The sequence below is a fragment of the Nerophis lumbriciformis genome, linkage group LG05, assembly GCF_033978685.3.
Source record: "Nerophis lumbriciformis linkage group LG05, RoL_Nlum_v2.1, whole genome shotgun sequence".
Taxonomy (NCBI): domain Eukaryota; kingdom Metazoa; phylum Chordata; class Actinopteri; order Syngnathiformes; family Syngnathidae; genus Nerophis; species Nerophis lumbriciformis.
Window position 1 is genome coordinate 7,355,239 of NC_084552.2, and position 144,179 is coordinate 7,499,417.

Genomic DNA, 144,179 nt, shown 5'->3' on the forward strand with positions numbered 1-144,179 from the left:
CAGGCAGAGAATATCGCACTGATGCGCTCTGCAGAGTTTTGCAATAAGTTCTTCCTTAGTTGCAGAAAGTCAATATTCAGAGATATAATAGTCAATGCTGGCCTTGGGGGCGGGCGTTGACCTCTCTTCATGCTCCGGACTGATGGGCTACTGGCATTCGTTGAGCTTCTGGACATCGCTTGTCTTTCGGCTAGGCTTCAAAGTGTTTGGTAGAATTCGCAAGCAATAGCAATTATCACTTGGCAGGGGTCGTGACGTGGACGCTTCTACCATGACCCCCTGCCCATATTATCGGCCGATAAATGCTTTAAAAATGTAATATCGGAAATTATCTGTATCGTTTTTTTATTATCGGTATCGTTTATTTTTTATTAAATCAACATAAAAAACACAAGATACACTTACAATTAGTGCACCAACCCAAAAAACCTCCCTCCCCAATTTACACTCTTTCACACAAAAGGGTTGTTTCTGTCTGTTATTAATATTGTGGTTCCTACATTATATATCGATATATATCAATACAGTCTGCAAGGGATACAGTCCGTAAGCACACATGATTGTGCGTGCTGCTGGTCCACTAATAGTACTAACCTTTAACACTTATTTTTACTCATTTTCATTAATTACTAGTTTCTATGTAACTGTTTTTATATTGTTTTATTTATTTTTTATTCAAGAAAATGTTTTTAATTTATTTCTTATTTTATTTTATTAATTTTTTTAAAAAGGACCTTATCGTCACCATACCTGGTTGTCCAAATTAGGCATAATAATGTGTTAATTCACGAATGTATATATCGGTATCGGTAATTAAAGAGTTGGACAATGTCGGAATATCGGCCAAAAGCCATTATCGGACATCCCTAGTTTCGACATAACTCGGAGAATTCCTTGGAAAAATATTTCCACATCCGGTCCGCTGAGTGGCGGTAAAGTCAAATACGTTTTGTACAAACCAATACTCTCTCTAAAAAAAAAAGTAATATCTCTTATAAGTAAAAAGACAAATATTACAAAAAATTGTCATTTCGTCGTATTTACTGTGCTCCGAAATAATTCCGAGACCTCGTCTGAAAAAACATTTCACATCCGGTCCACTTAATGGCGGTAAAGTAAAATACGTTTTGTTCTAAATAAGTAACATCTCTTATAAGTTAAAAAAAAAATGTAATTTTGTCGTATTTAGTGTGTTTCGAAATAATTCGGAGAACGCATTTAAAAAAGTACTCCATCCGGTCCGCATCGTAGCGATAAAGCGCCTTAACGCCAAGGCGAAACATGACGTCACTTCCTTCAATGTGAACGAGGAAGTGGAATCAGACGTCACTTCCTCCAAACAACTCTTGGACTATTTTCTTGAGAAATGGTTGATTTTGCGTATCTAATTGGGTTGTTCCAGTGTAACATGCTTCCACTTTGCCAGGCGCAGCGCTAAAAGAGTCGTCTTGCGGGTCACTTTGTGGCAGCAAACTTTGACTTCGTACTGGTTTTGAATCGCCAAGTGTAAATATTGTGACTAGTAAACAAAGATGATGGAAGTGGCCTTGAAAGGTAAGTTCACTTGTCATTCAGCTAAAGTTCCAGGGGTCAGCAACCCGCGGCTCTAGAGCCACATGCGGCTCTTTAGCAGCGCCATGGAGCTTTTTCAAAAACCTATGGAAATGGGGGGAAAAAATGGGGTGAAAAATGTGTTTTTCTGTTGTAATATGGTTTGTGTAGAAGGACAAACACGACACAAACCTTCCTAATTGTTAGAAATCCCAATGTTTAATGTTTGTGTTCATGCCTTACGTATTTGGGTATTTGGCGAGAACCGTTTTGTCCTACTAATTTCAGTGGCCCTTGAACTCACCATTGTGTGGACTGTGACAACAGTTTGTTTACATGTACAACTTTCTCCGACGCTGCCACAGAAAGACGTGTTTTATGCCACTCCTTATTTGTCTCAATTTGTCCACCAAACGTTTTATGCTGTGCGTGAATGCACAAAGGTGAGCTTTGTTGATTTTATTGACTTGTTGGAGTGCTAATTGGGCATATTTGGTCACTGCATGACTGCAAGCTAATCGATGCTAACATGCTGTTTAGGCTAGTTGTATGTACATATTGCATCATTATGCCTCATTTGCAGAGGTGGGTAGAGTAGCCAGAAATTGTACTCAAGTAAGAGTACTGTTACTTTAGAGATTTATTACTCAAGTAAAAGTAAGGAGTAGTCACCCAAATATTTACTTGAGTAAAAGTAAAAAGTATGTTGTGAAAAAACTACTCAAGTACTGAGTAACTGATGAGCAACATACACACACAACACATATATATATATATACTGATATATACAGTATATAATTTATATGTATTTATTTTGCTGTTTTTGTTTACATGTTAAAGATGTTTTAATGAATATACATGCATGTTTAACATATAGATTCCTTTCTTTCATGAAGACAAGAATATAAGTTGGTGTATTACCTGATTCTGATGACTTGCATTGATTGTAATCAGACAGTAGTGCTGACAACGTCCACGTTATCAAATGGAGGAGAAGAAAAGTTCCTCCTTTCTGTCTAATACCACATGAAAGTGGTGGGTTTTTGGCATCTTATATGTCCAGCTTCCATATTCGTTTTCATACACTTTACAAGAAATATATTGGCGTCAAACTCCTTAGCTTGCTAGCTTGTTTGGGCTGGCTTTCGGAGACTCTTGTTTTGAAAGCGCAGGCGCGATGGAGCGGCACTTTTATTGTGAAGACAGGAACTGTGCAGTCAGTCTTTAGGCTTTTGACGGGATGTACGGTTGAAATAAAAAAGTATATTTTTTCCTTCACACTTTTGATTGATTGATTGGAACTTTTATTAGTAGATTGCACAGTACAGTACATATTCCGTACAATTGACCACTAAATGGTAACACCCCAATGAGTTCTTCAACTTGTTTAAGTCAGGTCATGTGACCACCTGGCTCTGTTTGATTGGTCCAATGCCACCAGTGACTACATCTGATTGGTGGAACGAAGTGAAACGTCACCAGTAAGGCAGGCACTATGAAGGTCTGTCTGACGGACCAAAACAAACAAAGCGAGCATTAACAGATCGATAAAAATTAGTAGCGAGTAGCGAGCTGAATGTAGATAAAAGTAGCGGAGTAAAAGTAGCGTTCCTTCTCTATAAATATACTTAAGTAAAAGTAAAAGTATGTTGCATTAAAACTACTTTTAGAAGTACGATTTATCCCAAAAGTTACTCAAGTAGATGTAACGGAGTAAATGTAGCGCGTTACTACCCACCTCTGCTCATTTGTGGCTATATTTTTTTGATTGATTGATTGAGACTTGTATTAGTAGATTGCACAGTACAGTACATATTCCGTACAATTGACCACTAAATGGTAACACCCCGATAAGTTTTTACACTTGTTTAAGTCGGGGTCCACGTTCATCAATTCATGGTACAAATATATACTATCATCATAATACAGTCATCACACAAGTTCATCATCAGAGTATATACATTGAATTATTTACATTATTTACAATCCAGGATGTGGAGGGGGGTTAAGTTTGGTTGTTATCAACACTTCATTTATCAACAATTGCATCATCAGAGAAATGGACATTGAAACAGTGTAGGTCTGACACGAGTAGTGGACATAGAGAGACAGATCAGAAAGCATAAGAACAAGTATACCCCGCCTTCTGCCCGATTGTAGCTGAAGTATATACATTTGATTATTTACAATCCGGAAGGGGGAGGGTGTTAGTTTAGGGTTGTAGTTGCCTGGGGGTGTTCTTTTAGTGTGAGGATAAAGATGCACTTTCTTTTACACCTGTTGGGAGTGCATTCCATATTGATGTGGCATAGAAGGAGAATGAGTTAAGACCTTTGTTAGATGGGAATCTGGGTTTAACGTGGTTAGTGGAGCTTTATTATTTGTGCTCATTTAGTTTCCTTTACTTATGTCCTCTGTGTATTTAGTTTCTTTTTCCATGTCTCATGACACATTATCTGTATGTAATATTGGCTGCATTTCTGATAGTTGTTTGTGTGCCATGTTGTTCCAGACCACAGCAAACGTTACCCAGCTTGCAAAGATTGTAATAAATCCATTAGAAGAAGACAGCCTGCCGTTTCCTTTTAACTTGGACACACACATCTATACCTTTGGCCATGCTAAGACAGTCATTTCCAGGAGTTATCTCACCTTCTGAGAAGTTTCACTAATGTTTTCCAATGTTGTAAACATGTGTAGAATAAATATTACATTTCAAAATTTCTGTCAACAAATATTTGCGTCAGCCTGCGACACAAAGTCATTTTGTTAGTAGGCTAATGTAGCTAATTAGCCACTTACATCATGTGTTGCCATCATTATAACACTTATATAAGGCTTTTACTTTTTTGCGGCTCCAGACCGATGACTTTTTTTGTATTTGTGGTCCAATATGGCTCTTTCAACATTTTGGGTTGCCGACCCCTGAGCTAAACAAATCACACATTGTGACCTCCTCATCATATTTGTTTCACATCTATAATTAACGCAGAAAAGTGTGCATCATTGTGTTGAAATGTGCTGTTTCCGCTGGGCAGGCAGAGCCAAGAGGCGACATTTGAATGCAGAAGAGCTGGCAAGAAGTGCAGAAGGAGTCCAAGTCCTCATCCATCCTCGAAACACAACAACAACCTGCAACCTGCAGCCAGGGACAACTGCCAAGAGAAGGAAATATGGTAAACTTCCCCAGCAAATCAAGTGTTTGTGCACCAATGTACTGTGTCAAGTGTCAGGCTTGCTCCAAAAATAGGACTCAGATGCAGGGTAGGGAACCATCCGGCAGGCTTTTATTTTGAAAGCTACTTTTCCCCTCCTGAGTCAGGGCAATACAACATAGGCTAGAATCTGACTACTCGGCCAAAAAGGGAACAACCGAAAATCACTCGGAAAGGAGGAAACACAAAATCAATAGCGAACTATTCTTTGCTTAGGGCCTCCATGGGACCCTAAGCAAAATTTGATTTTGGGGCCCTCTATTTCTGCCAATAATATTGATTGTTGATCATTCACACACCTACTATAAACTCATTGCGGCTCTGGCAGTGTTGTTTACATTATCCTATTGTCAGCCTGGCATGTCTTTACAAATGACATGTCATTTATAAAGATATGGGGGTGGCCCAGTTAAGAACATAAATAATACCAATGAATGAACGAATGATGTCCAGAGTGCCACATATGGTTCCTAATCTTAAAATGTAGAAAACATTCAGCTACAAGAGTGGCCTGGGGTTGAACAGTCCAAGTGATAAAGCTTTGTATTTACAGTAAAAGTGTCATCTTGTCTCATCAGTCTTGTACTTATTAGTCTTTAATTGCTAGTTTACATTTTTAGTTAATTGTTCATATTTAATGTTTACTTTGTACAAAGAGAGCGCAGTCTACTGAAGTTAAATTCATCAATAGTTTTCCCCTTTGAAAGACGCAAGGCAAATTCCTTCCATTCCACCATGTTGCTACAATGATCTTCACTGTTTTCATGCTGTTTCAGCAGTGCACCTATGTTGACCCAATCCCGCTGTCCCTCGGCTGCCAGTTTTAAGGACTTTTTGGAAAATAATTTGCAGCAAAAGCAATAGACTGCATCTTTACTTCTTGAATAAGTCAGCCAGCTACGCTTGACTTTTTCCCCATTGACTAGCTGTCTGTAGGTATAATGATAATGAAAACTTCGGCCATCATGCCGTTTGGGGAATGAAAAGTTCTCCTTAATAGACAGTGGTCCTCTGATCACCTGTCTGAATCTGAGAGGAAAGATATGGCGTCACATTAGTGCCAAAAATCCGAGCGCATAAAAACTGTTATCGCGCGCTGATTCTCCACTTTGTGCGCGCGCGACACCCTTTTGCGCGCGCGTGGTGTCTTTTTGCGCGCGCGCGGTGCCTTTCTGCGCGCGCGCCGTCTCGGTCTGTGTACTCCTGGCATCTCTCCTCGCGCTGTCATGTTTCTTTTTGGCACTTTGGGGGCAGGTATGCTTAGACGGCCCCTCCTTTCTGATTGGCTCTTAGCATTTTTCATAAGACCAATCATTCTCCAGCGTAGCAACGTTGTAGCCATCTTACCTCGGACAGCTAGCCTCAATCATTACATTGAAGTCAAAGCAAGTTATGGTAATTTAATTAGTACATGTACCAATTAAATTACCATAACTTGCTCGATTTTCGACCAATTTACAAACGGTTTGCCTTGTTACTGTCATGACTTGGACTTTGGCTTGGTTTGTTCTCCCGTGGTGCAAATTAACTGGACTGGTCAAGGCTTGAAGGTGGGTACATGATTTATTTTAAACTATCAAAAAAGGAATAAACAAAAAGCGCGCACAGTGGCGGAGAATAAAACTAGACTTTAAACACAAAACTTGCACATTGGCAGAAACTATGAACAATTAAACAAAACACTAACTGTGGCTTAACAAACAAAAACTTACTTGGCATGGAACCGGCATGAAAAAAGAGTAGCAAGGGTCATCAGGGTGTGGAGAGTGTGCAGGAGCATAAATGTGGTGATGTCGTCAGAACGAACAACAGAAAATGAATGAACTTAAATACTATGGCCATGATTAGTGAAAGCAGGTGCGTGACTCAAAACGTGAAACAGGTGCGTGACGTGACAGGTGAAAACTAATGGTTGCTATGGTGACAAGAGTGCACAATGAGTCCAAACGTGGAACAGGTGCGTGACGTGACAGGTGAAACTAATGGTTGCTATGGTGACAAAACAAAACAAAAGTGCACAAAAAGTCCAAAATTTAAACCGAACATTACTAAAACAAAACATGATCACACAGACATGACAGTTACAAATCTTATTACATGTAGATATGACATAGGATGCTGCACCTGTTGAAATCACCTCTTTCGCTATAAAAAAATTTACTTAATTGTGAAACATAGTTGTGTAGGGTCAGTGTTAGTCAGTTCTCTGATTATTTTAAACTGTTTCAGAATACATTATTAAAAGGCTATTTTTAACATTTTAAAAACAAAATTCAAAGATTATTTCATTAATTTTATGGCTGAATCAAAAGAAATTCCATAAATTAGAAAACAAATGTTCAAGAAGAAGTGAAAACTTTGCGCCTATAACAATCTTGATACATATTGACGATGACCCGCCCTGCTATACTTCTGATTATCTCTGAGCATTTTTCGCCTGGCCAATCAGAAAGAAGGGGCCGGCTAAGCATACCCACCCCCAAAGTGCCAAAACGAAACATGCCAGCGCACAGACCGAGACGGCACGCGCGCAAAAAGGCACCGCGCGCGCGCAAAAGGGTGTCGCGCGCGCGCACGAAGTGGAGAATCAGCGCGCGATAACAGTTTTTATGCGCTCGGATTTTTGGCACTAATGTGACGCCATAGCAGGCGGCAAACGTCACAGGTGCAGCAGAGGCAGCTTTACATTTAAAGAGAGGCAGGAAGAATCACTAAGCCTAGATCAGCAGCAGCACTCTGTTGACCTAAAATTGTGTTTTTGTACAGTAATATATCTTTGATCATTTAGAAATCATCAGTCAGACTCGTACATGCAAAAAATAAAAAATAAGAATTTTTTGTTAATTCCTTTGGGGGCCCCCTGGTGGCCGCGGGGCCCTAAGCAAGCGCTTAGTACGCTTATGCCTTGGGCCGGCTCTGGGCGCAGGATATGATCTATGAAATTTGTCAATAACAAAAAAACACTCCAAAAGGAGGGAGAAACGATGGCTATATTCACTGTCTCTTATCTAGAAAAAGGAAAAAAATGTCACTCAAAAAATGGAGGAAAGGGAAGAACTGTAAGACAAAACTGAAACTTACCATGAATTGATGAACGTGGACCCCGACTTAAACAAGTGGAAACACTTAATTGGGGTGTTACCATTTGGTGGTCAATTGTACGGAATATGTACTGTACTGTGCAATCTACTAGTGATGGGTCCGGCAACACCGATGCATCGGCGCATGCGTCGAGCTCATAGAGCAAAACCCTGTGTCGGTGCGCGTACCGCTTTTAGAAAGTCACGTGACCGAACATGAGCTGTTTTGGTCACGTGACCGATACGCCAACTGTGTCGCACTGACGCCTCCTCTGTGCCCTGTGAGCGGCTCTTTTCTACAGCCGGAGAAATAATAACTAAGAGAAATCGTCTAAAATGTAATACGTCGGTAAAAAATAAAATTAAAACAATTCCCAGTCCACAATCATCCACAACACGTTCTCTTAGATTTCCATGTTATGATACATGTTCACATTATTTATTGACTGTATATAAAAAAGATAAAAATATATTTTTATTTAAATGAAGATATGAAATAATCCTAAATGAAATACAATGACTTGGTTTATATTATTGTATGTACTAGGGCAGGGGTCACCAATGCGGTGCCCGCGGTCACCAGGTAGCCCGTAAGAACCAGGTCAGTCGCCCGCTCGCCCGTTCTAAAAATAGCTCAAAGAGCAGCACTTACCAGTGAGCTGCCTCTATTTTTTAAATTGTATTTATTTACTAGCAAGCTGGTCTCGCTTTGCTCGACATTTTTAATTCTAAAAGAGACAAAACTCAAATAGAATTTGAAAATCCAAGAAAATATTTTAAAGACTTGGTCTTCACTTGGAATAAGCGGTAGAAAATGGATGGATGGATGGGTCTTCACTTGTTTGAATAAATTCATTTATTTTTTACTTTGCTTCTTATTACTTTTAGAAATACAATTTTAGAGAAAAAATACAACCTTAAAAATTATTTTAGGATTTTTAAACAAATATACCTTTTTACCTTTTAAATTTCTTCCTCTTCTTTCCTGACAATTTAAATCAATGTTCAAGTATTTTTTTTTTTTTTTTATTGTAAAGAATAATAAATATTTTAGCTTCTGGTTTTTCGACGAAGAATATTTGTGAAATATTTCTTCAAACTTACTATGATTAAAATTCAAAAAAAATATTCTGGCAAATCTAGAAAATCTGTGGAATCAAATTTAAATCTTATTTCAAAGTATTTAGAATTTCTTTTAAAATTGTTGTTCTGGAAAATCTAGAAGAAATACTGATTTTTCTTTGTTAGAGATATAGCTTGGTCCAATTTGTTAAATATTCTAACAAAGTGCAGATTGGATTTTAACCAATTTAAAACATGTCATCAAAATTCTAAAATGTATCTTAATCAGGAAAAATCACTAATGATGTTCCATAAATTATTTTTTTAATTTTTTCAAAAAGATTCAAATTAGCTAGTTTTTCTCTTCTTTTTGTCGGTTGAATTTTGAATTTTAAAGAGTCGAAATTGAAGATAAACTATGTTTCAAAATTGTATTTACATTTTTTTCGTGTTTTCTCCTCTTTTAAACCGTTCAATTAAGTGTTTTTTTCATCATTTATTCTCTACAAAAAACCTTCCGTAAAAGGAAAAAAAAATGCACGACGGAATGACAGACAGAAATACCCATTTTTTTTATATATATACATTTATTTATTTAGCTATTCTTGTTTAAATCACACTTACGTGTAACTTACAAATGACAATATATTTATTTATTTAAGTGTGTATCAAACTGGTAGCCGTCCGCATTAATCAGTACCCAAGAAGTAGTTTTTGGTTTCAAAAAGGTTGGTGACCCCTGTACTAGGGCATCAAATCAGTGTCAGTTGAGTCGGTCCATAGGTTGCCTGTAGGGATTTTTAATGTCCAGCAGATGTCAGTATTTAGTGACACAGTATCGACACAGTATCAATACAGTTTTGCAATGTGTCGAAACGCTTCATGACGCCTCATCAACCCATCACTACAATCTACTAATAAAAGTCTCAATCAATCAATCAATCAAACCACTTCGGCTGCAAAACTAAATAACCAAAAATCACTCTGATTAGGAAGAGAAAAGGAAACTCAAAATACCATCCATTCATCCATTCATCTTCTACCGGGGGTTGCTGGAGCCTATCTCCACTGCATTCGGGCGGAAGGCGGGTTTACACCCTGGACAAGTCACCAATACCAACAAGGGAATTGAGGATCAGGACACTGAAAGGAGAGATGAGGCTCGAGAGGCACGAAACAACGAGACATTGTGGCACAGAACAAAGGGAGGCGTGGGCTTATAAGACACATGGGGGGTAATGGGGAACAGGTGCAAACAATCAGGGATCAGGGATGACGTCAGACTGATGACACAAAAGGAAGGGCAAGTGACCTGAAACGAGAGGAGAGTTACTTTTCAAAGTAAAACATGAAATTGACAAGACACAAAATAACCCAAGACAAGACATCCCTCACCGCTGTGTGACATCAAGTGTCAACATCTCTTTAATATTTTGTGCTGAGAAAATGATTTGTCTATTCATTATAGTTTTTATCTCATTCTGTGTTGGCGCTAGGAATTTTCAAAATCAAGTCATAAAAATGGGGTCCCACAGTACATTTTTGGGGTCCCACTTTTTTGTAAGTGTTTTGAAAACAAATGATACATGTATGCATGATCCTGTTATATCTCACATTATATATTGTGTTTTGGAAATAAGGTTGTCATAAATGTTACTTCATTCATAAAAAAAATAGCACAAAAGAAAACAAATGCAGTATTTGTGATTGATAAAACTTTCGGCGAATCAAAATTTTAGAAACTGTACCAAAAAGTGCATTACTTTGAAGTCGACCAATAATAAATTATTAATTATTTGACCCGGCAAATATACCGTATTTTCCGCACTGCCGATGAATGGTCTATTTTTAATCTTTTTTCATCAATTAGACGCACTGGATTATAAGGCGCATTAAAGGAGTCATATTATTATGATTATTTTCTAAATGTAAAAGACTTCCTTGTGGTCTACATAACATGTGATGATGGTTCTTTGCTCAAAATGTTGCATAGATGATGTTTTACACATCATCTTCAAGTCACTTTCTGACAGTCTCTTCAGGATGCACCGTTTTATTTACGTGCCTCCACTTGGACAGCGTCATCTTTGTTGTAGCGGTGTAGCGTGCAAGGACGGGGGTGGAAGAAGTGTCAAAAGATGGAGCTAACTGTTTTAATGACATTCACACTTTACTTCAATCAAAAACGGAGCAGCATCTCCTCATCCGGAAACAACCACACAGGAAATGTGTCCCGTGAAAAACCGTCTGACTTGAACTCTCTAATAACTAAAGTTCCTTGGGTGAATAATGTAAAGTCACTTCACCGGTATGTTTTAGTGCTTTCATGGCGAGTTTACTGACAGATATAAGTAAGAACTTTACACTACTTTATATTAGAAATGGCACTAAAACATTTTGATGGATTTTTGAGCGCCGTGTGTAATGTTCTATATTTTCAATGGAACATTTAAAATGTTGGTGTTGTTTACTTGAGACTTATCTCTTATGTTTGACTGCCATCTACTGGTCACACTTATAATTACACCCTGTACCAAATAAAATAGTGTAGCGTCCAGGAAGAGTTGGTACTGCAGGGAATTCTGGGTATTTGTTCTGTTGTGTTGCGGTGCTAATATTCTCCCGAAATGTGTTTGTCATTGTTGTTTAGTGTGGTTTCACTATATGTTTAGGATGTGTGGGGCCGGGGACCAGTTATGAATAATAAAACATTAATAACCATCAGGGTTTCTCTGATCGTGGCGCTCCGGCTAAAACATTTTATCGTCTTGTTTCTCATAATGATTGTGAACCAGAGGCAAAATTCCCCCCAAAAAGTGCAGTTCTCCTTTAATGACTTAAGAACTATAATGGACAAAAACAGCCTGCAGCATAAAGGAATGGGACAAGCTACTTCCCACAGGTCACCAGTGTAGGGTTGTACAGTATACCGCTACTAGTATAGTGTTGTGGTATTAATGAATCAAAAAGGTCACCAGTGTAGGGTTGTACGGTGTACCGCTACTAGTATAGTGTTGTGGTATTAATGAATCAAAAAGGTCACCAGTGTAGGGTTGTACAGTATACCGCTACTAGTATAGTGTTGTGGTATTAATGAATCAAAAAGGTCACCAGTGTAGGGTTGTACGGTGTACCGCTACTAGTATAGTGTTGTTGTATTAATGAATCAAAAAGGTCACCAGTGTAGGGTTGTACAGTATACCGCTACTAGTATAGTGTTGTGGTATTAATGAATCAAAAAGGTCACCAGTGTAGGGTTGTACGGTGTACCGCTACTAGTATAGTGTTGTGGTATTGGTGGTTGACGGTCCCTGACACAAGGCTGAAGCTTAGAGGTGACAGAGCTTTCGCCGTTGCTGCTCCCAAGCTCTGGAACAACCTACCTCTGAGTGTTAGACAAGACTCCTCTCTTCCTGTTTTTAAATCTCTCTTAAAAACATACTTTTATTCCATGGCTTTTAACACTGAGTGATATCCATCCTGCAATGGCGCCCCATAATACACCTGCTGTGATCCTGTTTTTATGTTTTTATGTTTTTATTCATTCTATTTTAATTATTTATTTTTTATCGTGTTCTGTTTGTGTTGTGTTGTGTTTGCTCGGTACTCATTTTATCTTTTAACCATTGTACAGCACTTTGGCTACCCCTGTGGTAAATTTTAAATGTGCTCTATAAATAAAGTTGATTTGATTTGATTTGATATTAATGAATCAAAAAGGTCACCAGTGTAGGGTTGTACGGTGTACCGCTACTAGTATAGTGTTGTGGTATTAATGAATCAAAAAGGTCACCAGTGTAGGGTTGTACGGTGTACCGCTACTAGTATAGTGTTGTTGTATTAATGAATCAAAAAGGTCACCAGTGTAGGGTTGTACAGTATACCGCTACTAGTATAGTGTTGTGGTATTAATGAATCAAAAAGGTCACCAGTGTAGGGTTGTACGGTGTACCGCTACTAGTATAGTGTTGTGGTATTGGTGGTTGACGGTCCCTGACACAAGGCTGAAGCTTAGAGGTGAAAGAGCTTTCGCCGTTGCTGCTCCCAAGCTCTGGAACAACCTACCTCTGAGTGTTAGACAAGACTCCTCTCTTCCTGTTTTTAAATCTCTCTTAAAAACATACTTTTATTCCATGGCTTTTAACACTGAGTGATATCCATCCTGCAATGGCGCCCCATAATACACCTGCTGTGATCCTGTTTTTATGTTTTTATGTTTTTATTCATTCTATTTTAATTATTTATTTTTTATCGTGTTCTGTTTGTGTTGTGTTGTGTTTGCTCGGTACTCATTTTATCTTTTAACCATTGTACAGCACTTTGGCTACCCCTGTGGTAAATTTTAAATGTGCTCTATAAATAAAGTTGATTTGATTTGATTTGATATTAATGAATCAAAAAGGTCACCAGTGTAGGGTTGTACGGTGTACCGCTACTAGTATAGTGTTGCGCTATTAATGAATCAAAAAGGGTACTATACTCTGTTTGAAAAGTACCACTTCCCGGGCATGACGTCATGTTGTGACATTGCTGGTTTTACCACCAGAGGAGCATGTTGGGCAGCGCACACACACAGAGTACTTACAAGCAGACACAGTGTGTAGACAGAAAAGGGAGAATGGACGCATTTTGGTGTAAAAAGTCAAGATAAAGGTGAAGTTATAACACTGAAACACCCTCAGGAAGAGCTGCTTTAAGACATGGCTAACATCCATTCACAGTGTTTTAGCTACTTCTAAATCACTAATCCTGGCCTCCATGGCGACAAATAAAGTTTCTTACAAGTAACATTATCACTGGAGGACGAGGAATAGCTAAAAATGCTTCACTACACACCGTAGGAGGATACAATAGCTCACCACTGTCACAATGTAAACAAATGTACTTAATGAATACTTAGGTCTACTACACTACTGTATTTAATTATGTCATTATGGTGGTACGTAATGAATACTTAGGTCTACTACACTACTGTATTTAATGTTGTCATTATGGTGGTACTTAATGAATACTTAGGTCTACTACACTACTGTATTTAATGTTGTCATTAGGGTGGTACTTAATGAATACTTAGGTCTACTACACTACTGTATTTAATGTTGTCATTAGGGTGGTACTTAATAAATACTTAGGTCTACTACACTACTGTATTTAATGTTGTCATTATGGTGGTACTTAATGAATACTTAGGTCTACTACACTACTGTATTTAATGTTGTCATTATGGTGGTACTTGGGAGAGTCGAGTGTTTGGAACTTGGTGAAAACAGTTGGAGGACCACTGGACTATACTGTAATACAATATATATTTTTTAATTAGGCAAAGACACTCACCTGCTTGGGTGATGTTGGGGGCTTTGGGTGTGGTCTTAGGGCCGCCTTGAGGTGTGGCCTTAGGGTCGCCTTGGGGTGTGGCCTTAGGGTCGGCTGAAAATCACATAATTATTAGTATGCATTAGGGTTGTACGGTGCACCGGTACTAGAAAAGTACCGCGATACTAATGAATCATATTCAGTACTACCCTCCCCCCCTTTTCACATGGTGACATTACTGGTTTTACGAGCAGAGGAGCATGTTGGGCAGCGCACACACACAGAGTACTTACAAGCAGACACAGTGTATAGACAGAAAAGAGAGAATGGATGCATTTTGGTGTAAAAAGTAAAGATAAAGGTGAAGTTATAACACTGAAACACCCTCAGGAAGAGACATGGCTAGCTAGCTAGCAGCTAACATCCATCCACATTGCTTTAGCTACTTCTAAATCACTAATCCTGGCCTCCATGGCGACAAATAAAGTTTCTTACAAGTATCATTATCACTGGAGGATGAGGAATAGCTAAACATGCTTCACTACACACCGTAGCTCACCTGCGTCACAATGTAAACAAATGCCATGGGTGGATCTACACCTGACATCCACTGTAATGATACCAAGTACAAGAGCCTATCTAGTCGATACTACTATGATTACATCAATATTTTTTAGTATCACAAAATCTTTCTTCCTTTTTAAAAAAAAATCCTATTATGTGTGCCGTTAGGGGTGCATGTGTGATGCGAGGACTGTTGAACACTCTGGAGAGCGATGAGCGTTGTCAACAGGTTTATTGACATTCAAAAGGGTGAAACTAAATAGACAAACAATACAGTCAATATATACATATGTTATGCAAATGTCTTCATACATATGCTGTAATGCTACCTTACAAGGCATGAGAAGGAAAACAAAAGTGAATTTGTATTACGACGCCATCTTAGATGACATCGCTAATGAGCATGACAAAGATCTCATTATACATAAAAAATTGTAAATTTAGCTCGAAATATTTTAGACAAAAACCAAGTTTCAAAGTTCAACTTATGATAATGATTGATTGATTGAAACTTTTATTAGTAGATTGCACAGTACAGTACATATTCCGTACAATTGACCACTAAATGGTAACACCCCAATAAGTTTTTACACTTGTTTAAGTCGGGGTCCATGTTCAATTCATGGTACAAATATATACTATCATCATAATACAGTCATCACACAAGTTCATCATCAGAGTATATACATTCAATTATTTACATTATTTACGATCCGGGATGTGTAGGGGTGGGGGGGTGGGGGGGTTAGGTTTGGTTGTTATCAACACTTCAGTCATCAACAATTGCATCATCAGAGAAATGGACATTGAAACAGTGTAGGGCTGCAGCTAATTTTTCTATAGATTAATCTATAGATTATTTTTTTCGATTAATCGGTTAATCTATAGATTATTTTTTCGATTAATCTATAGATTATTTTTCCTTTTACCGATTTTTTTTTTTTTATTTAAAATGAAGAGGAAAAAATAAATGTAGGCCAGTTTTTTCAAAAGGCATGGCTTTTATTTACAAAAAAAAAAGTATGGCCACTCAGTCAACATTGACAACAACATGACAAAATATTCTGTAACAATGTAAACATTTAAAACTTTTAACATTTAACAAAATTAAAAGTAGCTTATTTGCTTTTTAATGTGCAAATATAAAAGTAAACATCCAGTGCAAATCTTAATATTCTGGAATAGTATAAGCATTTCAAAAGTAAAAGTATTGCTTATTTTGCTTTAAAATGTGCAAAAATAAAGATAAACATCCAATACAAAAAAGTGCAAAACGGAAATATTCTGTAACAAGTGTAAACATTTCAACAAAAGTAAAAGTATTGCTTATTTGCTAAAATGTGCAAAAATAAAGCTAAACATCCAATACAAAAAAGTGTACAGTGTAAACATTTCAACAAAAGTAAAAGTATTGCTTATTTTGCTTAATAACACAACAATGATAGTATGATTAAAGTGAAAGTTAATTGTTGGTTTGTACATAGTATATGTAACTGTTAATGTTGTAAAAGGTATTTGCACAACTAATTAACGTTAGCGTTTGTGACACGTCTTGTGCCGTGGGGTTCTTTCAGGACCGACAGACTGAACGCCAGACGGCTTTGCCAGGTTTACAATCTTTTAATTTTACACAAAGTCTTTTCTCTTCCAACTCTTTTCTCTTTCTTTCCTCGCTTTTCAGCTCCTCTTCCTCGCTCGCTCGTCGTCCCCTGTCTCTTGCGGCGTCGCTCCCGGCGCGCCCCGCCTCGCCGCTCGCTCGCCGCCGCCGCCTCTCCACAGCGTTAAAGAGGAGCGCGTCTTTGTAAACACTGAACAGGCACGCCAAACGCGCCTCTCAGAGCAAACGGTGCTTTAGTTTATGAATTTACAACGCAGATACAAATGACACATTCATGTTTTTGTGTAATAATGACAACGTATACGCACGCGGACGATTGACTTGTTGATGGTGATGGCAAGAACGCTGTCGGGGGTTTTCTTTTCAAATGTTCGTTCATAGCCGTTGTGCTGCTATGATAGGCCATTTCCGCTCGACACAGTGTGCATACAACAACATTATTAGGCCGTTTATTGAAATACTCTGACACTTTTGACGACTTTTGGCGTGCTTTTTTCCCCTCGCTCGCATCGTCTGCTTTGCACTCCGCCATGACAGTAGTGTGACGTAAATATGCGACGCGCCGACGCACAAAAACGGCGTCGACGTATTTACGTAACCGATGACGTCGACTACGTCGACGCGTAGTTTCAGCCTTAAAACAGTGTAGGTGTGACTTGGTAGGATATGTACAGCGAGCAGAGAACATAGTGAGCTCAGAAAGCATAAGAACAAGTATATACATTTGATTATTTACATTTGATTATTTACAATCCAGGGAGGTGGGATGTGGAGGGGGGAGGGTGTTAGTCAAGGGTTGTAGTTGTCTGGAGGTGTTCTTTTAGTGCGGTTTTGAAGGAGGATAGAGATGCACTTTCTTTTACACCTGTTGGGAGTGCATTCCATATTGATGTAGCATAGAAAGAGAATGAGTTAAGACCTTTATTAGATGGGAATCTGGGTTTAACGTGGTTAGTGGAGCTCCCCCTGGTGTTGTTGTCATTTACGTTAAGGAAGTAGTTTGACATGTACTTCGGTATCAGGGAGGTGTAGCGGATTTTATAGACTAGGCTCAGTGCAAGTTGTTTGACTCTGTCCTCCACCCTGAGCCAGCCCACTTTGGAGAAGTGGGTAGGAGTGAGGTGGGATCTGGGGTGGAGGTCTAGAAGTAATCTGACTAGCTTGTTCTGGGATGTTTGGAGTCTAGATTTGGAAATGGAAAAAGGATTGAACGAGAGTTCCCGCTAGAATCTTCATGGTGCTTTTGTTGACCAGAGAGGAGATTCTGTAGAGAAATCTCGTTTGTTGGTTGACCTTTTTGATGACCTTGGTTGCCATTTCATCACAGGAAAGATTAGCCTCTAGAATGGAACCTAGGTAGGTGACCTCATCTTTCCTGGTGATAACAATGCCACCCACTTTTATAGTGAAGTCATTGACTTTCTTAAGGTTGATGTGGGACCCAAACAGGATGGATTCCGTTTTACCCAAGTGTATGGATAGCTTGTTGTCAGCGAGCCAGGTGCAAGTTCTACAGAGTTCAGCACTGAGGATTTTCTCCACCTGTGACTTGTCCTTGTCTGATACCAGCAGGGCCGAATCATCCGCAAACAAGAACAATTCACAGTCGCATGCTGATGACATGTCGTTTATGTATACTAGGAACAGTAAAGGCCCTAATACACTGCCTTGGGGCACTCTACAGCTCACTGAGAGGGGGGGACACACGGTGCTGTTCACCTCTACCACCTGTTTCCTACCACCTGATACATACCGGCGATGCAACCTTAAACAAAAGATATATGCAGTATTTATTGGAAAAGAACCAGCATAAAGTACTTGCTGGCACCGTAGATTTCTCTGCTTGGCTTATGCAACTTTCGGTCAATAAAGTTTGATTCAAAATACACACTTCTCAAAGATGTAGTAACTGCCCTGACCACATGATGGCGACAAATACATATGTAATAATGTTCATTAAATAACAAGCAATAAGCACAACACACTTCAACAACAAGAGTTTACAACTTTTAGTTATAACAGAACATTATGTTTATAAAGTCAGTAAATATGTCCCTGGACACATGAGACTGAATATGACCAATGTATGATCCTGTAACTACTTGGTATCGACATGATCCATACCTAAATGTGTGGTATCATCCAAAACTAATGTCAAGTATCAAAGAAGAGAAGAATAAGTGATTATTACATTTTAGCAGAAGTGTAGATAGAACATGTTAAAAGGGAAAATAAGCAGATATTAACAGTAAATGAACAAGTAGATTAATAATCAATTTTTACAGTTTGTCCCTCATAATGTGTACAAAATAATAGGTGTATAAATGACACAATATGTTACTGCATACGTCAGCAGACTAATTAGGAGTCTTTCTTTGTTTACTTACTACTAAAAGACAAGTTGTCTAGTATTTTATTTAAGGACTAAATGACAATAATAAACATATGTTTCATGTACACTAACATTTGTTGTTACAATAAAGACAATAATGACATTTTTTGTGCTCCCCTTTATTTGGAAAAGTATGTAAATACATTTTGGTACAGGTCCTTAATTATTGGTATGGGGACAACCCTCCACCAGTGTAATGTCCATCATTGTAACATGCACCATCATTATGGCATCATTGTAACATGCACCAGCAGGAGGGGTGTGCACCATCATTATGACATCATTGTAACATGCACCAGCAGGAGGGGTGTGCACCATCATTATGACATCATTGTAACATGCACCATCATTATGACATCATTGTAACATGCACCAGCAGGAGGGGTGTGCACCATCATTATGACATCATTGTAACATGCACCATCATTATGACATCATTGTAACATGCACCAGCAGGAGGGGTGTGCACCATCATTATGACATCATTGTAACATGCACCATCATTATGACATCATTGTAACATGCACCAGCAGGAGGGGTGTGCACCATCATTATGACATCATTGTAACATGCACCATCATTATGACATCATTGTAACATGCACCAGCAGGAGGGGTGTGCACCATCATTATGACATCATTGTAACATGCACCATCATTATGACATCATTGTAACATGCACCAGCAGGAGGGGTGTGCACCATCATTAAGATATCATTGTAACATGCACCAGCAGGAGGGGTGTGCACCTACGAGCAGCAATCAGCAGAGGACAGCATGGAGGACGAGGACTGGAGCCCAGCTGCCGAGGAGAGGCAGTCTGACCCCGAGGAGATGGACTATTTGGAGGGAATCACGGCGGAGATGTTCGATGACGAGTTTGATGGTTCTGATGGCACGGTGCCGGAGGTGGAGCCTCTGCCCGACGCCACCTACGGGCTCCTGGGCAGCAGTAAGGAACTGCAGCAGCCGCAGGGTCACATCCACGACCTCCCTGAGGAGGTGCTGAGCCAGGTCCTCAGCCTCCTCCCTGCCCAGGACCTCTACAGGAGCGCCGTGCTGGTCTGCCAGCGCTGGCGCAACATGGTGGAGGACGGCAAGGTCCGGCCCAGCTTTCCAAGGCGCACCTGAGGGTGTATTAATCAGCTGTCCCTCCCTGCAGTTCATGCCCTACAAGAAGAGGTACTACCGCTACATGATGGAGGAGGAGGACACGGTCTCCCACGTCACCGTCTCTCTCAAGAACTGTGGCATACTTCTTCCAGAGGTGTCACCGCTCGGCATCCGAAACCTTGTCATGTAAGTTGGCCTTACCAATTAACCTTGTCATGTAAGTTGGCCTTACCAAATAACCTTGTCATGTAAGTTGGCCTTACCAAATAACCTTGTCATATAAGTTGGCCTTACCAATTAACCTTGTCATGTAAGTTGGCCTTACCAATTAACCTTGTCATGTAAGTTTGCCTTACCAAATAACCTTGTCATGTAAGTTGGCCTTACCAAATAACCAGCCACTAGTCGGCCGGGACTATATTTGGCATTTTGACAAATATCGATATCAGTATCGGCTTTTTTTCCCATTTAACTCCAACAGAAGTACATCAGCAGATACAATATATACAAATATGATAGCAGTATTTCAATGAATATTAGGTGTAGTAGATAGTTATAACCACTGATCGCTTGCCTTTTTTTCCACTGCTGTGCTCACAATTCTTGAGGGGTAACTGTCAGGTTCAAACACTGATGGCATCTATTAAACAAGACAAGAGGCAAAGAATCAAGCAGAGACAGAATTAAATTTGGACTCAATATATTGAGGAGAGTCGCCGTCGACCTGTAACCTCTTACAGTGTTTTAGCACGCTCTGCCCAAAGATTGCACTCCTCCTTCTTTATTTGACTTTCTCCCCTCACCTGACCACAGCTGCTTCCAGAGGGAAGTGGGTCGTAAACAGCGTTGCCTTTGGTTACCAAACAGTTCAAAAGAAGAGGTCGTAAAATAGTTCAAAAAGAGTTCCATAAAATAGTTCAAAAAGAGTTTGTTAAATACTTCAAAAAGAGTTCGTCTGGAAATTGGACAGACCCTTGGTTCTCTCCGCTTTGAAGTCCTTGGGCCAGAACAACATCCTTCTGTTGATTACCATACATGAGAGAACACAGGAACACCATCTTGCTCCCCCCCCCCCCCCCCCCCCTACAAAATGGAGTTTTACGAGCCTTACTCAAAAAACAGCATTTTGTCTTCTTGTCAAGAACACAATGTAATACAAAGTTTTTGTGATAATTTAGAAACAGTTATTCTAACAGTAACTATTCGATTCAGAATTGATTCTCGATTCATAATCAATACTTTTTTAATAACACTGGGTGCCAGTTCTATGATGAACTACATTCCTCCATTAAATAGATACACAGGTCTGATCAATTTCTATATTACTTCAAATAAATGGTAAATGGGTTATACTTGTATAGCGCTTTTCTACCTTCAAGGTACTCAAAGCGCTTTGACACTATTTCCACATTCACCCATTCACACACACATTCACACACTGATGGTGGGGGCTGCCATGCAAGGCCCTAACCACCACCCATCAGGAGCAAGGGTGAAGTGTCTTGCTCAAGGAGACAACGGACGTGATGAGGTTGGTAGAAGCTGGGGATTGAACCAGGAACCCTCAGGTTGCTGGCACGGCCACTCTCCCAACTGCACCACGCCGTCCCCAAAAAAACTAGTTTTGTTCAATAGAATTCTAGCCAAACATTTAATAAAGTCAGATACAAATAATCAACACTTCTCTTGTGTAAAGTCAATGTGTACAACAGATATAGATCATCTACATCTACATCATGTAAAGTAAATTGTACAACAGATATGGATCATCTACATCTACATCATGTAAAATAAATATGTCCAGCAGATATAGATCATCTACATCTACTATATGTAAAGTAATTATGTCCAGCAGATATAGATCATCTGCATGTACTATATGTAAAGTCCATATGTACATCAGATTAGGGCTGCAGCTAACGATTATTTTTCTATCGATTAATCTATAGATTATTTTTTTCGATTAATCGGTTAATCTATAGATTATTTTATCGATTAATCTATAGATTATTTTTCCTTTTACCGATTTTTTTTTTTTTATTATTTAAAATGAAGAGGAAAAAATAAATGTAGGCCAGTTTTTTCAAAAGGCATGGCTTTTATTTACAAAAAAAAAAGTATGGCCACTCAGTCAACATTGACAACAACATGACAAAATATTCTGTAACAATGTAAACATTTAAAACTTTTAACATTTAACAAAATTAAAAGTAGCTTATTTGCTTTTTAATGTGCAAATATAAAAGTAAACATCCAGTGCAAATCTTAATATTCTGGAATAGTATAAGCATTTCAAAAGTAAAAGTATTGCTTATTTTGCTTTAAAATGTGCAAAAATAAAGATAAATATCCAATACAAAAAAGTGCAAAACGGAAATATTCTGTAACAAGTGTAAACATTTCAACAAAAGTAAAAGTATTGCTTATTTGCTAAAATGTGCAAAAATAAAGCTAAACATCCAATACAAAAAAGTGTACAGTGTAAACATTTCAACAAAAGTAAAAGTATTGCTTATTTTGCTTAATAACACAACAATGATAGTATGATTAAAGTGAAAGTTAATTGTTCGTTTGTACATAGTATATGTAACTGTTAATGTTGTAAAAGGTATTTGCACAACTAATTAACGTTAGCGTTTGTGACACGTCTTGTGCCGTGGGGTTCTTTCAGGACCGACAGACTGAACGCCAGACGGCTTTGCCAGGTTTACAATCTTTTAATTTTACACAAAGTCTTTTCTCTTCCAACTGCGCGGATCGCGCACCTGGGCACGATTGCGGCGTCGCTCCCGGCGCGCCCCGCCTCGCCGCTCGCTCGCCGCCGCCGCCTCTCCACAGCGTTAAAGAGGAGCGCGTCTTTGTAAACACTGAACAGGCACGCCAAACGCGCCTCTCAGAGCGAAACGGTGCTTTAGTTTATGAATTTACAACGCAGATACAAATGACACATTCATGTTTTTGTGTAATAATGACAACGTATACGCACGCGGACGATTGACTTGTTGATGGTGATGGCAAGAACGCTGTCGGGGGTTTTCTTTTCAAATGTTCGTTCATAGCCGTTGTGCTGCTATGATAGGCCATTTCCGCTCGACACAGTGTGCATACAACAACATTATTAGGCCGTTTATTGAAATACTCCCACACTTTTGACGACTTTTGGCGTGCTTTTTTCCCCTCGCTCGCATCGTCTGCTTTGCGCTCCGCCATGACAGTAAAGTAGTGTGACGTAAATATGCGACGCGCCGACGCACAAAAACGGCGTCGACGTATTTACGTAACCGATGACGTCGACTACGTCGACGCGTCGTTTCAGCCTTACATCAGATATAGATCATCTACATCTACTATAAGATTTGTCTGAGTGTCAGGACAGGACAGGACAGATAAATAAAAAAAATTAAATTACAAATAATCGCCATTCCTTCGAAAATCTAATATATTTAGACACCCTGAATGAGAATAGCTGCCTGTTGTTCCAGGGAAATCCAGTTTTTGTCCTTCTTCCCCGGCTTCTTAACAGTTCCGTTTTGTTTGTTTTGCTCCTGCTACGAGTTGAATGTTCCGTGATTCCATCAGATAACAACGTGACAGACGTGGGTAATGGATGTACTTAGGCCTGCATCATTCATGCCATTATGGCTTCTCACGATCATAAAAATGTAATCATCTAAAAAAAAAAAAAAAGGGTTAAAAAGCAATTAATGGACAGGGCAAAGTGCAAGCAAATTCCGCAGCTTGTGACAGATGAGGAGTGAATGAGTGAAAAAAAGAGCAGGTCTACTAGAAGTTTGGGATGTCACCATGGTTACTACTTTTTATTTGACACAGCGCTAGTATACCTGATCAATAATCACTAATCTCAATTAAGAAAGTAATGCTTTTGCGCGTTGGCTTGTATGATTGCTTAATATACTCAGAATAGAAAGTACTTTATTGATCCCTGGGGGAAATTCAGCACCACAGTTCGCTCACAATAAACACTTAGGTATTTTTTACACGTGAATAATATAAATACAGTCTATTATACAGCATTATTCACATGTGAATAATATAAATACAGTCTATTATACAGCATTATTCACATGTGAATAATATAAATACAGTCTATTATACAGCATTATTCACATGTGAATAACATAAATACAGTCTATTATACAACATTATTCACATGTGAATAATATAAATACAGTCTATTATACAGCATTACTCATATGTGAATAATATAAATGCACCTGTCCAAATTGTCCAAAGATATACCAATAAATGTGAGGATTTTTGCATTTAATTAACATTTTATGAAATTTTATTTGACACAAAAAGCACACACTCTATGGTGGTAAAATATGTGTATAAGGTAATAAACAAAATCAAAACAAAACAGAAAAAATGATTTTCAATAGTTTTTTATATCGGTATCATTATTTAAATGTACTGTTAATACTATTATTATTGTTTTACTCATTGTGGTTTATTTGTTTGTAATTTATGTTCAGGTTTTTTTTTAAACTATATTTAAAAATAAGTTTTGGTGCTACAATAAACACTCATGTTTTCAAAATAATGAACACTTGTGTTATTAATGGTTAATATTATGCAGCACGGTGGCAGAAGGGTTAGTGCGTCTGCCTCACAATACGAAGGTCCTGAGTAGTCGTGAGTTCAATCCCGGCCTCGGGATCCTTCTGTGTGGAGTTTGCATGTTCTCCCAGTGACTGCGTGGGTTCCCTCCGGGTACTCCGGCTTCCTCCCACCTCCAAAGACATGCACCTGGGGATAGGCCCCTCCCACCTCCAAAGACATGCACCTGGGGATAGGCCCCTCCCACCTCCAAAGACATGCACCTGGGGATAGGTTGATTGTCAACACTAAATGGTCACTAGTGTGTGAATGTGAGTGTGAATGTTGTCTGTCTATCTGTGTTGGCCCTGTGATGAGGTGGCGACTTGTCCAGGGTGTACCCCGCCTTCCGCCCGAATGTAGCTGAGATAGGCTCCAGCGCCCCCGCGACCTGAAGGGAATAAGCAGTAGAAAATGGATGGATGGATGGATTATTTTTGCCTTAATTGTCCAGCCCTAGATGCACATGAAGATGACAAAAAAAGAGATCTCTGCCAAAAATCCCAATTTTGTGTAAATATTTTGACAAATATGAAATGATATAAGTAAAGAAGGTGAGGCAGCAGCTCACACATTCTCATACTTTCTGTAACATCCAGGAAGAAATTTCAGCCATCTTGAAAATGTCTCAACTATAATCTGCGTGAAGGAGCCCAGAAGTGTTTTTATTGAAATGTTGACAACATTTTAGAAACCTTATGATGTATTAAATCCATAAAGTGTTATAAAAGTGTACACAATGGAGTAGATGAGTTATTGTGATGTAGACAAATGTCATATTTTGACTAATTTTCCCAGGAGATGTTCCATATTTAGAAATAAAATGTTGATGTTCCTCTTAGACCAGGGGTCGGCAACCCGCATGCGGCTCTTTGATTACTCTGATGCGGCTCAGCTGCATACTTGCTGACCCTCCCGATTTTTCCGGGAGACTTCCGAATTTCAGTGCCTCTCCCGAAAATCTCCCGGGGCAACAATATTGAGGGCGTACCATGATGGCAGTGCATTTAGCGTCCGATTTAACACTATCTGCGTGCCGGCCCAGTCACATGTTGTATGCAGGCTCTGCCCTACACACGTAAGTGACTGCAAGGCATACTTAGTCAACGGCGTGGCGCATTGGTAGAGTGGCCGTGCGCAACCCGAGGGTCCCTGGTTCAATCCCCACCTAGTACCAACCTCGTCATGTCCGTTGTGTCCTGAGCAAGACACTTCACCCTTGCTCCTGATGGGTGCTGGTTAGCGCCTTGCATGGCAGCTCCCTCCATCAGTGTGTGAATGTGTGTGTGAATGGGTAAATGTGGAAGTAGTGTCAAAGCGCTTTGAGTACCTTGAAGGTAGAAAAGCGCTATACAAGTACAACCCATTTATTATTTATTATTTATAACAGCCATAAAGTTCACCCTGAGGGTGGCCGTATAAAACAAGTTTAACACTCTTACTAATATGCGCCCAACTGTGAACCCACACCAAACAAGAATGACAAACACATTTCGGGAGAACATCCGCACCGTAACACAACATAAACACAACAGAACAAATACCCAGAATCCCATGCATCCCTAACTCTTCCGGGCTACATTATACACCCCCGCCGCCCCCAACCCCGCCCACCTCAACCGACGCACGGAGGGGGGGGGGTTGATGTGTGGGGTGGCAGGGTTTGGTGGTTGCAAGGGTATATAATGTAGCCCGGAAGAGTTAGGGATGCATGGGATTCTGGGTATTAGAGATGCGCGGATAGGCAATTATTTCATCCGCAACCGCATCAGAAAGTCGTCAACCATCCGCCATCCACCCGATCTAACATTTAATCAAACCCGCACCCGCCCGCCATCCGCCACCCGCCCGTTGTTATATATCTAATATAGACGATGCAAGGCATTAGTGAGGTTATAAAGCTTTTGCCTGTTAAAGAAAGGAGACTGATCCAATGGAGCAGAGACATTCAATGCGTGCCACGCTGTCACGGCCCAGACGCACACCAGTGCGCAATCATATGGGAGCCGCGCTGAGCGCACCTCCAAGCGCGTGGAGGTGCGATGTCCCTCGCACCCGCGGCGGCTCCACCCGGGCTCGCGCCCGAGGCTTCAGCGCGCACCGCGGCGGCCATCCTACTCGTCGTGGCCTAGCCCTCGCGGCTCTCGCTGCCGGCGACGGCCGGGTATGGGCCCGACGCTCCAGCGCCATCCATTTTCAGGGCTAGTTGATTCGGCAGGTGGGTTGTTACACACTCCTTAGCGGGTTCCGACTTCCATGGCCACCGTCCTGCTGTCTATATCAACCAGGGTGAGCCCCACCCCTTTCGTGAGCGCACTGCGCGCGGAGTGACCCCTGTTACGCGCCCCCGGCAACAGGGGTGGCGGGCAGGTAAGCTGCGCGGGCGGAGCGCGCGGAGTGACCCCTGTTACGAGCCCCCGGCCACGGGGGTGGCAGACAGGTAAGCTGCTTACCTGCTGCGCGTGACGCCGGCCGCGGCGAAGGCGGACGAGGCGGGGTGTCGGTGCGGTGGGCGCGGTGGTGACCCTGGACGTGTGTCGCGCCCTTCTCGCGGATCACCTCAGCTACGGCTCCCGGTGGGGCCCTCTCGGGGGAAGGGGCCTCGGTCCCGGACCCCGGCGAGGCGTTCCTTCTCCGCTCCGTAAAAGTGTCCATCTCTTTTTTTTTCCTTCTTCTTCTGTTGTGGCATATGCTGCAGGTGCCTGCTCGTTTTTCGTATGTTGGTAACAACATTTAACTATGGATATATATTTCCGAATTGGTTTAACTGCCACCCGCCTGAATCTATTTAAAATCTAATTTTTTTTTATTTCAACCGCCCGACCCGACCCGTGGATAAAATCTTTTTTTTTTTTTTTTTTCAACCGCCCGATCCGCGGATAATCCGCGGACTCCGCGGTTGTGTCCGCAAACCGCGCATCTCTACTGGGTATTTGTTCTGTTGTGTTACGGTGCGGCTGTTCTCCCGAAATTTGTTTGTCATTCCTGTTTGGTGTGGGTTCACAGTGTGGCGCATATTTGTAACAGTGTTAAAGTTGTTTTATACGGCCACCCTCAGTGTAACCTGTATGGCTGTTGAACAAGTATACCTTGCAGTCACTTATGTGTGTCTGCAGAAACCTCATACAACATGTAACTGGACTGGCACACTGTTTATACAGGTTGTAGAGGGCGCTAAAGACAGTGCCATCACGGCACGCCCTTATTATTGTTGTTTGGGTGAAAATCATCAGACTTCCGATAGAATAGTTGCCCTGTATTTCGGGAGTCTCCCGGAAAAATCGCAAGGGGCTGCAGCTAACGATTATTTTTCTATCGATTAATCTATAGATTATTTTTTTCGATTAATCGGTTAATCTATAGATTATTTTTTTCGATTAATCTATAGATTATTTTTCCTTTTACCGATTATTTTTTTTATTTAAAATGAAGAGGAAAAAATAAATGTAGGCCAGTTTTTTCAAAAGGCATGGCTTTTATTTACAAAAAAAAAAGTATGGCCACTCAGTCAACATTGACAACAACATGACAAAATATTCTGTAACAATGTAAACATTTAAAACTTTTAACATTTAACAAAATTAAAAGTAGCTTATTTGCTTTTTAATGTGCAAATATAAAAGTAAACATCCAGTGCAAATCTTAATATTCTGCAATAGTATAAGCATTTCAAAAGTAAAAGTATTGCTTATTTTGCTTTAAAATGTGCAAAAATAAAGATAAACATCCAATACAAAAAAGTGCAAAACGGAAATATTCTGTAACAAGTGTAAACATTTCAACAAAAGTAAAAGTATTGCTTATTTGCTAAAATGTGCAAAAATAAAGCTAAACATCCAATACAAAAAAGTGTACAGTGTAAACATTTCAACAAAAGTAAAAGTATTGCTTATTTGCTAAAATGTGCAAAAATAAAGATAAACATTCAATACAAAAAAAGTGCAAAACTAAATATTCTGTAACAACAGTGTAAACATTTCAACAAAAGTAAAAGTATTGCTTATTTTGCTTAATAACAACAATGATAGTATGATTAAAGTGAAAGTTAATTGTTGGTTTGTACATAGTATATGTAACTGTTAATGTTGTAAAAGGTATTTGCACAACTAATTAACGTTAGTGTTTGTGACACGTCTTGTGCCGTGGGGTTCTTTCAGGACCGACAGACTGAACGCCAGACGGCTTTGCCAGGTTTACAATCTTTTAATTTTACACAGTCTTTTCTCTTCCAACTCTTTTCTCTCCTCGCTTTTCGGCTCCTCTTCCTCGCTCGCTCGGATCGCGCACCTGGGCACGATTGCGGCGTCGCTCCCGGCGCCGCCGCCTCTCCACAGCGTTAAAGAGGAGCGCGTCTTTGTAAACACTGAACAGGCACGCCAAACGCACCTCTCAGAGCGAAACGGTGCTTTAGTTTATGAATTTACAACGCAGATACAAATGACACATTCATGTTTTTGTGTAATAATGACAACGTATACGCACGCGGACGATTTACTTGGTGATGGCAAGAACGCTGTCGGTTTTCTTTTCAAATGTTAGTTCATAGCCGTTGGGCTGCTATGATAGGCCATTTCCGCTCGACACAGTGTGCATACAACATTATTAGGCCGTTTATTGAAATACTCCCACACTTTTGACGACTTTTGGCGTGCTTTTTTCCCCTCGCTCGCACCGTCTGCTTTGCGCTCCGCCATGACAGTAGTGTGACGTAAATATGCGACGCGCCGACGCACAAAAACGGCGTCGACGTATTTACGTAACCGATGACGTCGACTACGTCGACGCGTCGTTTCAGCCTTAGTTGGCAAGTATGACGCTGTCAAGCGGCATTCATATAAAACTCGCGGGGCGCACTAACATTAAATTTTCATATTAAGGTTACGTCTCGCGGGCCGCGTGTCTGGTTTATACATAGCACAAAGCAAAAAAAAAAACTTTGTATGCAGTGTTATTTCATTTTAAATTTCAAAAGAGTTTTGTGGCTCCCAATGTTTTCTTGAATTTGTGAAACGGGTCAAAATGGCTCTTTGAGTGGCAAAGGTTACCGACCCCTGTCTTAGACACACGCAATAAAAATGTATAAAATGTTGATGTTCCTCTTAGACACACGTAATAAAGGTGTTTGATGATAATTAAACACAACATCAAACATTATGTCAGTACTGGTCCCACCTTTCCTAAAAAAATAATGTTCAAAAACCAACTTAAAGCCTTGTCCAGCTGTTTAGTGACGTATAATATTCATCTTTAAATAAGTTTTGCTGCAAATGAATATCTGTTATCTGCCAGAAGAGTGGATCTCTAGCAGGAAGTGAAAGTGTGTTTGTTGGACAGTTCAATGGCACACCATAGGTTTGGTGAGAGAGTGCATCCAGAAGACGTCCTGGGGTGTGTGAAGAAACATCGCCTTTTCCCGCACGCCGAGGCCTCCATTAGGTTACGCATCCGTAATGTTCCCAAGTGCAAACACCTTGAGACTGAGGTGAGTCTCTAAGCCACACCTATGTCATCATGGCCTCATCCTGCTCTCCATAGTGACCTGTGTGTTCCACCCCAAAGGCTCCCAACCCCTTTGCAGCCATGGCGGTGATCCTGCTCCTGGCTGAGAGCGTGGCTGACGTGCAGACTTTGGTGTCTTTACTGAGTGGCGTGGTGTCACACCTGGCCATCACAGAGTACCTCAGCCACATGGCCATGTTGTTGCTGGCAGCCAGGAGGAACCGAGTGAAGATCAGTGACAGGTGAGGCCTCACACACGTGACATTTCATTTCTTTTCAGGTGAAGACTTTTTGTGTGGTGTGTCCTCAGATTGCATTACAACATCTACTATGTGCTTCATCTGATGGAGAATGGACCCTTTTCTATCAGCGCCTCACCTGGCAGGTAAGTTCATTAACTGTATGTATACTCAATGGAGGCGGGGCAAATAATGACAAATCAAATAAAACACATTTCCATTAATGTAATACAAACCCCGTTTCCATATGAGTTGGGAAATTGTGTTAGATGTAAATATAAACGGAATGCAATGATTTGCAAATCATTTTCAACCCATATTCAGTTGAATATGCTACAAAGACAACATATTTGATGTTCAAACTCATAAACTTTTTTTTGTGTGCAAATAATCATTAACTTTAGAATTTGATGCCAGCAACACGTGACAAAGAAGTTGGGAAAGGTGGCAATAAATACTGATAAAGTTGAGGAATGCTCATCAAACACTTATTTGGAACATCCCACAGGTGTGCAGGCTAATTGGGAACAGGTGGGTGCCATGATTGGGTATAAAAGTAGATTCCATGAAATGCTCAGTCATTCACAAACAAGGATGGGGCGAGGGGCACCACTTTTCAACAAATGCATAAGCAAATTGTTGAACAGTTTAAGAAAAACCTTTCTCAAGCAGCTATTGCAAGGAGTTTAGGGATTTCACCATCTACGGTCCGTAATATCATCAAAGGGTTCAGAGAATCTGGAGAAATCACTGCACGTAAGCAGCTAAGCCCGTGACCTTCCATCCCTCAGGCTGTACTGCATCAACAAGCGACATCAGTGTGTAAAGGATATCACCACATGGGCTCAGGGACACTTCAGAAACCCACTGTCAGTAACTACAGTTGGTCGATAGTTGTGGTCCATGTGGTCCAGTCCTACACTGGTGTTAGTTGTGGTCCATGTGGCTCAGTTCTACACTAGTGTTAGTTGTGGTCCAGTCCTACACTGGTTTTAGTTGTGGTCCATGTGGTCCAGTCCTACACTGGTGTTAGTTGTGGTCCATGTGGTCCAGTCCTACACTGGTGTTAGTTGTGGTCCATGTGGTCCAGTCCTACACTGGTTTTAGTTGTGGTCCATGTGGTCCAGTGCTACACTGGTGTTTCTAACTCAGTTCTCTGTGTTTAACTGAGCATTACAGTAGTAGTGTGTAGGGCTGGGTGATATATGGAATATACTGGATATATCGCGGGTTTGTCTCTGTGCGATATAGAAAATGACTATATGGTGATATTGGAGTATACGTTCTCATGCAGTTGCTTTTAGCTGCAGGCATTACACTACAGGCTCTTCTCACTCTTTCCTGTCTCTCCTTCTCACAGAGATATAAACAAGCGCACCTTCTTACATACGTCACATACTGTCGCGCGTGCAACGTCATACACCCTCACCCAGCAGAGAGGTAGCGGCATGGTAATGTTAGCTGTGGTGCTAGCGGAGTGGTGTGAGTGGTAATACGAGAGAAAGAAGGTGCCAATCTGGTAACAAATGAAGGAATAATTCATTCCCAAGAAAAACAGCAGGGGGTCCATCGTCTGGCGGTGGTTTGGCTTCAAGCGGGGAGATGTTGAACAGACAACCGTAATATGTCAAGTATGCGGCAAAAGCGTTTCTACAAAAAGTAGCATTACTGCTAATATGTAGCATCATTATAAAAGTCACCCGCTAGAGAATGAAGAGTGCTTGAAACTCCGCATGTCAACATCTCCGTTCGGTGCCACACCCACAAAATGCCGAGGCAACCATTTCCAGATCAACACCGTATGAAACAAATAGTCAACAACAGAAGGAGATAACGTCCGCAGGAACCTACCACATAGTGAAGGATATACACTATTTGATTTCCTATTATGCAGCTCATTTTTATTTGACACTTATTGAAATATCTTGTGTGACATCATGCACAAAAGTGCACTTTATTTGTTTTAAACTATTGTAGTGGCGTTCTGTACAAAAAGTGCACTTTAATTGAGTATTGTTTTGATATGCCATCTTAGTGACATCATGCACAAAAGTGCACTAATAGCTGGTTTTAAAATGTCTCTGACAATCTTGCACTTTCTCTTTGGAAATGACATGAATGTTTGTGCCACTGCTTAATAACTCTTTAATAAATACACTTTTACTTGTGATTTCCCTCTCTGCATGAAAGTTTAAAAGTAGCATATATTAATGCACTATGAAGAAGAATGTTTTAATGTAGACACATAGAATCATCATACTGCTCTCATTATTTGCATCAAGTGTTCATTCAAGGCTAAGGCTAAATATCCACATATATATGATGTATCATGACATGGACTAAACATATCCACATATATATGGTGTATGGTGACATGGACTAAACATATCCACATATATATGGTGTATGGTGACATGGACTAAACATATCCACATATATATGGTGTATGGTGACATGGACTAAACATATCCACATATATATGATGTATAGTGACATGGACTAAACATATCCACATATATATGATGTATGGTGACATGGACTAAACATATCCACATATATATGGTGTATGGTGACATGGACTAAACATATCCACATATATATGGTGTATGGTGACATGGACTAAATATATTCACATATACGGTATATGGTGTATGGTGACATGGACTAAACATATCCACATATATATGGTGTATGGTGACATGGACTAAACATATCCACATATATATGGTGTATGGTGACATGGACTAAACATATCCACATATATATGGTGTATCAAGACATGGACTAAACATATCCAAATATATATGGTGTATGGTGACATGGACTAAACATATCCACATATATATGGTGTATGGTGACATGGACTAAACATATCCACATATATATGGTGTATCATGACATGGACTAAACATATCCAAATATATATGGTGTATGGTGACATGGACTAAACATATCCACATATATATGGTGTATGGTGACATGGACTAAATATATTCACATATACGGTATATGGTGTATGGTGACATGGACTAAACATATCCACATATATATGGTGTATGGTGACATGGACTAAACATATCCACATATATATGGTGTATGGTGACATGGACTAAACATATCCACATATATATGGTGTATCATGACATGGACTAAACATATCCAAATATATATGGTGTATGGTGACATGGACTAAACATATCCACATATATATGGTGTATGGTGACATGGACTAAATATATTCACATATACGGTACATGGTGTATGGTGACATGGACTAAACATATCCACATATATATGGTGTATGGTGACATGGACTAAACATATCCACATATATATGGTGTATGGTGACATGGACTAAACATATCCACATATATATGGTGTATCATGACATGGACTAAACATATCCAAATATATATGGTGTATGGTGACATGGACTAAACATATCCACATATATATGGTGTATGGTGACATGGACTAAATATATTCACATATACGGTATATGGTGTATGGTGACATGGACTAAACATATCCACATATATATGGTGTATGGTGACATGGACTAAACATATCCACATATATATGGTGTATGGTGACATGGACTAAACATATCCACATATATATGGTGTATCATGACATGGACTAAACATATCCAAATATATATGGTGTATGGTGACATGGACTAAACATATCCACATATATATGGTGTATGGTGACATGGACTAAACATATCCACATATATATGGTGTATGGTGACATGGACTAAACATATCCACATATATATGGTGTATGGTGACATGGACTAAACATATCCACATATATATGGTGTATCATGACATGGACTAAACATATCCAAATATATATGGTGTATGGTGACATGGACTAAACATATCCACATATATATGGTGTATGGTGACATGGACTAAATATATTCACATATACGGTACATGGTGTATGGTGACATGGACTAAACATATCCACATATATATGGTGTATGGTGACATGGACTAAACATATCCACATATATATGGTGTATGGTGACATGGACTAAACATATCCACATATATATGGTGTATCATGACATGGACTAAACATATCCAAATATATATGGTGTATGGTGACATGGACTAAACATATCCACATATATATGGTGTATGGTGACATGGACTAAACATATCCAAATATATATGGTGTATGGTGACATGGACATATCCAAATATATATGGTGTATGGTGACATGGACTAAACATATCCACATATATATGGTGTATGGTGACATGGACTAAACATATCCACATATATATGGTGTATGGTGACATGGACTAAACATATCCAAATATATATGGTGTATGGTGACATGGACTAAACATATCCAAATATATATGGTGTATGGTGACATGGACTAAACATATCCAAATATATATGGTGTATGGTGACATGGACTATACATATCCACATATATATGGTGTATGGTGACATGGACTAAATATATTCACATATACGGTATATGGTGTATGGTGACATGGACTATACATATCCACATATATATGGTGTATGGTGACATGGACTAAACATATCCACATATATATGGTGTATGGTAACATGGACTAAACATATCCACATATATATGGTGTATCATGACATGGACTAAACATATCCAAATATATATGGTGTATGGTGACATGGACTAAACATATCCACATATATATGGTGTATGGTGACATGGACTAAACATATCCACATATATATGGTGTATGGTGACATGGACTAAACATATCCAAATATATATGGTGTATGGTGACATGGACTAAACATATCCACATATATATGGTGTATGGTGACATGGACTAAACATATCCAAATATATATGGTGTATGGTGACATGGACTAAACATATCCACATATATATGGTGTATGGTGACATGGACTAAATATATTCACATATACGGTATATGGTGTATGGTGACATGGACTAAACATATCCACATATATATGGTGTATGGTGACATGGACTAAACATATCCACATATATATGGTGTATGGTGACATGGACTAAACATATCCACATATATATGGTGTATGGTGACATGGACTAAACATATCCACATATATATGGTGTATGGTGACATGGACTAAACATATCCACATATATATGATGTATCATGACATGGACTAAACATATCCACATATATATGGTGTATGGTGACATGGACTAAACATATCCACATATATATGGTGTATGGTGACATGGACTAAACATATCCACATATATATGGTGTATGGTGACATGGACTAAACATATCCAAATATATATGGTGTATGGTGACATGGACTAAACATATCCAAATATATATGGTGTATGGTGACATGGACATATCCAAATATATATGGTGTATGGTGACATGGACTATACATATCCACATATATATGGTGTATGGTGACATGGACTAAATATATTCACATATACGGTATATGGTGTATGGTGACATGGACTATACATATCCACATATATATGGTGTATGGTGACATGGACTAAACATATCCACATATATATGGTGTATGGTGACATGGACTAAACATATCCAAATATATATGGTGTATGGTGACATGGACATATCCAAATATATATGGTGTATGGTGACATGGACTATACATATCCACATATATATGGTGTATCATGACATGGACTAAACATATCCAAATATATATGGTGTATGGTGACATGGACTAAACATATCCACATATATATGGTGTATGGTGACATGGACTAAACATATCCACATATATATGGTGTATGGTGACATGGACTAAACATATCCAAATATATATGGTGTATGGTGACATGGACTAAACATATCCACATATATATGGTGTATGGTGACATGGACTAAACATATCCAAATATATATGGTGTATGGTGACATGGACTAAACATATCCACATATATATGGTGTATGGTGACATGGACTAAATATATTCACATATACGGTATATGGTGTATGGTGACATGGACTAAACATATCCACATATATATGGTGTATGGTGACATGGACTAAACATATCCACATATATATGGTGTATGGTGACATGGACTAAACATATCCACATATATATGGTGTATGGTGACATGGACTAAACATATCCACATATATATGGTGTATGGTGACATGGACTAAACATATCCACATATATATGATGTATCATGACATGGACTAAACATATCCACATATATATGGTGTATGGTGACATGGACTAAACATATCCACATATATATGGTGTATGGTGACATGGACTAAACATATCCACATATATATGGTGTATGGTGACATGGACTAAATATATTCACATATATATGGTGTATGGTGACATGGACTAAATATATTCACATATATATGGTGTATGGTGACATGGACTAAACATATCCACATATATATGGTGTATGGTGACATGGACTAAACATATCCACTTATATATGGTGTATCATGACATGGACTAAACATATCCACATATATATGGTGTATGGTGACATGGACTAAACATATCCACATATATATGATGTATAGTGACATGGACTAAACATATCCACATATATATGGTGTATGGTGACATGGACTAAACATATCCAAATATATATGGTGTATGGTGACATGGACTAAACATATCCACATATATATGGTGTATGGTGACATGGACTAAATATATTCACATATACGGTATATGGTGTATGGTGACATGGACTAAACTTATCCACATATATATGGTGTATGGTGACATGGACTAAACATATCCACATATATTTGGTGTATGGTGACATGGACTAAACATATCCACATATATATGGTGTATGGTGACATGGACTAAACATATCCACATATATATGGTGTATGGTGACATGGACTAAACATATCCACATATATATGATGTATCATGACATGGACTAAACATATCCACATATATATGGTGTATGGTGACATGGACTAAACATATCCACATATATATGGTGTATGGTGACATGGACTAAACATATCCACATATATATGGTGTATGGTGACATGGACTAAATATATTCACATATATATGGTGTATGGTGACATGGACTAAATATATTCACATATATATGGTGTATGGTGACATGGACTAAACATATCCACATATATATGGTGTATGGTGACATGGACTAAACATATCCACTTATATATGGTGTATCATGACATGGACTAAACATATCCACATATATATGGTGTATGGTGACATGGACTAAACATATCCACATATATATGATGTATAGTGACATGGACTAAACATATCCACATATATATGGTGTATGGTGACATGGACTAAACATATCCACATATATATGGTGTATGGTGACATGGACTAAACATATCCACATATATATGGTGTATGGTGACATGGACTAAACATATCCACATATATATGGTGTATGGTGACATGGACTAAACATATCCACATATATATGGTGTATGGTGACATGGACTAAACATATCCACATATATATGGTGTATGGTGACATGGACTAAACATATCCACATATATATGGTGTATGGTGACATGGACTAAACATATCCACATATATATGGTGTATGGTGACATGGACTAAACATATCCACATATATATGGTGTATGGTAACATGGACTAAACATATCCACATATATATGGTGTATGGTGACATGGACTAAACATATCCACATATATATGATGTATCATGACATGGACTAAACATATCCACATATATATGGTGTATGGTGACATGGACTAAACATATTCACATATATATGGTGTATGGTGACATGGACTAAACATATCCACATATATATGGTGTATGGTGACATGGACTAAACATATCCACATATATATGGTGTATGGTGACATGGACTAAACATATCCACATATATATGGTGTATCATGACATGGACTAAACATATCCAAATATATATGGTGTATGGTGACATGGACTAAACATATCCACATATATATGGTGTATCATGACATGGACTAAACATATCCAAATATATATGGTGTATGGTGACATGGACTAAACATATCCACATATATATGGTGTATGGTGACATGGACTAAATATATTCACATATACGGTACATGGTGTATGGTGACATGGACTAAACATATCCACATATATATGGTGTATGGTGACATGGACTAAACATATCCACATATATATGGTGTATGGTGACATGGACTAAACATATCCACATATATATGGTGTATCATGACATGGACTAAACATATCCACATATATATGATGTATCATGACATGGACTAAACATATCCACATATATATGGTGTATGGTGACATGGACTAAACATATCCACATATATATGGTGTATGGTGACATGGACTAAACATATCCACATATATATGGTGTATGGTGACATGGACTAAACATATCCACATATATATGGTGTATGGTGACATGGACTAAACATATCCACATATATATGGTGTATGGTGACATGGACTAAACATATCCACATATATATGGTGTATGGTGACATGGACTAAACATATCCACATATATATGGTGTATGGTGACATGGACTAAACATATCCACATATATATGGTGTATGGTGACATGGACTAAACATATTCACATATATATGGTGTATGGTGACATGGACTTAACATATCCACATATATATGGTGTATGGTGACATGGACTAAACATATCCACATATATATGGTGTATGGTGACATGGACTAAACATATCCACATATACCGGTATATGGTGTATGGTGACATGGACTAAACATATCCACATATATATGGTGTATGGTGACATGGACTAAACATATCCACATATATATGGTGTATGGTGACATGGACTAAACATATCCACATATACAGTATATGGTGTATCATGACATGGACTAAACATATCCACATATATATGGTGTATGGTGACATGGACTAAATATATTCACATATATATGGTGTATGGTGACATGGACTAAACATATCCACATATATATGGTGTATGGTGACATGGACTAAACATATCCACATATATATGGTGTATGGTGACATGGACTAAACATATCCACATATATATGGTGTATGGTGACATGGACTAAACATATCCACATATACAGTATATGGTGTATCATGACATGGACTAAACATATCCACATATATATGGTGTATGGTGGCATGGACTAAATATATTCACATATATATGGTGTATGGTGACATGGACTAAACATATCCACATATATATGGTGTATGGTGACATGGACTAAACATATCCACATATATATGGTGTATGGTGACATGGACTAAACATATCCACATATATATGGTGTATGGTGACATGGACTAAACATATCCACATATATATGGTGTATGGTGACATGGACTAAACATATCCACATATATATGGTGTATGGTGACATGGACTAAACATATCCACATATATATGGTGTATGGTGACATGGACTAAACATATCCACATATATATGGTGTATCATGACATGGACTAAACATATCCACATATATATGGTGTATGGTGACATGGACTAAACATATCCACATATATATGATGTATAGTGACATGGACTAAACATATCCACATATATATGGTGTATGGTGACATGGACTAAACATATCCACATATATATGGTGTATGGTGACATGGACTAAACATATCCACATATATATGATGTATAGTGACATGGACTAAACATATCCACATATATATGGTGTATGGTGACATGGACTAAACATATCCACATATATATGGTGTATGGTGACATGGACTAAACATATCCACATATATATGGTGTATGGTGACATGGACTAAACATATCCACATATATATGGTGTATGGTGACATGGACTAAACATATCCACATATATATGGTGTATGGTGACATGGACTAAACATATCCACATATATATGGTGTATGGTAACATGGACTAAACATATCCACATATATATGGTGTATCATGACATGGACTAAACATATCCACATATATATGGTGTATGGTGACATGGACTAAACATATCCACATATATATGGTGTATCATGACATGGACTAGACATATCCACATATATATGGTGTATGGTGACATGGACTAAACATATCCACATATATATGGTGTATGGTGACATGGACTAAACATATCCACATATATATGGTGTATGGTGACATGGACTAAACATATCCACATATATATGGTGTATGGTGACATGGACTAAACATATCCACATATATATGGTGTATGGTGACATGGACTAAACATATCCACATATATATGATGTATAGTGACATGGACTAAACATATCCACATATATATGGTGTATGGTGACATGGACTAAACATATCCACATATATATGGTGTATGGTGACATGGACTAAACATATCCACATATATATGGTGTATGGTGACATGGACTAAACATATCCACATATATATGGTGTATGGTGACATGGACTAAACATATCCACATATATATGATGTATGGTGACATGGACTAAACATATCCACATATATATGGTGTATGGTGACATGGACTAAACATATCCACATATATATGGTGTATGGTGACATGGACTAAACATATCCACATATATATGGTGTATGGTGACATGGACTAAACATATCCACATATATATGATGTATCATGACATGGACTAAACATATCCACATATGTATGGTGACATGGACTAAACATATCCACATATATATGGTGTATCATGACATGGACTAAACATATCCACATATATATGGTGTATGGTGACATGGACTAAACATATCCACATATATATGGTGTATGGTGACATGGACTAAACATATCCACATATATATGGTGTATGGTGACATGGACTAAACTATCCACATATATATGGTGTATGGTGACATGGACTAAACATATCCACATATATATGATGTATGGTGACATGGACTAAACATATCCACATATATATGGTGTATCATGACATGGACTAAACATATCCAAATATATATGGTGTATGGTGACATGGACTAAACATATCCACATATATATGGTGTATGGTGACATGGACTAAACATATCCACATATATATGGTGTATGGTGATATGGACTAAACATATCCACATATATATGATGTATCATGACATGGACTAAACATATCCACATATATATGGTGTATGGTGACATGGACTAAACATATCCACATATATATGGTCTATGGTAACATGGACTAAACATATCCACATATATATGGTGTATGGTGACATGGACTAAACATATCCACATATATATGATGTATCATGACATGGACTAAACATATCCACATATATATGGTGTATGGTGACATGGACTAAACATATCCACATATATATGGTGTATGGTGACATGGACTAAACATATCCACATATATATGGTGTATGGTGACATGGACTAAACATATCCACATATATATGGTGTATGGTGACATGGACTAAACATATCCACATATATATGATGTATAGTGACATGGACTAAACATATCCACATATATATGGTGTATGGTGACATGGACTAAACATATCCACATATATATGGTGTATGGTGACATGGACTAAACATATCCACATATATATGGTGTATGGTGACATGGACTAAACATATCCACATATATATGGTGTATGGTAACATGGACTAAACATATCCACATATATATGGTGTATGGTGACATGGACTAAACATATCCACATATATATGGTGTATGGTGACATGGACTAAACATATCCACATATATATGGTGTATGGTGACATGGACTAAATATATTCACATATACGGTATATGGTGTATGGTGACATGGACTATACATATCCACATATATATGGTGTATGGTGACATGGACTAAACATATCCACATATATATGGTGTATGGTAACATGGACTAAACATATCCACATATATATGGTGTATCATGACATGGACTAAACATATCCAAATATATATGGTGTATGGTGACATGGACTAAACATATCCACATATATATGGTGTATGGTGACATGGACTAAACATATTCACATATATATGGTGTATGGTGACATGGACTAAACATATCCACATATATATGGTGTATGGTGACATGGACTAAACATATCCACATATATATGGTGTATGGTGACATGGACTAAACATATCCACATATATATGGTGTATGGTAACATGGACTAAACATATCCACATATATATGGTGTATCATGACATGGACTAAACATATCCAAATATATATGGTGTATGGTGACATGGACTAAACATATCCACATATATATGGTGTATCATGACATGGACTAAACATATCCACATATATATGGTGTATGGTGACATGGACTAAACATATCCACATATATATGGTGTATGGTGACATTGACTAAACATATCCACATATATATGGTGTATGGTGACATGGACTAAACATATTCACATATATATGGTGTATGGTGACATTGACTAAACATATCCACATATATATGGTGTATGGTGACATGGACTAAACATATCCACATATATATGGTGTATGGTGACATGGACTAAACATATATACACATATATATGGTGTATGGTGACATGGACTAAACATATCCACATATATATGATGTATGGTGACATGGACTAAACATATCCACATATATATGGTGTATGGTGACATGGACTAAACATATCCACATATATATGGTGTATGGTGACATGGACTAAACATATCCACATATTAATAAAAGGCCATATGGCCCAGCCCTAGTAGTGTGTATACGTAGGAGTTTGATTGATTGATTGAAACTTTTATTAGTAGATTGCACAGTACAGTACATATTCCGTACAATTGACCACTAAATGGTAACACCCCAATAAGTTTTTCAACTTGTTTAAGTCGGAGTCCACGTTCATCAATTCATGAGTGCACATGTCTACCTTGTTTGAGTGTTAATAATGACATTGTGATATTAACACATGTGCTACAAAAAATGTGTTTGTGCTGCTAATTATTTTCATTTAGTAGCACCAGTGTTACTAACTTAAAAGTTTTAGGAAATAACAAGTTCATAAGATAAAAGAGCTTCATTGAAGTCACATGCATGTTGGTACACTTTTCATGTCCGTTACTACAAACAGTGTTGGACTATGAAAAGTACATTTTATGTTCAAAGTGTTGGCAAAAGCTCATGCAGGTGTCCAAGCAGAAGCCTGTCCTGTCTAAAATGAAATCAGTTGCAAAGGTCATCTGGGGAAACCAGAAAAAGTCAGTGAATATATCATTTAATGTTATTTATTTTATAAAAGTGTATTAGTTTAATGTTGAGTACATTTTAATGTTAACAATGTTGGATACTTGCCATGCAAATACAATCCTTCTTAGCAGGTACAGCAGCTGTCCATAAATCAGTTACACAAAATGAGAGTAAAACAGAACGGTGAACACAGAAACTCCAGCTCATTATTTGTGTTCCTGCCAGGGCCGCTGACATGACCATGACGTCCGAGCAGCTGCACATCCTCAGCCACCACATCCAGAAGGAGCACACGGTGAAGATTGTGGCCTTTGCAGGTGCAGTCATAGTCACTATTTCACTCAAACAATCCTCATGCTGGAATTAAAGTCCTCATTCAGATAAGTGATGCCACCCATCATCCAGGATAGCCATCACATGAATGATGTTTCTCTTTGTGCTATTGACAACTACCGTACTTCCTTCTTGTCTTTTAGGACGTTTTGTTTACTCAATAACTCAACTATTGATAGCATGACAACTACTTCCTTCTTGTCTTTTAGGACATTTTGTTTACTCAATAACTCAACAACTAATATTTACTACTCGTTGAAATATTTTTTGCCCTCTTTTGTCCAGGGAATTATTCGCTGAATTGGCAAAGGTGAATATATTTGTATTAGAAGGAACATTTGTTTTATTTTCATAATATATCTTGAGACAGTCAAAATATGGATCTAATGACTGTAGCATTGATCATATACCCTTGGTGTCGACACCACCAATCAATCAAAGATTATTTATTTAGCCCTTAAACACAAATGTCTCAAAGGGCTGCGCAAATGTGAATTTCTAGATGGATCTGCCCTCCTATTAGGTGTGATGTACGGACTTGTTACCTTATCCTCTCTTTATTCATCTACAAACCCCGTTTCCATATGAGTTGGGAAATTGTGTTAGATGTAAATATAAACGGAATACAATGATTTGCAAATCATTTTCAACCCATATTCAGTTGAATATGCTACAAAGACAACATATTTGATGTTCAAACTGAACATTTTGCAAATAATCATTAACTTTAGAATTTGATGCCAGCAACACGTGACAAAGAAGTTGGGAAAGGTGGCAATAAATACTGATAAAGTTGAGGAATGCTCATCAAACACTTATTTGGAACATCCCACAGGTGTGCAGGCTAATTGGGAACAGGTGGGTGCCATGATTGGGTATAAAAGTAGATTCCATGAAATGCTCAGTCATTCACAAACAAGGATGGGGCGAGGGTCACCACTTTGTCAACAAATGCGTGAGCAAATTGTTGAACAGTTTAAGAAAAAACTTTTTCAACCAGCTATTGCAAGGAGTTTAGGGATTTCACCATCTACGGTCCGTAATATCATCAAAGAGAATCTGGAGAAATCACTGCACATAAGCAGCTAAGCCCGTGACCTTCGATCCCTCAGGCTGTACTGCATCAACAAGCGACATCAGTGTGTAAAGGATATCACCACATGGGCTCAGGAACACTTCAGAAACCCACTGTCAGTAACTACAGTTGGTCGCTACATCTGCAAGTGCAAGTTAAAACTCTCCTATGCAAGGCGAAAACCGTTTATCAACAACACCCAGAAACGCTGGGCCTGAGCTCATCTAAGATGGACTGATACAAAGTGGAAAAGTGTTCTGTGGTCTGACGAGTCCACATTTCAAATTGTTTTTGGAAACTGTGGACGTCGTGTCCTCCGGACCAAAGAGGAAAAGAACCATCCGGATTGTTATAGGCGCAAAGTGTAAAAGGCAGCATGTGTGATGGTATGGGGGTGTATTAGTGCCCAAGACATGGGTAACTTACACATCTGTGAAGGCACCATTAATGCTGAAAGGTACATACAGGTTTTGGAGCAACATATGTTGCCATCCAAGCAACGTTACCATGGACGCCCCTGCTTATTTCAGCAAGACAATGCCAAGCCACGTGTTACATCAACGTGGCTTCATAGTAAAAGAGTGCGGGTACTAGACTGGCCTGCCTGTAGTCCAGACCTGTCTCCCATTGAAAATGTGTGGCGCATTATGAAGCCTAAAATAGCACAACGGAGACCCCCGGACTGTTGAACAACTTAAGCTGTACATCAAGCAAGAATGGGAAAGAATTCCACCTGAGAAGCTTCAAAAATGTGTCTCCTCAGTTCCCAAACCTTTACTGAGTGTTGTTAAAAGGAAAGGCCATGTAACACAGTGGTGAACATGCCCTTTCCCAACTACTTTGGCACGTGTTGCAGCCTTGAAATTCTAAGTTAACTGTTATTTGCAAAAAAAAAAAAAAGTTTGAGTTTGAACATCAAATATGTTGTCTTTGTAGCATATTCAATTGAATATGGGTTGAAAATGATTTTGCAAATCATTGTATTCTGTTTATATTTACATCTAACACAATTTCCCAACTCATATGGAAACGGGGTTTGTACATGTTCATTTCCTGGTCATACCTGCTTTCTTTCTGGGTCTAATATACTAGATAGAAGTCAGCCGGTATTTGGCATGACCACATGTCGGTATCGGCTTTTTAAAAAAAAAAAAAAAAGAATGTTCTACACAACTATAACAAACAGGATTTTTACAGGGCATTAGAAAGCATTAAAAACACTACATTTGACGTCCAGAGGCATTAAAAAATGTAATACATTTATTATATCGTAGTAGTAGTCAATCAATGGAACGGAAAAGGAAAAGGAACTTAGTAACTTTGTTACGTCTGTCTGTGTCTTTTTTTTTCTTTCAAACTGGACCAAAGAGTTCTTGTGAGGTCCGGTTTGAAAGCGTGACAAGCGCTGGTCAGAAGAAAGGGCTGTGGGAGGCCAGACTTGACCATTCCCTGGTGACTGTAGTCCTTAACTGTGACACTACGTCATGTTTCCTGAGGAAGACCAGCTTGTTTCATACACCACTTCTTTACTTCACTTCTTTCAAATGTACACAGTGACATTTGTTATAATTGTCGACAATAGTCGTCACGTCATCACTCAAGTTTTTCCGAGCGGATGCAGGTTCGCACACACACTGGCAAAAACATTTCCTCCTGTTCTTGTTAAAAACATGAATGCTTTGCTCATGTTGCAAAGCGGACCTTGTTTTTATGTCAGTACATCTGTGATACGCCAGCATTTAAAGTGGTTTTTATGTCAGTACATCTCAGATCCGCCAGCATATAAAGTGGTTTTTATGTCAGTACATCTAAGATCCGCCAGCATTTAAAGTGGTTTTTATGTCAGTACATCTAAGATCCGCCAGCATTTAAAGTGTTTTTTATGTCAGTACATCTCAGATCCGCCAGCATTTAAAGTGTTTTTTATGTCAGTACATCTCAGATCCGCCAGCATTTAAAGTGGTTTTTATGTCAGTACATCTCAGATCCGCCAGCATTTAAAGCGCAGACATGATGTCGGACATCTAAAGGGAGGATGTGGTCTCAACCTCTGTAAGATCGTTAGTTTCTACCTTGCGAGCTCGCTAACAAGTGTGAGACCAGCTTGTGTGGAAAATAGATTGAACTATCATTTTAGCCAAACTTTGTCTACATCAATTCAAGTACCACACAGACAGGCGCCAATGCTGAGGTATTTTAAGATGTAAAAAAAACAACCCATTAATCAAGATCAAATTCTACAGATTGAGTCTATTAGAGTGCTAAAAGAGTTAATCAATAATCAATATAACAGTGTGCAGATTTTTAAACATCACAAAATGATTGTCTTTTAAAGGAAGTTTGATTTTGTGTTTTGTTTGTTTTCATTGCTGCTATTTTAACTGTTTTAAAAAAAAATACATAAACAAGGTTAATCGTTGTTTTTTTTAGCAATTTGCTTTTTCTTTCTTTTAAATGGACAACATTTTAATAATCATTTTATCAAATCAAATCAAATCAACTTTATTTATAGAGCACATTTAAAATTTACCACAGGGGTAGCCAAAGTGCTGTACAATGAGCAGGTTAAAAGATAAAACGAGTACCGAGCAAACACAACACAACACAAACAGAACACGATAAAAAATAAATAATTAAAATAGAATTAATAAAAACATAAAAACAGGATCACAGCAGGTGTATTATGGGGCGCCATTGCAGGATGGATATCACTCAGTGTTAAAAGCCATGGAATAAAAGTATGTTTTTAAGAGAGATTTAAAAACAGGAAGAGAGGAGGCTTGTCTAACACTCAGGGGTAGGTCGTTCCAGAGCTTGGGAGCAGCAACGGCGAAAGCTCTGTCACCTCTAAGCTTCAGCCTTGTGTCAGGGACCGTCAACAGCAGCTGATCGGCTGATCTTAAGGATCGGGTGGGGCAGTAAGGCTGAAGGAGGTCGGAGAGATAGGTTGGCGCGAGGTTGTTTAGACATTTAAAAACAAATAAAAGGAGTTTAAAATGTATTCGGTAACGCACAGGGAGCCAGTGAAGGGACGCTAAAATAGGGGTGATGTGCTCACGTCTGCGGGTCTGTGTTAGCAGACGAGCAGCAGAGTTCTGCACGAGCTGCAGGCGGGCGAGGGAGGCCTGGCTAATGCCTACATACAGGGCATTACAATAATCAAGACGAGTCGAGATAAAAGCGTGGATTAATTTCTCAAGATCATGTCTTGATAGAAGCGGTTTCACTTTCGCTATTTGGCGTAATTGATAAAAGCTTTTTTGAACGACGCTGCTGATTTGTTTTTCGAATTTAAAATCTGAGTCAAACTTTACCCCCAGGTTTGTGACACAGTCGCTGAGATACGGGGTCAGAGTGCCGAGGTCAACGTTGAGGGAGGGAGAGCGACTTGGACCGAACAACATAACTTCTGTTTTATCTTCATTTAGGCTCAGGAAGTTAGCTGAAAGCCAGACTTTGATGTCGTGCAGGCAGTCAATAAGACGTTGAACCGTGTTATTTTGTGCCATGGGAAAATAAATCTGGCAATCATCGGCATAAAAATGAAATGCAATACTGTACTTCCTAAAAATAGAACCAAGGGGGAGAAGGTAAAGCGCAAATAAAATTGGGGCAAGGATTGAGCCCTGGGGGACCCCATGTGGTAAAGGAGCTGTGGACGACATAAAACTGTCTACTTTTACACAAAAACTCCTGTCGTTTAGTTTAGTTTCTGTAACGGCTAAATGAGCAGCACAGTTACAGTATAAATAAATATTTATGAATGAATTAGTCATCTTTGTTGTTAGTAAGCACATGCCTAAAATAACTTGAGCTGCGTTAAGAAGTCAATGGAAAAATTAGAACCATTAAGTATGTGTACACTTTAATATCCGATTAGTCTTTTTTGATTGATTGATTGATTGATTGAAACTTTTATTAGTAGATTGCACAGTGAAGTACAATTGACCACTAAATGGTAACACCTCAATAAGTTTTTCACACTTGTTTAAGTCGGGGTCATGATACAGATATATACTATCATCATAATGCAGTCATCACACAAGTTAATCATGAGAGTATATACATTGAATTATTTACAATCCGGGATGTGGGGGGGTTTGGTTGATATCAGCCCTTCAGTCATCAACAATTGCATCATCAGAGAAATGGAAATTGAAACAGTGTAGGACTGACTTGGTAGGATATGTACAGCAAGTAGTGGACATAGAGAGAGAGATCAGAGAGTATAAGAACAAGTATATACATTTGATTATTTACATTTGATTATTTAAAATCCGGGGAGGTGGGATGTGGAAGGGTGAGGGTGGATACTTAAGATACTTGTTGTCTAATCCATCCATCCATCCATCCATCTTCTTCCGCTTATCCGAGGTCGGGTCGCGGGGGCAGCAGCTTAAGCAGGGAAGCCCAGACTTCCCTCTCCCCAGCCACTTCGTCCAGCTCCTCCCGGGGGATCCCGAGGCGTTCCCAGGCCAGCCGGGAGAGATAGTCTTCCCAGCGTGTCCTGGGTCTTCCCCGTGGCCTCCTACCGGTCGGACGTGCCCGAAACACCTTCCTAGGGAGGCGTTCGGGTGGCATCCTGACCAGATGCCCGAACCACCTCATCTGGCTCCTCTCCATGTGGAGGAGCAGCGGCTTTACTTTGAGCTCCCCCCGAATGACCGAGCTTCTCACCCTATCTCTAAGGGAGAGCCCCACCACTCGGCGGAGGAAACTTATTTCGGCCGCTTGTACCCGTGATCTTGTCCTTTCGGTCATGACCCAAAGCTCATGACCATAGGTGAGGATGGGAACGTAGATCGACCGGTAAATCGAGAGCTTTGCCTTCCGGCTCAGCTCCTTCTTCACCACAACGGATCGATACAGCGCCCGCATTACTGAAGACGCCGCACCGATCCGCCTGTCGATCTCACGATCCACTCTTCCCTTACTCGTGAACAAGACTCCGAGGTACTTGAACTCCTCCACTTGGGGCAAGATCTCCTCCCCAACCCGGAGATGGCACTCCACCCTTTTCCGGGAGAGAACCATGGACTCAGACTTGGAGGTGCTGATTCCCATCCCAGTCGCTTCACACTCGGCTGCGAACCGATCCAGTGAGAGCTGAAGAAGCCATCAGGACCACATCATCTGCAAATAGCAGAGACCTAATCCTGCAGCCACCAAACCAGATCCCCTCAACGCCCTGACTGCGCCTAGGAATCCTGTCCATAAAGGTTATGAACAGAATCGGTGACAAAGGGCAGCCTTGGCGGAGTCCAACCCTCACTGGAAACGTGTCCGACTTACTGCCGGCAATGCGGACCAAGCTCTGACACTGATCATACAGGGAGCGGACAGCCACAATAAGACAGTCCGATACCACATACTCTCTGAGCACTCCCCACAGGACTTCCCGGGGTACACGGTCGAATGCCTTCTCCAAGTCCACAAAGCACATGTAGACTGGTTGGGCAAACTCCCATGCACCCTCAAGGACCCTGCTGAGAGTATAGAGCTGGTCCACAGTTCCACGACCAGGACGAAAACCACACTGTTCCTCCTGAATCCGAGGTTCGACTATCCGGCGTAGACTCCTCTCCAGTACACCTGAATAGACGTCTAAGGTCTATTCAGGTGTTGTCTAATCCACTATGAAAATAATGGTTATGCAGCCCAAGTCTCCAGTTCTACACACGAGTTAACTTGGCTAACGTTAGCAACTCTTGTGACGCAGACGCCTCACCTGATCTACGGTGGCCTAGGATGGACAAACAAGACAATTCTCACAAAAGACCAAATGGTTCCTTTCTCTGCCTGAAACTTTATACATAACTTGAAATCCTTTTAAACAACTGTTGTGGTGTAAAATACAATCCATTCAAGATATTTAATTGACTCGGCTTATTTCTAATGCATCTAAAGAATGCAATTAGCATTCTATGATGTCTTTTTCTAAAATGTTTAAATCAGTCATTCATTTAAATGTTCTGTTAATTTGTAGACAAACAATGTTTGCCTATGTGCATAATGTAGTATTGGTTTGTTTGAATTCATTTTCCAGAATAAGTCAATTATTAGCACAAGCCACATGTTTGGAGCTTAAATGTGCTCTTTGCAAGTTACATTTTTCTAAGCAAACAATATAACAAGAACACCACCGGCTGGCTTATGTAACCATTAGTGCTTGAACAGAACACATTCCTCAATAGTTTTCACAATTTTTCCCCGCCCGAATAAAATGATTGGTGTTTACGGCAGTGACTTACTCTCTCGTACGCGCAGGTAGTGCGTGCACACATACAAAAGCTGTCCATGAGAAGCAACAAACAACTTGCTGTTATGCTAAAATATACATTCAATGACAACTAACGCTAGCTATCCAAATTGCTATTATTAGCTAACAACACCTAAAGCTAATGCGTGTGCATGTGTTACATACGTACATAGTTACGTCATTAAGTGGGAGAAGCCATGCGAGGGCGGGATGTACTGTGTAAAATACATTGGAAAGTTAGCGCTCTCTAGGCATCTGTGGAAATGTCACAAACAGCCCCTTTAACCGTAAAGTCAAGCAAAGGTAAAAAAGAAAAAAAAACTACCCGATTTTCCGAACTATAGAGCGCCACACCCACTAAGTTTTAGGGGGGGAAATATTTTCTGCACAGGACTATAAGCCACAGATATATACGTTTACACAGAAATATTCTGTAAATGTTTATTTACATACCTTAATTGTTTACAAACGGCTGATCAAACAAAACAGAAGTCACGGCCATGGAGCCGCTAGCTGCGCAAGCTAGCTCTCCAATCAGCTAAACAGACTCAATAACTCCACGCTGACGTTTTGGTGAACTTACTGAGGAATTTGTGAAAGTGAAACAATACAAAAAGACTTTAAGTTAATAATAATAACACAGACACTTGTAGACGTGTTAGCATATTAGCTAATGCCGAGGATGATAGCTTGATTACATTACGATAGCATGAAAACACTCCTACAGACATCACACATGGGACGCTTTAGTCAGTAAGAATAGTTTTAGTTATATTGTAAAACTTACAAACGTTGCTTGGAGTGATGAATAAAGAATCCACACGAGTAGAAACGCTATGGTAGGCTAGAAGACTGAATGGCACACCTACTTCCGGTTGAAAGCTCTAAATCAGGGGTGCTCACACTTTTTCTGCAGGCGAGCTACTTTTCAATTGATCAAGTCGTGGGGATCTACCTCATTCATATATATAATTTATATTTACTTATTTATGAAGTATATGTTTTTGTTAACAAGTTAAAGGTGTTTAATGATAATGCAAGCATGTTTAACACATAGTTAACATTGTTAAAAAATTAAAGGTGTTTAATGATAATACAAGAATGTTTAATACATATAGTTAATATTGTTAACAAATTAAAGGTGTTTAAAGATAATACAAGCATGTTTAACACATATAGTTAATATTGTTAACACGTTTAAGGTGTTTAAAGATAGTACAAGCATGTTTAACACATAGTTAATATTGTTACAAGTTAAAGGTGATTAAAGATAATACAAGCATGTTTAACACATATAGATTCCTTTCTTTCATGAAGACAAGAATATAAGTTGGTGTATTACCTGATTCTGATGACTTGCATTGATTGGAATCAGACAGTAGGGATGTCCGCATTTTCGAAGAAAAAAAGTCCTCCTTTCTGTCCAATACCGCATGAAAGTGGTTGGTTTTTGGCATCTTATTTGTCCAGCTTCCGTACTCCTTTGTATACACTTTACAAGAAATACATTGTCGGCAAACTCCGTAGCTTGCTAGCTTGTGCACGCCAGCTTTCTGAGACTCTTATTTTGGTAGCGCAGGCAGGATTAAGCAGAGCTTTTATTGTGCAACTGTGCAGTCGGTCTTTGGAGTTTTGACGACAGGTACGGCGCCAGAGTCTGTTGAAATAAAGTGTTTCTTGCCTTACAGTCGGTAATTTTAATGAGCTGGCAGCAGTCAGCGTCATCTCAGAAGACCCTCGGGTGCCGTGAATGTCAATCAAGTGACGAAAGTGACGTCATAGTGAAGATTTATGATCGCTCATTTTTAGGACTATTTTTTTAATGCCTGGCTGGTGATCGACCGACACACCCTCCGAGATCGACCGGTAGCTCGCGATCGACGTAATGAGCACCCCTGCTCTAAATAGAAGGAGACTGCAGCAGTTGCAGTGTGCAAACTGGTCCAAAAGATGGCGCCATCGCACAAACAATAAAACAACTTTTAAGTGTATTTCCTTGTTTGTAAAAACCCCAACTATTTGCATAATGGCTGTCAGCGAAGAAAAATGCATAAATTAGACACACTGTTTAAAAAAAAAAATGCGTGGGGTTATAGTCTGGAATGTACAGTAAGTATGAAGATGTCATTGTGTTGAAATGGATGCTTGGCCACAGGAACGGGGAAGACCACCACCCTGGTGAAATACGCCGAACAGCGGCCACACCTCCGCTTCCTGTACGTGGCCTTCAACAAGTCGGTGGCCAGGGAGGCTTTGCAGCGCTTCCCCCGGAACGTGGACTGCAAGACCGTCCACTCTCTGGCCTACAGAGAGACCGGCAGGATGTGAGGAAGCTGACTTTGCAGGCTGAAGTGTGAAAGGAGCAATAACGTCCTACCGCTGTGATGCAGGTACCAAAAGAAGCTGGCCTTTAACCTGGACGCCTTCTCCATCAACGGGGTCCTGCCCGAGGGCCGGGGGGGATTCACCAAGTCCAAAGTGATCGCCAACACTCTCAACAACTTCATGGCTTCAACGGACGAGACCATCACGGTGGCTCACGTGCCGCCCAAGCATGTCAGTCTTCGAGGCCTGGTCAAGTCTATACCCGAGGAGGAAAAACTGGTGAGGACACGCCAGCGACAATGTGTGGACATGTTTGATCCCAGCCTTGGACTTCTCTTCAGTTGTACGTCCAAGATGCGCAGAGGATTTGGAGCAAAATGAAGGACGTCAAGGAGACGGACAAAAGAGCCTATCACATGATTCACGATGGTAAGACCTTGTTAACCACCACTTATTATTAACCATGGAAAGTTCTATTTCCTTTATTTCCAGGTTACCTCAAGCTATGGCAGCTGAAAGGCTCAGCAACCTGCCTCTCTGACCAATACGACGTCCTTCTCATCGACGAAGCCCAGGACTGCACTCCAAGTAGGGCTGGATCACTTCTCACCATCATAGATATATTACACCCTCCGTAGCGGGTCTATTCAGCTGTATTTTCAAACAAAAGGCATACCGGATTAAATTCTGATTTTTTTTTCTACATGTAAATTACTTCCTTGTGGTCTACATCAGTGTTTTTCAACCACTGTGCAGCGGCACACTAGTGTGCCGTGGGAGATGATCTCATTTCACCTATTTGGGGTAAAAATATTTTTTGCAAACAAGTAATTATAGTCTGCAAATGATGTGTTGTTGTTGAGTGTCGGTGCTGTCTAGAGCTCGGCAGAGTAACCGTGTAATACTCTTCCATATCAGTAGGTGGCAGCAGGTAGATAATTGCTTTGTAGATGTTGGGAACATGGTTTGTGGTGATCACAATATGCTTGAGGCAGCGTGCAGGTAAAAAGGTGTCTAATGCTTAAACCAAAAATAAACAAAAGGTGAGTGCCCCTAAGAAAAAGCATTGAAGCTTAGGGAAGGCTATGCAGAACCAAACTAAAACTAAACTGGCTACAAAGTAAACAAAAACAGAATGCTGGACGACAGCAAAGACTTACTGTGGAGCAAAGACAATGTACATCCGAACATGACATGACAATCAACAATGTCCCCACAAAGAAGGATAAAAACAAGTGAAATATTCTTGATTGCTAAAACAAAGTAGATGCAGGAAATATCGCTCAAAGGAAGACATGAAACTGCTACAGGAAAATACCAAAAAAAGAGAAAAAGCCACCAAATAGGAGCGCTAGACAAGAAGTAAAACACTACACACAGGAAAACAGCAAAAAAAGTCCAAATGAGTCAGGGTGTGATGTGACAGGTGGTGACAGTACACCTACTTTGAGACAAGAGCTATAGTGATGCATGCTTGCTTATGCTTTAAAGTCATATCCAACAATTGCGAGAACAACTTTTAATTGTCAATATCGGCGACTGAGTTTCATTTTTTTTTTATGCTTTCTGCTGGTGTTGTGCCTCAGAATTTTTTCAATGAAAAATATGTGCCTTGGCTCAGAAAATGTTGAAAAACACTGGTCTACATAACATGTAATGGTGGTTCTTTGGTCAAAATGTTGCATAGATGTCTTACACATCATCTTTAAGCCGCTTTCTGACCGTCTCTTTAGTGGGCGGTCTTATGTACGTGCCTCCACTTTGACATTGTCTCCTCTCCATCATCTTTGATGTAGCAGTAGATTTTAGCGCTTCCATAGCGAGTCTACTGACAGATATAAGTTAAAACTGCACGCAACTTATTATTAAAAATGGCAATTTTTCCAGACTTATCGGTATGCCAATCCTAAATACACATCAGCAGGCACCAATAGGTAAGAAAAGTTGGATTTGCATAATATTGCGAAACAAAATGCCAGATAATGTCTCCTAATAGGTGCCATTTTGGGGTCCTTATGCACACACCGTAATAATACTTGCAAGTTGAAGCACAGTACGTCTGACTATGGTATCCGTAATGCTCCGACAATCCATCAAGTGGCGCGGCTTGATGGATTTGATGAAACATCAAAGTTTTGGTGGTGCTTGCTTACTGGTACTTGCTTGCATCATTTATTGAACAGGCGTCAACATGCAGTCCACGCATATGTCTTATGTGTGACTGCCATTTACTGGTCACACTTATCATTGTCATCTGTTGTGTTGTTGTGAACGACATCATGGATGTAACAACAATGTACAAACAATCATACACACACAACACATGTCATCTGTTGTGTTGTTGTGAACGACATCATGGATGTAACATCAATGTACAAACAATCATACACACACAACACATGTCATCTGTTGTGTTGTTGTGAACGACATCATGGATGTAACATCAATGTACAAACAATCATACACACACAACACATGTCATCTGTTGTGTTGTTGTGAACGACATCATGGATGTAACATCAATGTACAAACAATCATACACACACAGCACATGTCATCTGTTGTGTTGTTGTGAACGACATCATGGATGTAACATCAATGTACAAACAATCATACACACACAACACATGTCATCTGTTGTGTTGTTGTGAACGACATCATGGATGTAACATCAATGTACAAACAATCATACACACACAACACATGTCATCTGTTGTGTTGTTGTGAACGACAACATGGATGTAACATCAATGTACAAACAATCATATACACACAACACATGTCATCTGTTGTGTTGTTGTGAACGACATCATGGATGTAACATCAATGTACAAACAATCATACACACACAACACATGTCATCTGTTGTGTTGTTGTGAACGACATCATGGATGTAACATCAATGTACAAACAATCATACACACACAACACATGTCATCTGTTGTGTTGTTGTGAACGACATCATGGATGTAACATCAATGTACAAACAATCATACACACACAACACATGTCATCTGTTGTGTTGTTGTGAACGACATCATGGATGTAACATCAATGTACAAACAATCATACACACACAACACATGTCATCTGTTGTGTTGTTGTGAACGACATCATGGATGTAACATCAATGTACAAACAATCATACACACACAACACATGTCATCTGTTGTGTTGTTGTGAACGACATCATGGATGTAACATCAATGTACAAACAATCATACACACACAACACATGTCATCTGTTGTGTTGTTGTGAACGACATCATGGATGTAACAACAATGTACAAACAATCATACACACACAACAAATGTCATCTGTTGTGTTGTTGTGAACGACATCATGGATGTAACATCAATGTACAAACAATCATACACACACAACACATGTCATCTGTTGTGTTGTTGTGAAGGACATCATGGATGTAACATCATTCTACAAACAATCATACACACACAACACATGTCATCTGTTGTGTTGTTGTGAACGACATCATGGATGTAACATCAATGTACAAACAATCATACACATACAACACATGTCATCTGTTGTGTTGTTGTGAACGACAACATGGATGTAACATCAATGTACAAACAATCATATAAACACAACACATGTCATCTGTTGTGTTGTTGTGAACGACATCATGGATGTAACATCAATGTACAAACAATCATACACACACAACACATGTCATCTGTTGTGTTGTTGTGAACGACATGGATGTAACAACAATGTACAAACAATCATACACACACCACATGTCATCTGTTGTGTTGTTGTGAACGACATCATGGATGTAACATCAATGTACAATCAATCATACACACAACACATGTCATCTGTTGTGTTGTTGTGAACGACATCATGGATGTAACATCAATGTACAAACAATCATACACACACAACACATGTCATATGTTGTGTTGTTGTCAACGACATCATGGATGTAACATCAATGTACAAACAATCATACACACACAACACATGTCATCTGTTGTGTTGTTGTGAACGACATCATGGATGTAACAACAATGTACAAACAATCATACACACACAACACATGTCATCTGTTGTGTTGTTGTGAACGACATCATGGATGTAACATCAATGTACACACAATCATACACACACAACACATGTCATCTGTTGTGTTGTTGTGAATGACATCATGGATGTAACATCAATGTACAAACAATCATACACACACAACACATGTCATCTGTTGTGTTGTTGTGAACGACATCATGGATGTAACATCAATGTACAAACAATCATACACACACAACACGTCATCTGTTGTGTTGTTGTGAACGACATCATGGATGTAACATCAATGTACAAACAATCATACACACACAACACGTCATCTGTTGTGTTGTTGTGAACGACATGATGGATGTATTATCAAAGTACAAACAATCATACACACACAACACATGTCATCTGTTGTGTTGTTGTGAACGACATCATGGATGTAACAACAATGTACAAACAATCATACACACACAACACATGTCATCTGTTGTGTTGTTGTGAACGACATCATGGATGTAACATCAATGTACAAACAGCAGTCGCAACTTGAGAGGAACTCTTTTTTTATTTTATTTTATTTTATTTTTTAAACATCGTCAAGTGGTCTCCACACATCAAGGTCTGAACAGCAGCAAACTTCCCCCCCTTCACAATAATAGCGCTGTGTGTAACATCTGGTCTGACTGCGCTAACAAAATAAAGGTTTGAAAAAAGTACTTTACACAATCATATTGTACTTAAAGCACTTATTGATACATTTACACAATTATTATGTTTTGACTTAAAATACTGGTCAAAAATGTTCTAAAGATGTATTGTACTATTCATTTGATTAAATTGTATTTATGACACAAAAAGCACACACTCTATGGTGGTAAAATAAGTGTAAAAAGTAACAAAACACAACAGGAAAACTGAATTGTATTTTTTAATTTTGCTCTTATTAAAATGTATGGTTATTTATGGTTGTTTATTTGTGACTAACTTGTGTCTGTTGTTCTTTGAAATTATATTAAAAGTATAGTTTTGGCGGTACAATAAAAAGTCATGTTTCAAGTTAATCATAAATGGTGTTATTGATCGTGATTTCAATATCAATCCAACTAATCGTGATGATTATTTTTGTGTTCCTATGTCAAGCACACAAAAAGATAGGTTATGTTTTCCTTCATCTTTCCCCTTTTGTCCACTCTTAGCCATCATGGACGTGCTGTTGAAACAAAAATGTGCCAAAATGGTGGTGGGAGATCCTCACCAGCAGATTTACACCTTCAGAGGAGCGGTGGATGCGCTGACCACTCAGCACACACACATCTACTACCTAACACAGGTTGGTTTACAAGTACTCATACTAGATCACAGACAATTGAATTGTTTAACACTTTTTCTTTGTCAAGAGTTTCCGCTTTGGGGCAGAGATCGCCTACGTGGGTGCCAGCATCCTCAAGGTGTGCAAACAAGTCCACAAGATTCTGGTGGGAGGACGACAGGAAGGTAAACACTCCTGGCAGAACTTTACAGTCCATCATGGAATGCATTGTCATGTTGGCACCAAGCCTTTTACCTGGAATGAAGGACTAGTCTCTGCTATTGACACCCTCCTTTTACAGCAGGCCTGGGCAATTATGTTGCCTCGGCGGGACAAATTTACAGAAAAAATGTGTCTGGGGGCCAGTATATCTATTTTTAGAAACACTCATCTTAACTATGAAGGATAAAACACTGAATATTGACAACATATGAACGTCACACCCCTTCTCCATCCACATATTTTACAATCAAGCGAAAGGCAACAAAAATGCAACAAAAGCAGCGAAAAATGAACACGAATAGTAAAAAAAAAAAAAACACGTATGATCTATTATGTGTGATATATCACTAAGCTTTACAACTTTGTTGTAAAAATCTCCTTCCGCGTCGGTCCCTGACACCCACATTTCAGGCTCGCTCTGGAAACACTCTGTGGAAACACTCCCCATCCACACTGCTTGGTGCCTCGTCTGACTTAGATTACCATAGTAACTAATTAGATGACCATAGTAACTAGTACAAACCCTGTTTCCATATGAGTTGGGAAATTGTGTTAGATGTAAATATAAACGGAATACAATGATTTGCAAATCCTTTCCAACCCATATTCAGTTGATTTGATTTGATGTTCAAACTCATAAACCTTTTTTTTTTTTTTTTGCAAATAATCATTAACTTTAGAATTTGATGGCAGCAACACGTGACAAAGAAGTTGGGAAAGGTGGCAATAAATACTGATAAAGTTGAGGAATGCTCATCAAAGACTTATTTGGAACATCCCACAGGTGTGCAGGCTAATTGGGAACAGGTGGGTGCCATGATTGGGTATAAAAGTAGATTCCATGAAATGCTCAGTCATTCACAAACAAGGATGGGGCGAGGGTCACCACTTTGTTGAACAGTTTAAGAAAAACCTTTCTCAAGCAGCTATTGCAAGGAATTTAGGGATTTCACCATCTATGCTCCGTAATATCATCAAAGGGTTCAGAGAATCTGGAGAAATCACTGCACGTAAGCAGCTAAGCCCATGACCTTTGATCCCTCAGGCTGTACTGCATCAACAAGCGACATCAGTGTGTAAAGGATATCACCACATGGGCTCAGGAACACTTCATAAACCCACTGTCAGTAACTACAGTTGGTCACTACATCTGTAAGTGCAAGTTAAAACTCTCCTATGCAAGGCGAAAACCCTTTATCAACAACACCCAGAAATGCCGTCGGCTTCGCTGGGCCTGAGCTCATCTAAGATGGACTGATACAAAGTGGAAAAGTGTTCTGTGTTCTGACGAGTCCACATTTCAAATTGTTTTTGGAAAGTGTGGACGTCGTGTCCTCCGGACCAAAGAGGAAAAGAACCATCTGGATTGTTATAGGCGCAAAGTTGAAAAGGCAGCATGTGTGATGGTATGGGGGTGTATTAGTGCCCAAAACATGGGTAACTTACATATCTGTGAAGGCGCCATTAATGCTGAAAGGTACCTACAGGATTTGGAGCAACATTGCTCCAACGTTGCTATCCAAGCAACGTTACCATGGACGCCCCTGCTTATTTCAGCACGACAGTGCCAAGCCAGGTGTTACATCAACGTGGCTTCATAGTAAAAGAGTGCGGGTAATAGACTGGCCTGCCTGTAGTCCAGATTTTGTAGCGTCCCGTATTTTGTAGCGTTAGTGGTGCAAAGGGTTCTGGGTATTTGTTCTGTTGTGTTACGGAGCAGATGTTCTCCCAAAATGTGTTTGTCATTCTTGTTTGGTGTGGATTCACAGTGTAGCGTATATTTCTAAAAGTGTTAAAGTTGTTTATACGGCCACCTTCAGTGTAACCTGTATCGCTGTTGATGAAGTATGCGTTGCATTCACGTGTGTGTGCGTACAGAAGCCGCACATATCTTGTGACTGTGCCAGCACGTTGTTAGAATGGATGAAAAGCGGACATGACGACAACTCGTAGAGTACGTTAAAGCAAGACTGTGGTCCGGGTGGACTACGAGATATAATGACTGATGAACACCTGCGTTCGATAATGAAGGTTGCCTCAGCTCAAAGCCTGAGCCCCGACATGAATGAACTAGCATCCAAGAAAAGATGTCAGGTATCTGGCTTGGGCACATCAGATTAGATCAGTGTGTTGCAAACTGAGCAGTTTAAAGTCCTGAATGGTTGGTTTATTCGTTGTTATTTTATTTTCTAATTTATTAGCGTGTGGAAAAAGTTAATGTTGATATTTACCTCAGAAGGCTGCAAATAGAAAAGAGGCATTCCATTTTTATTTAAATTGTATTTGATATGCCATTGATATTGTTTAATTATTATTATTTGAAACTGGATTTTGCATGTCACTATAAAGTTATATAAGCCTTGCTTGTTCAATATTCAATGCAAAACTTGTTTGGGTCTCTATTAAAAGGTTAATTTGTTCAACCTTGGCCCGCGTCTTTGTTCACTTTTACATTTTGGCCCACTCTGTATTTGAGTTTGACACCCCTGTTCTAAGTTAATTATTATTTGCAAAAAAAAATAAAGTTTATGAGTTTGAACATCAAATATGTTGTCTTTGTAGCATATTCAATTGAATATGGGTTGAAAATGATTTGCAAATCATTGTATTCCGTTTATATTTACATCTAACACAATTTCCCAACTCATATGGAAACGGGGTTTGTACATGTAATGGATGACTCCTTGCAGGCCTACAGTATATTGCATAGTGTACTAACCACTTGGGGGTGTGCCACTGAATGTTTATGCAGTACAAAACTACAGTAAGTCATCACTATTTTGTGTTTTTATTCCTCCAGGGGGTGTGTTTGACCATAAGGCCGCCCAGGCTGCTCAAGATGTAGCAAGTGGCAAGACTCCTGGCAAGGGGAAAAGCGCCATCTTGTCCAGAACCAATCTAACCATGTTCATTGAAGCCGTGCGCTTGACCGAGGTCAACACAAAGTGCAGCATCCACTTTGTAGGCGTAAGTGTCCTACAGTCTATATGTTACAACCTGCCTACTGTCACTTCAGCACATGATAACGTACATGATGTCATTGTAAGAAGTCAGCAGCTGTCATGCACAGTTAGCAGGAGTGGACTTGGTCACACAATAGAACATATTAGCTTGAAAACCACCACTTCCTCACATGGAAACAATCAAGTGTGTTTTTGTTTGCTTGTGCGTATTATGAAGTGCACACTTGACACCAAAAGAAGCCCGCAGGACATTAAGTAAAAGACCAAACTCCAAATAAGGCAAGGTGTGATAACTTCATGTATCAACTCCATAACAGAAACTTTACTTTTGATGCAGACATCCCGACACTTCCCAAACTACTCTGTGCAGTGTTGAATAGCTTCTACTCTGCTGCCATCTAGTGTCTCAACACTGGAACTAACTACTTCAATTCTTTTATGACCTTAGCTGCACGCATCCTACCTGGCTACCTTCTCCACTGATACTTAGCTGCACACATCCTACCTGGCTACCTTCTCCACTGATACTTAGCTGCACGCATCCTACCTGGCTACCTTCTCCACTGATACTTAGCTGCACGCATCCTACCTGGCTACCTTCTCCACTGATACTTAGCTGCACGCATCCTACCTGGCTACCTTCTCCACTGATACTTAGCTGCACGCATCCTACCTGGCTACCTTTTCCACTGATACTTAGCTGCACGCATCCTACCTGGCTACCTTCTCCACTGATACTTAGCTACACGCATCATACCTAACTACCTTCTCCACTGATACTTAGCTGCACGCATCCTACCTGGCTACCTTCTCCACTGATACTTAGCTGCACGCATCCTACCTGGCTACCTTTTCCACTGATACTTAGCTGCACGCATCCTACCTGGCTACCTTCTCCACTGATACTTAGCTGCACGCATCCTACCTGGCTACCTTCTCCACTGATACTTAGCTGCACGCATCCTACCTGGCTACCTTCTCTACTGATACTTAGCTGCACGCATCCTACCTGACTACCTTCTCCACTGATACTTAGCTGCACGCATCCTACCTGGCTACCTTCTCTACTGATACTTAGCTGCACGCATCCTACCTGGCTACCTTCTCCACTGATACTTAGCTGCACGCATCCTACCTGGCTACCTTCTCCACTGATACTTAGCTGCACGCATCCTACCTGACTACCTTCTCCACTGATACTTAGCTGCACGCATCCTACCTGGCTACCTTCTCCACTGATACTTAGCTGCACGCATCCTACCTGGCTACCTTTTCCACTGATACTTAGCTGCACGCATCCTGCCTGGCTACCTTCTCTACTGATACTTAGCTGCACGCATCCTACCTGGCTACCTTCTCCACTGATACTTAGCTGCACGCATCCTACCTGGCTACCTTCTCCACTGATACTTAGCTGCACGCATCCTACCTGGCTACCTTTTCCTCTGATACTTAGCTGCACGCATCCTGCCTGGCTACCTTCTCTACTGATACTTAGCTGCACGCATCCTACCTGGCTACCTTTTCCACTGATACTTAGCTGCACGCATCCTACCTGGCTACCTTCTCCACTGATACTTAGCTGCACGCATCCTACCTGGCTACCTTTTCCACTGATACTTAGCTGCACGCATCCTACCTGGCTACCTTCTCTACTGATACTTAGCTGCACGCATCCTACCTGGCTACCTTTTCCACTGATACTTAGCTGCACGCATCCTACCTGGCTACCTTCTCCACTGATACTTAGCTGCACGCATCCTACCTGGCTACCTTTTCCACTGATACTTAGCTGCACGCATCCTGCCTGGCTACCTTCTCTACTGATACTTAGCTGCACGCATCCTACCTGGCTACCTTCTCCACTGATACCCTTGCTTAGTTGAAAATGCTTTTACTGCCTTTAGTCATCCATAAGTATCGATTGCGATCAATATAAATAACATATATCGTGATGCAGTTTTCAGCCATATTGCCCAGCCCTAGGACTAAATATGCTCTGCTTCTTCCTACTCCTTTTCAGACATGTGAAGCTGTAAACATGTTTGAAACACATCACTATATCATTTGTCTTTTCATTACTCTTTCTGTTGTTGTTTTCTCCTTTTTTTGTTATGCAACGTGTCTGGAAGAAATGCTATTTTGTTGTTGAATGAAGTTTAAAATGAGATATTATCACGCCCTATCTAACGCTCCATTTTTATTTTTTATTTTTTATTTTTGTCCTGTCCAGCTTCTCAGGCAAATCATATAGTAGATGTAGATGCACATATCAGCTGTTCACATTTACTTTACAAAAGAGAAGCGTGGGATACTTCTCTTGTTGCCTTATTTGTATTTGACTTTATTAAATGTATTTATATTATCATTTGGTGCAGCCGGGCCGGAGCAGGAGGGGATAGAAAGAGGAAAAAAAAGAAGACAGAGGAGGAAATTGTGGGGACAAGAGGGGGATAAGACAGAGAGACAACAACAACAACAGCAAACACAACAATAATAACAACAACAACAATAGAGCAACATCAGCAAATAGGACCGTACTCTCACAATATTATGTTAGACCCACTCGACATCCATTGCATTCGGTCTCCCTAGAGCGGGGGGTTACCCACATATGCGGTCCTCTCCAAGGTTTCTCATAGTCATTCACATCGACGTCCCACTGGGGTGAGTTTTTCCTTGCCCTTATGTGGGCTCTGTACCGAGGATGTCGTTGTGGCTTGTGCAGCCCTTTGAGACACTTGTGATTTAGGGCTATATAAATAAACATTGATTGATTGATTGATGTACAAATATGATGGTAAAAGTGATAGCAAATAAGCAGTTAGCGAAAAAAAAAAAAAATACAGAAATGACAATGAGCATTATTACACTGCAAATGGATCAATACAAATACCAATAGAAATAGCGCTATTGATAATGAACAATACCAATAATTGACCTCTATTATCAACAATACAGTTGTTCAAATGCAACAATACATATACGTCATGATAACTAGAGATACAAAAGAATGCAGAAAAATGGAGGGGAAGAAAGAGAAGCAACCAATGCTCCATTTTTAAAGACAAAAAGCTACGTTTGCGAGCGGACAGGGCGCCAAAAACTGTGTAAAAAAAAACCCAATGCTGATAATAATAATAATAGATTTTATTTGTAAAAACACTTTACATTGAGCAAACAACCTCAAAGTGCTACAGTGCATTAAAAAAAAAAAACAACAACAACCCTTAAACCACAAATAGCTGCCCCCAACAAGTAAAATAAATAGTAAAAATAAATAAAAACTAGTACAGTGTAATGGTTGGACTAAGGGGAGGTGACGGCGACAGACACTAGATGGCAGTATGTACAATGATTTATTATATATATATAGAAAATGGATGGATGGATATATATATATATAATAATCAAACAATACAAATATAAACTAAGGAAAATGGAGTGTGAACTAGATCCAAAAGTATATGTGGTGTATGGCTATGTGTGTGATTAGCTGTAGTGTGTGTTACCAAGTGTTGTTTTGGGCGAGAGGAGGAACAAGAGGAAGACAGTCCGTTGGGCAAGCAGATGATCCAGGGCAGGAGAGAAGAGGCAAGATCCGTTTCCAAGCGGGAGGTCGTGAATCCAAAAGGGCAGTCCGGGAGGTAAGGGAAACAACAGGGGATCACGGAAGAACACGGGAAGCGCTGCAGGAAGACAACAGGAACATCAGAACACAACGGTTCACGGAAGTCACAGTGGAGGCTCGAGTTCGCGGGATGAAAGCCAGACACGGGATGCTTACAAGGGTAAGAAGACTATACTCCGGCGAGCGACCGAAGGTTGTCCAGGCTTAAGAAGACCGCTTGATCATCACAGGCAGGTGTGCCGATTGCCGGCAAATGATTGCAGCTGGCGGCTTCTGCTGGGCGGAGACGCGCGCGGCGCGTCCCTGGCTGAGCGCGGCCGTGGGCGTGTCCCGAGGTGCACTCACTGGAGTGCACAGATGGATGAACGGCGTTGGCAGGAGTCTGAGCCGTAACAGTACCCCCCTCCTTATGGACAGCTCCCAGATGTCCTACAGGTCGAACCACAAAAAGCACAGGAACAAACATCATGGGAGGGCGGAGGGGCGAACTGGTGGTGGGTCGCCGGCCCAAGTGTCCCCGAATCCACCGGGGACGAGTCTGGTGGCGGCGGCGAGTAGAACGCCGCTGAAGATGGCGAGACGGGCGACCAAGGAATGACCACCATCTTGGCCGTCGGGAAGGCGGACGCGAGTGGCACCATGGTGCGTCTCGCCGGAAACGAGAAGGAGACGTAGGAGGCGAAGAGGATGACGTCTGAGGCGTGGAAGCAGCAGACGTCAAAGCCGGAGGCGAGGAGGACAGCTGAGGAGCAGGCCGAGGTGCAGAGGTCGGCGGAGCAGGCCGAGGTGCAGAGGTCGGCGGAGCAGGCCGAGGTGCAGAGGTCGGCGCTGCCGGCCGAGGTGCAGAGGTCGGCGCTGCAGGCTGAGGTGCAGAGGTCGGCGCTGCTGGCCGAGGTGCAGAGGTCAGGGCCAGCCGGGGAGCTGGTGGAGACGGCGCTGCTGGCCGAGGTGCAGAGGTCAGGGCCAGCCTGGGAGCTGGTGGAGACGCGGGGGCCAGCCTGGGAGCTGGTGGAGATGCGGGGGCCAGCCTGCGAGCTGGTGGAGACGCGGGGGCCAGCCTGGGAGCTGGTGCTAGCTCTGACGCTAGCCGAGGGGCTGGTGCTAGCCCTGACGCTAGCCGAGGGGCTGGTGCTAGCTCTGACGCTAGCCGAGGGACTGGTGCTAGCTCGGACGCTAGCCGAGGGACTGGTGCTAGCTCGGACGCTAGCCGAGGGACTGGTGCTAGCTCGGACGCTAGCCGAGGGACTGGTGCTAGCTCGGACGCTAGCCGAGGGACTGGTGCTAGCTCGGACGCTAGCCGAGGGACTGGTGCTAGCTCGGACGCTAGCCGAGGGACTGGTGCTAGCTCGGACGCTACCCGAGGGACTGGTGCTAGCTCGGACGCTAGCCGAGGGACTGGTGCTAGCTCGGACGCTAGCCGAGGGACTGGTGCTAGCTCGGACGCTAGCCGAGGTACTGGTGCTAGCTCGGAGGCTAGCCGAGAGTCTGGTGCTAGATCGGAGGCTAGCCGAGAGTCTGGTGCTAGCTCGGACGCTAGCCGAGGGACTGGTGCTAGCTCGGGCGCTAGCCGAGGGACTGGTGCTAGCTCGGACGCTAGCCGAGGGACTGGTGCTAGCTCGGACGCTAGCCGAGGGACTGGTGCTAGCTCGGACGCTAGCCGATGGACTGGTGCTAGCTCGGACGCTAGCCGAGGGACTGGTGCTAGCTTGGACGCTAGCCGAGGGACTGGTGCTAGCTCGGAGGCTAGCCGGGGGACTGGTGGCTGCGGCTGGGAAAAACAGAAGAGAGGTGGAATTTGTCTGGCAGTGGGTAGCCTGTCTGGGTGCAGCTGCGCCACCACACCAGCACAGCCACCAGTGCTAAAATGGAAGATACTAGTACTATCCCCCCCCTCCGAACGCGGATGCCAGACGCTTCCAGCTGACTGAGGGACAGTCACTAAGGGTGGGAGGTGGGTGGCCAGGCAGCGGGTAAATTCTTCCATCCCTACAGCACTGCTAAACAGTCCAAGATTTTGCTGAGGTGGGCTAGAAAAATTGTCCAGGGTGGATTGAAAAGAAAAAAACATCCTGAGAGGGGCAAAAAGGAAAAAAAAAAAACCAAACAAAAAACGAGAAATGTCTTTTTTTTCTTCTTTTCTTTTCTTTTACTGGGGGCGGGGTTGAAGTCACTGGGGGAGGGGCTAAGGAACTGTGCCGTCAGGTCCCTAATCAATTGGCCGGAGTATACTGTAATGGTTGGACTAAGGGGAGGTGACGGCGACAGACACTAGATGGCAGTATGTACAATGATTTATTATATATATATAGAAAATGGATGGATGGATATATATATATATAATAATCAAACAATACAAATATAAACTAAGGAAAATGGAGTGTGAACTAGATCCAAAAGTATATGTGGTGTATGGCTATGTGTGTGATTAGCTGTAGTGTGTGTTACCAAGTGTTGTTTTGGGCGAGAGGAGGAACAAGAGGAAGACAGTCCGTTGGGCAAGCAGATGATCCAGGGCAGGAGAGAAGAGGCAAGATCCGTTTCCAAGCGGGAGGTCGTGAATCCAAAAGGGCAGTCCGGGAGGTAAGGGAAACAACAGGGGATCACGGAAGAACACGGGAAGCGCTGCAGGAAGACAACAGGAACATCAGAACACAACGGTTCACGGAAGTCACAGTGGAGGCTCGAGTTCGCGGGATGAAAGCCAGACACGGGATGCTTACAAGGGTAAGAAGACTATACTCCGGCGAGCGACCGAAGGTTGTCCAGGCTTAAGAAGACCGCTTGATCATCACAGGCAGGTGTGCCGATTGCCGGCAAATGATTGCAGCTGGCGGCTTCTGCTGGGCGGAGACGCGCGCGGCGCGTCCCTGGCTGAGCGCGGCCGTGGGCGTGTCCCGAGGTGCACTCACTGGAGTGCACAGATGGATGAACGGCGTTGGCAGGAGTCTGAGCCGTAACATACAGCCTAATAGCTAGAACTAGCACACATATAGCTAAAAAAAAAAGGCTTTTTTAAAAATAAAGATTTTTAAGCCTTTTTTTTTAAAGCATCCACAGTCTGTGGTGCCCTCAGGTGGTCAGGGAGAGCGTTCCACAGACTGGGAGCGGCGGAGCAGAAAGCCCGGTCTCCCATAGTTCGGAGCTTTGTCCTCGGAGGTTGGAGGAGGTTAGCCTGTCCGTAGCGGAGGATTTGGGGGTGAGCAGTTCTTTGAGGTAGAGGGGGGGCATTTCCATGGAGGCACTTTGTATTCAATCCTGAGTGTAAGGGATTTGGGATATTGAGTTGATGTGTTGAAGGATGCGGTGACATGTGTGGTTGATCTTCTCCTGCAGGGTGTGGACAACATTGGCTTGAATAAGATCAAAGACATTTGGTACCTGATGGAAGGCAAAGACAACCGTAAATATGAGTCACAACTCCCTGTGGATGAGGAATGTATCCGCTCATTCTTCTTCTTCTCCTCTCACAACAGTGATCAAGGACCACCTGGTTTGGTGCTTTTCCAGGATCAAAAAAGAAAACCCCTTCGAGGCCCTGAAGACCTACGCCGTGCACACGGAGGACCGCGACCTGGAGGCCAAGCTGAGCATTGTGGAGAAATACCGATGTCGCATCCCTGACTTGGTGAAGCGCCTCAACAAGCACTCGGAACCAAACGCCAAGAATGCAGGTGTGTACTTTGGACTAGGGTTGTACGGTATACCCATACTAGTACAGTATGGCTAATCAATCAAACACGCTACTATACTCTGATGGTAAAGCACCGCTTCCCATTATTCACTTTTTTGTTTTTAACGTGCACGTGGTCACGTCATGACATTGCTGCTTTTAGGAGCATGTTGGGCAGCGCACACACACAGAGTACTTCCAAGCAGACACAGTGTGTAGACAGAAAAGGGAGAATGGACGCATTTTGGCTTAAAAAGTCAAGATAAAGGTGAAGTTATAACACTGAAACACCCTCAGGAAGAGCTGCTTGAACACATGGCTAACATCCATCCACAGTGTTTTAGCTACTTCTAAATCACTAATCCTGGTCTCCATGGCGACAAATAAAGTAAGTTTCTTACATGTAGCATTATCACTGGAGGACGAGTAATAGCTAAACATGCTTCACTACACACTGTAGGAGGATACAATAACTCACCGCTAACAAAAGCTAGCGCTCCTCAATGTAAACAAATGCCATGGGTGGATCTACACACGATGTGCAATGTAGTGATACCAAGTACAAGAGTGTATCTAGTCGATACTACTATGATTACATCGATATTTTTTATCATCACCAAATCTTTTTTCATATGATGTTTATAAAGTCAGTAAATATGTCACATGAGGACTTTGAATATGACCAATGTATGATCCTGTAACTACTTGGTATCGACATGATCCATACCTAAATGTGTGGTATCATCCAAAACTAATGTCAAGTATGAAAGAAGAGAAGAATAAGTGATTATTACATTTTAACAGAAGTGTAGATAGAACATGTTAAAAGAGAAAATAAGCAGATATTAACAGTAAATGAACAAGTAGATGAATAATCCATTTTTTACAGTTTGTCCCTCATAATGTGTACAAAATAATAGGTGTATAAATGACACAATATGTTACTGCATAATTAGGAGTCTTTGTTTGTTTACTTACTACTAAAAGACAAGTTGTCTATTTTATTTAAGGACTAAATGACAATAATAAACATATGTTTCATGTACACTAACATTTGTTGTTAAAAATAATGACATTTTTTGTGCTCCCCTTTATTTAGACAAGTATGGAAATACATTTTGGTAGCGGTACCAAAATATTGGTATGGGGACAACCCTCCTCATGGCGACTGTTGTGTTCCAGACTTCATCCTGTCCACGGTCCACAAGGCCAAAGGTCTAGAGTTTGACACGGTGATAGTCACGGACGACTTTGTGGAGGTGCCGTGCTCCAGTCACTACCGCAAGCAATTCAACTTTTCCTTCGGTGAGCGTTTTCCTTGGTCAGCGTACGTCTTCACCACCCGTCTTCATATCTGCTCTTTGGTGTGCAGATCAGATTCCCAGTGACGAGTGGAACCTGCTCTACGTGGCGGTGACTCGGGCCAAACGCACACTCGTCATCACTAAGAACATCCGCCGCATCATCACCTACGCTGGCGTAGGACACGCTCACACACACTCATATTTACACGCTCACACACACACTCATATTTACACGCTCACACACACACTCATATTTACACGCTCACACACACTCATATTTACACACTCACACACACTCATATTTACACGCTCACACACACTCATATTTACACACTCACACACACTCATATTTACACGCTCACACACACTCATATTTACACGCTCACACACACTCATATTTACACGCTCACACACACTCATATTTACACACTCACACACACTTATATTTACACGCTCACACACACTCATATTTACACGCTCACACACACTCATATTTACACACTCACACACACTCATATTTACACGCTCACACACACTTATATTTACACACTCATATTTACACGCTCACACACACTCATATTTACACGCTCACACACACTCATATTTACACGCGCAGACACACTCATATTTACACGCTCACACACACTCATATTTACACGCTCACACACACTCATATTTACACGCTCACACACACTCATATTTACACGCTCACACACACTCATATTTACATGCTCACACACACACTTATATTTACACGCTCACACACACTCATATTTACACACTCATATTTACACGTTCACACACACTCATATTTACACGCTCACACACACTCATATTTACACGCTCACACACACTCATATTTACACACTCACACACACTCATATTTACACGCTCACACACACTCATATTTACACGCTCACACACACTCATATTTACACGCTCACACACACTCATATTTACACACTCACACACACTCATATTTACATGCTCACACACACTCATATTTACACGCTCACACACACTCATATTTACACACTCACACACACTCATATTTACACGCTCACACACACTCATATTTACACGCTCACACACACTCATATTTACACACTCACACACACTCATATTTACACGCTCACACACACTCATATTTACACGCTCACACACACTCATATTTACACACTCATATTTACACGCTCACACACACTCATATTTACACACTCATATTTACACGCTCACACACACTCATATTTACACGCTCACACACACTCATATTTGCACACTCACACACACTCATATTTACACGCTCACACACACTCATATTTACACGCTGACACACACTCATATTTACACGCTCACACACACTCATATTTACACGCTCACACACACTCATATTTACACGCTCACACACACTCATATTTACACGCTCACACACACTCATATTTACACGCTCACACACACTCATACTTACACGCTCACACACACTCATATTTACACACTCACACACACTCATATTTACACACTCACACACACTCATATTTACACGCTCATACACACTCATATTTACACGCTCACACACACTCATATTTACACGCTCACACACACTCATATTTACACGCTCACACACACTCATATTTACACGCTCACACACACTCATATTTACACGCTCACACACACTCATATTTACACACTCACACACACTCATATTTACACGCTCACACACACTCATATTTACACGCTCACACACACTCATATTTACACGCTCACACACACTCATATTTACACGCTCACACACACTCATATTTACACACTCACACACACTCATATTTACACGCTCACACACACTCATATTTACACACTCATATTTACACGCTCACACACACTCATATTTACACGCTCACACACACTCATATTTACACACTCACACACACTCATATTTACACGCTCACACACACTCATATTTACACACTCATATTTACACGCTGACACACTCATATTTACACGCTCACACACACTCATATTTACACGCTCACACACACTCATATTTACACGCTCACACACACTCATATTTACACACACACACACACTCATATTTACACGCTCACACACACTCATATTTACACACTCACACACACTCATATTTACACGCTCACACACACTCATATTTACACGCTCACACACACTCATATTTACACGCTCACACACACTCATATTTACACGCTCACACACACTCATATTTACACGCTCACACACACTCATATTTACACGCTCACACACACTCATATTTACACGCGCAGACACTCATATTTACACGCTCACACACACTCATATTTACACGCTCACACACACTCATATTTACACGCTCACACACACTCATATTTACACGCTCACACACACTCATATTTACACGCTCACACACACTCATATTTACACGCTCACACACACACATATTTACACGCTCACACACACTCATATTTACACGCTCACACACACTCATATTTACACGCTCACACACACTCATATTTACACGCTCACACACACTCATATTTACACACTCACACACACTCATATTTACACGCTCACACACACTCATATTTACACACTCACACACACTTATATTTACACGCTCACACACACTCATATTTACACGCTCACACACACTCATATTTACACACTCACACACACTCATATTTACACGCTCACACACACTCATATTTACACACTCATATTTACACGCTCACACACACTCATATTTACACGCTCACACACACTCATATTTACACGCTCACACACACTCATATTTACACGCGCAGACACACTCATATTTACACGCTCACACACACTCATATTTACACGCGCAGACACACTCATATTTACACGCTCACACACACTCATATTTACACGCTCACACACACTCATATTTACACGCTCACACACACTCATATTTACACGCTCACACACACTCATATTTACATGCTCACACACACACTTATATTTACACGCTCACACACACTCATATTTACACACTCACACACACTAATATTTACACGTTCACACACACTCATATTTACACGCTCACACACACTCATATTTACACGCTCACACACACTCATATTTACACGCTCACACACACTCATATTTACACGCTCACACACACTCATATTTACACGCTCACACACACTCATATTTACATGCTCACACACACTCATATTTACACGCTCACACACACTCATATTTACACACTCACACACACTCATATTTACACGCTCACACACACTCATATTTACACACTCACACACACTCATATTTACACGCTCACACACACTCATATTTACACACTCATATTTACACGCTCACACACACTCATATTTACACGCTCACACACACTCATATTTGCACACTCACACACACTCATATTTACACGCTCACACACACTCATATTTACACACTCATATTTACACGCTGACACACACTCATATTTACACGCTCACACACACTCATATTTACACGCTCACACACACTCATATTTACACGCTCACACACACTCATATTTACACACACACACACACACACTCATATTTACACGCTCACACACACTCATACTTACACGCTCACACACACTCATATTTACACACTCACACACACTCATATTTACACGCTCACACACACTCATATTTACACGCTCACACACACTCATATTTACACGCTCACACACACTCATATTTACACGCTCACACACTCATATTTACACGCTCACACACACTCATATTTACACACTCACACACACTCATATTTACACGCTCACACACACACTCATATTTACACGCTCACACACACTCATATTTACACGCTCACACACACTCATATTTACACGCTCACACACACTCATATTTACACGCTCACACACACTCATATTTACACGCTCACACACACTCATATTTACACGCTCACACACACTCATATTTACACACTCACACACACTCATATTTACACGCTCACACACACTCATATTTACACGCTCACACACACTCATATTTAAACGCTCACACACACTCATATTTACACACTCACACACACTCATATTTACACGCTCACACACACTCATATTTACACACTCATATTTACACGCTGACACACTCATATTTACACGCTCACACACACTCATATTTACACGCTCACACACACTCATATTTACACGCTCACACACACTCATATTTACACACACACACACACTCATATTTACACACTCACACACACTCATATTTACACGCTCACACACACTCATATTTACACACTCACACACACTCATATTTACACGCTCACACACACACACTCATATTTACACGCTCACACACACTCATATTTACACGCTCACACACACTCATATTTACACACTCACACACACTCATATTTACATGCTCACACACACTCATATTTACACGCTCACACACACTCATATTTACACGCTCACACACACTCATATTTACACGCTCACACACTCATATTTACACGCTCACACACATATTTACACGCTCACACACACTCATATTTACACGCTCACACACACTCATATTTACACGCTCACACACACTCATATTTACACGCTCACACACACTCATATTTACAAGCTCACACACACACTCATATTTACACACTCACACACACACTCATATTTACACGCTCACACACACTCATATTTACACGCTCACACACACTCATATTTACACGCTCACACACACACACTCATATTTACACGCTCACACACACTCATATTTACACGCTCACACACACACTCATATTTACACGTTCACACACACTGATATTTACACGCTCACACACACTCATATTTACACACTCACACACACTCATATTTACACGCTCACACACACTCATATTTACACGCTCACACACACTCATATTTACACGCTCACACACACACTCATATTTACACGTTCACACACACACTCATATTTACACACTCACACACACTCATATTTACACGCTCACACACATATTTACACGCTCACACACACACTCATATTTACACGCTCACACACACTGATATTTACACGCTCACACACACTCATATTTACACACTCACACACACTCATATTTACACGCTCACACACACTCATATTTACACGCTCACACACATATTTACACGCTCACACACATATTTACACGCTCACACACATATTTACACGCTCACACACACTCATATTTACACGCTCACACACACTCATATTTACACGCTCACACACACACTCATCTTTACACGCTCACACACACACTCATATTTACACGCTCACACACACTCATATTTACACGCTCACACACACACTCATATTTACACGCTCACACACACTCATATTTACACACTCACACACACTCATATTTACACGCTCACACACACTCATATTTACACGCTCACACACACTCATATTTACCCCTCACACACACTCATATTTACACGCTCACACACACACTCATATTTACACGCTCACACACACTCACACACACTCATATTTACATGCTCACACACACTCATATTTACACACTCACACACACTCATATTTACACACTCACACACACTCATATTTACACGCTCACACACACTCATATTTACACGCTCACACACACTCATATTTACACGCGCAGACACACTCATATTTACACACTCACACACACTCATATTTACACGCTCACACACTCATATTTACACACTCACACACACTTATATTTACACGCTCACACACACTCATAGTTACACGCTCACACACACACTCATATTTACACGCTCACACACACTCATATTTACACGCTCACACACACTCATATTTACACGCTCACACACACTCATATTTACACGCTCACACACATATTTACACGCTCACACACACTCATATTTACACGCTCACACACACTCATATTTACACACTCACACACACTCATATTTACACGCTCACACACACTCATATTTACACGCTCACACACACTCATATTTACACGCTCACACACACTCATATTTACACGCTCACACACACTCATATTTACACACTCACACACACTCATATTTACACGCTCACACACACTCATATTTACACGCTCACACACACTCATATTTACCCCTCACACACACTCATATTTACACGCTCACACACACACTCATATTTACACGCTCACACACACTCACACACACTCATATTTACATGCTCACACACACTCATATTTACACACTCACACACACTCATATTTACACACTCACACACACTCATATTTACACGCTCACACACACTCATATTTACACGCTCACACACACTCATATTTACACGCGCAGACACACTCATATTTACACACTCACACACACTCATATTTACACGCTCACACACTCATATTTACACACTCACACACACTTATATTTACACGCTCACACACACTCATAGTTACACGCTCACACACACACTCATATTTACACGCTCACACACACTCATATTTACACGCTCACACACACTCATATTTACACGCTCACACACACTCATATTTACACGCTCACACACATATTTACACGCTCACACACACTCATATTTACACGCTCACACACACTCATATTTACACACTCACACACACTCATATTTACACGCTCACACACACTCATATTTACACGCTCACACACACTCATATTTACACGCTCACACACACTCATATTTACACGCTCACACACACTCATATTTACCCCTCACACACACTCATATTTACACGCTCACACACACTCATATTTACATGCTCACACACACTCATATTTACACACTCACACACACTCATATTTACATGCTCACACACTCATATTTACACGCTCACACACACTCATATTTACACGCGCAGACACACTCATATTTACACGCTCACACACTCATATTTACACACTCACACACACTCATATTTACACGCTCACACACACTCATATTTACACGCTCACACACACTCATATTTACAGCGCTTCACCTTTTCTACATAAATGGCATACATCCATTTTGTCCTCAAAGTTCTACATATGATACCCGATAATGACAATGTGAAGATATATATATTAAAAATGTTGCAAATGTATTAGAAATGACAAAGTAAAACGTAGCATTAACAGCCTTAGCTCAATACTTTGTTCATGCACCTTTAGCACATCATTACAACCTCAAGTGTTTTGAATAGATTCAAGATGTTTATCAGTACTCTTGTAAACACTGAGGTTTAATGAATATTAATATACAAACCCCGTTTCCATATGAGTTGGGAAATTGTGTTAGATGTAAATATAAACGGAATACAATGATTTGCAAATCCTTTTCAAGCCATATTCAGTTGAATATGCTACAAAGACAACATATTTGATGTTCAAACTCATAAACTTTATTTTATTTTTGCAAATAATAATTAACTTAGAATTTCATGGCTGCAACACGTGCCAAAGTAGTTGGGAAAGGGCATGTTCACCACTGTGTTACATGGCCTTTCCTTTTAACAACACTCAGTAAAGGTTTGGGAACTGAGGAGACACATTTTTGAAGCTTCTCAGGTGGAATTCTTTCCCATTCTTGCTTGATGTACAACTTAAGTTGTTCAACAGTCCGGGGGTCTCCGTTGTGCTATTTTAGGCTTCATAATGCGCCACACATTTTCAATGGGAGACAGGTCTGGACTACAGGCAGGCCAGTCTAGTACCCGCACTCTTTTACTATGAAGCCACGTTGATGTAACACGTGGCTTGGCATTGTCTTGCTGAAATAAGCAGGGGCGTCCATGGTAACGTTGCTTGGATGGCAACATATGTTGCTCCAAAAGCTGTATGTACCTTTCAGCATTAATGGTGCCTTCACAGATGTGTAAGTTACCCATGTCTTGGCCACTAATACACCCCCATACCATCACACATGCTGCCTTTTACACTTTGCGCCTATAACAATCCAGATGGTTCTTTTCCTCTTTGGTCCGGAGGACACGACGTCCACAGTTTCCAAAAACAATTTGAAATGTGGACTCGTCAGACCACAGAACACTTTTCCACTTTGTATCAGTCCATCTTAGATGAGCTCAGGCCCAGCGAAGCCGATGGCGTTTGTGGGTGTTGTTGATAAACGGTTTTCGCCTTGCATAGGAGAGTTTTAACTTGCACTTACAGATGTAGCGACCAACTGTAGTTACTGACAGTGGGTTTCTGAAGTGTTCCTGAGCCCATGTGGTGATATCCTTTACACACTGATGTCGCTTGTTGATGCAGTACAGCCTGAGGGATGGAAGGTCACGGGCTTAGCTGCTTACGTGCAGTGATTTCTCCAGATTCTCTGAACCCTTTGATGATATTACGGAGCGTAGATGGTGAAATCCCTAAATTCCTTGCACTAGCTGCTTGAGAAAGTTTTTTCTTAAACTGTTCAACAATTTGCTCACGCATTTGTTGACAAAGTGGTGACCCTCGCCCCATCCTTGTTTGTGAATGACTGAGCATTTCATGGAATCTACTTTTATACCCAATCATAGCACCCACCTGTTCCCAATTAGCCTGCACACCTGTGGGATGTTCCAAATAAGTGTTTGATGAGCATTCCTCAACTTTATCAGTATTTATTGCCACCTTTCCCAACTTCTTTGTCACGTGTTGCTGCCATCAAATTCTAAAGTTAATTATTATTTGCAACAACAAAAAAAAGTTTATCAGTTTGAACATCAAATATGTTGTCTTTGTAGCATATTCAACTGAATATGGGTTGAAAAGGATTTGCAAATCATTGTATTCCGTTTATATTTACATCTAACACAATTTCCCAACTCATATGGAAACGGGGTTTGTACATCTAGAGATCTTCATCCCAAAAGCAACTCCTGCTTCATCAACACTCACTTTGGAACATGTGTATCCAAAATGCTTCAAGTTGCAGTAAAACCTTTTAGGCAATCATTTCTTGTGTACATGACATTTTTTGTTATTTGATTCTTAATCGACGTCCCACTGGGGTGAGTTTTTCCTTGCCCTTATGTGGGCTCTGTACCGAGGATGTCTTTGTGGCTTGTGCAGCCCTTTGAGACACTTGTGATTTAGGGCTATATAAATAAACATTGATTGATTGATTGATAATAAAATAGTCCATATCTATGTCCACATGGTCATTACAGAGTAATTTGAGAAGACAAATGGATGTATTCCATGTTGGAAAAGGCTGTGAATACTTAGTGACAAGCTTGTCATCCACAGGAATACTTCTTAAAGTCGGAGATGCCCGGCCCCCCCCCGCTGCAGGGGCACCAGACGGCGCCATGCATGTACCCCAACTGTCTCAACTGCCTCACGCCTGGCGCCGCCTTCACCATGCACAAGAGGACCATGACATTTGTAAGTCACCTCACTTTCTCTCCAGGCTTCCATCTTCACTCTTTTTGCCCACTTCCAGTCCAAAGCCCCTCTCTGTAGAACATCCAATATACATGCCAGCAGTTCTATTCTGCACCGCCATTTCAAGTCAACACCAACCACAATCAGGTCGTCCCTCGCCATGAGGGATGGCCACACAATCCCTCGCCATGAAGGATGGCCACACAAGCTCTCCCTCGCCATGAGGGATGGCCACACAATCCCTCGCCATGAGGGATGGCCACACAATCCCTCGCCATGAAGGATGGCCACACAATCTCTCCCTCGCCATGAGGGATGGCCACACAATCCCTCGCCATGAGGGATGGCCACACAATCCCTCGCCATGAGGGATGGCCACACAATCCCTCCCTCGCCATGAGGGATGGCCACACAATCCCTCCCTCGCCATGAGGGATGGCCACACAATCCCTCCCTCGCCATGAGGGATGGCCACACAATCCCTCCCTCGCCATGAGGGATGGCCACACAATCCCTCCCTCGCCATGAGGGATGGCCACACAATCCCTCGCCATGAGGGATGGCCACACAATCTCTCCCTCGCCATGAAGGATGGCCACACAATCTCTCCCTCGCCATGAGGGATGGCCACACAATCCCTCGCCATGAGGGATGGCCACACAATCCCTCCCTCGCCATGAGGGATGGCCACACAATCCCTCGCCATGAAGGATGGCCACACAATCTCTCCCTCGCCATGAGGGATGGCCACACAATCCCTCCCTCGCCATGAGGGATGGCCACACAATCCCTCCCTCGCCATGAGGGATGGCCACACAATCCCTCGCCATGAGGGATGGCCACACAATCCCTCGCCATGAGGGATGGCCACACAATCCCTCCCTCGCCATGAGGGATGGCCACACAATCCCTCGCCATGAGGGATGGCCACACAATCCCTCGCCATGAGGGATGGCCACACAATCCCTCCCTCGCCATGAGGGATGGCCACACAATCCCTCCCTCGCCATGAGGGATGGCCACACAATCCCTCGCCATGAGGGATGGCCACACAATCCCTCACCATGAAGGATGGCCACACAATCTCTCCCTCGCCATGAGGGATGGCCACACAATCCCTCGCCATGAAGGATGGCCACACAATCTCTCCCTCGCCATGAGGGATGGCCACACAATCCCTCGCCATGAGGGATGGCCACACAATCCCTCCCTCGCCATGAGGGATGGCCACACAATCCCTCCCTCACCATGAGGGATGGCCACACAATCCCTCCCTCGCCATGAGGGATGGCCACACAATCCCTCACCATGAAGGATGGCCACACAATCTCTCCCTCGCCATGAGGGATGGCCACACAATCCCTCCCTCGCCATGAGGGATGGCCACACAATCCCTCCCTCGCCATGAGGGATGGCCACACAATCCCTCGCCATGAGGGATGGCCACACAATCCCTCGCCATGAGGGATGGCCACACAATCTCTCCCTCGCCATGAGGGATGGCCACACAATCCCTCCCTCGCCATGAGGGATGGCCACACAATCCCTCCCTCGCCATGAGGGATGGCCACACAATCCCTCCCTCGCCATGAGGGATGGCCACACAATCCCTCCCTCGCCATGAGGGATGGCCACACAATCCCTCGCCATGAGGGATGGCCACACAATCCCTCACCATGAAGGATGGCCACACAATCTCTCCCTCGCCATGAGGGATGGCCACACAATCCCTCGCCATGAAGGATGACCACACAATCTCTCCCTCGCCATGAGGGATGGCCACACAATCCCTCGCCATGAGGGATGGCCACACAATCCCTCCCTCGCCATGAGGGATGGCCACACAATCCCTCCCTCACCATGAGGGATGGCCACACAATCCCTCCCTCGCCATGAGGGATGGCCACACAATCCCTCACCATGAAGGATGGCCACACAATCTCTCCCTCGCCATGAGGGATGGCCACACAATCCCTCCCTCGCCATGAGGGATGGCCACACAATCCCTCCCTCGCCATGAGGGATGGCCACACAATCCCTCGCCATGAGGGATGGCCACACAATCCCTCGCCATGAGGGATGGCCACACAATCTCTCCCTCGCCATGAGGGATGGCCACACAATCCCTCCCTCGCCATGAAGGATGGCCACACAATCCCTCGCCATGAGGGATGGCCACACAATCCCTCGCCATGAAGGATGGCCACACAATCCCTCCCTCGCCATGAGGGATGGCCACACAATCCCTCGCCATGAGGGATGGCCACACAATCCCTCGCCATGAGGGATGGCCACACAATCCCTCCCTCGCCATGAGGGATGGCCACACAATCCCTCGCCATGAAGGATGGCCACACAATCTCTCCCTCGCCATGAGGGATGGCCACACAATCCCTCGCCATGAAGGATGACCACACAATCCCTCCCTCGTCATGAAGGATGGCCACACAATCCCTCACCATGAAGGATGGCCACACAATCTCTCCCTCGCCATGAGGGATGGCCACACAATCCCTCCCTCGCCATGAGGGATGGCCACACAATCCCTCCCTCGCCATGAGGGATGGCCACACAATCCCTCGCCATGAGGGATGGCCACACAATCCCTCGCCATGAGGGATGGCCACACAATCTCTCCCTCGCCATGAGGGATGGCCACACAATCCCTCCCTCGCCATGAAGGATGGCCACACAATCCCTCGCCATGAGGGATGGCCACACAATCCCTCGCCATGAAGGATGGCCACACAATCCCTCCCTCGCCATGAGGGATGGCCACACAATCCCTCGCCATGAGGGATGGCCACACAATCCCTCGCCATGAGGGATGGCCACACAATCCCTCCCTCGCCATGAGGGATGGCCACACAATCCCTCGCCATGAAGGATGGCCACACAATCTCTCCCTCGCCATGAGGGATGGCCACACAATCCCTCGCCATGAAGGATGGCCACACAATCTCTCCCTCGCCATGAGGGATGGCCACACAATCCCTCGCCATGAGGGATGGCTACACAATCCCTCGCCATGAAGGATGGCCACACAATCCCTCCCTCGCCATGAGGGATGGCCACACAATCCCTCCCTCGCCATGAGGGATGGCCACACAATCCCTCCCTCGCCATGAGGGATGGCCACACAATCCCTCGCCATGAGGGATGGCCACACAATCCCTCACCATGAAGGATGGCCACACAATCTCTCCCTCGCCATGAGGGATGGCCACACAATCCCTCGCCATGAAGGATGGCCACACAATCTCTCCCTCGCCATGAGGGATGGCCACACAATCCCTCGCCATGAGGGATGGCCACACAATCCCTCCCTCGCCATGAGGGATGGCCACACAATCCCTCCCTCACCATGAGGGATGGCCACACAATCCCTCCCTCGCCATGAGGGATGGCCACACAATCCCTCACCATGAAGGATGGCCACACAATCCCTCCCTCGCCATGAGGGATGGCCACACAATCCCTCCCTCGCCATGAGGGATGGCCACACAATCCCTCGCCATGAGGGATGGCCACACAATCCCTCGCCATGAGGGATGGCCACACAATCTCTCCCTCGCCATGAGGGATGGCCACACAATCCCTCCCTCGCCATGAGGGATGGCCACACAATCCCTCGCCATGAGGGATGGCCACACAATCCCTCGCCATGAAGGATGGCCACACAATCCCTCCCTCGCCATGAGGGATGGCCACACAATCCCTCGCCATGAGGGATGGCCACACAATCCCTCGCCATGAGGGATGGCCACACAATCCCTCCCTCGCCATGAGGGATGGCCACACAATCCCTCGCCATGAAGGATGGCCACACAATCTCTCCCTCGCCATGAGGGATGGCCACACAATCCCTCGCCATGAAGGATGGCCACACAATCTCTCCCTCGCCATGAGGGATGGCCACACAATCCCTCGCCATGAGGGATGGCTACACAATCCCTCGCCATGAAGGATGGCCACACAATCCCTCCCTCGCCATGAGGGATGGCCACTAAACACGTAAACAATCAGAGACTAAACACGTAAACAATCAGAGACTAAACACGTAAACAATCAGTCAGCCAAACTCCCTCGAAGGAAAACAATCAAACACTGAAAATGTGCTAGCTTGATGCTAATTTACATTGGATTTGCCATAGACAGACTTCTATTAGCATTAGCGATTTTAATAAGCAACTTACAGTACAAACACTTTGTATGGCACAACATAACACATGCAGCTCCATGGAAAAAGCTACTTCCTGGTTGGACAACATTCCTTTGCTGCCATCTCATGTCTTGGAAGTGTAACTGCACTGCAAATGAGACTCAACAAGATATGTAGCATCACTTTGTTTTCTTATCACACATTGAAGACAAAGAAATGTACTGACAGTTGGTACTGGTATCCATTCCCAGGTACCGGGTCCTGGCGCCTTATCGCTTGAAACGTGAGCGGGACCGTCACTAAAGGACTAACACATTTAGCATCTTTGGAGAAAGAAATGCAGTCTAGATTCATTTTTATTTATTTATGTTGTTCTTTACACCACCACAAGGCAGCAAATATCGAGACTTGTGTTGGCTCCAGCAACAACACGCCAAGGATGTCATGTGACTGGACTCTCTATACATAATAGAACATACATAAATAAATAATAAATCAAGTGTAGTGACTAATAGAACATAGATAAGTAAATAATAAATAAACTAGTGACTAATAGAACATAGATAAGTAAATAATAAATCAAGTGTAGTGACTAATAGAACATAGATAAGAAAATACTAAATAAAATATGGTGACTAATAGAACATAGATAAGTAAATAATAAATCAAGTGTACATAGATGAGGGGGAAGCAGCCCAGGAAGTGCATGAATATAAAGTTATGATGAGTTATTTATGAATGAAAAGTCATGTGACTTGTGTCTGCTTCCTGCTAAGCACACCAAGTTCATTCAACAATTGTATTTATAGTTTTTATACTTATTGCTAGAAAGTAATGTCATGTTGAACTGATGATGATTGTAATGATGATGTCACTAACTATTACTGCAGTCGTACCTTCAAGAGGGTTCTCTCTGTGGTCCCTCTTAGATGTAATGATGATGTCACTATTACTGCAGTCGTACCTTCAAGAGGGTTCTCTCTGTGGTCCCTCTTAGATGTAATGATGATGTCACTATTACTGCAGTCGTACCTACAAGAGGGTTCTCTCTGTGGTCCCTCTTAGATGTAATGATGATGTCACTATTACTGCAGTCGTACCTACAAGAGGGTTCTCTCTGTGGTCCCTCTTAGATGTAATGATGATGTCACTATTACTGCAGTCGTACCTACAAGAGGGTTCTTTCTGTGGTCCCTCTTAGATGTAATGATGATGTCACTATTACTGCAGTCGTACCTACAAGAGGGTTCTCTCTGTGGTCCCTCTTAGATGTAATGATGATGTCACTATTACTGCATTCGTACCTACAAGAGGGTTCTTTCTGTGGTCCCTCTTAGATGTAATGATGATGTCACTATTACTGCAGTCATACCTACAAGAGGGTTCTTTCTGTTGTCCCTCTTAGATGTAATGATGATGTCACTATTACTGCAGTCGTACCTACAAGAGGGTTCTCTCTGTGGTCCCTCTTAGATGTAATGATGATGTCACTATTACTGCAGTCATACCTACAAGAGGGTTCTTTCTGTTGTCCCTCTTAGATGTAATGATGATGTCACTATTACTGCAGTCGTACCTACAAGAGGGTTCTCTCTGTGGTCCCTCTTAGATGTAATGATGATGTCACTATTACTGCAGTCATACCTACAAGAGGGTTCTTTCTGTGGTCCCTCTTAGATGTAATGATGATGTCACTATTACTGCAGTCGTACCTACAAGAGGGTTCTCTCTGTGGTCCCTCTTAGATGTAATGATGATGTCACTATTACTGCAGTCGTACCTACAAGAGGGTTCTTTCTGTGGTCCCTCTTAGATGTAATGATGATGTCACTATTACTGCAGTCGTACCTTCAAGAGGGTTCTCTCTGTGGTCCCTCTTAGATGTAATGATGATGTCACTATTACTGCAGTCGTACCTACAAGAGGGTTCTCTCTGTGGTCCCTCTTAGATGTAATGATGATGTCACTAACTATTACTGCAGTCGTACCTTCAAGAGGGTTCTCTCTGTGGTCCCTCTTAGATGTAATGATGATGTCACTATTACTGCAGTCGTACCTACAAGAGGGTTCTCTCTGTGGTCCCTCTTAGATGTAATGATGATGTCACTATTACTGCAGTCGTACCTTCAAGAGGGTTCTCTCTGTGGTCCCTCTTAGATGTAATGATGATGTCACTATTACTGCAGTCGTATCTACAAGAGGGTTCTCTCTGTGGTCCCTCTTAGATGTAATGATGATGTCACTAACTATTACTGCAGTCGTACCTTCAAGAGGGTTCTCTCTGTGGTCCCTCTTAGATGTAATGATGATGTCACTATTACTGCAGTCGTACCTACAAGAGGGTTCTCTCTGTGGTCCCTCTTAGATGTAATGATGATGTCACTATTACTGCATTCTCGTACCTACAAGAGGGTTCTCTCTGTGGTCCCTCTTAGATGTAATGATGATGTCACTATTACTGCATTCGTACCTACAAGAGGGTTCTTTCTGTGGTCCCTCTTAGATGTAATGATGATGTCACTATTACTGCAGTCGTACCTACAAGAGGGTTCTCTCTGTGGTCCCTCTTAGATGTAATGATGATGTCACTATTACTGCAGTCGTACCTACAAGAGGGTTCTCTCTGTGGTCCCTCTTAGATGTAATGATGATGTCACTATTACTGCATTCTCGTACCTACAAGAGGGTTCTCTCTGTGGTCCCTCTTAGATGTAATGATGATGTCACTATTACTGCATTCGTACCTACAAGAGGGTTCTTTCTGTGGTCCCTCTTAGATGTAATGATGATGTCACTATTACTGCATTCGTACCTACAAGAGGGTTCTTTCTGTGGTCCCTCTTAGATGTAATGATGATGTCACTATTACTGCATTCGTACCTACAAGAGGGTTCTTTCTGTGGTCCCTCTTAGATGTAATGATGATGTCACTATTACTGCAGTCGTACCTACAAGAGGGTTCTCTCTGTGGTCCCTCTTAGATGTAATGATGATGTCACTATTACTGCAGTCATACCTACAAGAGGGTTCTTTCTGTGGTCCCTCTTAGATGTAATGATGATGTCACTATTACTGCAGTCGTACCTACAAGAGGGTTCTCTCTGTGGTCCCTCTTAGATGTAATGATGATGTCACTATTACTGCAGTCGTACCTACAAGAGGGTTCTTTCTGTGGTCCCTCTTAGATGTAATGATGATGTCACTATTACTGCAGTCATACCTACAAGAGGGTTCTTTCTGTGGTCCCTCTTAGATGTAATGATGATGTCACTATTACTGCAGTCGTACCTAAAAGAGGGTTCTCTCTGTGGTCCCTCTTAGATGTAATGATGATGTAACTATTACTGCAGTCGTACCTACAAGAGGGTTCTCTCTGTGGTCCCTCTTAGATGTAATGATGATGTCACTATTACTGCAGTCGTACCTACAAGAGGGTTCTCTCTGTGGTCCCTCTTAGATGCAAATGAAAGCCTCCCCTCCTCCTCACAGTATTTCTTCCCAATGTGTGTCCAGACGGGCAGCTTGGTGTCCACGGGGGGTCCGCTCTGTGAGAGGTGTGTGTGGACCCGCGTGGGCCTGGTGGCTTACCTCATGACCGACGACGTGTCCTCCATGGCCGTGTTTCCACCGGGGCCTTTCTTCCCCGTCGTCCTTCACATGCCCTTCTGACTTTGTCCCAGGGAGGACATTTCCAGTGACAGAATGATTCACTCATTCACACCACAGAGACCATACATGTGAGTAACACTTTAACAATCACACAATTGTTTGTGTTTGTGGTCAATTCAACTTTGTATACGGAGGAGTAGACACACTTTTTCTATTGAGGAGCGACCACACAAAATCATCTTTTTTGACAGACTTCAAGCATTTGTAATGAAATGAACACATCAACTCTGCTGTACATATTTCTGATGATCAGGTTCTTATCTAACAAAATATTGCCTGTAAAGTTGTTGTTTCCAATAAACTGCTGGAAAAACTGTTCGGTGTCCTAATCACTAATCACTAATCACAGGTGTATCAAATGAAGCACTTAGACATGGAGACTGTTTCTGTGAAAGAATGGGCCGCTCTCAGTGATTTCCAGCGTGGAACTGTCACAGGATGCCACCTGTGCAACAAATCCAGTCCTGAAATGACCTCACTCCTAAATATTCCCAAAGTCAACTTTATTGTAAGAAAAGTGAAGAGTTTGGGAACAACAGCAACTCAGCCACCAAGTGGTAGGCCAGGTAAACTGACAGAGAGGTCAGCATAGTGCAAAGACTTTCTGCACAGCTCCAAACTTCATGTCACCTTCCAATTAGCCCACGTACAGTACGCAGAGAGCTTCATGGAATGGCTTTCCGTGGCCGAGCAGCTGCATCTAAGCCATACATCACCAAGTCCAATGCAAAGTGTGGGATGCAGTGATGTAAAGGACATCACCACTGGACTCTAGCGCAGTGGAGATGCCTTTTCTGGACTGATGAATCACACTTTTCCATCTGATGGACCAGTCTGGGTTTGGAGGTTGCCAAGAGAACGCTACATTTCGGACTGCATTGGGCCGAGTGTGAAATTTGGTGGAGGAGGAATTATGGTGTGGGGTTGTTTTTCAGGAGTTGGGCTCGGCCCCTTAGTTCCAGTGAAAGGAACTTTGAATTCTCCAGGATACCAAAACATTTTGGACAATTCCATGCTCCAAACCTTGTAGGAACAGTTTGGAGCGGGCCCCTTCCTCTTCCAACATGACTGTGCACCAGTGCACAAAGCAAGGGCCATAAAGACATGGATGACAGAGTCTGGTGTGGATGAACTTGACTGGCCTGCACAGAGTCAATCAATCAATCAATGTTTATTTATATAGCCCTCAATCACAAGTATCTCAAAGGGCTGCACAAGCCACAACAACATCCTCAATTCAGAGCCCACATTCAGGTCAGAGTCCTGACCTGAACCCGATAGAACACCTTTGGGATGAATTAGAACAGAGACTGAGAGCCAGGCCTTCTCCACCAACATCAGTGTGTGACCTCACCAATGCGCTTTTGGAAGAATGGTGGAAAATTACTATAAACACACTCGGCAACCTTGTGGACAGCCTTCACAGAAGAGCTGAAGCTGTAATAGCTGCAAAAGGTCATATTGAACCCTATGGGTTAGGAATGGGATGGCACTTCAACTTCATATGTGAGTCAAGGCAGGTGGCCAAATACTTTTGGCAATATAGTATATATAGTATATATATATATGTATATATATATGTATATATATATATATATATATATATATATATATATATATATATATATACACACACACACACAGGTAAAAGCCAGTAAATTAGAATATTTTGAAAAACTTAATTTATTTCAGTAATTGCATTCAAAAGGTGTAACTTGTACATTATATTTATTCATTGCACACAGACTGATGCATTCAAATGTTTATTTCATTTAATTTTGATGATTTGAAGTGGCAACAAATGAAAATCCAAAATTCCGTGTGTCACAAAATTAGAATATTACTTAAGGCTAATACAAAAAAGGGATTTTTAGAAATGTTGGCCAACTGAAAAGTATGAAAATGAAAAATATGAGCATGTACAATACTCAATACTTGGTTGGAGCTCCTTTTGCCTCAATTACTGCGTTAATGCGGCGTGGCATGGAGTCGATGAGTTTCTGGCACTGCTCAGGTGTTATGAGAGCCCAGGTTGCTCTGATAGTGGCCTTCAACTCTTCTGCGTTTTTGGGTCTGGCATTCTGCATCTTCCTTTTCACAATACCCCACAGATTTTCTATGGGGCTAAGGTCAGGGGAGTTGGCGGGCCAATTTAGAACAGAAATACCATGGTCCGTAAACCATGCACGGGTAGATTTTGCGCTGTGTGCAGGCGCCAAGTCCTGTTGGAACTTGAAATCTCCATCTCCATAGAGCAGGTCAGCAGCAGGAAGCATGAAGTGCTCTAAAACTTGCTGGTAGACGGCTGCGTTGACCCTGGATCTCAGGAAACAGAGTGGACCGACACCAGCAGATGACATGGCACCCCAAACCATCACTGATGGTGGAAACTTTACACTAGACTTCAGGCAACGTGGATCCTGTGCCTCTCCTGTCTTCCTCCAGACTCTGGGACCTCGATTTCCAAAGGAAATGCAAAATTTGCTTTCGTCAGAAAACATGACTTTGGACCACTCAGCAGCAGTCCAGCTCTTTTTTTCCTTAGCCCAGGTGAGACGCTTTGCGCGCTGTTTCTTGGTCAACAGTGGCTTGACACGAGGTATGCGGCAGTTGAAACCCATGTCTTTCAAGCGTCTCTTGGTGGTGGATCTTGAAGCACTGACTCCAGCAGCTGTCCACTCCTTCTGAATCTCCCCCACATTTTTGAATGTTTTTTTTTTCACAATCTTGACCAGGGCGCGGTGATCCCTATCGCTTGTACACTTTTTCTGACCACAGTTTTTCCTTCCCTTTGCCTCTCCATTAATGTGTTTGGACACAGAGCTCTGAGAACAGCCAGCCTCTTCAGCAATAACCTTTTGTGTCTTTCCCTCCTTGTGCAATGTGTCGATGGTTGCCTTTTGGACAGCTGTCAAATCTGAAGTCTTCCCCATGTTTGTGTAGGCTTCAGAACTGGACTGAGAGACCATTTAAAGCCCTTTGCAGGTGTTTTGAGTTAATCAGCTGATTAGTTGGTGGCACCAGGTGTCTTCAAAATTTAACCCTTACACAATATTCTAATTTTGTGACACACGGAATTTTGGATTTTCATTTGTTGCCACTTCAAATCATCAAAATTAAATGAAATAAACATTTGAATGCATCAGTCTGTGTGCAATGAATAAATATAATGTACAAGTTACACCTTTTGAATGCAATTACTGAAATAAATCAAGTTTTTCAAAATATTCTAATTTACTGGCTTTTACCTGTATATGTATATATGTGTGACGAACTCTCTTTGAGCTATTTTATGGAACTCTTTTTGAACTATTTTACGACCTCTCCTTTTGAACTGTTCGGTAACCAAAGGCAACGCTGTTTACGACCCACTGCCCTCTGGAAGCAGCTGTGGTCAGGTGGGGGGAGAAAGTCAAAAAAAGGAGGAGGAGTGCAATCTTGTGGCAGAGCGTGCTGAGACACTGTACAAGGGTACAGTGTGTCCAGACGTGTCTCCTCAATTGAGTCCAAATTGAATTCTGTCTCTGTTTAATTCTTTGCCTCTTGTCTTGTTTAATAACGTCATCAGTGTTTGAACCTGACAATGTATGTTGCTGTATGTATATTTTTGACCACCACTGTATCAATATAAAAAGGCACAAGTGGTACAAAATAGATGGATCAGAGTTTAAAAAAAAAAAGTATTGATTGAAATGAAATGGTTTGATGCCCAAAGATAGAAATGTTCAAAGTTGCATCTGTGCTTGACTACTCAGAATAAATGGTGAGTGACAGCTGGGAGGATGCAGCTGGTCCAGCAGCAGCAAAGTTGTTAGTACTTGTCAGTGTTTGCTTGGGAAAGTTCACCTTAGTAGACAAACTGCATTCCTGTGACTTCTCAGCAGATAACATGTGGACAGGAAAAGATTTGCAACTGAAGTCAGAGGAGAAACATCATGTGAGGGTCAGAAGGTTTAATAACATCTGCTGTACAAAAATAGAAGATATTTGTGCAATAGAAGAAAAGAAATCCATATTGTGTAGTACACCTGATGTACCAACACACCCAAAACAAGCACCGGGTGAACTAATACCTTCTTCTTGTCCCTGCAGTACATCAGTGGAGTTACACAAGGAATACACCAAATAGTTTCATAAAAGAGGCCAGAAGTTTGTGTAAATGTTTACAAAAGATAAGTGGCTGCAGTTGATGTGTTGCAGATGTTGCACCAACACGAGGACGGAAATGATCTTATTCCTGCTTCCCTCAAGGGGAACTCACTTTTTTTGGAACGTTGCCTCGCATTCACAATCCTTATGTGAGACAACACATACTTTTTTTCTTTTTGCATGCATTCTAAATCCTAAATAAAGGCTAGCAAAAGACGGCTAACAATGCAGGAACTATAAAGTGCTCTTAAACATCCAAAAAACCTCTGTTGTTGTTTTATGTACACGCTGCAAGTGTATATGTAGAGTAGTAACATTCATAATTAAAGCTGCAAGCAGCATTGGTCGGGCCCGCGTATTTGGCAGGTGCTAGTCCTAAGTGTCCCAATACTTTTGTCTACTTGTAGTCTGAAGTGTCCCAAGACTTTTGTCTAGTGTACCTACCTTGTCTGCATTGTGTGGGCACGTTGGTGCTTCCTGCTTTTGAGCAGCCATCTTAAAAAAACAGCACCGCAGGAGCATCAGTGCAGCGGGTCTTTGAAGGGTCATAAAATCAAAACCGGAGCAGGTATCACAACTCTTTCACCAACTTTTAATCAGAAGGGTTCAATCTCTCTCCTGTGTTAGTTTGAAGCCGAAACAACAAACGCGCTCAGAGGAGATAATGTTTGAAGAAAGGGGACGGGTTTTTACAAAAATGTTGTATTGAAGGGGGAATAGTAAACTTCCTGTGGATTTTTGCTGGGGGTTGTCAATTTATGAAATGTAGGTCTACGTGAGACCTACATAGAGGTTTTTGTTTCATGTCTCTTTGACTTTCCCAGTGGGAGTTACAGGCAGTTTTGTAATTTTTTTCTTCCGAGGAGCAGTTTTTTCTCCGTTTTATTCAAAAAATTCTGTAGAGCGCAATTTTTGAATTTGGGGTTAGGTGTTTTTATTAGATCACAGTTTTTGCCAGTCCTGATGTGTGCGTTCAGTTTGGTGAGTTTTGAAGCGTGTTAAGGGGGTCAAATTACAGCTGAAAGAGGCAAAAGTGACTGATTTTACTAAAATTTAGTGTTGAAGGGGGAATAGCAAACTTCCTGTAGATTTTTGCCCGAGAAAATAAATTAATCAAATTTAAGTCTAAGTGAGACCTACATAGAGTTTTTTGTTTCATGTCTCTACGACATTCGTACGGGGAGTTAGAACAAGTTTACTTGGTAGGGGGCGCTAGAGCGCAATTTTGAGTTTTGGGGTTTGGTATTTTTACCAAAGAGTTTTGTTCGAGTTTTTTTTATGTATGCGTCAAATTTGGTGAGTTTTGAAGCATGTTAAGGGGGTGAAAGTAGTGCGCAAAGCTGCGGAACAATAAGAAAGAATAATAATAATAAAACCTTAGAATAACAATAGGTCCTTATGGCCCATTGCATAAGGACTCCCTTCGGGAGTACTTTTGCAATGGGACATTGCGGGCCCTAATTATTGATCTCATTGACGTAAGAGACTAGACGTATAAGATTTCATGGGATTTAGCAATTAGGAGTGACAGATTGTATAGCATGTTCTATATGTTATAGTTATTTGAATGACTCTTACCATAATATGTTACGTTAACATACCAGTTGGTTATTTATGCCTCATATAACGTACACTTATTCAGCCTGTTGTTCACTATTCTTCATTTATTTTAAATTGCCTTTCAAATGTCTATTCTTGCTGTTGGCTTTTATCAAATACATTTCCCCAAAAAATGCGACTTATATATATGTTTTTTTTTTCTTCTTCTTTATTATGCATTTTCGGCCGGTGCGACTTATACTCCGAAAAATACGGTAATATACACATGATGTAAGTATGTATGTAAAATAGTAACATTCATAATAACATGTCATATTTTCATTATTTCAAACATGCGATGGCATAATCATTTCACAGACTCATCACAATGTTTGCATTTCCTTCAACAACAACAACAACAAGACTACTAATCATGGCAGACTTGATGAGAGACAACAAAGACTACTTTGGGACAATTGATGATCCAGAAACTTCTATTTTTGAACCTGAATATAAGGAGGATGATCTACAAGTTTCAGAAGCTGAACAGATGCAGCTGTAGTCAAACGCTAAGCATCATGCAGCAGTATTGCTAAGTGCTAAACAAGATAGTCAAACATAATAAAACAATCACTTACTGTACAATGTCTGCTCTCACTGATGGGATGTTTATATCTTCCCCTTTACATGAATGATTAACAAAGGGTTAAAAATCCAGGTGAGAGACATGATTTATCATCTACTATTAACTTTCACTAACTCTGAGGCCATGCAGCAGCTCAATATGTCAATATAGCAGCATAAGCTAGTTAGCTCTCTGTGATCACAGCGCCGCTAAAAGTAGTTCCTCTGCTTTAGCGCTTATAATAATATCACTAATACAGTGCACCCGGAAAGTCTTCACTTTTTCCACATTTTGTTTTGTTACAGCCTTATTCCAAAATGGAATACATTCATTTTCACAGCCTTTGCTCAGTACTTAGTTGATGCGCCTTTGTGGATCAATACTTAGTTGATGCGCCTTTGTGGATCAATTCTTAGTTGATGCGCCTTTGTGGGTCAATACTTCGTTGATGCGCCTTTGTGGATCAATACTTAGTTGATGCGCCTTTGTGGGTCAATACTTAGTTGATGCGCCTTTGTGGGTCAATACTTAGTTGATGCGCCTTTGTGGATCAATTCTTAGTTGATGCGCCTTTGTGGGTCAATACTTCGTTGATGCGCCTTTGTGGATCAATACTTAGTTGATGCGCCTTTGTGGGTCAATACTTAGTTGATGCGCCTTTGTGGATCAATACTTAGTTGATGCGCCTTTGTGGATCAATACTTAGTTGATGCACCTTTGTGGATCAATACTTAGTTGATGCGCCTTTGTGGATCAATACTTAGTTGATGCGCCTTTGTGGGTCAATACTTAGTTGATGCGCCTTTGTGGGTCAATACTTAGTTGATGCGCCTTTGTGGATCAATACTTAGTTGATGCACCTTTGTGGATCAATACTTAGTTGATGCGCCTTTGTGGATCAATACTTAGTTGATGCGCCTTTGTGGGTCAATACTTAGTTGATGCGCCTTTGTGGATCAATACTTAGTTGATGCGCCTTTGTGGATCAATTCTTAGTTGATGCGCCTTTGTGGATCAATACTTAGTTGATGCGCCTTTGTGGATCAATACTTAGTTGATGCGCCTTTGTAGTTCAATACTTAGTTGATGCGCCTTTGTAGTTCAATACTTAGTTGATGCGCCTTTGTGGATCAATACTTAGTTGATGCGCCTTTGTAGTTCAATACTTAGTTGATGCGCCTTTGTGGATCAATACTTAGTTGATGCGCCTTTGTGGGTCAATACTTAGTTGATGCGCCTTTGTGGGTCAATACTTAGTTGATGCGCCTTTGTGGATCAATTCTTAGTTGATGCGCCTTTGTGGGTCAATACTTAGTTGATGCGCCTTTGTGGATCAATACTTAGTTGATGCGCCTTTGTGGATCAATACTTAGTTGATGCGCCTTTGTGGGTCAATACTTAGTTGATGCGCCTTTGTGGATCAATACTTAGTTGATGCGCCTTTGTGGATCAATACTTAGTTGATGCGCCTTTGTGGATCAATACTTAGTTGATGCGCCTTTGTGGATCAATTCTTAGTTGATGCGCCTTTGTGGGTCAATACTTAGTTGATGCGCCTTTGTGGATCAATACTTAGTTGATGCGCCTTTGTGGATCAATACTTAGTTGATGCGCCTTTGTAGATCAATACTTAGTTGATGCGCCTTTGTAGATCAATACTTAGTTGATGCACCTTTGTGGATCAATACTTAGTTGATGCGCCTTTGTGGATCAATACTTAGTTGATGCGCCTTTGTGGGTCAATACTTAGTTGATGCGCCTTTGTGGATCAATTCTTAGTTGATGCGCCTTTGTGGATCAATACTTAGTTGATGCGCCTTTGTGGGTCAATACTTAGTTGATGCGCCTTTGTGGATCAATTCTTAGTTGATGCGCCTTTGTGGGTCAATACTTAGTTGATGCGCCTTTGTGGATCAATGCTTAGTTGATGCGCCTTTGTGGGTCAATACTTCGTTGATGCGCCTTTGTGGATCAATACTTAGTTGATGCACCTTTGTGGGTCAATACTTAGTTGATGCGCCTTTGTGGATCAATTCTTAGTTGATGCGCCTTTGTGGGTCAATACTTAGTTGATGCGCCTTTGTGGATCAATACTTAGTTGATGCGCCTTTGTGGATCAATACTTAGTTGATGCGCCTTTGTGGATCAATACTTAGTTGATGCGCCTTTGTGGATCAATACTTAGTTGATGCGCCTTTGTGGGTCAATACTTAGTTGATGCGCCTTTGTGGGTCAATACTTAGTTGATGCGCCTTTGTGGATCAATACTTAGTTGATGCGCCTTTGTGGATCAATACTTAGTTGATGCGCCTTTGTGGATCAATACTTAGTTGATGCGCCTTTGTGGATCAATTCTTAGTTGATGCGCCTTTGTGGATCAATACTTAGTTGATGCGCCTTTGTGGATCAATACTTAGTTTATGCGCCTTTGTGGATCAATACTTACTTTGGCAGCAATTCCACCTCAAGTCTTTTTGAACAGGATGCCAGAAGCTTGGCACACCTATCTTTGGACAGCTTCGCCCATTCCTCTTTGCAGCACCTCTCAAGCTCCATCAGCGTGGATGTCTCTGTACATTGCTGCATTCATCTTTCCCTCTATCCTGACTAGTTTCCCGGTTCCCGCCACTAAAAAGCATCCCCACATCATGATGCTGCCACCACCAAGTAGGGATGGTATTGTCATGCTTTCATCCAAACATTCACGCCAAAGACTTCAATCTTTGTCTCATCAGACCAGAGGATTTGGTTTCTCAAGGTCTGAGAGTCTTTCAGGGCAAACGTTTGACTAAGAAATGTACCATCCAGGCCTGATTGGTGGATTGTCCTTCTGGAAGGTTCTCCTCTCTCCTCTGACAGAGTGACCATGGGGTTCTTGGTCACCTTCCTGACTCTTCTCCCCTGATTGCTCAGTTTGGACTATTGGCCAGCTCATGGAAGAGTTCTGGTGGTTCCAAACTTCTTCCATTGACAAAGGATGGAGGCCACTCTGCTCATTGGGACCTTCAAGGGAGCAGATCTTTTTTCTGTGCCTGGAGACAATTTTTCGGACTTCCTTCTTTGTTTGCACTGTCAAGTGTGGCCCTTCCATACAGACAGGTGTGTGTGTGTGCCTCTCCAAATCCTGAAGTGACCAGTTTTTTTTTAATTTTTAATACATTTAAAAATATTTCAAAAAAAGTAATTACGGGGTATTGTGTGTAGAATTTTGAGGGCACAAAATGAATGTATTCCATTTGGAATGAGGCTGTAACCTAAAATGTGGAAAAATACTTTGGTGAATATTCAGGTGGTGACATGTATCGTTGGAGGTTTTTTTTATATTGTACTCCCATTAGCTCCATCGTTAGCTGACTTTTGCAAGCCTTTATTTACCAGTTAGAATGAATGCCATGTTAGTAAAGGATGATGGATAGAGAGAAGCACAAGTTGAGAACTTTGGACCATGTTGTGTGACACTAATGTCCTACTTCCTATCCACGTTCTGATGGAACTTCATGGAGAGGTATGGCCTCCGCTGGCTGGGATGGTGTGTCGCTTTCTGCCCTTCTCCTCCTGAGTGGTGAGACACACAATCATGACAAAATAGGCCATATTCTGATTATACTGTGTGTGTGTATATATATATATATATATATATATATGTCTTAATAAGGTTATCCAAAAAATAGTGCTCGATACCGTAGTAGAGCGCAATATATGTATGTGTGGGGGAAAAAAAGAAAAGAAAAGTATTCAACAAGAACAACATCAAATTGAGCTACAGCTGCATGAACAATATACGACAAATCATCTCAAACCACAACAAAACAATTGCAAATGAGCCGTCGACCCCCAGTCAGAACGACTCCAAAACCAACAAAGCATGTAACTGTCGAAAGAAACCTGATTGCCCTCTCAACGGGGGGTGCTTACAAACATCAGTTGTCTACCAATCTAAGGTAATACGCAAGGACATTAACACATCCGACACATATGTAGGATTAACCGAGGGTGAATTCAAAACCGGATGGAACAACCACAAGGCTTCTTTCAGGAACAAAAACCTGCGAAATACCACAGAACTCAGCAAACACATTTGGGACCTCAAAGACAATAATGTTGAATATTCAATAACATGGCAAATTCTTGCATCCAGCACACCTTACAATAGTGGTAATAAAAGATGCAACCTATGCTTGAAAGAGAAACTGTTTATTATTTACCGTCCAGACCTGTCATCCCTCAACAAGCGCAGCGAAATTGTAACAACATGCCGCCATAGACGGAAACACCTCCTAGGTAACACATGAGCCAATCACCACGCCCCTAGGCCAGCCTGTACCCACCCACTCTGTACCCACCCACTCTGTGCCCTATATAAACCATGGTATGCGAATGCTCCCATTAAAATCTCCTGACGATTGAGGGTACCCCCCTCATGAAACAGGCCTGTAGAGATGAAATAGTCTTGTGATTTTTTTTCCCCACACATACATATATATATATATATATATATATATATATATATATATATATATATATATATATATATATATATATATATATATATATATATATACATATATATATATATATATATATATATATATGCATGTGTGGGGAAAAAATCACAAGACTACTTCATCTCTACAGGCCTGTTTCATGAGGGGTTCCCTCAATCATCAGGAGATTTTACTAGAAGCATTCACATACCATGATTTATATAGGGCACAGAACGGGTAGGTACAGGCAGGCGCGTGGTGATTGGCTCAAGTGTTACCTAGGAGGTGTTTCCGTCTGTGACGGCATGCTGATACAATTTCGCTGCGCTTGTTGAGGGATGACAGGTCTGGGCGGTATATAATAAACAGTTTCTCTTTTAGGCATAGGTTGCATCTTTTATTACCACTGTTGTAAGGTGTGCTGGATGCAAGAATTTGCCATGTTATTGAATATTCAACATTATTGTCTTTGAGGTTCCAAATGTGTTTGCTGAGTTCTGTAGTATTCCGCAGGCTTTGGTTCCTGAAAGAAGCCTTGTGATTGTTCCATCTGGCTTTGAACTCTCCCTCGGTTAATCCTACATATGTGTCAAGATGTTTTAATGTCCTTGCGTGTTACCTTTGATTGGTAAACAACCGATGTTTGTTAGCACCCCCCGTTGAGAGGGCAATCAGGTTTCTTGCAACAGTTGTAGCCTTTGTTGGTTTTGGAGTTGCTCTGTCTGGGGGCAGACGGCTCCTTTGCAATTGCTTTGTTGTGATTTGAAATAATTTGTCGTATATTGTTCATACAGCTGTAGCTCAATTTAATGTTGTTCTTGTTGAATACTTTTCTTAGGGTATTGCCTTTGGGGAAGTGTTTGTCGATCAGAGTGAGGAATTTGTGGCCAATATTAGTTGAGACGTTTTTGCTGTATGGGGGGTTGTACCAGATAATGTTGCTTCGTTTTCTGCTCTTTTTTGGTTGGTTTCCTGGCGTGGGTTCATAGGTGAGGGTGAAGTTGTATCCGCTTTCATCAAGTGCTTTTTGGTACGGGGGGGTTGCTTGGTCGAATTCAGCTTTGCTAGATGACAGCATCGATAGCCTTTTATTAATTCCAGTAGGTATTCTTTTCGTGGTGGTGGGTGGGTGCTTGCTGTCATGGTGCACGTATTGGAGTATTGTGTTGGATTTCGTGAATGGTTGGTAGCTGTTATTTCTCATATTGCGCTCTACCACGGTATCGAGTACTATTTTTTGGATAATCTAATTAAGACATATATATATATATATATATATATATATATATATATATATATCAACACTCCAATACGTGCACCATGACAGCAACCACCCACCCACCACCACGAAAAGAATACCTACCGGAATTAATAAAAGGCTATTGATGCTGTCATCTAGCAAAGCTGAATTCGACCAAGCAACCCCCACGTACCAAAAAGCACTTGCTGAAAGCGGATACAACTTCACCCTCACCTATGAACCCACGCCAGGAAACCAACCAAAAAAGAGCAGAAAACGAAGCAACATTATCTGGTACAACCCCCCATACAGCAAAAACATCTCAACTAATATTGGCCACAAATTCCTCACTCTGATCGACAAACACTTCCCCAAAGGCAACACCCTAAGAAAAGTATTCAACAAGAACAACATTAAATTGAGCTACAGCTGTATGAACATATATATATATATATATATATATATATATATATATATATATATATATATATATATACACACACACACACACACACACACACACATAGTATATATATATATATATATATATATATATATATATATATACACACACACACACACACACACACATAGTATATATATATTGTATGGATATATATATATATATAAAATAGATTATATAGAGAAATAGATTTTATATGATATAAATATATATATATATGTATATACATGTATACAGTATATATACTGTGTACACATAATGTATATATACAGTATGTATACTGTATATATACAGTATAAATATATATAAAATAGATTATATAGAGAGAGAAATTATATATACATATAAATATATATTTATATGAATATACATATATACTGTGTACATATATACAGTATAAAAATATATAAAATAGATGATATATTGAGAGAGAAATGATATGAGTATATATACTGTGTACATATATATAAATGAGAAAAGTGTTTTGATGTGTATAGTTGAATGATGCACTCTTGCAGTCACTCACCTTCTGTACACTAATATGGCGATGGCAGTCAGAGCAATGATGGACACTGCAAGGCAGCTGATGACTGCTATTGTGCTGCTGCTCACTGCTCCTGCCAGGAGGAGAGCAGAGACTTAGACTTACACTTAGCTGCCAACTGGTCCTGCCAGGAGGAGAGCATGGACTTAGACTTTGACTTAGCTACCAACAGGTCCTGCCAGGAGGAGAGCATAGACTTAGACTTTGACTTAGCTGCCAACTGGTCCTGCCAGGAGGAGAGCATGGACTTAGACTTAGACTTAGCTGCCCACTGCTCCTGCCAGGAGGAGAGGGTGGACTTAGACTTGGACTTAAATGCCAACAGGTCCTGCCAGGAGGAGAGCATGGACTTAGACTTAAATGCCAACAGGTCCTGCCAGGAGGAGAGCATGGACTTAGACTTAGACTTAGCTGCCCACTGCTCCTGCCAGGAGGAGAGGGTGGACTTAGACTTGGACTTAAATGCCAACAGGTCCTGCCAGGAGGAGAGCATGGACTTAGACTTAAATGCCAACAGGTCCTGCCAGGAGGAGAGCATGGACTTAACTTAGACTTAGTTGCCCCTGCCAGGAGGAGAGCATGGACTTAGACTTAAATGCCAACAGGTCCTGCCAGGAGGAGAGCATGGACTTAGACTTAGACTTAGCTGCCCACTGCTCCTGCCAGGAGGAGAGGGTGGACTTAGACTTGGACTTAAATGCCAACAGGTCCTGCCAGGAGGAGAGCATGGACTTAGACTTAGCTACCAACAGGTCCTGCCAGGAGGAGAGCATGGACTTAGACTTAGACTTAGCTGCCAACTGGTCCTGCCAGGAGGAGAGCATGGACTTAGACTTAGCTACCAACAGGTCCTGCCAGGAGGAGAGCATGGACTTAGACTTAGACTTAGCTGCCAACTGGTCCTGCCAGGAGGAGAGCATGGACTTAGACTTGGACTTAGACTTAAATGTCAACAGGTCCTGCCAGGAGGAGAGCATGGACTTAGACTTGGACTTAGACTTAAATGCCAACAGGTCCTGCCAGGAGGAGAGCATGGACTTAGACTTAGACTTAGCTGCCCACTGCTCCTGCCAGGAGGAGAGGGTGGACTTAGACTTGGACTTAAATGCCAACAGGTCCTGCCAGGAGGAGAGCATGGACTTAGACTTAGCTACCAACAGGTCCTGCCAGGAGGAGAGCATGGACTTAGACTTAGACTTAGTTGCCCCTGCCAGGAGGAGAGCATGGACTTAGACTTGGACTTAGTTGCCCCTGCCAGGAGGAGAGCATGGACTTAGACTTAAATGCCAACAGGTCCTGCCAGGAGGAGAGCATGGACTTAGACTTAGACTTAGTTGCCCCTGCCAGGAGGAGAGCATGGACTTAGACTTGGACTTAGACTTAAATGCCAACAGGTCCTGCCAGGAGGAGAGCATGGACTTAGACTTAGACTTAGCTGCCCACTGCTCCTGCCAGGAGGAGAGGGTGGACTTAGACTTGGACTTAAATGCCAACAGGTCCTGCCAGGAGGAGAGCATGGACTTAGACTTAGCTACCAACAGGTCCTGCCAGGAGGAGAGCATGGACTTAGACTTAGACTTAGTTGCCCCTGCCAGGAGGAGAGCATGGACTTAGACTTAGACTTAGTTGCCCCTGCCAGGAGGAGAGCATGGACTTAGACTTGGACTTAGACTTAAATGCCAACAGGTCCTGCCAGGAGGAGAGCATGGACTTAGACTTAGATTTAGCTGCCCACTGCTCCTGCCAGGAGGAGAGGGTGGACTTAGACTTGGACTTAAATGCCAACAGGTCCTGCCAGGAGGAGAGCATGGACTTAGACTTAAATGCCAACAGGTCCTGCCAGGAGGAGAGCATGGACTTAGACTTAGACTTAGTTGCCCCTGCCAGGAGGAGAGCATGGACTTAGACTTGGACTTAGACTTAAATGCCAACAGGTCCTGCCAGGAGGAGAGCATGGACTTAGACTTAGACTTAGCTGCCCACTGCTCCTGCCAGGAGGAGAGGGTGGACTTAGACTTGGACTTAAATGCCAACAGGTCCTGCCAGGAGGAGAGCATGGACTTAGACTTAGCTACCAACAGGTCCTGCCAGGAGGAGAGCATGGACTTAGACTTTGACTTAGCTGCCAACTGGTCCTGCCAGGAGGAGAGCATGGACTTAGACTTAGCTACCAACAGGTCCTGCCAGGAGGAGAGCATGGACTTAGACTTAGACTTAGCTGCCAACTGGTCCTGCCAGGAGGAGAGCATGGACTTAGACTTGGACTTAGACTTAAATGTCAACAGGTCCTGCCAGGAGGAGAGCATGGACTTAGACTTAGACTTAGCTGCCAACTGGTCCTGCCAGGAGGAGAGCATGGACTTAGACTTAAATGCCAACAGGTCCTGCCAGGAGGAGAGCATGGACTTAGACTTAGACTTAGTTGCCCCTGCCAGGAGGAGAGCATGGACTTAGACTTAAATGCCAACAGGTCCTGCCAGGAGGAGAGCATGGACTTAGACTTAGACTTAGCTGCCCACTGCTCCTGCCAGGAGGAGAGGGTGGACTTAGACTTGGACTTAAATGCCAACAGGTCCTGCCAGGAGGAGAGCATGGACTTAGACTTAGCTACCAACAGGTCCTGCCAGGAGGAGAGCATGGACTTAGACTTAGACTTAGCTGCCAACTGGTCCTGCCAGGAGGAGAGCATGGACTTAGACTTAGCTACCAACAGGTCCTGCCAGGAGGAGAGCATGGACTTAGACTTAGACTTAGCTGCCAACTGGTCCTGCCAGGAGGAGAGCATGGACTTAGACTTGGACTTAGACTTAAATGTCAACAGGTCCTGCCAGGAGGAGAGCATGGACTTAGACTTGGACTTAGACTTAAATGCCAACAGGTCCTGCCAGGAGGAGAGCATGGACTTAGACTTAGACTTAGCTGCCCACTGCTCCTGCCAGGAGGAGAGGGTGGACTTAGACTTGGACTTAAATGCCAACAGGTCCTGCCAGGAGGAGAGCATGGACTTAGACTTAGCTACCAACAGGTCCTGCCAGGAGGAGAGCATGGACTTAGACTTAGACTTAGTTGCCCCTGCCAGGAGGAGAGCATGGACTTAGACTTGGACTTAGTTGCCCCTGCCAGGAGGAGAGCATGGACTTAGACTTAAATGCCAACAGGTCCTGCCAGGAGGAGAGCATGGACTTAGACTTAGACTTAGTTGCCCCTGCCAGGAGGAGAGCATGGACTTAGACTTGGACTTAGACTTAAATGCCAACAGGTCCTGCCAGGAGGAGAGCATGGACTTAGACTTAGACTTAGCTGCCCACTGCTCCTGCCAGGAGGAAAGGGTGGACTTAGACTTGGACTTAAATGCCAACAGGTCCTGCCAGGAGGAGAGCATGGACTTAGACTTAGCTACCAACAGGTCCTGCCAGGAGGAGAGCATGGACTTAGACTTAGACTTAGCTGCCAACTGGTCCTGCCAGGAGGAGAGCATGGACTTAGACTTGGACTTAGACTTAAATGTCAACAGGTCCTGCCAGGAGGAGAGTATGGACTTAGACTTAGACTTAGCTGCCAACTGGTCCTGCCAGGAGGAGAGCATGGACTTAGACTTAGACTTAGCTGCCAACTGGTCCTGCCAGGAGGAGAGCATGGACTTAGACTTGGACTTAGACTTAAATGTCAACAGGTCCTGCCAGGAGGAGAGTATGGACTTAGACTTAGACTTAGCTGCCAACTGGTCCTGCCAGGAGGAGAGCATGGACATGACACTGCCAACATTTGCCTGATCAGGAATATAGACAACCCAGTTGTCACGTCTTCAGCCAGACATTCCCATGGAAAGTATGTCAAAGGCTTGCAATCACAACCTGCTCACATAGGTTTCTACACAACCTACTCACATAGGTTCCTACCTGCTGAGTGGGAAGATGTGGCGTTGTTGTCTTCTAGGCTGGCCGCTGTGTCGCCTGTACACAGTCAGACAAAATGCATGTTTGGAAAACACTCCATTTTTACACATATCAACATTTTAGTTTGACATCCTGCACTGATACTTTGTAGGAAGGTGTTACATTTACAGTAGACATACAGTACTGACACAAATATAAGACGAGCTCTACTTCTACTTCATGGTCTAGAGCAGGGGTGTCAAACTCAAATACAGAGTGGGCCAAAATGTAAAACTGAACAAAGCCGCGGGCCAAGGTTGAACAAATTAACCTTTTAATAGAGACCCAAACAAGTTTTGCATTAAATATTGAACAAGCAAGACTTATATAACTTTATAGTGACATGCAAAATCGAGTTTCAAATAATAATAATAATTAAAAAATATCAATGGCATATCAAATACAATTTTAATAAAAATGTAATGCCTATTTTCTATTTGCAGCCTTCTAAGGTAAATAAATGGTAAATGAGTTATACTTGTATAGCGCTTTTCTACCTTTCTAAGGAAGTCAAAGCGCTTTGACACTATTTCCACATTCACCCATTCACACACACACTGATGGCAGCCATGCACAGCGCTAACCAGGCCCATCAGGAGCAAGGGTGAGGTGTCTTGCTCATGGACACAACGGACGTGACTAGGATGGTAGAAGGTGGGGATTGAACCAGTAACCCTCAGATTGCTGGCTCGGCCACTCTCCCAACTTCGCCACGCCGTCCCCAAATATCAACATAAACTTTTTCCACAGGCTAATAAATTTGATAATACCGGTAAAATAATGAATAAACCAACCATTCAGGACTTTAAACCGCTCAGTTTGCAACACACTGATCTAATCTGATGTACCCAAGCCAGATACCTGCCATCTTTTCTTGGATGCTAGTTCATTAATGTCGGGGCTCAGGCTTAGAGCTGAGGCAACCTTCATTATCGAACCAAGGTGTTCATCAGTCATTATATCTCGTATTCCACAGTCTTGGGGGCGTGTCTTCCAGGCACTGCTTTTAACATCCTCTACAAGCTGACGTCACGTCCGCTTATCATCCCTTCTAACAACGTGCCCGCCCAGTCACAAGATATGAGCGGCTTCTGTACGCACACACACGTAAATGCAAAGCATACTTCATCAACAGCGATACAGTTTACACTGAGAGTGGCCGTATAAGCAACTTTAACATTGTTACAAATATGCGCCACACTGTGAATCCACACCACACAAGAATGAAAAACACATTTTGGGAGAACATCCGCACAGTAACACAACATAAACACAACAAAACAAATAGCCAGAACCCTTTGCAGCACTAACTCTTCCGGGACGCTACAATATACACCCCCGCTACCTCCAAGAATTTAATATATTTGAAAAAGTTATTTAATAAGAAGCCAAAAGTGCAAAAACAATAATGTTCGTGTTGGAGGAGTTGTGAATGAATGAAATATGAAATCCGTGCTGCAGTCTGCAGGTGTACCTAATGTTGTGGCCCAGCAGCGCCTGCAGCACGGATTTCATATTTCATTCTGTTATGAGAGTAGCGTATGTGTATGTGTGTGTGTGGCCCTTTAACAGGTGACAGCATGTGAGGTGAGTGACGTCAGTGAGTGGGTGGGTGAGAGAGGAGAGGGAGCGGTAGCGTGAGTGCGGGCGGGGACTAGTTGTTGTTGTGGTGGATTGGCTGTGTGCAGACATTAATAAAGTTAAGAGTTGCCACTAATCGCCGGACTCATCATTCACCCTGGAGTACGGAGCTGCGGAGACCCACTGCCGGGTAGAGTGAAGGGTGTTGCCCTGATATACATCGGCCCTGGAGGAGTCTCCCCTGTGCCCCTCGACTACGGTCTGGGGAGCCGGAAGCAGGAAAGGTGCAACAATTCATTCACAACTCCTCCAACACGAACATTATTGTTTTTGCACTTTTGGCTTCTTATTAAATAACTTTTTCGAATACATTCAATCTTGCACGTGGAACTTTAAGTGTGGGCTAAAGTTTATATAACACTCCCGTTAGGGGGTGCATTCTACGCCAGGGGTGCATTATCCGGCACAACACCTGGAACCTGACGCTACAAGGTAGCGGGGGTGTATATTGTAGCGTCCCGGAAGAGTTCTGGGTTTTTTGTTCTGTTGTGTTTATGTTGTGTTACTGTGCGGATATTCTCCCGAAATGTGTTTGTCATTCTTGTTTGGTGTGGATTCACAGTGTGGCGTATATTTCTAACAGTGTTAAAGTTTTTTATTCGGCTACCCTCAGTGTAACCTGTATCGCTGAAGATCAAGTATGCGTTGCATTCACTTCTGTGTGTGTGCCACAGCCGCACATTTATGTGACTGAGCCAGCATTCGTTGGAGTGGACGAAAAGGGGACGTTACAATTCTCGGGAGGGGCACTGAAATTTGGGAGTCTCTCGGGAGGTTTGGCAAGTATGAGAATTTTGGCAAGTATGAGAATTAGCGGTGTACCGCCGCTGTATATAATCGGCGGGCCAGCTCTAGTGTTAATTTGATATCACCTCACGGGCCAAGTGAAATTACACAGCGGGCCAGAGTTTGACACCCATGGTCTAGAGATTCATATGGTGGCAAACTCTGAATTCAACCATACATCATGAAGAGGGCCGTAGTTTTAGGGCCCCAAGGGCCGGACATCAAAATGTGGATGTTTGATCAGAACGTGCGTCCGCAGGTTGAATTCCTTTGAGACTGTTTTGACTTCATTACAAAGTCCATTTTCACTCTGCACTGTCAACACATTCTCTATTCTGCGCTCGCTACTCTTTTCCAGCGTGTGCAGCTGGACAGATAGTTAACAGCATGAAGAAACGGAAGTTCGATTTTCGCAGTTAATTTTCAAAAATTTCCAGAGTCGATGGTGTCTTCTTCTACTCACCCCACTGCTGCCACGCCGTTGCCCCCTGCGGGTTGGCAGGAGTACTGCCACCCCGGTTTGAATGGTTTCATCAAGACTATTTGGGTGGTGCTCAGCAAGCCAAATGAAGAGCTTTGGTGGACCAAATGTGGCCCGCGGGCCGCCAGTTGACTGCCTTACATGTTATAATCAGGGCCGTCTTATATTTGTGTCAGTCGGGTCACAAATGAGCATTGGAAGCCAAAATGTGATCAAGGCGTAATATACAGGTCGGTCACCGGGGATTCTCTCACTGTGGTGGTATGCGGGCTCCATCATTAAAGTACAGTGTTTTATTTCCCTGTATTAAAACACAGAGTTACTGTTCAAATTGTGAAGCCAAAATATGAAATATACTTGTTGAAATCAAACATCTTGTTTTTAACAAACACTTAGGCCTACTACGCCACTGTATTGTTATAATGCTCGTTATGGTGGTACTTAATGAATACTTAGGTCTACTACACTACTGCATTGTAATAATGCTCATCATGGTGGTACTTAATGAATACTTAGGTCTACTACACTACTGTATTTAATGTTGTCATTATGGTGGTACTTAATGAATACTTAGGTCTACTACACTACTGTATTTAATGTTGTCATTATGGTGGTACTCAATGAATACTTAGGTCTACTACACTACTGTTTTTAATGTTGTCATTATGGTGGTACTTAATGAATACTTAGGTCTACTACACTACTGTATTTAATGTTGTCATTATGGTGGTACTTGGGAGAGTCGAGTGTTTGGAACTTGGTGAAAACAGTTGGAGGACCACTGGACTATACTGTAATACAATATATATTTTTTAATTAGGCAAGGACACTCACCTGCTTGGGTGATGTTGGGGGCTTTGGGTGTGGTCTTAGGGCCGCCTTGGGGTGTGGCCTTAGGGTCGCCTTGAGGTGTGGCCTTAGGGTCGCTTTGAGGTGTGGCCTTAGGGTCGCCTTGAGGTGTGGCCTTAGGGTCGCCTTGAGGTGTGGCCTTAGGGTCGCCTTGGGGTGTGGCCTTAGGGTCGGCTGAAAATCACATAATTATTAGTATGCATTAGGGTTGTACGGTACACCGGTACTAGAAAAGTGCCGCGATACTAATGAATCATATTCAGTACTACCCTCCCCCCCCTTTTCACATGGTGACATTACTGGTTTTACGAGCAGAGGAGCATGTTGGGCAGCGCACACACACAGAGTACTTACAAGCAGACACAGTGTATAGACAGAAAAGAGAGAATGGACGCATTTTGGTGCTCAGCAAGCCAAATGAAGAGCTTTGGTGGACCGAATGTGGCCCGCGGGCCGCCAGTTGACTGCCTTACATGTTATAATCAGGGCCGTCTTATATTTGTGTCAGTCGGGTCACAAATCAAATCAACTTTATTTATAAAGCACATTTAAAATTTACCACAGGGGTAGCCAAAGTGCTGTACAATGGACAGGTTAAAAGATAAAACGAGTACCGAGCAAACACAACACAACACAAACAGAACACGATAAAAAATAACTAATTAAAATAGAATAAATAAAAACATAAAAACAGGTTCACAGCAGGTGTATTATGGGGCGCCATTGCAGGATGGATATCACTCAGTGTTAAAAGCCATGGAATAAAAGTATGTTTTTAAGAGAGATTTAAAAACAGGAAGAGAGGAAGCCTGTCTAACACTCAGAGGTAGGTCGTTCCAGAGCTTGGGAGCAGCAACGGCGAAAGCTCTGTCACCTCTAAGCTTCAGCCTTGTGTCAGGGACCGTCAACAGCAGCTGATCGGCTGATCTTAAGGATCGGGTGGGGCAGTAAGGCTGAAGGAGGTCGGAGAGATAGGTTGGCGCGAGGTTGTTTAGACATTTAAAAACAAATAAAAGGAGTTTAAAATTGATTCGGTAACGCACAGGGAGCCAGTGAAGGGACGCTAAAATAGGGGTGATGTTCTCACGTCTGCGGGTCTGTGTTAGCAGACGAGCAGCAGAGTTCTGCACGAGCTGCAGGCGGGCGAGGGAGGCCTGGCTAATGCCTACATACAGGGCATTACAGTAGTCAAGACGAGTCGAGATAAAGGCGTGGATTAATTTCTCAAGATCATGACTTGATAGAAGCGGTTTCACTTTCGCTATTTGGCGTAATTGATAAAAGCTTTTTTGAACGACGCTGCTGATTTGTTTTTCGAATTTAAAATCTGAGTCAAACTTTACCCCCAGGTTTGTGACACAGTCGCTGAGATACGGGGTCAGAGTGCCGAGGTCAACGTTGGGGGAGGGAGAGCGACTTGGACCGAACAACATAACTTCTGTTTTATCTTCATTTAGGCTCAGGAAGTTAGCTGAAAGCCAGACTTTGATGTCGTGCAGGCAGTCAATAAGATGTTGAACCGTGTTATTTTGTGCCATGGGAAAATAAATCTGGCAATCATCGGCGTAAAAATGAAATGCAATACTGTACTTCCTAAAAATAGAACCAAGGGGGAGAAGGTAAAGCGCAAATAAAATTGGGGCAAGGATTGAGCCCTGGGGGACCCCATGTGGTAAAGGAGCTGTGGACGACATAAAACTGTCTACTTTTACACAAAAACTCCTGTCGGTTAGGTACGACCGGAACCAGTTGAGGGCGGCGCCCTTAATGCCCACACAGTTCTCAAGACGAGTGATTAAGGTGGCGTGGTCGACGGTGTGGAACGCAGCAGACAGATCTAAAAGCACCAGGACAACATATTTACCAGAATCAGTGGACAGGAGGATATCGTTAAAAACTTTTAGAAGCGCTGACTCTGTGCTGTGGAGGGCTTTAAAACCGGACTGGAACAGCTCAGTGATACCATTATCCTCTAAGAAGGGCAACAACTGACTGTAGACAACCTTCTCTAATATTTTGGAAATGTATGGAAGATTAGAGATAGGTCTGAGGTTAGAGAGGAGAGAGGGGTCGAGGCTGGGTTTTTTAAGTAGAGGTGGTACCACTGCATGTTTAAACTCTACTGGAACTATTCCAGAAGAGAGGCTACTATTGATAATGTTAAGGACACTTGATCCAATAGTAGCAAGGACCTCCTTAAACAGGCGAGGTGGGAGGGCATCTGCAGGAGAACCAGAGGGCTTCATATGACTAACTGTGTCACTTAAAAAAGAAAAGGACACCGGCTCAAACTGATGGAAAACAGAAGAGAAATGCAGAGGAACAGAAGGGTCATATGAAGGCTGAGATAGACTGGCTCTAGTTGACACAATTTTGTCAGTGAAAAAATGGAGACAATTTTCACAGAATTCAAAAGAAGCATCAAAACCAACAGATTTGGGAGCGTCAATGACAGTGTTAATAGTTTTAAACAGAACTCTGGGGTTGTTACAGTTAGAAGATATAATCTGAGATAGATATATATTCATTTCTGCTTTTACAGTCATCTGAAAGGAAAACAGGCTTTCTTTAAAAATGGCAAAGGACACATGCAGCCTGTCTTTTTTCCATTTTCTCTCTGCTCTTCTACATACGCGCCTGGCAGCCCGAGTGACGTCATTCAACCAGGGCTGAGGCGTGGCTTTAGCGCGGCGGCATTTGAAAGGCGCGATCGTGTCCAGTGTTTGTAAACAAATAGAGTTGAACCCAGAAACCAACTCTTCAGTATTCAGACATACAGAGGCTGCAGAATTATCATCACAAAGAGTCGAAAAAATAGAGGTGAACCGAGCAGGAGACGAAGAATTAAACATGCGAGAGCGCACAATTTAACTGGACACTGCGTGGGAATATCAAACAAGATCGGCATGTGATCAGAGAACACAGCGTCGCAAATGTCCAAATTAAAAACACACAAACCATACGAGAGCACTAAATCGAGTGTATGCCCGCGTTCATGTGTAGAACCACACACAGACTGTACAAAGTTAAATGAGTCGATTATATTCAGGAAGCTCCTGGAAAGCGGCTCGTCTGGACAGCAGGTGTGAATATTAAAATCACCCACAATAAGGACACGATCATATTTGGGCAGGATTTCAGCCAGAAATTCAGAAAAGTCAGTTATAAAGTCTTTGTGGTACTTGGGTGGTCGATAGATGACGGCACACAGGACGACATCAGAAAGACCCAGTTCAAACATGCACAGTTCGAAGCTTGAAAAGGAGGATTGTAGGCGGATCTGACGGCATTTAAAGTCATTTTTAAAAACGACTGCTAATCCTCCTCCTTTTCGACCGGACGGCCGTGGGGAATTAAAGTAGGAACACTCCGGAGGCAGAAGTTCATTAAGAGGGGCGGACTCACCGGCTCTCAGCCATGTCTCCGTCACACAGAGGAAGTCCAGTCCGCGGGAAGTGAAGAAATCCTTCAGGATAAACGTTTTGTTTGTCAAAGATCTTGCGTTCACAAGACCGAACCTGGCGGGGGCCAGCACGTCCAGGGCCGCAGTTAATCCGGGTGGGGCCCGACACACAGCCCGCAGGTGGCGGGAATCCACCCCGCGCCTCCGGGGGCGGGGACAGCAGGAGCGACGGCGGCAAGCCTCTTCCTCCAAACCAACGATAGGAACCAGCCAGGAGCCGATGGGATCGAGCGAGCGTGGGTGCAGGAGGAGACCGGATACCGCACCATTCCTCCTTCGGGAAGCCACGGGAAGCCGGGCCAGGAGTGCCCTAACTTTCACCAGCTGGCCACCACGTTTACCGCGGCGCCGGAGACGCTTCCGCCGGGGGAGAGGAGCCAGGGGGCGGGAAAGGAAGGCAGGAATCCGGCCAGGTGAAAAAGCTGACTGGGACGTCGAAAAACCAACGTCGAAGTTGATCATATCAGTGGGAGAGGGGCAAAGATCCAACAGTGTTTGGCGGTCATACACAAGCAGTGAGCTGACAGAGACGAAAATAGACGCAAACGACACAAAGACGAACAGAGCTGACAGCGAGAGACGGCAGGCCAAAGCACATACTGGCGCCATCTTGGTCGGGGGCGTAAACACAAAAGAACAAATACCCAAATGAGCATTGGAAGCCAAAATGTGATCAAGGCGTAATAAACAGGTCGGTCACCGGGGATTCTCTAACTGTGGTGGTATGCGGGCTCCATCATTAAAGTACAGTCTTTTATTTCCCTGTATTCAAACACAGAGTTACTGTTCAAACTGTGTAGCCAAAATATGAAATATACTTGTTGAAATCAAACATCTTGTTTTTAACAAACACTTAGGCCTACTACGCCACTGTATTGTTATAATGCTCGTTATGGTGGTACTTAATGAATACTTAGGTCTACTACACTACTGCATTGTAATAATGCTCATCAGGGTGGTACTTAATGAATACTTAGGTCTACTACACTACTGTATTTAATTATGTCATTATGGTGGTACGTAATGAATACTTAGGTCTACTACACTACTGTATTTAATGTTGTCATTATGGTGGTACTTAATGAATACTTAGGTCTACTACACTACTGTATTTAATGTTGTCATTAGGGTGGTACTTAATGAATACTTAGGTCTACTACACTACTGTATTTAATGTTGTCATTAGGGTGGTACTTAATGAATACTTAGGTCTACTACATTACTGTATTTAATGTTGTCATTACGGTGGTACTTGATGAGTACTTAGGTCTACTACACTACTGTATTTAATGTTGTCATTATGGTGGTACTTAATGAATACTTAGGTCTACTACACTACTGTATTTAATGTTGTCATTAGGGTGGTACTTAATGAATACTTAGGTCTACTACACTACTGTATTTAATTATGTCATTATGGTGGTACGTAATGAATACTTAGGTCTACTACACTACTGTATTTAATGTTGTCATTATGGTGGTACTTAATGAATACTTAGGTCTACTACACTACTGTATTTAATGTTGTCATTAGGGTGGTACTTAATGAATACTTAGGTCTACTACACTACTGTATTTAATGTTGTCATTAGGGTGGTACTTAATGAATACTTAGGTCTACTACATTACTGTATTTAATGTTGTCATTACGGTGGTACTTGATGAGTACTTAGGTCTACTACACTACTGTATTTAATGTTGTCATTATGGTGGTACTTGGGAGAGTCGAGTGTTTGGAACTTGGTGAAAACAGTTGGAGGACCACTGGACTATACTGTAATACAATATATATTTTTTAATTAGGCAAAGACACTCACCTGCTTGGGTGATGTTGGGGGCTTTGGGTGTGGTCTTAGGGCCGCCTTGAGGTGTGGCCTTAGGGTCGCCTTGGGGTGTGGCCTTAGGGTCGGCTGAAAATCACATAATTATTAGTATGCATTAGGGTTGTACGGTGCACCGGTACTAGAAAAGTACCGCGATACTAATGAATCATATTCAGTACTACCCTCCCCCCCTTTTCACATGGTGACATTACTGGTTTTACGAGCAGAGGAGCATGTTGGGCAGCGCACACACACACACAGAGTACTTACAAGCAGACACAGTGTATAGACAGAAAAGAGAGAATGGATGCATTTTGGTGTAAAAAGTAAAGATAAAGGTGAAGTTATAACACTGAAACACCCTCAGGAGGAGACATGGCTAGCTAGCTAGCAGCTAACATCCATCCACATTGCTTTAGCTACTTCTAAATCACTAATCCTGGCCTCCATGGCGACAAATAAAGTTTCTTACAAGTATCATTATCACTGGAGGATGAGGAATAGCTAAACATGCTTCACTACACACCGTAGCTCACCTGCGTCACAATGTAAACAAATGCCATGGGTGGATCTACACCTGACATCCACTGTAATGATACCAAGTACAAGAGCGTATCTAGTTGATACTACTATGATTACATCGATATTTTTTATCATCACAAAATCTTTTTTCCTTTTTTTAAAATGTATATTATGTTTATAGTCAGTAAATATGTACCTGGACACATGAGGACTTTGAATATGACCAATGTATGATCCTGTAACTACTTGGTATCGACATGATCCATACCTAAATGTGTGGTATCATCCAAAACTAATGTAAAGTATCAAAGAAGAGAAGAAAAAGTGATTATTACATTTTAACAGAAGTGTAGATAGAACATGTTAAAAGAGAAAATAAGCAAATATTAAGAGTAAATAAACAAGTAGATTAATAATCAATTTTTACAGTTTGTCCCTCATAATGTGTACAAAATAATAGGTGTATAAATGACACAATATGTTACTGCATACATCAGCAGACTAATTAGGAGTCTTTGTTTACTTACTACTAAAAGACAAGTTGTCTATTTTATTTAAGGACTAAATGACAATAATAAACATATGTTTCATGTATACTAACATTTGTTGTTACAATAAAGACAATAATGACATTTTTTTGTAATCCACTTTATTTAGAAAAGTATCGGAATACATTTTGGTACCGGTACCAAAATATTGGTATGGGGACAACCCTAGTATGCATAGACAGAGACAACCACGATGTAACCCGACAGACAAAAGAAAGAGGAAGTAGAAAAGCGTACATCAAGCTGGTTGTTGAGTACACAGATGATACATTTTCATAACACTAGGGAGAAACGTTAGGGGGAGATGTAAACAAAAGGTCAAATATGGGCATGTAGTATTAAGTAGAGTCACACCTCCATTTACAAGCCTCTCTATTTGCAAACTTATTGGCTTTACCAACTTGTATCCATGTGTGCAAACGCTTCATTCATTTTGTGTCCAGTCTGCCGCCATTTTGTGCCGCAGGGCGCTGCGTTTTAGGGGAGGCGGAGCCCTCCGCGTCAATTCCTGCGCAATACACTACCTTTCAGCGCTTCAGTGTGTGTGTGTGTGTGTGTGTGTGTGTGTGTGTGTGTGTGTGTGTGTGTGTGTTGCCTTTTTAATGTTGTTTCCCCTTTGCCAACTCAATATGAGTCCCACAAACACAACAGTCCAGCGTGGAAAGGAAGGAATCACCGTAAAAAAGAAAAAGTACATTAACGGAGCTCACAAGTATGGAAGAAGCAGGCTTCGTACCTCAGCAAGTTTTAATTGTGATGAGAATGGACTATTTTGGGAAAATATGCCAAAGCAGACTTATTTCACTTATTCACACACAGCCCCGCCCCCTTCATTCTCCTCCCATGTCGGCCCCTTTCTCGTCAGCTCCTCCTTTGCCGATGTTCATGATATGTTTTACTTTTTTAAATGTTTATTATGGTAGCAATATGGTTGTTAATGTTTGTGATTTCCGATTGTTTGTGAGGGCATGTTTGTCTTGTTAATAAAGATATAGACAATCCATCACCTTATGTTTGTTATGCAGTCCTATATAACACTTTTTATTGTGTTCAAACCTTCACTAAAATATGGACTTTAGTCGAGGCTGCAACCAATTATTCATGTTTACTTTGTTTTTCATGTGTAAATTCATTCACACATTCTCATGTGTGAATGTGAGTGTGAATGTTGTCTGTCTATCTGTGTTGGCCCTGTGATGAGGTGGCGACTTGTCCAGGGTGTACCCCGCCTTCCGCCCGATTGTAGCTGAGATAGGCTCCAGCGCCGCCCGCGACCCCGAAGGGAATAAGCGGTAGAAAATGGATGGATGGATGGACTTTGTTTCTCATGGAGACATTTGCTTCACTATACAAACTAAAGTTTGTAAATCGAGGTTCTACTGTGTAATGAATATGAGTCATTTTGGCAGGAGTAACTATGTAACTAAGAGCAAACAAAATCAGCCTTGGTTGTATTACAGTATTACTAAAACAATAGTAGTTAATAGTAGGCTAAAGGAGGGGGAGGGGGCTGAGGTGATGTGCGGATCGATACTGAAATATCGATACCAGCTCTTTATGCTCTAATATCAATCCTCAAATAAAATAGATACTTTTGATACTTTAGTTCAGGGGTGTCCAAACATTTCCACCAAGTATGGGGGGGCCATTTCCATATTTTTTATTTTTTTTATTAGAGAGGCGATGGACCATAGTGAATACAGACTTACGTATACATGTGAGAGAGGCGATGGACCATAGTGAATACAGACTTACGTATACATGTGAGAGAGGCGATGGACCATAGAGAATACAGACTTATGTATACATGTGAGAGTGGCGATGGAACATGGTGAATACAGATTTACGTATACATGTGAGAGAGGCGATGGAACATGGTGAATACAGATTTACGTATACATGTGAGAGAGGTGATGGACCATAGAGAATACAGACTTACGTATACATGTGAGAGAGGCGATGGACCATAGTGAATACAGACTTACGTATACATGTGAGAGTGGCGATGGACCATAGAGAATACAGATTTACGTATACATGTGAGAGAGGCGATGGACCATGGTGAATACAGACTTACGTATACATGTGAGAGAGGCGATGGACCATAGTGAATACAGACTTACGTATACATGTGAGAGAGGCGATGGAACATGGTGAATACAGACTTACGTATACATGTGAGAGAGGCGATGGAACATGGTGAATACAGACTTACGTATACATGTGAGAGAGGCCATGGACCATGGGTAATACAGACTTACGTATACATGTGAGAGAGGCCATGGACCATAGTGAATACAGACATACGTATACATGTAAGAGAGGCCATGGACCATGGTGAATACAGACTTACGTATACATGTGAGAGAGGCCATGGACCATGGGTAATACAGACTTACGTATACATGTGAGAGTGGCGGTGGACCATGGTGAATACAGACTTACGTATACATGTGAGAGAGGCCATGGACCATGGGTAATACAGACTTACGTATACATGTGAGAGAGGCGATGGACCATAGTGAATACAGACTTACGTATACATGTGAGAGTGGCGATGGACCATAGAGAATACAGACTTACGTATACATGTGAGAGAGGCGATGGACCATGGTGAATACAGACTTACGTACACATGTGAGAGAGGCGATGGACCATAGTGAATACAGACTTACGTATACATGTGAGAGAGGCGATGGACCATAGAGAATACAGACTTACGTATACATGTGAGAGAGGCCATGGACCATAGAGAATACCGACTTACGTATACATGTGAGAGAGGCCATGGACCATAGAGAATACAGACTTACGTATACATGTGAGAGAGGCCATGGACCATAGTGAATACAGACTTACTTATACATGTGAGAGTGGCGATGTACCATGGTGAATACAGACTTACGTATACATGTGAGAGAGGCGATAGACCATGGTGAATACAGACTTACATATACATGTGAGAGAGGCCATGGACCATAGAGAATACAGACTTACTTATACATGTGAGAGTGGCGATGTACCATGGTGAATACAGACTTACGTATACATGCGAGAGAGGCGATGGACCATGGTGAATACAGACTTACGTATACATGTGAGAGAGGCCATGGACCATGGTGAATACAGACTTACGTATACATGTGAGAGTGGCGATGGAACATGGTGAATACAGACTTACGTATACATGTGAGAGAGGCGATGGACCATAGTGAATACAGACTTACGTATACATGTAAGAGAGGCGATGGACCATGGTGAATACAGACTTACGTATACATGTGAGAGAGGCCATGGACCATGGTGAATACAGACTTACGTATTCATGTGAGAGAGGCGATGGATCATGGTGAATACAGACTTACGTATACATGTGAGAGAGGCCATGGACCATAGAGAATACAGACTTACGTATACATGTGAGAGTGGCGATGGACCATAGTGAATACAGACTTACGTATACATGTGAGAGTGGCGATGGACCATAGAGAATACAGACTTACGTATACATGTGAGAGAGGCGATGAACCATGGTGAATACAGACTTACGTATACATGTGAGAGAGGCGATGGACCATGGTGAATACAGACTTACGTATACATGTGAGAGAGGCGATGGACCATGGTGAATACAGACTTACGTATACATGTGAGAGAGGCCATGGACCATGGGTAATACAGACTTACGTATACATGTGAGAGAGGCCATGGACCATAGTGAATACAGACATACGTATACATGTGAGAGAGGCCATGGACCATGGTGAATACAGACTTACGTATACATGTGAGAGAGGCCATGGACCATGGGTAATACAGACTTACGTATACATGTGAGAGTGGCGGTGGACCATGGTGAATACAGACTTACGTATACATGTGAGAGAGGCCATGGACCATGGGTAATACAGACTTACGTATACATGTGAGAGAGGCGATGGACCATAGTGAATACAGACTTACGTATACATGTGAGAGTGGCGATGTACCATAGAGAATACAGACTTACGTATACATGTGAGAGAGGCGATGGACCATGGTGAATACAGACTTACGTATACATGTGAGAGAGGCGATGGACCATAGTGAATACAGACTTACGTATACATGTGAGAGAGGCCATGGACCATAGAGAATACAGACTTACGTATACATGTGAGAGAGGCCATGGACCATAGAGAATACAGACTTACGTATACATGTGAGAGAGGCCATGGACCATAGAGAATACAGACTTACGTATACATGTGAGAGAGGCCATGGACCATAGAGAATACAGACTTACGTATACATGTGAGAGAGGCCATGGACCATGGGTAATACAGACTTACATATACATGTGAGAGAGGCGATGGACCATAGTGAATACAGACTTACTTATACATGTGAGAGAGGCGATTGAACATGGTGAACACAGACTTACGTATACATGTGAGAGAGGCCATGGACCATAGTGAATACAGACTTACGTATACATTTGAGAGTGGCGATGGACCATAGAGAATACAGACTTACGTATACATGTGAGAGAGGCCATGGACCATGGGTAATACAGACTTACGTATACATGTGAGAGAGGCGATGGACCATAGTGAATACAGACTTACGTATACATTTGAGAGTGGCGATGGACCATAGAGAATACAGACTTACGTATACATGCGAGAGCGGCGATGGACCATAGAGAATACAGACTTACGTATACATGTGAGAGTGGCGATGGACCATAGAGAATACAGACTTACGTATACATGTGAGAGAGGCGATGGACCATAGTGAATACAGACTTACGTATACATGTGAGAGAGGCCATGGACCATGGGTAATACAGACTTACGTATACATGTGAGAGAGGCGATGGACCATAGTGAATACAGACTTACGTATACATTTGAGAGTGGCGATGGACCATAGAGAATACAGACTTACGTATACATGTGAGAGAGGCGATGGACCATGGTGAATACAGACTTACGTATACATGTGAGAGAGGCCATGGACCATAGAGAATACAGACTTACTTATACATGTGAGAGTGGCGATGTACCATGGTGAATACAGACTTACGTATACATGCGAGAGAGGCGATGGACCATGGTGAATACAGACTTACGTATACATGTGAGAGAGGCCATGGACCATGGGTAATACAGACTTACATATACATGTGAGAGAGGCGATGGACCATAGTGAATACAGACGTACGTATACATGTGAGAGTGGCGATGGACCATAGAGAATACAGATTTACGTATACATGTGAGAGAGGCGATGGACCATGGTGAATACAGACTTACGTATACATGTGAGAGAGGCGATGGACCATAGTGAATACAGACTTACGTATACATGTGAGAGAGGCGATGGAACATGGTGAATACAGACTTACGTATACATGTGAGAGAGGCGATGGACCATGGTGAATACAGACTTACGTATACATGTGAGAGAGGCCATGGACCATAGAGAATACAGACTTACTTATACATGTGAGAGTGGCGATGTACCATGGTGAATACAGACTTACGTATACATGCGAGAGAGGCGATGGACCATGGTGAATACAGACTTACGTATACATGTGAGAGAGGCCATGGACCATGGGTAATACAGACTTACATATACATGTGAGAGAGGCGATGGACCATAGTGAATACAGACGTACGTATACATGTGAGAGTGGCGATGGACCATAGAGAATACAGATTTACGTATACATGTGAGAGAGGCGATGGACCATGGTGAATACAGACTTACGTATACATGTGAGAGAGGCGATGGACCATAGTGAATACAGACTTACGTATACATGTGAGAGAGGCGATGGAACATGGTGAATACAGACTTACGTATACATGTGAGAGAGGCGATGGAACATGGTGATTACAGACTTACGTATACATGTGAGAGAGGCCATGGACCATAGTGAATACAGACTTACGTATACATGTGAGAGAGGCGATGGACCATGGTGATTACAGACTTACGTATACATGTGAGAGAGGCGATGGACCATAGAGAATACAGACTTACGTATACATGTGAGAGAGGCGATGGACCATGGTGAATACAGACTTACGTATACATGTGAGAGAGGCGATGGACCATAGTGAATACAGACTTACGTATACATGTGAGAGAGGCCATGGACCATGGTGAATACAGACTTACGTATACATGTGAGAGAGGCCATGGACCATAGAGAATACAGACTTACGTATACATGTGAGAGAGGCCATGGACCATAGAGAATACAGACTTACGTATACATGTGAGAGAGGCCATGGACCATAGTGAATACAGACTTACGTATACATGTGAGAGAGGCGATAGACCATGGTGAATACAGACTTACATATACATGTGAGAGAGGCCATGGACCATAGAGAATACAGACTTACTTATACATGTGAGAGTGGCGCTGTACCATGGTGAATACAGACTTACGTATACATGCGAGAGAGGCGATGGACCATGGTGAATACAGACTTACGTATACATGTGAGAGAGGCCATGGACCATGGTGAATACAGACTTACGTATACATGTGAGAGTGGCGATGGAACATGGTGAATACAGACTTACGTATACATGTGAGAGAGGCGATGGACCATAGTGAATACAGACTTACGTATACATGTAAGAGAGGCGATGGACCATGGTGAATACAGACTTACGTATACATGTGAGAGAGGCCATGGACCATGGTGAATACAGACTTACGTATTCATGTGAGAGAGGCGATGGATCATGGTGAATACAGACTTACGTATACATGTGAGAGAGGCCATGGACCATAGAGAATACAGACTTACGTATACATGTGAGAGAGGCCATGGACCATAGTGAATACAGACTTACTTATACATGTGAGAGTGGCGATGTACCATGGTGAATACAGACTTACGTATACATGTGAGAGAAGCGATAGACCATGGTGAATACAGACTTACATATACATGTAAGAGAGGCCATGGACCATGGGTAATACAGACTTACGTATACATGTGAGAGAGGCGATGGACCATAGTGAATACAGACTTACGTATACATGTGAGAGTGGCGATGGACCATAGAGAATACAGACTTACGTATACATGTGAGAGAGGCCATGGACCATAGAGAATACAGACTTACGTATACATGTGAGAGAGGCCATGGACCATAGTGAATACAGACTTACTTATACATGTGAGAGTGGCGATGTACCATGGTGAATACAGACTTACGTATACATGTGAGAGTGGTGATGCACAATGGTGAATACAGACTTACGTATACATGTGAGAGAGGCCATGGACCATGGTGAATACAGACTTACTTATACATGTGAGAGTGGCGATGTACCATAGTGAATACAGACTTACGTATACATGTGAGAGAGGCGATGGACCATAGAGAATACAGACTTATGTATACATGTGAGAGTGGCGATGGAACATGGTGAATACAGATTTACGTATACATGTGAGAGAGGTGATGGACCATAGAGAATACAGACTTACGTATACATGTGAGAGTGGCGATGGAACATGGTGAATACAGATTTACGTATACATGTGAGAGAGGTGATGGACCATAGAGAATACAGACTTACGTATACATGTGAGAGTGGCGATGGAACATGGTGAATACAGATTTACGTATACATGTGAGAGAGGTGATGGACCATAGAGAATACAGACTTACGTATACATGTAAGAGAGGCGATGGACCATGGTGAATACAGACTTACGTATACATGTGAGAGAGGCCATGGACCATGGTGAATACAGACTTACGTATTCATGTGAGAGAGGCGATGGATCATGGTGAATACAGACTTACGTATACATGTGAGAGAGGCCATGGACCATAGAGAATACAGACTTACGTATACATGTGAGAGAGGCCATGGACCATAGTGAATACAGACTTACTTATACATGTGAGAGTGGCGATGTACCATGGTGAATACAGACTTACGTATACATGTGAGAGTGGTGATGCACCATGGTGAATACAGACTTACGTATACATGTGAGAGAGGCCATGGACCATGGTGAATACAGACTTACTTATACATGTGAGAGTGGCGATGTACCATAGTGAATACAGACTTACGTATACATGTGAGAGAGGCGATGGACCATAGAGAATACAGACTTACGTATACATGTGAGAGAGGCCATGGACCATAGTGAATACAGACTTACTTATACATGTGAGAGTGGCGATGTACCATGGTGAATACAGACTTACGTATACATGTGAGAGAGGCGATAGACCATGGTGAATACAGACTTACGTATACATGTAAGAGAGGCGATGGACCATGGTGAATACAGACTTACTTATACATGTGAGAGTGGCGATGTACCATAGTGAATACAGACTTACGTATACATGTGAGAGTGGCGATAGAACATGGTGAATACAGATTTACGTATACATGTGAGAGAGGTGATGGACCATAGAGAATACAGACTTACGTATACATGTGAGAGTGGCTATGGAACATGGTGAATACAGACTTACGTATACATGTGAGAGTGGCGATGGAACATGGTGAATACAGACTTACGTATACATGTGAGAGAGGCCATGGACCATGGTGAATACAGACTTACTTATACATGTGAGAGTGGCGATGTACCATAGTGAATACAGACTTACGTATACATGTGAGAGTGGCGATGGAACATGGTGAATACAGATTTACGTATACATGTGAGAGAGGCCATGGACCATGGTGAATACAGACTTACGTATACATGTGAGAGAGGCCATGGACCATGGTGAATACAGACTTACGTATTCATGTGAGAGAGGCGATGGACCATGGTGAATACAGACTTACGTATACATGTGAGAGTGGCGATGGAACATGGTGAATACAGACTTACGTATACATGTGAGAGAGGCGATGGACCATAGTGAATACAGACTTACGTATACATGTGAGAGAGGCGATGGACCATAGAGAATACAGACTTACGTATACATGTGAGAGAGGCCATGGACCATAGAGAATACCGACTTACGTATACATGTGAGAGAGGCCATGGACCATAGAGAATACAGACTTACGTATACATGTGAGAGAGGCCATGGACCATAGTGAATACAGACTTACTTATACATGTGAGAGTGGCGATGTACCATGGTGAATACAGACTTACGTATACATGTGAGAGAGGCGATAGACCATGGTGAATACAGACTTACATATACATGTGAGAGAGGCCATGGACCATAGAGAATACAGACTTACTTATACATGTGAGAGTGGCGATGTACCATGGTGAATACAGACTTACGTATACATGCGAGAGAGGCGATGGACCATGGTGAATACAGACTTACGTATACATGTGAGAGAGGCCATGGACCATGGTGAATACAGACTTACGTATACATGTGAGAGTGGCGATGGAACATGGTGAATACAGACTTACGTATACATGTGAGAGAGGCGATGGACCATAGTGAATACAGACTTACGTATACATGTAAGAGAGGCGATGGACCATGGTGAATACAGACTTACGTATACATGTGAGAGAGGCCATGGACCATGGTGAATACAGACTTACGTATTCATGTGAGAGAGGCGATGGATCATGGTGAATACAGACTTACGTATACATGTGAGAGAGGCCATGGACCATAGAGAATACAGACTTACGTATACATGTGAGAGTGGCGATGGACCATAGTGAATACAGACTTACGTATACATGTGAGAGTGGCGATGGACCATAGAGAATACAGACTTACGTATACATGTGAGAGAGGCGATGAACCATGGTGAATACAGACTTACGTATACATGTGAGAGAGGCGATGGACCATGGTGAATACAGACTTACGTATACATGTGAGAGAGGCGATGGACCATGGTGAATACAGACTTACGTATACATGTGAGAGAGGCCATGGACCATGGGTAATACAGACTTACGTATACATGTGAGAGAGGCCATGGACCATAGTGAATACAGACATACGTATACATGTGAGAGAGGCCATGGACCATGGTGAATACAGACTTACGTATACATGTGAGAGAGGCCATGGACCATGGGTAATACAGACTTACGTATACATGTGAGAGTGGCGGTGGACCATGGTGAATACAGACTTACGTATACATGTGAGAGAGGCCATGGACCATGGGTAATACAGACTTACGTATACATGTGAGAGAGGCGATGGACCATAGTGAATACAGACTTACGTATACATGTGAGAGTGGCGATGTACCATAGAGAATACAGACTTACGTATACATGTGAGAGAGGCGATGGACCATGGTGAATACAGACTTACGTATACATGTGAGAGAGGCGATGGACCATAGTGAATACAGACTTACGTATACATGTGAGAGAGGCCATGGACCATAGAGAATACAGACTTACGTATACATGTGAGAGAGGCCATGGACCATAGAGAATACAGACTTACGTATACATGTGAGAGAGGCCATGGACCATAGAGAATACAGACTTACGTATACATGTGAGAGAGGCCATGGACCATAGAGAATACAGACTTACGTATACATGTGAGAGAGGCCATGGACCATGGGTAATACAGACTTACATATACATGTGAGAGAGGCGATGGACCATAGTGAATACAGACTTACTTATACATGTGAGAGAGGCGATTGAACATGGTGAACACAGACTTACGTATACATGTGAGAGAGGCCATGGACCATAGTGAATACAGACTTACGTATACATTTGAGAGTGGCGATGGACCATAGAGAATACAGACTTACGTATACATGTGAGAGAGGCCATGGACCATGGGTAATACAGACTTACGTATACATGTGAGAGAGGCGATGGACCATAGTGAATACAGACTTACGTATACATTTGAGAGTGGCGATGGACCATAGAGAATACAGACTTACGTATACATGCGAGAGCGGCGATGGACCATAGAGAATACAGACTTACGTATACATGTGAGAGTGGCGATGGACCATAGAGAATACAGACTTACGTATACATGTGAGAGAGGCGATGGACCATAGTGAATACAGACTTACGTATACATGTGAGAGAGGCCATGGACCATGGGTAATACAGACTTACGTATACATGTGAGAGAGGCGATGGACCATAGTGAATACAGACTTACGTATACATTTGAGAGTGGCGATGGACCATAGAGAATACAGACTTACGTATACATGTGAGAGAGGCGATGGACCATGGTGAATACAGACTTACGTATACATGTGAGAGAGGCCATGGACCATAGAGAATACAGACTTACTTATACATGTGAGAGTGGCGATGTACCATGGTGAATACAGACTTACGTATACATGCGAGAGAGGCGATGGACCATGGTGAATACAGACTTACGTATACATGTGAGAGAGGCCATGGACCATGGGTAATACAGACTTACATATACATGTGAGAGAGGCGATGGACCATAGTGAATACAGACGTACGTATACATGTGAGAGTGGCGATGGACCATAGAGAATACAGATTTACGTATACATGTGAGAGAGGCGATGGACCATGGTGAATACAGACTTACGTATACATGTGAGAGAGGCGATGGACCATAGTGAATACAGACTTACGTATACATGTGAGAGAGGCGATGGAACATGGTGAATACAGACTTACGTATACATGTGAGAGAGGCGATGGACCATGGTGAATACAGACTTACGTATACATGTGAGAGAGGCCATGGACCATAGAGAATACAGACTTACTTATACATGTGAGAGTGGCGATGTACCATGGTGAATACAGACTTACGTATACATGCGAGAGAGGCGATGGACCATGGTGAATACAGACTTACGTATACATGTGAGAGAGGCCATGGACCATGGGTAATACAGACTTACATATACATGTGAGAGAGGCGATGGACCATAGTGAATACAGACGTACGTATACATGTGAGAGTGGCGATGGACCATAGAGAATACAGATTTACGTATACATGTGAGAGAGGCGATGGACCATGGTGAATACAGACTTACGTATACATGTGAGAGAGGCGATGGACCATAGTGAATACAGACTTACGTATACATGTGAGAGAGGCGATGGAACATGGTGAATACAGACTTACGTATACATGTGAGAGAGGCGATGGAACATGGTGATTACAGACTTACGTATACATGTGAGAGAGGCCATGGACCATAGTGAATACAGACTTACGTATACATGTGAGAGAGGCGATGGACCATGGTGATTACAGACTTACGTATACATGTGAGAGAGGCGATGGACCATAGAGAATACAGACTTACGTATACATGTGAGAGAGGCGATGGACCATGGTGAATACAGACTTACGTATACATGTGAGAGAGGCGATGGACCATAGTGAATACAGACTTACGTATACATGTGAGAGAGGCCATGGACCATGGTGAATACAGACTTACGTATACATGTGAGAGAGGCCATGGACCATAGAGAATACAGACTTACGTATACATGTGAGAGAGGCCATGGACCATAGAGAATACAGACTTACGTATACATGTGAGAGAGGCCATGGACCATAGTGAATACAGACTTACGTATACATGTGAGAGAGGCGATAGACCATGGTGAATACAGACTTACATATACATGTGAGAGAGGCCATGGACCATAGAGAATACAGACTTACTTATACATGTGAGAGTGGCGCTGTACCATGGTGAATACAGACTTACGTATACATGCGAGAGAGGCGATGGACCATGGTGAATACAGACTTACGTATACATGTGAGAGAGGCCATGGACCATGGTGAATACAGACTTACGTATACATGTGAGAGTGGCGATGGAACATGGTGAATACAGACTTACGTATACATGTGAGAGAGGCGATGGACCATAGTGAATACAGACTTACGTATACATGTAAGAGAGGCGATGGACCATGGTGAATACAGACTTACGTATACATGTGAGAGAGGCCATGGACCATGGTGAATACAGACTTACGTATTCATGTGAGAGAGGCGATGGATCATGGTGAATACAGACTTACGTATACATGTGAGAGAGGCCATGGACCATAGAGAATACAGACTTACGTATACATGTGAGAGAGGCCATGGACCATAGTGAATACAGACTTACTTATACATGTGAGAGTGGCGATGTACCATGGTGAATACAGACTTACGTATACATGTGAGAGAAGCGATAGACCATGGTGAATACAGACTTACATATACATGTAAGAGAGGCCATGGACCATGGGTAATACAGACTTACGTATACATGTGAGAGAGGCGATGGACCATAGTGAATACAGACTTACGTATACATGTGAGAGTGGCGATGGACCATAGAGAATACAGACTTACGTATACATGTGAGAGAGGCCATGGACCATAGAGAATACAGACTTACGTATACATGTGAGAGAGGCCATGGACCATAGTGAATACAGACTTACTTATACATGTGAGAGTGGCGATGTACCATGGTGAATACAGACTTACGTATACATGTGAGAGTGGTGATGCACAATGGTGAATACAGACTTACGTATACATGTGAGAGAGGCCATGGACCATGGTGAATACAGACTTACTTATACATGTGAGAGTGGCGATGGACCATAGAGAATACAGACTTACGTATACATGTGAGAGTGGCGATGGAACATGGTGAATACAGATTTACGTATACATGTGAGAGAGGTGATGGACCATAGAGAATACAGACTTACGTATACATGTGAGAGTGGCGATGGAACATGGTGAATACAGATTTACGTATACATGTGAGAGAGGTGATGGACCATAGAGAATACAGACTTACGTATACATGTAAGAGAGGCGATGGACCATGGTGAATACAGACTTACGTATACATGTGAGAGAGGCCATGGACCATGGTGAATACAGACTTACGTATTCATGTGAGAGAGGCGATGGATCATGGTGAATACAGACTTACGTATACATGTGAGAGAGGCCATGGACCATAGAGAATACAGACTTACGTATACATGTGAGAGAGGCCATGGACCATAGTGAATACAGACTTACTTATACATGTGAGAGTGGCGATGTACCATGGTGAATACAGACTTACGTATACATGTGAGAGTGGTGATGCACCATGGTGAATACAGACTTACGTATACATGTGAGAGAGGCCATGGACCATGGTGAATACAGACTTACTTATACATGTGAGAGTGGCGATGTACCATAGTGAATACAGACTTACGTATACATATGAGAGAGGCGATGGACCATAGAGAATACAGACTTACGTATACATGTGAGAGAGGCCATGGACCATAGAGAATACAGACTTATTTATACATGTGAGAGTGGCGATGTACCATGGTGAATACAGACTTACGTATACATGTGAGAGAGGCGATGGACCATGGTGAATACAGACTTACGTATACATGTGAGAGAGGCCATGGACCATAGTGAATACAGACTTACTTATACATGTGAGAGTGGCGATGTACCATGGTGAATACAGACTTACGTATACATGTAAGAGAGGCGATGGACCATGGTGAATACAGACTTACGTATACATGTGAGAGAGGCGATGGACCATAGAGAATACAGACTTATGTATACATGTGAGAGTGGCGATGGAACATGGTGAATACAGACTTACGTATACATGTGAGAGAGGCCATGGACCATAGAGAATACAGACTTATGTATACATGTGAGAGTGGTGATGGAACATGGTGAATACAGATTTACGTATACATGTGAGAGAGGTGATGGACCATAGAGAATACAGACTTACGTATACATGTGAGAGTGGCGATGGAACATGGTGAATACAGACTTACGTATACATGTGAGAGTGGCGATGGACCATGGTGAATACAGACTTACGTATACATGTGAGAGAGGCCATGGACCATGGTGAATACAGACTTACTTATACATGTGAGAGTGGCGATGGAACATGGTGAATACAGACTTGCGTATACATGTGAGAGAGGCGATGGACCATAGAGAATACAGACTTATGTATACATGTGAGAGTGGCGATGGAACATGGTGAATACAGACTTACGTATACATGTGAGAGAGGTGATGGACCATAGAGAATACAGACTTACGTATACATGTGAGAGTGGCGATGTGCCATGGTGAATACAGACTTACATATACATGCGAGAGAGGCGATGGACCATGGTGAATACAGACTTACGTATACATGTGAGAGAGGCCATGGACCATGGTGAATACAGACTTACGTATACATGTGAGAGTGGCCATGGAACATGGTGAATACAGATTTACGTATACATGTGAGAGAGGTGATGGACCATAGAGAATACAGACTTACGTATACATGTGAGAGTGGCTATGGAACATGGTGAATACAGACTTACGTATACATGTGAGAGTGGCGATGGACCATAGACCATCTAGGCAGTTGATGAGGTTGGACGTCCCCGCCTTCCGCACATAACCTTTGACACAGGTGTAGCGGAAGGTTTTGTTGTGCTGGCAGTCGGGAGGCTCAGTCAGAGGCCACGGGAGGATTCTAGAGCACGGGCATTCGTGTTCACCTGGAAGAGATGGCACCTGGTTGAAAGATGGTGCTCCAGGACGGTTAGCAAGAGCAGCGACCCTCACGCCGTTATTATGGGCCTGCTGCTGCGGAGCATTGACATGCTGCACAACTGTCAACTTTTGAGGACATCTTGGAAGTATGCTAACATCTCCTATATAGGCCTGCTTTCTAGCTCATTTTCTATGTTTCAACCTAAAAAAAACTAGACTTTTTAGACTGGGCGCCTTCTTGGAAGTATGTCAACATCTCTTATATTAGCATGCTAATGTTTTAAACCTGCTTTCTAACTCATTTGCATGTTTCAACCTAAAAAAAAACTTGACTTTTTAGATTTGGCGCCATCTTGGAAGTATGCCAACATCTCCTATATTAGCATGCTGACGATATATGCCTGCTTTTTTTTTAGCTCATTTTGTATGTTTCAACCTTAAAATCATGGTTTGTGATACTCGGTGCTGTTGACCACATTAACTGTTAGCATACTTGGGAGAATATTAGCATGCTAGCATTTTTGCTAGCTTTTTAGATCATTTTATATGTTGAAACCTAAAAAAAAAACGTGATTTCCGATACTGGGGCCTTATATAAAACCTACTCAGTGGCCTAGTGGTTAGAGTGTCCGCCCTGAGATCGGTAGGTTGTGGGTTCAAACCCCGGCCGAGTCATACCAAAGACTATAAAAATGGGACCCATTACCTCCCTGCTTGGCACTCAGTATCAAGGGTTGGAATTGGGGGTTAAATCACCAAAAATGATTGGCCACCGCTGCTGCCCACTGCTCCCCTCACCTCCCAGGGGGTGATCAAGGGTGATGGGTTAAATGCAGAGAATAATTTCGCCACACCTAGTGTGTGTGTGACAATCATTGGTACTTTAACTTTTAACTTTTTATATTAGCATGTTAACGTTTTATGATAGCTTTTTAACTAATGTTGTATGTTTACACCTAAAAATCATGATTTTTGATACTGATTTACCATGAATTGATTTACGTGGACCCCGACTTAAACAAGTGTAAAAACTTATTGGGGTGTTACCATTTAGTGGTCAATTGTACGGAATATGTACTGTACTGTGCAATCTACTAATAAAAGTCTCAATCAATCAATGAAAAGGGTGCCATCTTGGAAGTATGTTAACATCTCCTATACTCGCATGCTGACATTTTATGCCTGCGAAACGTGGTCGAATTGTGGATGATTGATGAGCCTTTTGTTTGCTTTTGTGTATTGCGGCACCATTCAGAAGCGCAGTTGTCTGTAGCTTGATATCAATATTAGCCTGTACTTATTTCACTGACATGTCTTTTTTGGGGGGAAAAAGAACATTTGATTTGTATTTCTGTTTGTCAAACATGTCAATAAACACAAAAATACTAGTTTCATGTAAATCAAGTATTCTTTGACATTTCACACACATAACTATGTTCCAACTAGAGGTGGGGGAATCATCCAATTTTAGATTCATCACAATTCGGACATGGACGATTATAGAATCGATTAGTCAACGTCAATAATCGATGTATTTCTTGTAAATAAAGTCATGCAGACACTTCTAAGATTCTATTTATTTTAGGGCACTCATGTTCCAGTTTTGCACACATTTAATATAACATACTAAACATTGATTTAACTGTCTCTTATTACAAATGCGCTGTTTTGAAAAGTTGCAAGTGAGAAAGACTTATTTAGTGAAAGGAAAAGAAATGCCATCCATCCATTTTCTACCGCTTATTCCCTTCGGGGTCGCGGGGGGCGCTGGAGTCTATCTCAGCTACAATCGGGCGGAAGGCAGGGTACACCCTGGACAAGTCGCCATCTCATCACAGGGCCAACACAGATAGACAGACAACATTCACACAATAGTCCAGTGGTTCTTAACCTGGGTTCGATTGAACCCTAGGGGTTCGGTGAGTCGGGCTCAGGGGTTCGGCGGAGGTCAAGACACACCCGACTCTTCGTGTAAATACAAACTTCTCCCTCTTGGCGTATTACGGATACGACAACAGCAAAAGTCAGACTGATTTGCAGGTGTGTCATTTGTTGTGAGTTTATGCACTGTGTTGGTTTTGTTGTTTGAACAAGGTGATGTTCATGCACGCTTCATTTTGTGCACCAGTAAAAAAAACATGGTAACACTTTAGTATGGGGAACATATTCACCATTAATTACGGTATTTTTCGGCGTACAAGTCGCTCCGGAGTATAAGTCGCACCGGCCGAAAATGCATAATAAAGAGGGAAAAATACATGTATAAGTCGCATTTTTGGGGGGAAATGTATTTGATAAAAGCCAACAGCAAGAATAGATATTTGAAAGGCAATTTAAAATAAATCAAGAATAGTGAACAACAGGCTGAATAAGTGTACGTTATATGAGGCATAAATAACCAACTGGTATGTTAACGTAACATATTATGGTAAGAGTCATTCAAATAACTATAACATATAGAACATGCTATACGTTTACCAAACAATCTGTCACTCCTAATCACTAAATCCCATGAAATCTTATACGTCTAGTCTCTTACGTCAATGAGATAAATAATATTATTTGATATTTTACACTAATGTGTTAATCATTTCACACATAAGTTGCTCCTGAGTATAAGTCGCACTGCGACTTATAGTCCGAAAAATACGGTAGTTGCTTATTAACATGCAAATTAGTAACATATTGGCTCTTAACTAGTGATGATTAAGTACTTATTAATGCCTTATTCGGCAAGGCCTTATTATAACCCGAACCCTCTAACCTGAAACCGACCCAAATAACTCTAAATTAAGTCTTTGTTACTTAGAATATGTTCCCCTATTGTCCACATAACTCTAAATGAAGTCTTTGTTACTTAGAATATGTTCCCCTCGTGTCCAAATAACTCTAAATCGTATATACATCAATGAGTGATGCATCAATAACCCATTTTTACAAGATGAGTTTAAATGACACGGGTAATGTGACATTTGAAAAACAATATTTGCATATGTGCACCTGTACAATCTTCTAATGCAGACTTTGTCCCCTGGGGGCCACACACTGAACAATAAAGCATTTTGATATTTTTAATTCTCAAAACAAATACAGTATATCCATTTTTTTCTTGACCTTTACGCCTCCCGTCAAGGTTGGTACCGTGTCCCACTCATTAAAAGGTTAAAGATAAGTCATATATTTTATTTTGATAGTCAACGCTTAACTCTCTAGATCAACTTCACCACGTTTATCTGTTGATATCACATTTTAATTATTATTTTGTACGATGAGGTGGCCATTTGTCCAGGGTGTATCCCAGTGCGTCTGGGATGGGCTCTGGCCCCCGGCGACCTCGAGAGGGACAAGCAGTAGTAAATGGATGGATGGATGTTTTATGCCCTTTTTGTCAAAACCCAGTTTTTTATTGCAAACACACAAAATATGCAATATTTCCCCCGCCAAAACAATTCTTAGTGGAATATTAGATGTGGAGTAATCAGTCGATAATTAATTGTTGATTTTAATTATTATTATTATTTTTAGCAGTAACAGTTTAAATGTAAAAAATCCCACAAAAATTATTGGGGATACAAAAATGGCCCCACTTATAAAAATGTTAAAAAATAAGTCAGACAATTATTTTTACTTTCATCGCTTAAATCTCTAGATCAACTTTAAATCTATCCAGCCATTATAAGTTTTTAATGTTTTTATGTTTGTTTAATGCACTTTTTGTCAAAGAAAACTTGTTTTTATTACCCCCCAAAAAACATTTCTTAGTGGAATATTTGATGTGAAGTAATCAGTCGATAATTCATTCCAACATAAATTATAAAACATTTTATAAATAAGTCATATTTTTTACTTTCATTGCTTAGATCTCTAGATCAACTTCAGATCTATCCATGGATTACAAGTTTTTATTTTTATTTTCCTGTTTTTTTGTTTTATGCCCCTTTGGTCAACAAAAACTTTGTTGGTTTTTTTTGCAAACACACAAAATATGCAATATTTCCCCCACCAAAACAATTCTTAGTTGAATATTAGATGTGAACTAATCAGTCAATAATTAATTGTTGATTTTAATTATTATTATTATTTTTAGCAGTGACAGTTTAAATTGAAACAATCCCACTAAATTTTGGGGGATTCAAAAGGGCCCATCCATCCATCCATCCATCTTCTTCCACTTATCCGAGGTCGGGTCGCGGGGGCAGCAGCCTAAGCAGGGAAGCCCAGACTTCCCTCTCCCCAGCCACTTCGTCCAGCTCCTCCCGGGGGATCACGAGGTGTTCCCAGGCCAGCCGGGAGACATAGTCTTCCCAACGTGTCCTGGGTCTTCCCTGTGGCCTCCTACCGGTCGGACATGCCCTAAACACCTCCCTAGGGAGGTGTTTGGGTGGCATCCTGACCAGATGCCCGAACTACCTCATCTGGCTCCTCTCCATGTGGAGGAGCAGCGGCTTTACTTTGAGCTCCTCCCGGATGACAGAGCTTCTCACCCTATCTCTAAGGGAGAGACCCGCCACCCGGCGGAGGAAACTCATTTGGGCCGCTTGTACCCGTGATCTTGTCCTTTCGGTCATAACCCAAAACTCATGACCATAGGTGAGGATGGGAACGTAGATCGACCGGTAAATTGAGAGCTTTGCCTTCCGGCTCAGCTTCTTCTTCACCACAACGGATCGATACAGCGTCCGCATTACTGAAGACGCCGCACCGATCCGCCTGTCGACCTCACCATCCACTCTTCCCTCACTCTTGAACAAGACTCCGAGGTACTTGAACTCCTCCACTTGGGGCAGGGTCTCCTCCGCAACCCGGAGATGGCATTCCACCCTTTTCCGGGCGAGAACCACGGACTCGGACTTGGAGGTGCTGATTCTCATCCCAGTCGCTTCACACTCAGTTGCGAACCGATCCAGTGAGAGCTGAAAATCCTGGCCAGATGAAGCCATCAGGACCACATCATCTGCAAAAAGCAGAGACCTAATCCTGCAACCACCAAACCGGATCCCCTCAACGCCTTGACTGCGCCTAGAAGGGCCCCACTTATAAAAATGTTATAAATAAGTCATATTTTTTTACTTTCATTGCTTAAATCTCTCGGTCTATAGAAGACTGAGCTTTCTGCTCCGCCGCTCCCAGTCTGTGGAACGATCTCCCTGACCACCTGAGGGCACTACAGACTGTGGATGCTTTTAAAAAAGGCTTAAAACCCTTCTTTTTAAAAAAGCCTTTTTATTCCAACTTTTTTTATTGGCATTTTCAAATAGACAGAAAAAAGTGCAAGTCAAAACAGTACAATTTTAAAGTCAGTAAATGATTCACACCCTTTCCCTTAAAACCCAAACCACCCACCCACTCAGGTCCCACTAACGAGGGACAAATGGCACAATTATGTAACAAGTAAGACGACAAAGACAGACACATTCTCACACACACACACACACACACACATACGAGGCCAGAGACAGACAGATATATATAAAAAATATATAATAATAATAATAATAAAATAAAAATTAATAATAATAATAATAATAATATATAATAAAATAAAAAATAGAATAAAATAATACTAATAAATAAAAGGGAGATTATTCCTCATCTGCGTCTGGGCATAGGTCAAGAGAGTTGACATACAGCAAAAAAGGGCTGCATGAGCTTTCAAATGCTTGAACCGAGCCTTTTAAAAAGCCTTTTTGTTTTTTAAAGATATATATGTGCTAGTTCTAGTTTTAATTTTTTTTTTTCACTATTTATTTTACTTGTTGGGGGCAGCTATTTGTGGTCTTAGCGTTGTTGTTTTGTTTTTTAAATGCACTGTAGCACTTTGAGGTCGTTTGTTCAATGTAAAGTGCTGATGCGTCATCTATGTTGCTGCTTCTTGATCTTAGCGCTGCTTTCGATACCGTCGATCATAATATTTTATTAGAGCGTATCAAAACACGTATTGGTATGTCAGACTTAGCTTTGTCGTGGTTTAACTCTTATCTTACTGACAGGATGCAATGCGTCTCCCATAATAATGTGACCTCGGACTATGTTAAGGTAACGTGCGGAGTTCCTCAGGGTTCGGTTCTTGGCCCTGCACTCTTTAGTATTTACATGCTGCCGCTAGGCGACATCATACGCAAATACGGTGTTAGCTTTCATTGCTATGCTGATGACACCCAACTCTACATGCCCCTAAAGCTGACCAACACGCCGGATTGTAGTCAGCTGGAGGCGTGTCTTAATGAAATTAAACAATGGATGTCCGCTAACTTCTTGCAACTCAACGCCAAGAAAACGGAAATGCTGATTATCGGTCCTGCTAAACACCGATATTTATTTAATAATACCACCTTAACATTTGACAACCAAACAATTACACAAGGCGAATCAGTAAAGAATCTGGGTATTATCTTCGACCCAACTCTCTCGTTTGAATCACACATTAAGAGTGTTACTAAAACGGCCTTCTTTCATCTCCGTAATATCGCTAAAATTCGTTCTATTTTATCCACTAGCGACGCTGAGATCATTATTCATGCGTTCGTTACGTCTCGTCTCGACTACTGTAACGTATTATTTTCGGGTCTCCCTATGTCTAGCATTAAAAAATTACAGTTGGTACAAAATGCGGCTGCTAGACTTTTGACAAGAACAAGAAAGTTTGATCATATTACGCCTATACTGGCTCACCTGCACTGGCTTCCTGTGCACTTAAGAAGTGACTTTAAGGTTTTACTACTTACGTATAAAATACTACACGGTCTAGCTCCGTCCTATCTTGTCGATTGCATTGTACCATATGTCCCGGCAAGAAATCTGCGTTCAAAGAACTCCGGCTTATTAGTGATTCCCAGAGCCTAAAAAAAGTCTGCGGGCTATAGAGCGTCTTCTATTCGGGCTCCAGTACTATGGAATGCCCTCCCGGTAACAATTAGAGATGCTACCTCAGTAGAAGCATTTAAGTCCCATCTTAAAACTCATTTGTATACTCTAGCCTTTAAATAGCCCCCCTGTTAGACCAGTTGATCTGCCGTTTCTTTTCTTTTCTCCTCTGCTCCCCTTTTCCTTGAGGGGGGGGGGGGGGGGGGGGGGGGGGGGGGGGCACAGGTCCGGTGGCCATGGATGAAGTGCTGGCTGTCCAGAGTCGGGACCCGGGGTGGACCGCTCGCCTGTGCATCGGCTGGGAACATCTCTACGCTGCTGACCCGTCTCCGCTCGGGATGGTGTCCTGCTGGCCCCACTATGGACTGGACTCTTACTATTATGTTGGATCCACTATGGACTGGACTCTCACAATATTATGTCAGACCCACTCGACATCCATTGCTTTCGGTCTCCCCTAGAGGGGGGGGGGGGGGGGGGGTTACCCACATATGCGGTCCTCTCCAAGGTTTCTCATAGTCATTCACATCGACGTCCCACTGGGGTGAGTTTTTCCTTGCCCGTATGTGGGCTTTGTACCGAGGATGTCGTTGTGGCTTGTGCAGCCCTTTGAGACACTTGTGATTTAGGGCTATATAAATAAAGATTGATTGATTTTACAAATAAAATCTATTATTATTATTATTAGCAGCGGGCCACAAATGCCCCTCCGGGCCGCACTTTGGTCACCTGTGTTTTAATGCCATGCTTAGAAGAAGTGTTGACTTCCAGAGTAGTTTTGTTTACCTGGTGAGTTTGACATCAATATTCACACCTGCAACACAAGCTGAATTCCAACAGCAAGTTAGTTTCAGGTTGCGACCTGTTCGAGAATGTAAATAATAAAGACCTTAAATGATCTTGTTTGAATTTGTTGTATTTGTCATGTATTTAGGGCTGCAGCTAACGATTATTTTTCTATCGATTAATCTATAGATTATTTTTTTCGATTAATCGGTTAATCTATAGATTATTTTTTCGATTAATCTATAGATTATTTTTCCTTTTACCGATTTTTTTTTTATTTAAAATTTAGAGGAAAAAATAAATGTAGGCCAGTTTTTTCAAAAGGCATGGCTTTTATTTACAAAAAAAAAAGTATGGCCACTAGTCAGTCAACATTGACAACAACATGACAAAATATTCTGTAACAATGTAAACATTTAAAACTTTTAACATTTAACAAAATTAAAAGTAGCTTATTTGCTTTTTAATGTGCAAATATAAAAGTAAACATCCAGTGCAAATCTTAATATTCTGGAATAGTATAAGCATTTCAAAAGTAAAAGTATTGCTTATTTTGCTTTAAAATGTGCAAAAATAAAGATAAACATCCAATACAAAAAAGTGCAAAACGGAAATATTCTGTAACAAGTGTAAACATTTCAACAAAAGTAAAAGTATTGCTTATTTGCTAAAATGTGCAAAAATAAAGCTAAACATCCAATACAAAAAAGTGTACAGTGTAAACATTTCAACAAAAGTAAAAGTATTGCTTATTTTGCTTAATAACACAACAATGATAGTATGATTAAAGTGAAAGTTAATTGTTGGTTTGTACATAGTATATGTAACTGTTAATGTTGTAAAAGGTATTTGCACAACTAATTAACGTTAGCGTTTGTGACACGTCTTGTGCCGTGGGGTTCTTTCAGGACCGACAGACTGAACGCCAGACGGCTTTGCCAGGTTTACAATCTTTTAATTTTACACAAAGTCTTTTCTCTTCCAACTGCGTGGATCGCGCACCTGGGCACGATTGCGGCGTCGCTCACGGCGCGCCCCGCCTCGCCGCTCGCTCGCCGCCGCCGCCTCTCCACAGCGTTAAAGAGGAGCGCGTCTTTGTAAACACTGAACAGGCACGCCAAACGCGCCTCTCAGAGCGAAACGGTGCTTTAGTTTATGAATTTACAACGCAGATACAAATGACACATTCATGTTTTTGTGTAATGATGACAACGTATACGCACGCGGACGATTGACTTGTTGATGGTGATGGCAAGAACGCTGTCGGGGGTTTTCTTTTCAAATGTTCGTTCATAGCCGTTGTGCTGCTATGATAGGCCATTTCCGCTCGACACAGTGTGCATACAACAACATTATTAGGCCGTTTATTGAAATACTCCCACACTTTTGACGACTTTTGGCGTGTTTTTTTCCCCTCGCTCGCATCGTCTGCTTTGCGCTCCGCCATGACAGTAAAGTAGTGTGACGTAAATATGCGACGCGCCGACGCACAAAAACGGCGTCGACGTATTTACGTAACCGATGACGTCGACTACGTCGACGCGTCGTTTCAGCCTTACATGTATTTAGTGTGTGCAGGTGTTTTGCACTGACTGTGAACGTGTGGGAAAGTCCTTTGTTGGAGTCATTAAAGCGCCAGTCAGACGAGCAAGTAGACACGACTAGAAGTATTGTGGAGATGACAAAGAAAGGTTTTGAAGAGAAGTTGGAGCACTAACTTGATGAACTGACTTACCGCCTGCAGCGCGCGCACTCGCCATCATCACGCAAACACAAAGCAAAAGTGATCCCAAATCCATCTGACACTTCCACGGAAATTTAGACAGCAAGTTTGCCAGCCAAGCTGTGGCATGTTGAGTCTTCCCTCTCGGCGAAAATGTAACTTTCACTTTTCCGCAGCGACTCACAGCCTTCGAGCCACAAACATCGACCACTGTGTCCGCCGCTGCCAGGCGCCATCTTTGTAGTCCCGCGCAAAACACTTCCTTTTTCCGGCATCTCCTTTCTCCTTTTTGCCATTTAAAAACAAAAATATGTAGGTTTATGTTTTGGTCATTGGATTTTCTTCACATCAATGGAAATTAAGAACAAATAAAAATTTAATTTCATTTTAAAATGCCAAAAAATAAATAAAAATGTTTAAGTGTCTAAGAATAATAACTACACCTAAAATACGTGTTGATTTTCATTTCATGTTTCATACGACAAACATTTAAATCCATCGAAAAGAGAAACTGAAACAGTTTTTTTCCCGGCTGGCTACGGGGTGTTAGCCAATGGCCGTGGTTGGGAGGCGGGACTTCCGGGGAGAGATGGGGGAAGTGGCGTTAAAGATAGGAAGTAAAAGTTCGATTTATTATTTTTTTAATTTTTTTTAAATGTTTATTTTTTTTAAATTTTATAAACCTTTATTTATACATTTCAACATTTACAAACAGTTGAGTTGAGTTGAGTTGAGTTTGAGTTTATTTCGAACATGCAAGCATACAACATGATACATCACAATCTCCAGTTTCTCTTTTCAACATGTTCGAAAAGGAGTAGGAAGAAGCAGAGCTTATTTAATCCTTCCCCTTTTCTTTTACATAACAGTTGCTAAAACTTTTGTTCACTTCCTGTTCTCAATTTATTCATAATATACTCCATAAGTAATCACAATAAAAATAAGTAAATAAATAAAAAAAATTGGTGAAGTAAGTTACATTTCATATGATGAGATAAGTAAGATTATTTTAAGAATGAAAGAATGAATGAATTAAATAAATTCAGAATGTTTATCATGGTTCTTCTTCTTTGTACTTTGTAAACACTAAGTTTGAAGAGTTTCTTGAAGTGGATCATATTAGTACATTGTTTGATTGCTTTGCTTAATCCATTGAGAAATAATAATCAAAATAAGTACAAAAACAGTACAGAACAGCGCCAGGGGGTTGTACATTCAAAGTAACAAAGTGCAAAGCCATAAGCTCACTCAATTTCAGTAAATAACTTAAATTTGGAACACAGCATCATCGTTTTCACAGCTTTTTGGTTGTTAGAGGTAGAGAGTGTTTTAACGTAGAGTTCTAATTCTTGTTTAAAAGCACAAAAAACAGGTCGGGTATTGAGAAACTTACATTAAAGAATATAAAACTTAGCCTATAGTATAACGAGGTTGGACATGGCCCTGGTCATTACTGGAGTGAAATGGAGTAAACACGTCATGGCCAAGACGGTCGAGTCTTCCAGCCAGCTTAAGATCACAGGTTTAATACTTAAAGTATAGGTTTTTTAAATATTTCATTGTATCACTATTATTTATTAATTTTTTTCCCTCCACTTTGGTTATGTGTGATTTTGTGTAAATACATATTTGATATGTATATACCAACATAGTCTGTAACCTAGAGCAGTGTTTTTCAACCTTTTTTGAGCCAAGGCACATTTTGTTCATAAAAAAAAATACGAAGGCCCACCACCGGCAGAAAAGGTTAAAAAAATGAAACTCCACCAGGTTGTCATGCCTTATTTTGAGTTTGTTGTTGTTTCCTGTGTGTAGTGCTTTAGTTTCTGTCTTGCGCTGTTAATTTGGTGACTTTTCCTGTTTTGTCGGTGTTCTCCTGTGGCAGCTTCACGCCTTCCTTTGAGTTCCATTGTCCCCACATGCTTTGTTTTGGCAATCAAGACTAATTAAGTCATACTTGCCAACCCTCCCGGATTTTCCGGGAGACTCCCGAAATTCAGCGCCTCTCCCGAAAACCTCCCGGGACAAATTTTCTCCCGAAAATCTCCCAAATTTCAGGCGGACTCAGGTCCATGCGGAGTCTGCGGACCTGAGTCCGCTTTCCCACAGTATAAACGGCGTGCCTGCCCAATCACGTTATAACTGTAGAATGATCGAGGGCGAGTTCTTGGTTTCTTATGTGGGTTTATTGTTTGGCAGTTTCATTAACGTCCTCCCAGCGCGGTAACAACACACAACAACAGCAGTCACGTTTTCGTCTACCGTAAAGCAGTTCGTCTGCCGTAAACAGCAATGTTGTGACACTCTTAAACAGGACAATACTGCCATCTAGTGCATTTGATGAAAGCACTTCTGTGCGTGCCACACAGCAATGCATCATCAGAGAGGGTGTTCAGCATAGTTAGAAAAATAGTGACAGAGAATAAAACAAGGATGACAATTCAACCCTTAACTCAACAAGTATATGTGTAAATAAATGAACACTGAAATTCAAGTATTTCTTTTATTTATATATATATATATATATACAGTATATGAAATACTTGACTTGGTGAATTCTAGCTGTAAATATACTCCTCCCCTCTTAACCACGCCCCCAACCACGTACATGTCAAACTACTTCCATAACGTAAATGACCGCCATAACCACAACACCAGGGGGAGTTTCACTAACCACGTTAAACCCAGATTACGATCTAACAAAGGTCTTAACTCATTCTCTTTCTATGCCACATCAATATGGAATGCACTCCCAACAGGTGTAAAAGAAAGTGCATCTCTATCCTCCTTCAAAACTGCACTAAAAGAACACCTCCAGGCAACTGCAACCCTAAACTAACACCCTCCCCCCACCACATCCCACCTCCCCGGATTGTAAATAGTCAAATGTAATAATCAAATGTATATACTTGTTCTTATGCTTTCTGAACTCACTATGTTCTCTGCTCGCTGTACATATCCTACCAAGTCAGTCCTACACTGTTTCAATGTCCATTTCTCTGATGATGCAATTGTTGATGACTGAAGTGCTGATATCAACCAAACCTACCCCCCACACCCCGGATTGTAAATACCGTATTTTTCGGAGTATACATCACTCCGGAGTATAAGTCGCACCGGCCTAAAATGCATAATAAAGAAGGGGGAAAAAAACATATACAGTGGGGCAAAAAAGTATTTAGTCAGCCACCAATTGTGCAAGTTCTCCCACTTAAAATGATGACAGAGGTCTGTAATTTTCATCATAGGTACACTTCAACTGTGAGAGACAGAATGTGGAAAAAAAAATCCAGGAATCCACATTGTAGGAATTTTAAAGAATTTATTTGTAAATTATGGTGGAAAATAAGTATTTGGTCAATAACAAAAATTCAACTCAATACTTTGTAATATAACCTTTGTTGGCAATAACAGAGGTCAAACAATTACTATAGGTCTTTACCAGGTTTGCACACACAGTAGCTGGTATTTTGGCCCATTCCTCCATGCAGATCTTCTCGAGAGCAGTGATGTTTTGGGGCTGTCACCATAATTTACAAATAAATTCTTTAAAATTCCTACATTGTGAATTCCTGGATTTTTTTTCACATTCTGTCTCTCACAGTTGAAGTGTACCTATGATGAAAATTACAGACCTCTGTCATCATTTTAAGTGGGAGAACTTGCACAATCGGTGGCTGACTAAATACTTTTTTGCCCCACTGTATAAGTCGCACTGGAGTATAAGTTGCATTTTTGGGGAAAATTTATTTGATAAAAGCCAACAGCAAGAATAGACATTTGAAAGACAATTTAAAATAAATAAAGAATAGTGAACAACAGGCTGAATAAGTGTACGTTATATGAGGCATAAATAACCAACTGGTATGTTAACGTAACATATTATGGTAAGAGTCATTCAAATAACTATAACATATAGAACATGCTATACGTTTACCAAACAATCTGTCACTCCTAATCGCTAAATCCCATGAAATCTTATACGTCTAGTCTCTTAGAATCAGAATCAGAATCAGCTTTATTGTCATTACGCAAGGTAACGAGATTGAGGCCATTCCATACAGTGCGATGTGTGCATGCTAGAAAAAAAAAAAAAAAAAAAAAAAAAAACAATGTGCAAATATATAAAAATATAAAAAAATGTAGAAGTGCAATGAATATGGTGTGAAATGAATATATACAAGAAAAAACAAAACAAAAACAAGGTGGTTGGTGGAATGGGTTATTGCACCGAAGAGAAGGCAGTTATGAGGGACAATGGGGCAGTCCGTTCAGGATGGTTATGGCCCTGGGGAAGAAGCTGTTCTTTAGCCTG

General features: G+C 41.7%; 2 protein-coding genes across 5 annotated transcripts; one reads left to right on the top strand and one right to left on the bottom strand.

The window, feature by feature from the left end:
- The first annotated feature begins 1,300 nt into the window (after window positions 1–1,300).
- On the top strand, window positions 1,301–88,167 carry fbxo18 (F-box DNA helicase 1). 3 transcript variants are annotated; one of them, XM_061961340.1, is made up of 21 exons: window positions 1,301–1,554; window positions 4,590–4,727; window positions 19,528–19,895; window positions 19,957–20,093; window positions 29,862–30,009; window positions 30,087–30,268; window positions 30,337–30,411; window positions 43,739–43,830; window positions 53,336–53,504; window positions 53,571–53,784; window positions 53,847–53,934; window positions 53,998–54,093; window positions 58,741–58,874; window positions 58,942–59,038; window positions 61,876–62,042; window positions 69,003–69,069; window positions 69,143–69,340; window positions 70,522–70,644; window positions 70,712–70,818; window positions 79,885–80,022; window positions 87,698–88,167. In XM_061961340.1, the coding sequence occupies exons 1-21, from the start codon at window positions 1,533–1,535 to the stop codon at window positions 87,851–87,853; spliced, it is 2,916 nt and encodes a 971-aa protein (XP_061817324.1). In that variant the 5' UTR covers window positions 1,301–1,532; the 3' UTR covers window positions 87,854–88,167. The 3 variants fall into 3 exon arrangements, with proteins under 3 accessions (XP_061817324.1, XP_061817326.1, XP_061817325.1); XM_061961342.1 differs by having other exon boundaries at window positions 69,003–69,057; XM_061961341.1 differs by having other exon boundaries at window positions 19,531–19,895.
- A 9,168-nt stretch (window positions 88,168–97,335) lies between these two features.
- il15ra (interleukin 15 receptor subunit alpha) lies at window positions 97,336–140,081 on the bottom strand. 2 transcript variants are annotated; one of them, XM_061959111.1, is made up of 7 exons: window positions 139,877–140,081; window positions 130,317–130,496; window positions 113,870–113,962; window positions 108,575–108,763; window positions 104,797–104,850; window positions 100,880–100,970; window positions 97,336–97,721 (listed from the first exon to the last, which is right to left on the bottom strand). In XM_061959111.1, the coding sequence occupies exons 1-7, from the start codon at window positions 139,938–139,940 to the stop codon at window positions 97,640–97,642; spliced, it is 753 nt and encodes a 250-aa protein (XP_061815095.1). In that variant the 5' UTR covers window positions 139,941–140,081; the 3' UTR covers window positions 97,336–97,639. The 2 variants fall into 2 exon arrangements, with proteins under 2 accessions (XP_061815095.1, XP_072769219.1); XM_072913118.1 differs by lacking the exons at window positions 97,336–97,721; window positions 100,880–100,970 and adding an exon at window positions 104,595–104,666.
- Window positions 140,082–144,179: the final 4,098 nt, after the last annotated feature.

Coding starts and splice junctions, on each gene's coding strand:
- fbxo18 (XM_061961340.1), top strand. CDS start 1,533: ATGATGGAAGTGGCCTTGAAAG. Junction 30,010..30,086: donor GCAAACACCTTGAGACTGAG/GTGAGTCTCTAA, acceptor TCCACCCCAAAG/GCTCCCAACCCCTTTGCAGC. Junction 70,645..70,711: donor GCAATTCAACTTTTCCTTCG/GTGAGCGTTTTC, acceptor TTTGGTGTGCAG/ATCAGATTCCCAGTGACGAG.
- il15ra (XM_061959111.1), bottom strand. CDS start 139,940: ATGGATTTGGGATCACTTTTGCTTTGTGTTTGCGTGATGATGGCGAGT. Junction 130,497..139,876: donor GAGTGCGCGCGCTGCAGGCG/GTAAGTCAGTTC, acceptor CATCTCTTCCAG/GTGAACACGAATGCCCGTGC. Junction 104,851..108,574: donor CCCCAACATCACCCAAGCAG/GTGAGTGTCCTT, acceptor GACTGTGTACAG/GCGACACAGCGGCCAGCCTA.